This window comes from Trematomus bernacchii, unplaced genomic scaffold (assembly GCF_902827165.1).
Source record: "Trematomus bernacchii unplaced genomic scaffold, fTreBer1.1, whole genome shotgun sequence".
NCBI classification, from domain to species: Eukaryota; Metazoa; Chordata; class Actinopteri; order Perciformes; family Nototheniidae; genus Trematomus; species Trematomus bernacchii.
In genome coordinates this window covers 7,003,425-7,147,603 of record NW_022987839.1, presented here as the reverse complement: position 1 = coordinate 7,147,603, position 144,179 = coordinate 7,003,425, and the positions used below count along the sequence as shown (strand labels likewise).

At 39.9% G+C, this 144,179-nt stretch overlaps 6 protein-coding genes across 7 annotated transcripts in view; 2 read left to right on the top strand and 4 right to left on the bottom strand.

Moving 5' to 3' along the window:
- Positions 1-10,729, bottom strand: part of LOC117500188 (WD repeat-containing protein 37) — a 32,289-nt gene extending 21,560 nt beyond the window's left edge. Inside the window, exons 1-3 of the mRNA XM_034152949.1 lie at positions 10,600-10,729; positions 9,183-9,347; positions 576-672 (exon numbers count right to left, since the gene is read on the bottom strand). Coding sequence (XP_034008840.1) covers positions 576-672; positions 9,183-9,317 — 232 coding nt within the window. The 5' untranslated portion in view covers positions 9,318-9,347; positions 10,600-10,729. The remainder of the gene's footprint in view (positions 1-575; positions 673-9,182; positions 9,348-10,599) is intronic.
- A 2,170-nt stretch (positions 10,730-12,899) lies between these two features.
- gtpbp4 (GTP binding protein 4) lies at positions 12,900-27,060 on the bottom strand. Its single transcript, XM_034152948.1, has 17 exons — positions 26,933-27,060; positions 25,106-25,276; positions 24,891-24,994; positions 24,361-24,497; positions 23,815-23,915; positions 23,602-23,694; positions 22,897-23,088; positions 22,403-22,468; positions 21,940-22,029; positions 21,726-21,836; positions 21,335-21,412; positions 19,603-19,654; positions 19,412-19,512; positions 17,745-17,942; positions 17,035-17,100; positions 15,172-15,315; positions 12,900-13,629 (listed from the first exon to the last, which is right to left on the bottom strand). The coding sequence occupies exons 1-17, from the start codon at positions 26,978-26,980 to the stop codon at positions 13,477-13,479; spliced, it is 1,905 nt and encodes a 634-aa protein (XP_034008839.1). The 5' UTR covers positions 26,981-27,060; the 3' UTR covers positions 12,900-13,476.
- A 2,786-nt stretch (positions 27,061-29,846) lies between these two features.
- On the top strand, positions 29,847-86,918 carry larp4b (La ribonucleoprotein 4B). Of its 2 annotated transcripts, none has more exons than XM_034152776.1 (17): positions 29,847-30,380; positions 37,680-37,813; positions 55,192-55,351; positions 58,980-59,144; positions 61,075-61,153; positions 64,410-64,546; positions 66,061-66,164; positions 67,924-68,034; positions 68,694-68,747; positions 70,604-70,885; positions 74,058-74,164; positions 74,493-74,759; positions 75,613-75,637; positions 77,364-77,537; positions 78,256-78,453; positions 79,047-79,154; positions 82,255-86,918. In XM_034152776.1, exons 2-17 carry the CDS (start codon positions 37,733-37,735, stop codon positions 82,597-82,599), a joined length of 2,397 nt encoding a protein of 798 aa, XP_034008667.1. In that variant the 5' UTR covers positions 29,847-30,380; positions 37,680-37,732; the 3' UTR covers positions 82,600-86,918. The 2 variants fall into 2 exon arrangements, with proteins under 2 accessions (XP_034008667.1, XP_034008665.1); XM_034152774.1 differs by having other exon boundaries at positions 79,043-79,154; positions 82,255-82,517.
- An 8,141-nt stretch (positions 86,919-95,059) lies between these two features.
- LOC117500077 (tripartite motif-containing protein 16-like) lies at positions 95,060-97,028 on the bottom strand. Its single transcript, XM_034152777.1, has one exon. The coding sequence runs from the start codon at positions 96,765-96,767 to the stop codon at positions 95,109-95,111; it is 1,659 nt and encodes a 552-aa protein (XP_034008668.1). The 5' UTR covers positions 96,768-97,028; the 3' UTR covers positions 95,060-95,108.
- Positions 97,029-106,523: 9,495 nt separating this feature from the next.
- LOC117500305 (tripartite motif-containing protein 16-like) lies at positions 106,524-108,390 on the bottom strand. The gene has a single exon (XM_034153126.1). It carries the CDS (start codon positions 108,229-108,231, stop codon positions 106,570-106,572), a length of 1,662 nt encoding a protein of 553 aa, XP_034009017.1. The 5' UTR covers positions 108,232-108,390; the 3' UTR covers positions 106,524-106,569.
- Positions 108,391-113,358: 4,968 nt separating this feature from the next.
- The window catches only part of LOC117500293 (disco-interacting protein 2 homolog C-like), a gene marked incomplete in the record, with an annotated part of 190,522 nt that continues 159,701 nt past the window's right edge, over positions 113,359-144,179 (top strand). Inside the window, 1 exon segment of the mRNA XM_034153108.1 lies at positions 113,359-113,548. Coding sequence (XP_034008999.1) covers positions 113,470-113,548 — 79 coding nt within the window.

The window sequence follows — 144,179 nt, the reverse complement described above, 5'->3', positions numbered from 1 at the left end:
AGAGTCCTCTCCTGCTGATGTTCAGGTGTATATCAGTATTTAGGGTCTCTACTTTAAAGAGTCCTCTCCTGCTGATGTTCAGGTGTATATCAGTATGTAGTGTCTCTACTTTAAAGAGTCCTCTCCTGCTGATGTTCAGGTGTATATCAGTATGTAGTGTCTCTACTTTAAAGAGTCCTCTCCTGCTGATGGTCAGGTGTATATCAGTATGTAGTGTCTCTACTTTAAAGAGTCCTCTCCTGCTGATGTTCAGGTGTATATCAGTATGTAGTGTCTCTACTTTAAAGAGTCCTCTCCTGCTGATGTTCAGGTGTATATCAGTATGTAGTGTCTCTACTTTAAAGAGTCCTCTCCTGCTGATGTTCAGGTGGATATCAGTATGTAGTGTCTCTACTTTAAAGAGTCCTCTCCTGCTGATGTTCAGGTGGATATCAGTATGTAGTGTCTCTACTTTAAAGAGTCCTCTCCTGCTGATGTTCAGGTGGATATCAGTGACAGGAGACACAAGCTCTACACTGGGAATACTGGGTTTTGATGAACCACATTTAAAAATGAAGCAATATTTTGAGACATACACTCCAGGTTTTCTATGTAGATGTTTTCAAACTCCCTCTCGATCTGACTGAAGAGGTCGAGCAGGTTGCTCCTCACAGACAGAGGCAGTTTGGATTCCTGCAGAACCAGGAAACAAGAAGAAATTAAGCAGTAAGTGTGTGAGCATGGTGCTTCATTACAAATACTGAGAAAAGGACTTAGTGTGTATACATGAGAGTAACACCTACGTCACTTGCGGGCAAAAATTACGGCCCCGCCCACTTTTGGGGGAAAACAAAGCTGTCATTTGAATGGCGGTAAATACAAATTCTGAAGTTTTTGCCAATCCGATCAGACATTTTTTGAAAACCGTGGATTTTCTGATCTTCAAAGAGCCCGGTTACGATGGCCAGTCAGGCAAACAATTACATTAAATCATTTGAAATCGACAATCGGGCTCGATATATGGTTAAATTAAAATCAGTAGGCGAGGCCGTAATTTCGCCAGCTGTTACTCTCATGAGCGAGGAGGAAAATAATAGTTGTATCATGCCAACAAGCTGCTGTGTCGTTTATTGCTCCTCAAACATTAAAACAAATCCAGAGTTCAGTGTTTCTGTACTTCCTCTAAGAAGAAAGGACAGTAACAGAAGAGCTCTGTGGCTTCAGGCTCGATCGCCATTCAAATGACAGCGTTGGTTTCCCCCAAAAGTGGGCGGGGCCGTAAAGTGACGTAGATGTTACTCTCATCTATGGACATCGATCGCCTACAGCTATATTTAACCATATATCGAGCCCGATCTTCGATTTCTAATGGCTTAATATGTAATTGTTTGCCTGTCTGGCCGTTGTAATCGGGCTCTTTGAAGATCCAAAAATCCACGGTTTTCTTAAATTTCTGATCGGATTGGCAAAAACTTCAGAATTTGTATTGACAGCGTTGTTTTCCCCCAAAAGTGGGCGGGGCCGTAATTTTTGCCCGGAAGTGACGTAGGTGTTACTCTCATGTATCAAGGGCTACAACCACTTTTATTATCTAATAATCTACCAATGAGTTTTTCAAAGCTTTTTTTTGTCTATAAAACATTTTAAATACTTTTTTAATTTCCGAGGGCGAAGTCTTAAAAATCCTTGTTTTATCTGAAATGATGTACAAAATCAAAATGTATTGTATTTAGTAACATTTATGACAAAGACAAGCAGCTAATCCAAACATTTGAGAACCTGCAAACAGTCAATGGTGGGCTTTGTTTTTGTAATATTAATAAAAAACCATTAAATTACTTTGACAAATTCAGGTGCTGACAGTTGCTGATGGTCATTAAGTCTGAAAAAGGGAATGTTATATATAGAAGTGAGACATTTTTTAAATGTATTTCATCTCCAAGAAGCAGATGAAAAAAGAAACCTCTTAAAATAGAATTAATACAATTCACTAAGATCAGAAAAAATAACACAATGACCAAAATAGAATATCATTATGCATTCAGCCGCACCAAATCACATCATACTGCTGCAACAAGGCAGAAGAAAATACTCTTATTACACAATAAAAGCATTGAGGGAGGAAATGAGAGGGAGTTCTTGTGTCAGAGTCAAACAGGAGGATTCAGGAACAGGTCTTAAACTAAAGCTTGAAGACACAAACACAGAACATTCATTCCAATGTATCGTCGTGCAAATGCTTCCTTTTAAACAAATCCAATTACAGACAAGACGTATCATCTATTCGCTATACACATTCAATTCAAAGCAGATTGATAATCTAATCTAATCTAATCAACAGCTGACTTGGTTATTGTTTCCAGTTTGTTTAAAAAGATGCTCATTACATTACATATCATTTAGCTGACTAACAATAAGTGCAAAAACCATAAAGAATCGACTCCGAACAACAAGGAAAGTGCAGATATATTCACGTCAAGCGAGATCATACCATAGTAAGTGCTGGTGAATTAGTTACAAGACCTACATTAACTCAACAAGTGCTTCGTTTGATTGTTTTAGTTTTCAGCAATAATTGCCAAGGCACAGGCGGAATAGATGCTTCTCTCATCAGTTTAATTGATGTTCATTTGCATTCATGCACAAGACACTCAATACTAGATTACAGTACAGTTAGTTGTCCTCTGAATACCACCGTTTATACCAAGCTTCATAGAGCAAAGAGCAAGGAGAAAAATATAGGAGAAATTAATTCCTGCTTGTAATACTCAAAGTACAGAGCCCCTAAAGGTTCAAGGAAAAAAGAAAAAGTGTCGGCAAAACAGGAGAGTCTAAACCCGTCTGCCTTGATCTATGAATTCATGTCCGTGACTCTCACAGTATCAGCTATCTGCGCGCAGAGAGCTGAGTCTTTTACGCACCGCCTTCACTGTGTTTACCTTCATTAGAACAGCTGAATAGAGATCGAGGCTGCTACGTTTTAACCACACCCACACACACACACACACACACACACACACACACACACACACACACACACACACACACACACACACACACACACACACACACACACACACACACACACACACACACACCACACACACACACACACACACACACACACACACACACACACACACACACACACCACACACACACACACACACACACACACACACACACACACACACACACACACACACACACACACACACACACACACACACACACACACACACACACACACACACACACACACACACACACACACACCCACCCCGATTATTCCCCCTATTACTCGTTTTATGAAGGAGATGTCCGGTCACCAGGGCGCATGATGTGTGTGTGTGTTTGTGCTCTGCTCAGCTCCGCGCTGAGTGTGTGTGTGTGTGTGTGTGTGTGTGTCCGACACCAGCATTTGTTTTCAATTGACCATGAACCGTAATTTACACACATCTGGCTAACTCCATAGGTAGGCCTATATGTGTATTCCCAAGTGAAATACATTTGTTTAATCTTAATCTCGATGTAGTGCTTAGTGCTGTCGGAGTGCACCGGAACAAACGACACTATCATAATATCCACACACACACACACACACACACACACACACACACACACACACACACACACACACACACACACACACACACACACACACACACACACACACACACACACACACACACACACAGACACACACACACATACACACCACACACACACACACACACACACACACACACACACACACACACACACACACACACACACACACACACACACACACACCACACACACACACACACACCACACACACACACACACACACACACACACACACACACACACACACACACACACACACACCACACACACACACACACACCACACACACACACACCCACACCACACACACACACACACACACACACACACACACACACACACACACACACACACACACACAGTATCAAAGTTGGTTTACAATGAGCATTTTCACTGTAATTCTTTATGGAAACTGGACAATGAGTTAAAATGGCATTCACACAAGTCTGCTATTAAATGAGAGAGTAATGATTGGTGTTAACATTTCTACATAACATCATTCCTAACACTGTCTTGCTGTGAGTCTTGCAGGCACAAACAGGAAGTGGGCCACATCTCCTCGAAGCTTTGTTTGATGAAACGGCCTCTCTTTGTACCTGAGAGCGGTCTGTGCTCTCTCCAGAAAGCACTTCTAGCTCGGGCTGAATTGCTGCTTGCGGCTACATGTTCTCAAGAAATCAGTCAAGTGTGCCGTTAGCATTCAGAGGCTGATGTTGGCAGCAGAAATGTTTGTGCCACAGAGCACACAGACAAAAGACTGAAGGAGAGGAACAGCTGCAAAATGGAGAACATGTGCACATGCATGCTGTATAAAGCCTTGCATGGATGTAGAACAGATGAAGAAATCAAACTCCTAACACATATGGAGACGTTTATTTTGAAGTGTTTTGCCTTTATAATAAGGTACACATATTCACCATCAACTAGTTGTTAATGAACATGCATATTAGCAGTATATTGGCTCTTTATTAGTCATTATAAAACACTTATTAATGCCTTATTCTACATGACCATATTCTACAAGTACTAGGCCATTAGTTAAGAGTTTTTCCTCAATAACCCTCTAATTAGTGCTTATTCATTGTAAGTAAGGAAGTTGTTGTACATGAGTTTTGGTCTTAATATGCTCTGCTCAATATGCGCCTAATAACTCTCATACTAACACCTAACAAATATGGGCTATTCTTATGTAACAAGACATGAAACTACAAGTGTTAACTGTGTGAAAATAACACAACATTAGGTATTTCTAACTCAGAATATGTTCCCTATTTTAAAGTGAAGTCTTGTTCATAACAAATGAGCTAATAGTTTGTCTCTAATGTGTTAATTAAAAACTAGTTGATGGTGAATAAGTGTAACTTAAAGGTCCCCTATTATACTGTTTTTCATCAATATATTATAGGTCTCAGATATATACAGAGCCTGTCTCTGATTGGCTGAAATACCAAACAGATCATTGCAGCATCCCATAATCCCCTCTGTTTCAGCCCTGTTTCAAAAGTGCTGATTCTCTGTCTGTTACTTTAGATGAAAATAAGGAGCCCCTCCCCACGCCCCTCTGAGAGATATTTGGTTAAAAAGAATTCAATGGTGCTCTAGGAGGAGATGCAGGTGATAAGGTGGGGGGGTTACCTTGGTTGCTGATTGGCTAATGGTTACACAAGCCAACACATCGTGATGACATCATAAAGTGGCCAAAATCTGATCAGCTCATTTTCAGACAGGTTTTTATATAAATGGATCAGGACAAAAAGAGAGAGAATCTTTGTTCCTGAAACTTTCAGAGTCTCTTTCCACAGAGGGGACACATGTTGATGTAGAAGAGACATGAAGAAGAGGGGACACATGTTGATGTAGAAGAGACATGAAGAAGAGGGGACACATGTTGATGTAGAAGAGACATGAAGAAGAGGGGACACATGTTGATGTAGAAGAGACATGAAGAAGAGGGGACACATGTTGATGTAGAAGAGACATGAAGAAGAGGGGACACATGTTGATGAAGAAGAGACATGAAGAAGAGGGGACACATGTTGATGTAGAAGAGACATGAAGAAGAGGGGACACATGTTGATGAAGAAGAGACATGAAGAAGAGGGGACACATGTTGATGAAGAAGAGACATGAAGAAGAGGGGACACATGTTGATGTAGAAGAGACATGAAGAAGAGGGGACACATGTTGATGAAGAAGAGACATGAAGAAGAGGGGACACATGTTGATGTAGAAGAGACATGAAGAAGAGGGGACACATGTTGATGTAGAAGAGACATGAAGAAGAGGGGACACATGTTGATGAAGAAGAGACATGAACAAGTGGATTTTGCATAATAGGGGACCTTTAATATAAAGTGTTACCAAAGTTTCAATTATAAATTGACAAAAGGAGACAATGCTCAAACCCTTGTATGTTAAAGGATAGGAGGAGCACACAGATTCATAAGTATCATAGCCCTCTTTGCAAAAGAACGTCTTGAGAATGATGATCATATTTAGCTTTTTTTTCTTGAGTATATTATTCAAAGGAAATTCTATTTAATTACTCTCATATGTTTCTCCCCATGTCCACTGTTGAGATTGGGAAACATGATCTGGCAAAAGAGCCTTACTGCTGCCCTCCAAAAACATTATCAATTCGATTTTTTTTAAAAGCTTAACACCTGAGCAAACTGTCTCCTAAAATGTTCTGTAGTTACATTATGATAGAGCAGATATGTTTCCAGACAAGACAACATCCTTCAACATCCTGGAGAGTTTCTACCTTATAACAATTGATAATGCTCTTGGAGACAATAATGTAACCATGGTCATGTTTTTGTAAAGATTACATAACAGAAAATGTATTTCTAATCTCTGTCACTATCTAAATCTCAGAGCTACAGGGTACCACACTCTCCAATATCAAGCTTGTGAGTCATGTGATCTTCTGTTATTAAAACCCCTGATTTGTTAGTAACTGTGCAATGTGTTGGATTTCAACAGTTGCTAAATATATGTTCTGATTATGGAGTCAAATTTGATGTTAAATACAATGCTAAGAAGAGCGCTGTAATGATCTGCAGAGCAAAAGGGGATAAGAACCTTGGCGTTCCAATATTCTATCAGTCAGGGCAGGTGCTGTCTGTTTTCTGTAACACTAAGTATCTGGGACACATCATTAGATGAAATGGCTGATGATGATGACATGTATAGACAGCGGTAGGGCTGCACGATATTGGAAAAAACTGACATTGCGATATTTTTTTCCCCTGCGATATATATTGCGATATGAAAGAATACAAGAATTGAAGAAAAGACAGTTTTTTTTGTCTGCAAACCATCCTTTCTTGAACTTTAATGCTGTACAATTGGTATTTTTCTAACTATATTTAACCGGATGAAGGATTTTAGTCACGGACGTCTGGATCTTAAGTTATCAGAGCAACAAGCTGAGCTAGCTCGGTTAGCCTGCTGTGATCTGATCAAGAATGGTTGTGATTGGTGGTTTGCTGTGCATGCAGAGCCTGCATGTCACTCACTCAAGTACCCCTGACATGGGAGCCGCGCGAGTTTTCCTTTTGTAGCAAGCAGCAAAATAATTGTAACATGACAATGACATGACATGACGTGTTTGAGCCTACTTAATCTCGCATGTCCTAAAAAAATATACATATATATAAATATATCGTGCAGCCCTAGACAGCGGCGTCTCTTATATACACAAGCTAACATGTTGGCTAGAAAATTCTCTTGGTGTTCAGAAGGTTAAAGGTGGGGTAGGTAAGTTTGAGAAACCGGCTCGAGATACACTTTTTGTTATATTCCATGGAATGCTCTTAACATCCCGATAGCAATGAATATCTTAAGTGCTTTGACAAAAAATCCATTAAAAAATGTCATCTGTGGAAGCCGTGGTACTGTAAAAAGCACGACCAATCATTTAGCCGGCCCGGCTAAAATAACTGGATGGCCTACCTGCCTGTCAGCCTTCCATCTGTGCACAAACTTATCTCGTGCCCTCATTGGTCATGTGCGCGTTCGTGTGTGTTGGAGGAGGGGCTCTATAAGGAAGTGGCAGATTTTTTCCGGCTGTGTATTTTGAAATTCTAGCGATCTCGAGCTGGTTTCTCCAAAATGACCTACCCCACCTTTAAGGTGAACCTCTTGAGAGCTTATTGTACTCGTCTCTATACTGCCCCCGTGTGGCTCAAGTTTAAGAAGGCGAGCCTCCAGAAGCTCCAGGTTGCTTATAATGATTGTTTGCGTATACTGCTTAGAAAACCAAGGTGGTGCAGTGCAAGTGAAATGTTTTGAAATGCACGAATCAACACGTTCCATGCTCTCTTGAGAAATCTGATGTACAAATGTATCTGTCGATTGAATGTTTCTCATAACTCTGTCATTATGCTGCTTTCAAATCCGTGTCTCAGTGCTGTACGATACCAGTCGCCTCTGTGGAAACATTGGGATAACTGCCTTTTTTTAATTTATATTTGAGTGTTGTATGTCTTTGAAAAATTGACCTAGAGTCTCGTTAAATAAAGCTGATGATGATGATGAAATACAAAATACAGTGAATTCTACAACTAAAACTTTATTTTACCGCGGCAAAAAAACTACTGTTAGTGTGATTGGATGCTAAATCCTACTGGAATATTTAGGACATCACAGTCTAAAAAGGGAAAGGATCTAATGATTCAATGTAGAGAAATCACTTCCACACAACACCACGACTAAATCAAAGTTAAACTACACAGTTTAAGCTAGCTCTAAAAACAGTTTGGGGAGATTCACTACTGTCTGAAACACCGAGGCTAGACACTTTAAAACATACCTCCATTGGGATGTCAGACTCCAGATTATCAGAGGACTGGGACCAAAAGGGACCAGAGGTCAAATCAAATAAAAATTGAGGACGGGAATCCAGAATAAGTCTAAGCTCACTGGCACAGCATGATTATTTATCACAAATGCATCTCACATCTTCAGTCGGTCATTAGAAACTGGCAAAGAAGCAGAAATAAACCATTTATTTCATAATCTATGCCCCTACAACTACTTCAAATAACATTACAATAGTTGTGGCATATGAGAGAGAGAGAGAGAGAGAGAGAATGAGAGAGAGAGAATGAGAGAGAGAGAGATGAGCAGAGAGGAGAAGAGAGGAGAGGACGAGAGAGAGAGAGAGAGGAGAGAGAGGAGAGGAGAGAGAGAGGCGAGAGAGAGGAGAGAGAGGAGAGAGAGAGGAGAGAGAGAGAGAGAGAGAGAGAGAGAGAGAGAGATAGATAGATAGATAGATAGTAGATAGATAGATAGATAGATAGATTATTGATCCCAAATTGGGAAATTATTTAAAATGGCATGCTTAAGCCGGCAACAATATAAACCACTATGTCCCCTCTAATGGATGCATCAAATCCTAATTGGTTTAGGCTTATAGCAAAAGTGCATAGCGAGGACATAAATAATGATAACAGACAGGAGATTAGTTTGATAGTTCCAGTGGAGCAGCTATAGGTTTAAGCTGGTGATGCTACTGGTTATTGCATGATGATTTTGACAATTTTTTCAATGTTTTTTGTGTATTTTCGCAGCATGAATGTCCTCACCTGTCCCTCCAGCATGTCTCTCTGCAGGCCGGAGCGCTCCTGCTCGGTGCTGTTGGTGCGGCGGATGGACAGACTGTGGGACTTCCTCTTCTGTTTGGCCTGACGGGCGGCGGCGCTCCCGCTCTCCACCGGCATCCCTCCTCACAACGCTGAAGCTACCTCAATCTGAAAGCACCAAAACAAAGAAGTGTTGTGACATTTAAAAGACTTAGGAGGACGATGAAAGATTGATTTAGAGAAGTTAAAATTGGAAAATAAATGTGTAATCAATGATATGCCATTGCCAGGTTACACAGTGAGAAGTGTGCAACAATAACAGACCCTTATATTCCAAGCTAATTGTTACAAGGCAACAAATACAATTTCACTAAATGTAGTTCATAACAATATCCTATAAGGTAATAAAACCTGCAACTGTTATTGTAAAAAGGAATGGAAATATATTAGATATCCACAAATTATCAATTCTATTTACAAAAATAATAATATGCTATCTCATAACTGTTAATGGTACTAGATGTGTATTTTGTAAATTGTAATTGGTGTAATGTATGCCTTTTATTTCATATTTAGCTATTATATTATAGCTATTATATTATATACTCTGTGGGGCAAATGAAGGTATTCTGATTCTGAAGACCCATAACCCTAGATTGATATAATAACTGGTATAAAGGTATATAAAAATGTAGCTATATCCTATTTTCTTATCCCATTTGGATTTCTTTCAAATGCTTATTTACAATTAAGACAAAGGAAAAGGACCATGAAATAATACAATAATAAAAAACTGTTTTAAGGAGACTATAATAATAACATTAAAATACAGTAATATTGACATGGAATATGGATGATATACCCGTAAATATATATATATATATGTGCAGTTATAATATGCAATATCCCTTAGGTTTGTGCAGGACTGACAGTATGTATAATGACTCAACTGAAGTGCGTAGGGAGAGAAAGTCATTGTAATGGATGCTCATTTTAATGCCACAACATAAGCCTGGCTGTCACAAATCCCTGCCCTTGAGTTGACAGTTGCAGGTCTCTTTACACATAGATCGTGTTATTTTCTATTACAATCCAGGCTTTAATCAAATAAAGACAATACTTCTTGTGGTATTTTAGTATATCTTGTACTACTGAATGAAAGAACTGCCTGCTGTCAGACACCTAGGTGCATTTTGAAGACATGGGAACACCTTTAATATACATTATAGTAATAGTCTATGATATATGACATCAAGATGTAATACAATTAACTAGTAGGATGTTAATTTTAGCAGGAGTCTGGATAATGTTAGCTTTAACAGTAGCTTTATTAAGCTAGGCAAAGCTACCGTTATACGTTAGCTAATACATGCTAAAAGGCCAACGCGTAATACATCCTTAACAAACATGGAAAACTTACCGGAAAGTCTTAAAAACGTAGAGTTTTATTCCGTGATATTGTGATAAATGTCACCGTTTCTATCATTTTCTTCCAGAAATCAGCGCAGTTTTTTTTTTCTCCTCCAGATTCCGTCCGTGTTGACAGTTGACGCTCCGTTACGTGAGGAAAAAAAGAGAATGAAGCCACTTCCGGTTCCTTCAAAATAAAAGCCGATTGTAACGTTTCTTCAGACCACACTCAGAAAACATGATAAAACCACACCTTTCTGATTGTGGTCTGAAGGAACGTTACAATTGGCTTTTATTTTGAAAATCGACAATATAATACCATAGATAGACTGTATAATACACTGTAGTATTTCCTTTTTAGCTTTGTAGGTTCTTTGTATGTTTACATTTAGAATAAATACTTGTGTTTATCCTTCTTTAATGCTAAATACTTTCTTTTTATTATAGTTCTATTTTGTAGCTACTCTTACAACTTATTTTCTAATGTTTTTGTTGCACCACGATACACCGAAGCTGATTCCTTATGTGTGTTAAGTTACCTGGCAGTAAACCCCATTCTGATAACCTTGTCATTTCGGCACATCAGAAACTGTCCAAAGGAATTCAAATAAGAAAATACAAACTAAATGTTACAATGATAAGCAGTCACAGTAAGTATACTTCACCTGGCATATCTGACAACCATGTATTAGAAAGTGTAACTAACTGTACAAGCCTCTTGATGGATACTATACCTGCCAAATTAAACAGTTGCCATCAGGGCTCTATCATACAACATGTTCACTAAAAGGTGTCCATATGGTAAAAACCTGTGAAACGCTTAAAGGGGACCTATCATGCAAAATGCACTTTTTGATGTCTTTTATACATAAATGTGTCCCCGGTGTGTCGGGGAACTCACGCAGCGTCAGAAAATAAAACCCTCTCTCTTTTCCTCCGTACCCAAATCTCTAAAAACGGGGCTACAACGGAGCTGATCCAGATTTGCGTCCGATATGACGTAATATCGGAAATGTAGGCTGGCTTTACACCCACGGCCCCATCAGAAACGTTGCTATCAGAAACAATGCCCGACTGTTTTGGACGTAATATGGTCTGTGCATGTTAGCATTGCTAACACTCAGAGCTAACCTGTACTGCACAGCATGTGTGTGAAGAAGCAGGAAATAAAAAGGAACTCACCTTGTGGTATAACCAGCAAGAGAGAAAGCCTTTGAGCTCCATACTGTTTCAGAAATAATCCTTGATAATCCATGATATGGCGTTTCATGAGCATGGCTAGAATGGGTGATCTGTTTGGTATTTTGAGCAAAACACTTCAGACATGTTTTTTTATATATTTTTATTAGGGCTGTCAAGTTAACGCGTTAATAACGCGTTAACGCAAAAAAAAATTAACGCCACTAATTATTTTAACGCGATTAACGCATGTGTATTTTTTGTCCTCGGCCGCCGTAGTTTCAGAGCGCATCGAGTGTAAAATACCATCTACAAGCTGATGCTTGACAGCCCCGCTGCTGCCGCCCGCTTGTGGCAGACCACACTTCCACGCTCACCGGGAGGCACGGACTGGCCATCGGGAGGACCGGGAGGGAGTGTTTATGTGTGGAGCGAGGCACACCTTACGTGTTGTTGTTGTTGTTAGCATCTGGTGCTAGCTAGCTGCGCTAACGGATATAAGGAGCTGTTTCAATGACATTTCGCCGACAACTGCGCCGAGCACTTGACTTTATGCAGGTAGCCAGACAGTGGGACATTGTACGAAAAGTCAGCACACTCAGCACGGATAGTACGCGCAACATGATTGCAGCGTCCAGGCAGCTCCCATTCGAACACACACACACACACACAGTATTATTGTATGAGGTTCCAGGTTGAATTGAGGCAAATATTTGTAATGTTCAGAGGTTGTTGTGTTTAATATTCATGGGAATATTTGTCATTGTTCAAATGATAAAACAAACATATAAAGCATATTTGTCCACTCATATGTTGATAAGAGTATTAAAAACTTGAAAGATATCCCTCTAAGGTACATTTAGAACAGATAAAAAATGTGCGATTAATTTGCGATTAATCACGATTAACTATTTTAATCGACTGACAGCCCTAATTTTTATATATCTGAGACCTATGCTATTGCCTAAAAATAGCATGATAGGTCCACTTTAAATTGTAAAAAATTCACATAGACTTTGTTCTGGTCGCTTTTACGATCCTCTGGGATATATTACATAACAAGAGAAACTTCCGAAATAAGGGGAATATAACCAACATTTCCAACTCTAAACAGGTGAGACACAGACAGACTGAAGTTTAGTTCAGGTGTATATTTATTAAGCCTCCTTGTTAATTTGATTATTTAACAGAGGGAGACTTGTGGGGGAAGAAGAAGAATCATCATCACTTTATCCAACTTAAACCCAACATGTTCTGATCCACATACAAGGCATTTTTCTTTACATAACTGACATTGCCAAGACAGAAACAAATCAGTTAAATAATTGACATTTGTGTACGTTTTTGATCATGGCAGCCAGTTACAAAACAAGACATTGACTAAAAGCTGATTTCTGAGTCTGTTTTTCCATATAGATCAATTTTCTGATATTCTAACAACCTTATTTTTCGTGCTGACAAATAAAAGACACACTGTTATTATAATTATTAATCATTTAATATTTCCCCAGCTGCCATCCTCAAGGACAGCGCTCCTATGTCACAAAAATATCATATGAGCAGAGTTTCCACGCTTACAAAAGGAAGGATATTTCCTCTTTTTACTGCCGGGTGAATGTAGAGAACGAAGACGTTATCTCCACACAGAAGCCTATACTTTCCAAAAGAGTGTCCAGTCCAGAAAAAGGATGTATGTTTTTTGTTTTTTTTATCTGCGATCGTTGGTGCCGTTTGTCCTCTTCCCGGAGAACAGATGTTTGGGTTTGAGGTCGTAAATGTGTCTGTCCCCCTCTCCCTTCTTTCCTTGACGGATCATGTCTCTCTGGCCGATCTTCATCATGATCTTCGCCTTCTTCACCATCTGAGGAACAGACCAAGAAGACACAGATGTGAGTTTTCTTCAAATAAAACTGCCTTGTGATTACATTAACAGAAGAGTTTCACACTTTACACCATGCTGCTGAAATAATCATTCCTCCCTAAGGAGATGAAACCGGCTAGCTCTTAACCTGTTAAGCCCTGAGCCTGTTTTTCAGGCCTCAGACTCGAAAATGACATTCCCAGAACAAATGACTATATTTTCACTTCTAAAAGGGGTAAATGAATAATCTTTTTTGTCAAAGCAATGATAAACCTGTGAGTTGGATGTAGAAAAGTCAGAATCAATATAGATGTTTTTTTATTTTAAAGTAAATTCAGATTGAACATAGTAAAAAAATGTAAATTATAGTGTCCGTCTAAAAAAAGAAACATTACTTATAGTGAAAACCACCCTTGAATGATGGGATCGGAGACTAAAAGCTTTAGGAATCCAAACTATAACATAATAAGTACCCTGTATCAAGATTGATGCAAAATAAGTGACATTTGACCTTTTAAGAGAGATTTAGCACAAAAAACCCACTTCTGGGGTCATTTGGGTGGATTTTCCATATTTTTGGAACCCATCCCCATGTTGTTTGTTGTTGTTTGTTGTTGTTTCGCCGCGAGTTCTGATCGCTCAGTGATGATACTTATACCTCTGGAATCGGTGGAATCTCAGCTTGCTAGCAGATATCTTGTTTGTGCATATTCGATCAGTAAAAAGGGTATTTTACCGTGAGTTCTGTGCCAAGTGCATTTTTTTCGCTCAGGGCTAATTCAGAGCCTTTGTTATTACCCTTATGTTTCGTTTAGCTAAAAATGGTTAATATTGTCTGAAAGCTGAGTTTCTTCCCGTTAAGTGAGTATGACACATTCATAGTTTGTTAAATGTTAAGAAGCCCTCAGACACTGTTTGTGTGTGAGATGTTGTGAGATGGCTAAACAGGTTAAAATGCATGAAGGGTAATTATAAAAATCTAATTTAAATGAAGGCTTTTTTACAGTATTGTGTTCATGTTTCGCTCTTAGATTTGTTTACATATTAACTGTTTTAAAGTACATTGTACCTTTGTTTGGAAAAGTGTTATAACAATTAAGTTGTTTATTATTTGTATAGTATGTCGTACACAAAGGTTTTATTTTAGTATGTGAAAACAAACCTTCATTTAAGGTGGAATATATTCATTCCACCTCGGCCCATTTTTGTTATTACCACTAATATTTAAGGCCAGAAAGACTAACTTTAGGAGGAAATAACCCCCAAAACATTTGAACACAGGTAATAAGGAATTGGAAATATTCCTCATTAAAAACAGTTAATGCTATTTTACAATCTAAAGTCTACCTACAGTAAAGCCTACATTTAGTATCACACATTTCAATGTAAATACTGCTATAATAACATATATATATATTAAAATAAAAAATAAAATAAAGCAGTATTTACATTGAAATAGAATGGAATAAAATATGTGCAGTAAAAAAAACAGATATTGTATAGCATAGATTCATAACTAAAAGTAAAGACAGGGTGTCGTACCGTTGGGTCTCGCAGACCGGACTGGTCTCTGGGCGGCCGGGAGGCGCTCTGGCTTCGGGTCTTTGAGGTCGGAACCACAGAAACGTCACGCTTACGTTTCTTGGTGACGCTTCTGGAGCGCCGGGCGTTCTGGGCGTAGTGACTCTGAAAGAACAAGAGGAGTACATCTTTAAATCCCTGCCGCTGTGGATAACATCGCCAGTCACTTTTACGCTACGATGGACATTTTCGGTTATTGAGTGTTCTTGTATTTTAATGTGTGTTTTTTTTGTACACCTCGGGACTGTGGGAAACAGTATTTCGATCTTTCTGTGTGTCCAATTTTTTTTTGAGATTGACAATAATGTTGACTTTGATCTGTCAATCTCAAACTGGAACTATTTGAGTCCCGATGGAGAAAGTGGACTGATTTCGTAGAACCTCATAGGCCAGATTAATTTTTTTACAAACGTATTATTTTACTGTGAAGTCCTGATCTCTCCCTAATGTTTGTACTTTTTACTGTTTTTATTTTATCTTTGTGTAAAGGCATTTAGGACAGACAAACTTAAAGTGGACCTATCATGCTATATTTGAATAATATAGTGTAGGACCATACCTATATAAGGCATATTTATATATATATTTTTTTTCAAAATACCAAACAGATCATGCATTTTAGCCATGCCTCAATTTTGCTCAATTTGACATTTTTTAGCTCTGTTTGTGCAAGGGCAGATTCTGTGAGAACAGCGTCACCTACAGGCCTGGCATATGTACTACAGCGTCTCCAGCGCTTTCGAACGGCAATGGCCGTGGCTGTCTACTCCTGATTGGTGGAGTTAGCCCAATAGCCGTAGCGCCACTGTCCTGACGTCAGGACAGTGTTCAAATCTGGATCAGTTTTTATCAGATCCGTTGCAGCCCCTTTTTTAGAGATTTGGGTATGGAGGAAAATAGAGAGGGTTGTGTTTTCTGACACTTGGTGAGTTCCCTGGAACACCGGGGACACATATTCATGTATAAAAGACGTACAAAAGTGCATTTTGCATGATAGGTCCCCTTTAAGATGTACAATAACTATATCTTGAAAAAACACTGTAATTGTTTGCGGCTAAATGTCAATAAAAGAAATCCCTGCTGCTGTGAGGAAAACTGGTCGTGTACTAAAACAGATAAAATAGTGCAAGAGAATGTTTTGAGATGTGCAAGTGAATACAAATAAAATACAAATAGGGCAAGAAGAGTCTATATACAAGTACATGGAATATGATATATTAGATACATAATTTGCAAGAGGAAAGTCATTATTGAATCACTGCTAATTCAACTGACTCTGAAGCAGATTTCAGGCATTCACAAAGACTACAATGTGCTTTTTAAAGTCTTATTTCGTGGGTTCAAGGACTCAAGTCTGCCATTTCTCTGGATTTGGGGTGAGAAATGAGACTGGCTAAAATGGCATTGGGCAAATTCAGAAAGCCAAAAGTCTCAGGACTTTAAAATAAACAGAAAATCTGGAAATTCTGGTGAGACTACTAATGAAAAATTGAAAAATAGGTCTCAGGCATTCCTATAGGATGTGACATTTGATCCAATGACGAAAAGACGAACCACAGGAAGTTTAGTTTACTTCTTAGTATCTTAATTTTCATAAAAATACAATATTCAACCTGTTCAAAGTGCAGAGGAATCTCAAAATGCCCGTTAATATTGTAAATAAAAAAGTATTGACAGGACATTTAGCTGATCTCTACACTTTTCTAAACAGCTGTAATATGTACCATTTCAACATTAATGTGAAACGGGACATTATCTAAAAGTTTAACTGAGTTTTAACATATTATTAAAAGGTAAAGGTTGTGATTTAAAGAAAGAACTTACATCATCCTTGTCGGTCATGTCCAGACCGAGGCCGCCCATCTCCTTCTCCAGCTTGGCTCTTTCAACCTGAACGTTTAAAGAACACACAGATTTAGTCAACTGGTAGAAAAAGTCATTCTTTTTATAAGAAGACAAATCACTTCTGCGACAAGGGGTTGAATGCAAATGGAGAAATACACTGAACTTATAAAATGGAGGCACTTTGAGATCAATAGTCGCTTTCACACCAAGTACTTTGCCGTACTTAGTTCCCAGTACTTAGTCCCCCCGAACTCTTTAGTCCCTGGAACTGTCCTAGTCGATCGCGTTCACACCGGACTAAGTCCCTGAGGGAGGATAACGCAAATGAAGCCCGACGTCACTTCTTCTTCTTCTGCTCTGGGTTTACTGGCAGGCCGCAAACAACTTCACGGCGTATACTGCCACCCGGAGTCCCCCGTAGTTGGGGACTGGCTTCAGTAGAAGCTGCTGGGACTCCCAGCAGCTTCTACTGAAGCCTTCCGAGTAAATCGTCAGAAGCGCCGACACCTCCTCATCTCCACCGCTCCCATGTTTTCTTTTGTGTTGCCATAAGTTAGTCTCTCTGCGTTGGTGCGCTGGGCTAATGCTAATGCTAATAATGCTAATGCGAGCAAATAAAATGGCGGTTTAACAAAAGGTAGGTAGGTAGGGATAGATAGATAGATATTTATTAAGGGTCTCCTCCTCACCTTGGTGGTGGTCCTGGGCATGCGGGGTCCATGAATGTCCTTCTCTTTGGACGTGGCCACCAGCAGCTGCTTCTTCTCTCTGATCTGTTTGGCCAGGACTCTGATCTCCTGCATCTCCTCGTCCTCGCTCTCCTCTTCAGAGTCGTACTCTCCGGCCTTCTCCTTCAGCTCCTCCTCCTGCTCCAGCAGCTCCAGTTTCTGAGAAGGAAAGAGGACATCGAGGCGTTTTAGATGGAAGAATAAATACATTATACTCCAGTTTCTCCTCTTAAATTAACCAGGTAAGACTCAATCCTGGATTATATTGAAGGACATCGAGGCGTTTAGATGGAAGAATAAATACTAGGGGTGGGGGAAATAATCGATACAGCCTAGTATCGCGATACTTTGCGTGGCGATATTGTATCGATACACGGACAGCAAGTATCAATATTTTATTATATAAACTACTCGTATTGCAAATCCAAATGAAAGTTTTTGGTAACAATTGCTTTTTCCAATCCACTAGATGGCGCTGTATATAAACAACTCAATCAATCACAGAAGAAACATGCAAAACAAATAAATCTTGTATAAAATAAAATAGGATCAAGTTAAAGATCTGGCACAGTCAATGTCTAAAAAGAACAGTGTAAGGTTATAATTCATCTTAAAACATGTACAACACACACAATAAGAGAAAAGACAAGAGTTTAAGACGCAATTTTATGAATAGAAAGTGTATTAAAAGACCAATTTTGTAAACATCCCTTAGAGCAAATAACTCAAAATCTCCTTCATAGAGAGGCGAAGTCCCTCCCTTTCCGGGGGACCTCCATGGGACCTTATTTCGGAAAAAGTATGTATTGAAGTCAATGGGGAGAGACAGATTATCTTTCGATCCCGTTTGAATTGTGCCACGAATTACACATATGATGTTTGTCAATTTAAAAGATAATTTTGCAAGTCAAAAAAATACAAATGTGTCGTAAAAATGTGAAGTAACACTTTTTTTGTGTGAAACCACTCAATGAACTACATCTCCCGTCTCGCACCACACACCAAGACGGCCGTCACGTTGGCACATTTCACTTCTTTCTTTCAGAATGAGGGGAAAAGTATTAAAAGAGGTAAAAATCACTCCAAGTCTGGGCATGTTGAGAGCTGTACATACACACAAGGGGAGTTAGTCAGTTCGTAAGAGCCAGCATGCGGGACCGGGATTCTGGGATTTGTAGTCTTTCTAGTTGCGTATTTTTCATAGTCTTATATTTCAACAGTTTTACGACAAACTGTGACTTTTTTGACATGGAAATTATTATTTAAGATTGACAAACATCATATGTGTAATTCATGGCACAATTCAAACGGGATTGAAATAAACGTTTTCTCTCTCCATTGACTTCAATATATACTTTTTCAGAAATAAGGTCCCATGGGTTCCACCGGAAAGGGAGGGACTTCGCCTCTCTATGGGGTTTAGCTTTGGGAATAAAGGGATGCTAATACGTATGCTCTTGATAAACATTTTAAAATGGAGGATTTTTACTTGTGATTAACCATTTTGACATTGTATTTACTCAAGTCAAATATCAGAATATATTTTATTTAAAAAGGGGAACTAAAACTACACCTGTAGAAAAACTCAAGAGCTTTATTTTGTATTTACAATCCACTAAGAGACTCACCTTCATGATTTCAGGATCGATGTAATCTGCGATGTTGTGGCCCTCCCAAACCTCAGGGACAATATCGGTCTTCTCCTCCTCGTTCATCAGGTCCCAGTATTCTTTAGAAATAAAATAAAGACATCATAAGCATTGCAGATAAGCATTTACTTCCTACAAATATACAGTTAAACAAAAGCATGACTTCTTACTCTGAAGGTCCAGGATGTAGTCATCACCCATCTCCATCTCCAGATCTCTCTCCTGTGAATTAACAGTAAGATGGGTTCATTATAAAAACATCCAAACAGAGCGGTTACATCTTATTTAAAGGTCCCCTATTATACTGTCTTTCATCAATATATTATAGGTCTCAGATATATACAGAGCCTGTCTCTGATTGGCTGAAACACCAAACAGATCATTGCAGCATCCCATAATCCCCTCTGTTTCAGCCCTGTTTCAAAAGTGCTGATTCTCTGTCTGTTACTTTAGATGAAAATAAGGAGCCCCTCCCCACGCCCCTCTGAGAGATATTTGGTTAAAAAGAACTCAATGGTGCTCTAGGAGGAGATTCAGGTGATAAGGTGGGGGGGGGGGGGGGGGGGGTTACCTTGGTTGCTGATTGGCTAATGGATACACAAGCCAACACATCGTTATGACATCATAAAGTGGCCAAAATCTGATCAGCTCATTTTCAGACAGGTTTTTATATAAATGGATCAGGACAAAAAGAGAGAGAATCTTTGTTCCTGAAACTTTCAGAGTCTCTTTACACAGAGGGGACACATGTTGATGAAGAAGAGACATGAAGAAGAGGGGATACATGGTGATGTAGAAGAGACATGGAGAAGAGGGGACACATGTTGATGTAGAAGAGACATGAAGAAGAGGGGACACATGTTGATGTAGAAGAGACATGAAGAAGAGGGGACACATGTTGATGTAGAAGAGACATGGAGAAGAGGGGACACATGTTGATGTAGAAGAGACATGGAGAAGAGGGGACACATGTTGATGTAGAAGAGACATGGAGAAGAGGGGACACATGTTGATGTAGAAGAGACATGGAGAAGAGGGGACACATGATGTAGAAGAGACATGGAGAAGAGGGGACACATGTTGATGTAGAAGAGACATGAAGAAGAGGGGACACATGTTGATGTAGAAGAGACATGAAGAAGAGGGGACACATGTTGATGTAGAAGAGACATGAAGAAGAGGGGACACATGTTGATGTAGAAGAGACATGAAGAAGAGGGGACACATGTTGATGTAGAAGAGACATGAAGAAGAGGGGACACATGTTGATGTAGAAGAGACATGAAGAAGAGGGGACACATGTTGATGTAGAAGAGACATGAAGAAGAGGGGACACATGTTGATGTAGAAGAGACATGAAGAAGAGGGGACACATGTTGATGTAGAAGAGACATGAAGAAGAGGGGACACATGTTGATGTAGAAGAGACATGAAGAAGAGGGGACACATGTTGATGTAGAAGAGACATGGAGAAGAGGGGACACATGTTGATGTAGAAGAGACATGAAGAAGAGGGGACACATGTTGATGTAGAAGAGACATGAAGAAGAGGGGACACATGTTGATGTAGAAGAGACATGAAGAAGAGGGGACACATGTTGATGTAGAAGAGACATGAAGAAGAGGGGACACATGTTGATGTAGAAGAGACATGAAGAAGAGGGGACACATGTTGATGTAGAAGAGACATGAAGAAGAGGGGACACATGTTGATGTAGAAGAGACATGAAGAAGAGGGGACACATGTTGATGTAGAAGAGACATGAAGAAGAGGGGACACATGTTGATGTAGAAGAGACATGAAGAAGAGGGGACACATGTTGATGTAGAAGAGACATGAAGAAGAGGATTTTGCATTCTAGGTGACCTTTGAATACAATATTTATACGTCTTTGTACGTACGGTTTTGCGTTTGGGTGCGTCCACATCCATCGTCTTCTTGCGCGTTAAGGCTCCTTCTGGGATGAACGGAGGTCGGTCCTGGAAAACGAGAGAATACAAAATCAGTAAACGGGAAAAACAGGATCCATAAATCTCAAGGCAGGATAGAGTTAAGACTTAATAAAAGCCAATGGGAATTCCACTGCGCCACACGCCTCCCTCTTCAATGTATCATAGGTCTAATTTATAGTCACTTTACATATTATATATTAAAAGTGTTAAGCTTGTATTGTCAAATGATACGTCTGTTATGTGTGATCGCACCATCGGGAACGCTTGGAGTTTCGCTGTACTCTGTGTAGTGACAATAAAGGAATCGAACCATTAGCTGGCAGACAGTGGCTGTGTTTACCTTCTCGTCTCTCTTGGCGGGCATGGCCAGGTGGAGTCTGTTCAGAACGTCGTGGACCTTCTTGCCCTTCATCTTGTTGTCTACGCGATGAACGAGGAGTCGATCGCAGGCCTGACGAACACAAGAACCACGACATGTTAACTCACAGAAAACATCGCAGTACTTTGTTCCTCAACATCTCACCGGCAGAGTTAAGAGTCTGAAGTCTGCTCACCTCAGTTTTGACCTTCATGACCCCCTCCTCTGTGAGGGTGCTGGTCTCGATCACAATGATCCCCTCGGCTGTGAGATCTGAAAAGATTTTCTGAAAACACAAAGACAAAAGTCAGATGGAATAAACTGGTCATTCTAAAATAGTACTATATCCTTTCTTTTCTTATATTATTGTCTCTTTCTCAGTTTCCTCCTCTGTCTTTATTCAATATTTGCATTACTTAAGTTTCCTTTAAATACTTTCCAAATGCTTTTGGTATCCACCGTGTTAAATGATAATAAAAAAACTGTCAAAAACGTTACCAATTCTGCCAACAGCCCATTTCTGCAGCTTATCGTTACATCAGTAATGCGTTTAAAAGCAGCTGTGCAATGTACTCCTATGTGCTAAATGCATTCATATCTAACCCTCTATACCTTTTAGTGTGACTTTTGAGGCTATAAAAAGACTGTAAATCACTCACCTGGTCCTCCTCACTCAGCTCAGCGATCATCTTCACGTCACATTTGTTGGCCACGATGATGAGAGGCTGTAGGGAGCGAGACATCAGCATTACTTCAATTAGTCTTGATTAGTTTGCACCTACTGTGCACTCATGCTTACAATATAGCATACAGTAGTTCCCTTAATAAGGCTTATAGCCCAACATTAGCCACCTTTAGCTTAGCATTGGTGACGTGAAGTCATGTGACCGTGCTGTAGTTCCTCTATATCCCAACATTAGCCACCTTTAGCTTAGCGGTGGTGACGTGAAGTCATGTGACCGTGCTGTAGTTCCTTTATAGCCTAACGTTATTAAATGCTTCATCACATCAGACAAGAGGCAGAAAATGAAGCACTAGGAGTTTTAATCTTTTTCTGACTATCACATGTTGAGAAACGTCTCTGCCACTTGCTGTTGAGCAAAAGAGCTGTCCTCTGTTCAGATCTATAGAACTATATAGACAGCAGTCTGACCTTGTTGGCGAACAGCGGCCTGATGCTGTTGAAGAGATCCAGCTGCTGCTGCAGGTTGTGTCCGCACTGCTCAGAGACGTCCATCACGTAAAGGACGGCGGCTCTAAGGTGAGCGAGAGCTGTGATGGCCTGCATCTCGATGGTGTTCCTGTTCTCCAGAGGGTGGTCCAGGATCCCAGGGGTGTCCACCACCTAAGGCAAGGCACGTTTATTTATATAGCCCCTTTCAACACAAGTCAATTCAAAGTGCTTTACAAAAATGAAAGACATTAAGAAACATATTATAAAATGGCATTTAAAAACACTTTTTGAATACTAGTTACAGTGCCAAATAGTTCAATTAAAAGCAGCGGCAAAAAGAAAAGTCTTCAGCCTGGATTTAAAAGTAGTCAGAGTTGCAGATTATTTGTCAGAAAATGTATTTTTGAGACGCTGAAATGATAAGTCCTGCTTTACATTTTTCAATTTGACATTGAACTAGATATCTAGACAATTGAAGACATGCGCTTGGACTTCGTCAAACTGGGATGGGCTTTTTTCACCATTTCACTCACATTTTATAGACCAAACTAATCAGCTAATTGATCAAATGGTGTAATTGTTAGCCACATGAGTTAGAGCGCATTTAAAAAGCAAAGACACGAGGAAGTAAAGGATAGATTAAATAACAGATGAGGTGAAACAGTAAGAGCTGCAGGGCGTTACCTGCCAGCGGAGGTATCTGTAGTCCATGTGCCCCACAAACAGAGACTTGGTGGTGAAGGCGTACGGCTGCACATCCACATCTGCTCTGGTGACCTGACGGGAAACAACATTTACACCGTGTTAACGTCACTTAGAGATGGAGCGTCCAGGAGCTGAAACCAATGGATTTAACAGACTCGTGCACATGTTGACAAAAATATGAGAGATGTTTACCTTGTTGATGAAGCTGGATTTTCCCACGTTGGGGTATCCGCACAGAAGCAGCGTCCTCGTGTTCGGGTCGATGCTCGGCAGACGGGACAGATGCTGACGCACTGGAGAGGAGGGGAAATGTGTAATTATGACAGGTCAAAGTATTGCAAACAGAATCATGAAAAGCACTAAAATCACAGAGTTATTTTATTAAATGTACCTGTATTTTTTACTTATGCGAAACGCCTGTTAACATGCGACATGTGCTATGACAAAAGGGATGATTAATCTAATATCAGAATAATTATTAGTTGTATTTTATGCATTAAATTTCATTAAAATCCACTTGTTTCTAGTCTCCTCTGCAAGACTTCCAGAAAGTATTATTAAGTATATTATGAAGCTTCAAATGTCTGAATACGCCACAAAAACAGAGGTGAAATTAAAGCAGAATTTGATGTCTTTGATCAATTTGAATCCACCAAATAAGCTTCAAAATGATATTGTATTGTCTCTAAAACGGCCCAGTGACAGTGTTTCAGACACATGACATGAGTCCTCTGTTACCTTGCTCCAGATACTCCAGACTGGACTTCTGTCTCTTCACGATGGTGCACATGCGACCCAGCGCCGCTCTCTTCAGCTGTTTACACCGGTACAGAGAGTCTCCGTACTTCATCAGACGCACGTAGTCTTTAGCAACACTGGGGGGGTTAAACACAAACAAAACTATCAGTTAGAATCAGAAACTGGTTTATTACCAGGTAGGTTGACACGTACGAGGAATTTGACTTGGTGTCGTGGTGCATACATAATCCAAACTAAACAAACTCTATTCAGCCAGATCTCCATTACATTAAGGATAATTAGGGGGATACGTCTGGATTGGTTTCATGTTAGGGCACTTTTACAAACCCTGGTCCCTAAATCAGACCAAATTGTAAAACCTCAGTTGCTTAGGGTCTTGTTTGAAGGAGCAGCGCTGGAAATGTACTGTTTTTGGCCAGTATTTTGGCAGTGGACGATGCAAACAAGGACATTAACTATATGCAACAACATGCTAAATAATAAAAGGATAACATTTAAGACAAACTTACTTATCAATCAAGTTCTTGGCGATGTTTATCTGTCCCAAAGCCAACTTATAATGGTCTTTGTCGTACAGCACGTTCATCAGGTCGGCGTAGAACGGATGGATGTCCTGAAAGAGAAAATGGCAAATGATCACATTTCACAAACTACCTTTCATACGTGTCCAGACAAATAGGAAACGATGGTTATTTAGAATGAATACAAGAGGTTCTTGACTTACGTCGAGCTTGGGGAAGTCGGTGAGGATCTGCGAGAGGCGGTCATGGTAGCTTTGCTGCGTGAACTTCACCTTTCGCATGTAAAAATGGCGGATGCGGTGGATCTGGTAGTGCTTGTGCACCACAGTGGGGGTCTTCCTTTGAGTTTTGGATAAAGTGATGTCTATGAAATCCTGCAGAGAGAAACACAGTATGCAAGGTTAGAAATGATTGGACATAACTTTTTATTATTGTCTTTATCTGAAGCCAGATTAACAAGCCATTAATTCATATCTTATACCCAAGATGAGTATCATTAAAAGGTTGTGTAACTTTCTTTAGTTTAAAGGTCTTGACTGCGTAACTCCTTTTGCCAATTAAATGAACCTTTAATGGAATCACAAATCATACCCTATGATCTCTTAATCAAGTATTTACATACCACATATAGATTAGATACTGAAGCATGCACAACAACAGCTGCTTACAAAAACACCCCATTTTCTTGTATTTCCACAAAGAAAATCATCATGTTAACTGTTTTCTAAGAGAACAATGCCAAACTTAATTAACAAATCGATCAATTTAATAAAGCAACTTCTTACCATTTTATTATTGAAAAGCATATAACTTTCCTCGTCTAAAGAAAAGGTTGTGTAACTTGTATTTGCCCCATCTGTTATGTTTTTAGTCCTGACAAGCTTGTTTTGCATTGGGTAAATAATATCTTATGATCTCTTAAACAAGGAATCATTTATTTGTATATCATATGAATACTGAAGCATGCACAACAACTACTATATATATATATATATATATATATATATATATATATATATATATATATATATATATATATATATATATATATATATTCATTAAAAACATGCAATTTTCTTGCATTTCCACGCTGAAAATCATCATGTTAACTGTTTAACTAGAGAGCAATGCCGAACTTCATTAACAAATCATTCAATTTCATGTCAAATGGATTGTCAGCTAAATCAGAAAGGTCACAACGATATTTTAAATCACTGATATGAATAAACCAAGTCTACTTGTCAATTCGGCATACAAATAATAAATCAAATGGCATTTATTTTGTTGTCAGCCTAGCTTCTGGGACCACAACTCCCAATATGGACAGGGTATTTAAATGGACAGATTTATGCTGCTTTTTGCACTTCTCTGTATTTATAAATCTGTCATGCAACTATATGGCCTACTCATATTTATTCTTAGTATTTAAAAATAACAAAGCGTTCACAATATATTCCTTTTTACTCTGTATTGTGTCGGTATTATACCGTCTTATTTATACAATTTGAATAGTGTATTCATTTTCTACACAGCTGTTTGTAACGATTATTCTGTTCTTAATGTAAATACTGTCACGTGTATATATAAAACACACTTCTGGTTGGATGCTAACCACATTGCGTTGTCCTAGTACTTGTACTCTGTGCAATGACAACACAGTTTAAATTTATATGATAAAGTTTCCCTTTTTATAGGAAAAAAACTGTCAAACATCCAGAATTAACTCCATTATTAAACGGAGTTTGGTGTATCGCATGTCATTAACTGGACAAAAACAGCCTTTTATGTTCTTAATTCTGGGCAGATTCACTGTGTTATCTCTCAAAACCCTTTCCTCTTTTATACATCAATTTAAAAAACACATAATTAACGTTTTATGGAAACTGTCTCTTTCCAGCAGCTCGACACGTGTTTATCCTCCGAAGAGAACCTCCATGTTTTTTACATCTTCCTCTGCCTCTCAACACTCAGAAACACAGCCGGAGAAACAGCTTTCTTTTAACAGGCTAAATATGAGGAATACAACGTACCTTTGCGGTGGGAACCACCATAATCTTCTTGAAATTATAAAGCGACATTTTGTCGGACACGTTGGGGTCCGCTGACGCTAGGGGAAAGGACCGTTCCGTTAAAACCGGAAAAGACGCTGAAAAACACGATGGTGAGTTTTTCCGAACATCGCCCCCTAACGGCCAACTGCAGGTACTACATGAAAAAAACATCACATTATTGTTAGAAATTATTTAGAAATATAATTCATAAACAAATGAAATACATAATAATAAATACAAATTCTAATAAATAATTACATAAATTCATGAATTAATGCCTGCACAACACCGTACAGATCTTTCATATTAAAATAGATAAACCTGTTTTTTCTTCATTATTTGTATGTTTCTTCAGATTTTATGAATTTTACATTGTTTTCTATTTATATTCATTGTCTTTTATATCTACATTTTATACAAAAATACAGTTCATTTGTTCCCCAGCTCATACAACCAAACATGATGATGAATACATGTAGTTTGTGCTGTGGTTTAACTGCATTGCATTATAAAGACAGGGTTTTTATGTATTTAATTAACATCATTGATACAAATAGTGCAGAGAAAATAATAAAAACACGTCAATAAAAAAAAAAACCCTCTCTTAAACAGTTTAAATAAAACCCCAACACTATATAATTGTTAGTTATTTCAGGACTGTTGTTTTAGACCGCACCAGATAAAGGGAATCACAATATAGGAAATGTGGTCATTACATTATTGGTATCTGCAGAGGGAAGTGGTCATTTGGAGATTTGTTCCAGCACATTTTGGAAATATGGTCTGAAAGTGTTGGGAACATCTGTCCTAGTCCATTTGTTGAGGACTATTTTAAGCGATGGACTAATCCACATTTTGTGCTCCAGTGAGTAATTGGGGCGGTGTGACTCATTAATGTGTTATTAATAGTTTTGGACAACAACAGAGCTCAGACGAATAACATGTATGAGTTAAAACTCGTTATAACAAGTATCAGTTATTCATTTGTGGTTTTAAGTCATTTTATGTCGTTTGTTGACAGTCTGAAAAAGTAAGTAGTAAAATGTCACCCGGAACTATCTGCACTCCATATTTGTTGTGATCCGCGGAGATTAAGAAAGCAGCCAATCAGCGAGCTCCTGTGTCTTTAGGCCACGCCCACTACCAGCGGTCACGAGTGGCTCCGCGTGCGCCCACTGCCAGCCTCGACCAATCAGGACGCTCTGCTGTGAGAAAGGGGCGGGGCTTCTCTACTGTGTGTGACAGCTCCAGGGTCAGTGCTGCACCAGAGAGGAGTAAAAACGAAGAGGTCTCACTCTGTTGAATTCATCTTTGACGTACAAAAATCAGTCAATTGTTTACAAGTTGTAAAGAGTACTTTATAAATAATGTAATGTTTTACAATGGTGTACTTTTACTCCACTACATATATTTAATACCTTTAGTTACTTTACAGATGTGGATGAATGATGTGAAATATAATCAAGTGTTAAATCAGACTTTAGTTCCACCTGGAGTAAATTCACAAGCTACCCTGCAGTATACATAGTCATTCAAACTAGCTGCACCTTTACCAGCTTTGAGAACACTTTAATGATCAATCATTATAAAACATATCATATATATTATTCTGAAATGGACCAATCTGCACAATGACTACTTTCACTGTCGCTACTTTAACTATATTTTGATGATAATACTTTTCTACTTTCACAAACATTTTGAATGCAGGACTTTTACTGTAACAGAGTATTCCTACACTCTGGTACTTCTACTTTTACTCAAGTACAAGATCTGAGTATTTCTACTTTTACTCAAGCACAAGATCTGAGTACTTCTACTTTTACTCAAGCACAAGATCTGAGTGCTTCTACTTTTACTCAATTACAAGATCTGAGTACTTCTACTTTTACTCAAGTACAATATCTGAGTATTTCTACTTTTACTCAAGTACAAGATCTGAGTACTTCTACTTTTACTCAAGTACTATATCTGAGTACTTCTACTTTTACTCAAGTACAAGATCTGAGTACTTCTACTTTTACTCAAGTACAAGATTTTGAGTACTTCTACTTTTACTCAAGTACAAGATCTGAGTACTTCTACTTTTACTCAATTACAAGATCTGAGTACTTCTACTACTACAAGAGCTGAGTACTTCTACTTTTACTCAAGTACAAGATTTTGAGTACTTCTCCCACCTCTGCATGTGACCAGATTTGTCAGGATTTAAGCAAAGGGCAACAGGAACAATATGACAGATTAAGATATCTTTGTAGTCTATCTGTTTGTCTTGTACGTTTTCTTTTGCGTTTTTTTGTGTCTTATATTTTTTTATATATTCTTATAAACATGTCTCTTACTTTGGGTGTCCTCTGTGGGTGAATGCCAGGGGGCCCCTCACACTTTTTGCCCCTCAGCCTGTACCTCGTAAACCAGTTCTGACTGTAATCCATCTATGGGTCCATTAGTTAGTATTCTGTTTAGAAAAAACAGAACTCAATATTCAAAGTTGCTAAATGGTCAATAAATACAGAAGAGGACTAGGGTCACATGAGTCCCTTATGATACCTTAAAAACATAAGGTTAATTTAAAACTAGCTATTTATTTACAGAAGAGGATTAACATGAAAAGTTCTGACTTCTAAGAGAATTTTTTTTTCAGAATTCTGTTTTTTCCAGAACTCAAATTTTTCCTTTTCCTTTTCGTTAAATGCAAAACAAAATCTCATGTGGCTCTAACACTAATCCATGAATAAATAGCTAGATTTAAACCTAACTTTTGTTATTAATGCATCATAAGTGGCCTGGAAGATTAACCCGATGACTGGCCGCTTTTTGAGAACTCAAACTATAACAACAGCAGAGACGATCTTTGTTCTGCACACGAAAGGGAAAGGAAACGGCTCCATTATTCCGCCCCCCCCCTCTCTCTACGGACTGTCTGATCGATCGGAAGCTTTGAGACGAGCATCGCTTTATTCCTCGCTTTCGGGATATTTCTTCACAGTTTCTTTTGACTTCCCCTATTACCCAAAACGTCCTGCTGTTTAAATCGTGTGGAATTTAATCCCCGGCTTCAGATTTATTATCTGCACAAAAGTTGATAAGGAAAGCTAGTTAGCCTCCTAGCTAACTCTTAGCTAGCCTCAAAGCTAACTAGCTGTGGTCGGAGAACGTTTTTGCAGACAGTTTTTTAAGGGGGGGGCATCTTTTTGTTGTCAGTGCACTTGTACCTAGTCGTGGAGTTATCATCCTGACATTTGAAGAGTATTTGTGGGGAGGTTTAGAGCTGGTAAGCCGGTTGCTTCCTAGCTAGCGTGCTCGATATAGCCTGCTAGCTTTAATACCCTGCGTATTTAGCCTGGAAGCTAACTGAAGGCCGCAGTCCACCATCAGCTGCTACTACTTCCATCAGAGTGTTTGCATTGCCGTGCAGAGTTGACAGGTGAGTCAAATAAACTGTTTAAAAACAAAATGTGGGTTATGACTTTAATGAAGTCTGAGAAAAAAAAGTCAGAATTTTGTAGATTTTCACACAAAAAAACGTAAAAGAAAAATAAATAAATGTTTTCAGAATTCTGACTTTTTTTTCAAAACTCAATTTTGTTGAATTACTTTTGGTCAAAGTATTCAATTTCTAAGGGATTCTGATTCTGTACAACAGCATACATGATATTGGCGAATTCTGAGATTAAAATCTGATTATCAATAATGAAAAATCCTGACATGAAAATGTTTTCAGAATTCGGACTTTAAAAAATAACTACACTTTTTAAAAACACCTTTTGTCACATCCAAAACATTTTTTTTTATCATGTGGCCCTTCATCCCCTTCCGTAAATATATAGGTATTTTTAAATGAACCTTTTGTTTTTAAGGCATCACAAGTGGCACTGCAAGGGGACCTGATCACTGGCCCTTTTTTTAAGTTCTCCATTAACAATTCTAGTGTCCAATAATCACTTTAATGTAAAAGAAAACCGTATCTGTCATGTCAAAGTTGTAATTAGTGGTACCAACTGTTAAAAACAATGCTTTGGGGTTTCTTAAGTGTAGTAGATCAGTCTGTTCAATCAGATCGGACCAATACATTCTGGTAGATGGAGAGATGTTTTACACCGGGCAACAAAGTGAACGAGTCCTAAAAACAAGGGGTTAAAAACTCTTAGCACATGCAGCATAACAACACAATATGACAGTTTAACAGTTATGGGGAACCAGGAGGTAAAATGCATGATAATACAACATAAAACACTATACAATAGATAATAATTTAGTTTCTGAGAACTCTATTTTCTGGACTTTTGGTCATAATATTCCAAATATAAGACATTCTGGTGAGTTAAAGAAACTGCTTTTAAAGCTGTATTTGAATAGCACTTTTCATACACCAGGTGCAGCTGAACGTACTTTAACAACAACAACAACATAATCGAGAACAAGAATTTCACATCAGGCCACGCGTTAAAACCTTTTAGCATAATAACATGATATAACAGCTTAGGGGACACGGGAGGTAAAAGGTATGATAATAAAATAGAAAAACCTATAAAATAAATGAACCCGTAACCCTAGTTTATTCCATTGGATTACCTTTCAATTAAGTCTCTTACAAATAATTTAAACCTGGGCCACAATCATAAAAAGCCCTAAAAAAACAACGTATATTCTAATAATGGGATGTGTACATATAAGCTTTGTACCGAAAACATATGTGGATATGTAACCCATATGTACTTTTTTTCTCAATCGCTGTACTTTACTGATAACATTTACATTTATGACGTCATTTTATTACATTACTCTGTCACATGAAACTATATTTGCCAGGGTTTAAGCATAGGGCCATGGGATTTTGACACAAATGTGGTAAAATAAGCTGTTTTTAAGACTTATTGTCGTGTCATAGTTGTAAATAGTGGCACAAACACACTGCGAGGCCCTGTTGAAACACTGCTTTTACCTTCGTTCTGTTTGTGCACTGATAGATAAATAGATACATTATATTACATGTTACTTGTTAGACGCTTTTATCCAAAGCGACTTACATACTCAATACTGTGGGCAATCCCCACAGGAGCAATTTGGGGTGAAGTGTCTCAGGGACACAACGACATGCTGACTGCAGTGGGGTTTGAACCTGTGACCCCCTGATCCGAACACCTACACACAACGCACTGCGCCACACACCTCACAAGATACTTTATCGATCCCAAATTGTGCTATTAATTTATCACAGTAGCAGTGTTTTCAAGCATTTCACACAAGTTAAATATATTCAAAAGATACAATACGACCCCAGTAAAAGAAATCATTAAGAGCAAATATATGCAAATTCACAGTAGAAAAGAGATGTAGCACGACAGTATCAAGATAATACTTGGTATAAAGAAATGACTCCATACGTTTTAATACTCTACACTCTACAATATCTCTAGGCTACAGAATATATAGAAATAAACTAGACACATATCTGCATTGGATAATATATACATTACACTTGTGCAGAGCAGCTGATGTGCAAATAGTTCTGGGTTGTAGAACAGGAGAAAGCATGCGTGTGTATTTTTATACTAACACCAGGGTGAACAACTACATTTCCCCTTAATCTAAAAGTTAATCTTAAATTAGCTTGCTTGTTTCGGGGGTTGGGGAATCCGCGAAATCACGCGGGAGGTCGCCATCTTTCATGGGATGCTTCTCCAAGCCAGCGAACCAGACGTGGATCTGCTGCTTTCCCCCCCCCCCAAAGTTAACTTTAAATAACATAACATGATGGTGTGTTTATGGGTGAAATGCCTCGTCCCTTTTGTTGATTTATTACCCACATTTGTCTCGTACTTTGCTCCCATGAAGCTGGACTGCCTAGCGACGCAGGAGTGTCTTTGTTGCATGGCCCTTGGCATGGACATGGCATGTGAGCTGCAGAGTGTTTTCTCTACTGTCAGCTACTAAATACGCCTGCATTGCGTCTCTAGTAGAAGTTGCAGTGGTGGTGGACTTGTAAAGTTGATGCAAACAAACACATCCGAGGCCTTTCTTGGACGTCCAAAGGCTTTATTGTCATGTACAGTAGCTTCAGTGTAGATATTGCAATTGTTAATAATGCAGGAGAAGCTAACTATATACTATATACAAATAGAATAAGCTAAAAATGGAATGTAACATGAAATGCTGTACAGTGAAATGAAACACTGCTCATTGTGGCAGTCCCCATTTATCAACTGTCACAAAGAACAGTAAATGGGGCAGCTTTAGCCAACATTGCTAATTATCCAGCAGATGATAATAGATACCTTTTTTTAAATCACAATACACCAACAGCATTAGTTATAAAGAAAGGATGAAAGACAAGCAGATGGAGGCGAACACACATACATGTCACATATAGAGCATCACGATCACACAACAGGCACGATGGGAAACATTGTCATAATAGATACATGGATGCAAATACTGGTGGTTCAGTGCTTGGACGTTCAAAGGCTTTATTGTCATGTACAGTAGCTACAGTGTAGATATGGCACTGTTAAGTCATGCAGGAGAAGCTAACTATTATAAGCTGAACATGGAATGTAACATGACATGCTGCACAGTGAAATGAAACACTGCTCATTGTAATAATGGATAAATGGATGCAGATGGTGGTGCAGTGTGTGTCCACCCCCCCTTCAGGGACATGTAAGACGCCTGGTGACCGTCCTCCACCAGCGGGTAACCCACGGACTAAAAATAAACTCCCTTGGCCCCCTGTTGCATTTTTCACCAACCGGCTTATTTGCGTGATAAATCATCTCTTGTGATTCTGCGCGCGGGAGAGGAGGCAGTGCAGGAGGTGGAGGAGGAGTGTGTTTTGGTTCAGGCCTTGTCTAGACGTGATGATTGACTCACTGGATTTGTAGAGGAAATGACATGTACTGTGACCGGGGTTAGTCTTTTTATATAGGGTTTATCAGGTCAAACTGCATGTTGTCTTATGATTGCCCCATTTAACATAAATACCAAGACTTTGTTACTTAGAGTATCATTGTTGTTTTTATAGCTTGGTAGATTGCATATGTCTGTAAGAGGTGGTCACTCAAGCAACTTGACAATCATCTTATGTTAATATATTGTGGTGAAAGGCTTTCATCGATACACTGTTAGAGTTTCAGATTACAAGAGGAACCCCTTTTTTTTTAAAGCAGTACTGTATATATACACACATTTCAAGATTCACAGTACTGTAGGGTTTATGACTTTTTTTCACATAACTTGCTATATATATATATATATTACGTTCTTGTGATTTAACATAAATACCAAGACTTTGTTACTTAGAGTATCGTTGTTTTAGGTTTTGCATGGTAGATTTGGTGTGTCTGTAAGAAGTGGTAACTTAATCATCATGTTATGTTAATATATTGTTGCATTGTGGTGAAAGGCAGGCATCAATACACCGTTGGAGTTTCAGATTACAAGAGGAACAACTTGGTTTTTAAAAGCTATACTGTGAATTCTGAAATATCTCAAGGTTCAAGGCTTTTAATAGTCATACGTACATAGCTACAGTGTCGTTATGACGATGACAATCTTAGGTCACAGGCTCCTCCAACACACTAAAACAGAAAAAATAGTGCAAGTAAATACAAAAATTGTGAAATAGTGCAATAATCTAGCAAGTTATGTGACAGAAAACGTCCAAAACCCAGAGTTTGCGTGACTAATTTAAAAGGATATAACTCTTTGTTAAGTGACAAATAAAAGGGAAACTAGTTTACAGAGCTTTTACATAACTGTAGATGGATAGAGTTTCTAAAACACACAAAGAAATGCCATGCACATCCTCCTCTGCTAGATCAGATGCTCCGTTTCTTTTTACAAAAGACTACTCTCTGCCAAGTAGTCGTTTGAATAACTTTCTTTCAGAAGTCTTGGACCTCACCTACACATGCATGCTGCAGAACCTCAGGAATATATTTCATTAACATATCACATCAGCACAGTTAAATGCTGAGCCATGGCGTGGAGGTCACACAAGTTTAATGTACAGTTCAGCGGACAAACAGGTTTTTTGTTCAGAAAAGTTTATCTCACAACAGCTGTTTTGATAGCCGACTGCCGTTGATGGAGAGATGTGTTTAGCCCCATTCATCGCAGTGGCATGACACAAACACAAACATGCCATGTATGGGGATCAGTATGTGGATCAAAGGTCACCAGCTTTACAGCAATGCCATTCTTTTTCTGCTTTGTATGCAAACACAGCGAGGGTTCGTGTCACACACAGGCCCCCGATTGTTGGGGCGGATTATCACTGCTTTACAAACGGCTCCAACGGGACAGAACAGAAGCGTCTCCAGTGGTGTTTGGACTCTGGGGTCACTGCTATCTGTTAATGTGTAACTCTTAGGTCAGATGTAGGGGAAAGGGTTAACCAATTAGACGGCAGGTACTGAAATGCAGGCTAAAAAAATGGTTACAAAATGTCACTAGCACCAACAAATGTTTGGAGATGATGGTCAGTTTTGCTGAAACAGTTAAAGACTGGATTGACAGGAAGTTAATGAAGTAACATCAACTTCTGATATCCAATAACACCTTTGACTTAATCTGCAAAGCTATCTACTCCTCACTTTGGCTACAACTACCAGTGTTATCAAATAATTACAGACTATTATCATGTGTGAAATGTCAGAAAATGGTTAACAAATTAGTTTAGGAACATAGAAACCGATGATTTGTTGTTTTGCTTTCAGAATTAGCTAAAGAAATATCAGATTATTTAAACACAAGAGACATTGTTGTAGAATAATAATTAAGAGTAAGTAGTTAATGGTTTTGTTGTTTTATAGGTTTGAAAACTGTCAAACCAGATCTTCAAACCTGTGTACACAGCCTGTCTTTCATATATTGATTAAATTATACTTGCAGATCGAGTCACACTAGCTAAAGTGATCGGCAGATTTTTGTACTTTTCTGTCGTCACATTGTCTTGGAAGTTTTCTTATTTCAGACGTATCATTTCTGTGTTTTGGTAAGAGCTGCTGAACCAGGATAAAATCTTTTATCAAACATACGTTCAGCCTCTTCAAACAAAATGTATTCGTCACCTCCTTCAGGGTCCTAAATTATTCACTGGCCCAATGCCCCCGTATACTTGGTGCTTTAGATAAATCACTCAACTTCACAGACAAAAGACAGTTTGGACTTTAAGACGTGTAAGATCTGTTCTGTTAGATTGGGTTTATTTGAACAAGAGCTATATATTGGTCATGTCTATTTTATGTTACTAAATTACCTAAAGCATGCATTATTTGATACATAAGATGTGTAAAATAATGCAAGAAATATGAGGCAAAATCAGTAGACACTTTAAACGACAGCTGAAAACACACTTTTTCAACTTTATTTTAGATTTTATTTGTGTTTTCTTATTTCTTTATTATTGTATTGTATTCATTAATGTTTTCTTATTTCTGTTTTATATCCACTAAGTTGGTAACGTGTTTTACATTTGGAATACTCTCTTTTCTTTACCCTTAAGTTTGTTATCATATTGTCTTGGTCTGCTCAATTAATCAACATGGAACCAGTAATCACTAACTTTGTTTCCCCCGGCCCCTTATCGGAGAACACCCAGCTAGTAACCTAGCAACCAAGCTTCAGCTAGCGGCAGTCAGAAACTCGTGTATCTTCGAATCTACTTACAAATAAATATGGGGAAGTGTAAGTTCAACCGTATTTGGTTGGAAAACATCGAATTTAGTGCTTGGTTGAAACCAGTGGAGGGGAACGTGTTTGAAGCCCTCTGCACCTTTTGCAGCGTAAGCTAGTGCAGCAGCTCCCACAACAACACCGGGGGACCTCCGGGCGATGTTTGGGTCTACGTCAACCCTAAAAGCGGAGGTGCTGTAGACGCTAAATACCGTAGCTAAACACCAATCATACAACGGCAACGATGAAAAAGCAGAGCTCTGAATATAGCTCTTGTCACTCTCTCTCTCTCACACACACACACACACACACACACACACACACACACACACACACACACACACACACACACACACAGTTGATTACCCTGAACGTATAATTCAACTGAAAAACCAATACAAAAATGTATTATATATTTACCTTTAAATAAATAATATCAAAATAATAAATACCAATAAACAAGATCAACAAATATTTTTGGAGCGCACTTCCACAAGCTACTAACCATATATAAATATGATAAATAAATTAGACTAAAATACATTTGGTCACTACCTAGCAGAGCAAAAATAATCGTTTTTTTCGATTATGTTGTTTTCGTAATCGTTGCAGGCCGTAATCGCGATTACAAATATGATTAATAGCACAGCCCTAATATTGTCTTGTATTGATTATTATTATTATTATTGACTGACCCCCCCCACCTTCAAAACAGTGACCAAAACTCACCTCTTCAGACTGGCTTTTAATGTGTGAATTATGTTGTGTTGCTGTTTTAATATTTTTATTTTATTTGCTTTTTATCACCACTGTGTCTTTGAGCACCTGAAAAAGCGCTTAGAAATTAAATGTATTATAATTGTTGCCACATATGAATGAAACAACAACCCTCCAGTCCTCAGACGGCTTTTCTCCAGTCACTATCGGCCACTGCCCTCTTCCCCTCTTCTCCTCTGTGCACGTGTAACAACTGATATGAAGCCAAAGTCCTGTGATAAACATCCATTGTGACTCTGACATGTTGTTTGTCCCCTCCGGCCTCCCGTAGCTTACTTGGTGACGCAGAGACTTCTCCCTGAGGAGCCAAGAAGCAGACGGCTCATGACTTCTGACCAGGACACGAAAGTTGTAGCTGAACCACAGGTGCAGCAAGTCCAAGAGGCAAAAGAGAACTCTCATTTGGTGAGTTTTTAACACGTCAAGATGCATGTATATGTTATCCTGCATTTATGCGCTGATTTTGTTTGAATTAAGAGTAATCAGAAACAGGTTTATCACCAGGTAGGTTTACACTTACGAGGAATTTGACTTTGTGTCGTGGTGCTTTGAGTTTTTAGAAAAGCGCTATATAAGTCCAGTGTTTCCCATACTTTAATTCATTTGTGGCGATTAAATATCGTCCGCCACAAATGGATCTCATAAAAAAATATTATTCTTTTTTTTTTGTGGTGGTCTAATGGATAGTGAGGTGGGCTGATGATCGGAAGGTTGCGAGTTCAAATCCCGCCTGGAACACCACCACTAGTGTGCCCTTGAGTAAGGCACTCAGTTACTCCAGAGCAGGGGTCTGCAACCTTTTTGACCAAAAGAGCCATTTTGCCCCCTTTTCCAAAAATATTTTTTGTCTGGAGCCGCAAAACATATTTGATAGCTTATAAAGTTGTGTATATTGTTACATCATTGCATTTATTATTTATTACATTATAGAAAACTGTTAACCTCTAATAATAAACAAAGAACTCTTATAAGGAGAATAAAAAAAAATACACAGGCCAACTTTAAAATAAATTAAACACAGCACTTGGGGAGTCCTCTGCACATTTGAATATAATTATAATTGAACCACTTTGAAATAAATAAAACCTATAGCTGCACCCTAAAAATAGTTAACTGATTGAATTATGACGGGAGATCGTCAGCTGTCTTCCTCTTCCGTGTTTGGCTGCAGCACCTTTGACAACTTCTCTCCACATATCAAACATCCCGGTTGTTTTTTATTTATGTCTCACAGTATCACCTCAAAATACAAGATACGAAACATTTTCAACCGTGCAACAAAATAGAAATAGTCCTACAAATACTTTTATTTTATTTTCCTATTTTTGTCTAAGCTCAAGGGAGCCAGAGTAGAGGGCTTAAAGAGCCGCGGGTTGCCGACCCCTGCTCCAGGGAGAATGTCCCTGTAATTGGTCATTGTAAGTCGCTTTGGAATAAGGCGTCGGCTAAATGCCTAAATTATATTTTTGGGAGAATAAACCCCACAGATCCTCAACTCCGGTGTGTCTCGCTCATTAACAACGCAACACAGAGCAACAAGAACGTTGTCTGCTACAGGAGCCATGAACTCGCATGCATTTTGTTATTTGAGGGGGGGGGTGGATGCGTGGGCCACCCAAATTGGTTAAGGGGTTTAAAAAGCCTGTCTTTTCGATATTGGTACAATTATACTAATTATAAATAGTAAGACCAATTTGTTGTTTTGTTGTCACATTGTCTTCTTATTTTAAAAGTATCATTTCTGTGTTTTGGTAAGATCTGCTGAACTCAAATTAAATGTAGTTTTTATGTTACCCTGCATTAATGCGCTGATTTTGTTTTAATTAAGTAAGTAGTTGAGAGGATTTTTTTGTTGCTGTTTATAGGATTTAAAACCGTCAACCCAGATCTTCAAGCCCGTCTTTTAGATATTGATTAAATTATACTGGCAGATCGAGTCAGACCAATTTGTTAGCAAACGGTTTTTAATTTTTTTGTCACATTGTCTTGGACTTATTTTAGAAGTATAATTTCTGTGTTTTGGTAAGAGCTGCTGAACCAGAATTAAATCTTATATCAAACATACATTTAGTTTTTTGAATGTGAAGTTGGGTTGGTTATTTTCCGGCTGCACACATTTTGAAATGTTATCAAAATCTCAATATAGAGTAAAGCAATATTCAACATACAGGAAGCAGGTAAAAGTACACATTTAGTGATAACCCTGCCTACAAATTGTATTCTACAGACTTTAGAATAAACAATAGTATTAAAGTAAACTGTTGGCAGACCAAACCTAATTTTCCCATCATTAACAAATTAGTAAACTTACAAATGACATTAAGTATTTGTATACATATGGCCAATTTCCATTAAGGTTGGGCACGACATATTAAAATCTCTATCATGCTGTATGCACTTTTCTGGGAATTTAAATATGAGCTGTCATTTTTCAATGAATTATATCTTCAGTTCATTTAATAAATGTCTCAATTGTGACAAAAATAAACGTTAAATTAAACCTTTTATCGATTTATCTGGCAATCATTTATTTTATATTGATTTTCAAACCAGTTACAACCAGTTCCTACTTCAGCATGGTAGGTTTCCAAAAGTGTGTGTGTGTAGTAGGGCTGTATCCGAATATTCGTTCGTTGGAGTACTATTCGGGTTTCAATTTCGTTATTCGCTGCACTGCGGCTGCCAAATTGAATTTATTGAAAACTCCAATATCAACGTAAGAGCTTGTGCCTCTTCGGGGGGGTGCTAACACTTAACCATAAACGTTATTGTTTACTTTCTCCGTCTTTATATGTAGATATTACTTTTTCTCCGTTAATCTCCGTCACGTTGTTTCCATAGCAACAACAACTTCCTGTCAACAGTGCTAACTCTCTTTCCAAATAAAAGCATGTCCATACAAAATAGGAAGCCAAGCCAAATTACACTTAAGACGTATACAACTGTAACGAAAGTAACAAACACAATGCGATATCCTTTTCAATTTCAAAGAACACAAATTGGGTTATATACATTAACAAATAACTATAAAACAACAATACTGTAGAATAACAAAATGAATGCCGTGAATAAAAACAAAATACACGTGTTGAAGCGATTCGCTGCTGATTACTACCGAATATCCGGAGCCCGAAAAATGGTATTCGGGACAGCCCTAGTGTGTAGTTGGTTTGAATTCAAAGCAAAAGGATATTTTTGTGGCTGGAGACTTGTTGCTGTTCTGCCAAAAAAACGATATCTTTATAAAAAGTCCACCCAGTTCCCTTCAAAACGAGATTATTGATAATGAGCATCAGGCCAACCTCATTGATCTCCCACCCTGATAATGTCTAAAGCAGAAGTTCTCTGTAAAGAAACATGCAGCACAGGAAGAAGCAACTCCTGTAACTAAACAACCATGACTCGTTTGTATCCGTCTCTCTTCACAAGTCTGTCGTAGCGCTATCGATCACAGCCGTGACATTTGGGTTCTTGTTGGACCGTGACGTCTGAAAACACAGCGGTGCAAAGAGCAGCGGTCGGGTATTATAGGATGTAACGGCACGACAAAATGCTAGTTTCACTTACACTAACTTCTGATTTATACCTTAAAAAAAGTGTCGATATTCCATACCAATTTGACACAACGTTGATAGCATAAAATGTAGGATTTTTACATAAAATAAAACCTTTTATTCAACATCATTTGCCAAAGTTGACGTTCATTCTTGCTTCTTTAATTTGCAATGTGTGTGTCTGGAGTTATAAAGGACCATCTATTAGTGGCTGTTAACGAGACATTAGTGGATTGTTTTCATCATAGTCAAAGAGAGGAAACATCCGATAGTGTAACTTATATTTTGGAAAGTGTTTCCTCTTGCGTGCTCGGTATGTCATCATATCAAACCTTATCGTGTCATCGCTGCTCTTTGTCTTCAGAGGTTGAAGGAATGTAAATCAACAGAAGTAGTAATAGAAACTTAACAAATAGGCGTGTCTGATGTTTCTGGGAAGTCATCATTTGAATTTAAAGGGCCCATGTCATGCTTTTCCGGTTATTACCCGTCCCCTTGTGTTATGAAGGTTTTTATGCATGTAAACGGTCTGCAGAGTTACAAACCCTCAAAGTACACCCTGTAGCGAGTAAAACTCTAACACAGAAAATACCTCCCCAAAACGCCTCGTTGGAGATACGTTATTGTCCATTTGATTCTTCCATTTCGTTCCAGGTACGGCATGATGTCATGCCGTACCCGGAACGAAATGGACCAATCCGTGGAGCCGTTACGTTAAGCCCCCGCTGATTGGTCCAAATTGACCAATCCACGGACTGTGAGCAGGGAGCAGGCTGATAACAGACAGTTGGGATCGCGGCGACATTCTCTCTGCAGACCCATTCTCACAGCGTTTATCAACCTTTTTCTTACTCAATATCAAGCCACACTTATTGTTTTTACTTCGGCTGTGACTTTGTGTGTGCTCAGGATGAGTTTGACTGTGTGTGGCTGTGTATCGCTAACAAGGAAACAACACGAGCCGTTAAAGGCAGAGAGTGAAATTCAGTGAATACACGTAGTTTACAGAGATGCTGTATGAGAAACCAATGTGAGTTTGGAAAATTGCACAATATAAATCTATTCTAGTAGACATGGGCCCTTTTAAGACGAAATGAACCACCTATTAAACTTTTAACAAATATTTTGTTTACTGCAATTCCGATATCGCTCTCTTGTGATCTCGATAGAAATGTGATTAATTGTGAGCCGAAGTTGAAGGAATGTAAATCAACATAAGTAGTAATAGAAACTTAACAAATGGGTGTGTCTGATGCTTCTGGGAAGTGATCATTTGAATTTACAAGGAAATGAACCACCTTTCGAACCTATAACACATATTTACTCGTGATCTCAATAGAACTTGGATTAATTGTGATTCTAAGTTGGGAGATTTGAGCATGCTTGTTTTCTAAAGATGTGATAATTTACTGACATGCTGGATCTTTTGGCTGAGGAGGTTTAACAGATTTAGGAATATACAGATAACTTTCATACATTCATGGGGAGGCTGTGGCTCAGTGGATAGTGCGCTGAACTTCGAATCAGGGGGCGGCAAGTTCGAGTCCCACTGCAGTCAGCATGTCGTTGTGTCCCTGGGCAGGACACTTCACCCCAAATTGCTCCTGTGGGGATTGTCCACAGTACTGAATGTATGTTAGTAATAGCCGCGTTCACACCGGAGTACTTTTCACCGTACTTTTCGCGTTTAGTTCCGTTAGTACCCCTTATGTCGCGTTCACACCAAAAAGAGCACTTAATCTCGGGAACTTTTACCCCCATTTTTAGTGCCTGCTGAGAGATGGTACTTTCCTGGGGGAAAAAAGTGCCCCAGTTCTGATTGGCTGGGCGAATTGCAAATCACGCCCCGTACAACTCTGAAATGTTTTGTAGAGCCGCCATTTTATTATCCTGGCATTAGCATCATTAGCATTAGCATTAGCCCAGCGCACCAACGGAGAGAGAATAACTTATGGCTACACAAAATAAAACATGGGAGCGGTGGAGATGAGGAGGTGTCGGCGTTCTGGCGATTTACTCGGAAGGCTTCAGTAGAAGCTGCTGGGAGTCCCAGCAGCTTCTACTGAAGCCAGTCCCCAACTCCGGGGACTTCCGGCCGGGGACTTCGGGTGGCAGTATACGCCGTGAAGTTGTTTGCGGCCTGCCAGTAAACCCAAAGCAGAAGAAGAAGAAGTGACGTCAGCGGCTCATTTGCGTAATCTTTCCTCAGGGAAAAGTACTCCGGTGTGAACGCGATCTGTACTAAGTGCCCTGGGGTCATAAGTGCTGGGGCTCTGAGTGCCGGCACTAAATACGGCAAAGTACTTGGTGTGAACGTGCCTAATGTAATACCTAGGTTTTGCATATTGTTACACATTAGGACTAAGCCCACATCACCACAGACTCCTCTCATCATTTTCACAGGCTTTATAGGTTATGATTCTGCCACGGTTGTAGTAGAAACTTAACAAAGTGGGAATGTCTGATGTTGATGTTTCTGGGCAGTCTTAACCCTAAAAATTATATAGACAGCATTTTAAAATTTGCAAGGAAATGTACCACCTTTCGAACCACCTATTAAGCCTTTAACACATATTTAGTTTAGTGCAATTTGAATATTGCTCTCTTGTGATCTCGATAGAACTTGGATTAATTCTGATTCCAAGTTAGGAGCTTTGAGCATGCTTGTTTCTAAAGATGTGATAATTTACTGACATTTACTTGCTTTTGGCCTCTGATGTTTAACAGATTTAGGAACATACAGATACCTTTCATACCTAGGTTTTGCATATTGTTACACATTAGGACATCTCAATGCTTAAGCTCACATCACCACAGACTCCTCATCATGTTCACAGGCTTTATAGGTTATGATTCTGCCACGGTTGAAGTAGAAACTTAACAAAATGGGAGTGTCTGATGTTTCTGGGCAGTCATAACCCCAAAAAATAATATAGACGACATGGAAATGAACCACCTTTCGAATATGGAGCTAATTTCCTTCCATAACTCCACAAACTAAACAAGTTTGACAAATGCCTTACTAACAAACCCAGTGTGGTTTGCAAATACAAAACACCATCTACCAACGAATGCATTTAGTTTTGCAAATACATTTTTTTATCTATCAAACAAACACATTAAATGTTTCTAATAAATCATGTTTCAGAGACAAATTCAGCATGTTTTCCAAGTACACAAACATATTTTCTACGAGTAGGACAGCGCGATGCTTAAGCCCACATCACCACAGACTCCTCTCATCATGTTCACAGGCTTTATAGGTTGTGATTCTGCCACGGTGCTGCACAACCCGCTGATTTGATTGATGCTAACACATGTGACACTTCAGACAAGTCGTTCAAGGCTAAATCTGTTCAGCAGGGTGGGGATGTTGCACCAGCCTGCAGCCAAATGCTGTAAATTCTGCAAGTCAAATGGCCTCCTCTGCCAGCCACTAAACAAACTGTGGTCCAGGTTTTTAAATAAGACTTTAGACGTGAAGGTGGGCGGTGAGCTTTTACGAGCTGTGTTGGACAGATTAAAAAGCTTTTACAGTATTTTATGGATGCAGGGGAAAGGGTGAACGCTTCTTGTTTGCATACTGTTGTGATTCAGGCTTCAGAGCGATTTGTAAATCACTTACTTTTGGACCAGGGTTCAAATTTCTACTTGTTTTTAGGGGGAAATTAATCGATATCAGAAGTATATATTTATCCCGGGGGAAACTGGGGTTCGTGACTGTTGCTCCATTATTTTAAATAAAGTATAAATACAAAATATTATATGCACATAAGAGGTTCAGGTTAAATGTCCAAAAGAAATCAGATAAAATAAAAATATTTATATGTAAATTTATTGTAAAAAATGTTCTATAAAAAATAATTAAAGATATTAATTTCAAGTCAAAGTAAAGTGTTGAATAACGTAAAAACAAACATTAGAAGTATTGTCAAAATGTGCAATAAAAACATGAAATAGATAGAAATGTATATAAAGAATAGTCAAGTAAAAATGTGCAAATGAAGATATTTATATAAAAATAGGAAGTTAAATGGAAAATAATTTAATTAATGTAAAAATGCACATAGTACGACAATATACAACATGTATAATAACATACACACTTTGGTGTATTAGTATAAGTAACATATTAATGGTGAATTGTACCCTTTAAAAGGATTTGGCTGCCGAAACTCTTATTGACCTAAATTGAACTAAAACACTGATTTGTCCTCATGTTTCCCTGATGGGTTTCAATCAACCTCCTCAAATAGGGAAGAATGTGAAACTTGGGAAATGGGTTTTTTTCCCCCTGAGAGCTCCAGAATTAGGAAATGGAAACACGCCGCTGTCATTTTTCCATCGTCGTTTACACACGCTCGAGATCGGAAAGAAGATTGGCAGCGTAGAGGAAGGGGGGGGGGGTTTAGAGTCCTTTGGGTTTATGTCTCAATACGAGTCAACAAGGGATTATAGTGGTGGGAAAATCTGTCAGAAAACCAAAACATTGCTAACAGGGTCTGAAAAAACTAAGATCAGGAGGTCAAAGGTCATGAGCAGAGAGTAAAGATATTGTAGGAAAACTCCCAAGATTAACCTGTTAAGCCCTGAGCCTGTTTTTCAGGTCTCAGGCTCGAAAATGACATGCCCAGAACAAATGACTATAAAGGGTTAAATTGATAATCTTTTTTTCTCAAAGCAATGATAAACCTGTGAGTTGGATGTAGTTACAGAATTGTAAAGTTTAAAAATGGTTTTGGCTGCTGAGTTTTCTTTAAGAACTCATTATGCAAATAAGTTAACTCTGAGACACAGATTTCTTCCAGTAGGTTTAAGGGATTTTAAGGCAATATATAATACCTTTGGGGGATGTGTGTGTATTTCACAGAAAAGTAGTTAGAGACTACATGTTGCTCTGCTGCTGTGAAAATGTGCCGTGTATGGACACTTTGAAACATACTGTGTTTTTGGACCACAGGATCTAACATTTTAGCATCAACTTCTTCTTATTGAAGTGAAAATGCTAACTATATAATAAGTTGACACACATTTTAGACTTCCTTCAAGGCAACATAATACCTTTTTTTGGTAGTTAATTTAAATAGCTATCATGGAAACTGTGAAAGGACCAGTGTGTAGGCCTCAGGAAGTAACATTTGAACCAACAGCTAACCCACATACATTTACGTCATTTCCCTAGAATGAAGACCGAAGAGCCTGTTGCTAAAGCTGCTCTCCTATTTCAACACGACTGTAGAACATGAGTAATCTTTAGCTATGTAGTATTTTAAATATTGTCCTAAATATTTATATGTTTTAGTATAGGCTTGGATATACAGTAGTGTATTCTAACTAGGGCTGTGAAGTTAACGCGTTAATAACAAGCAGCATTTTTACTAATTATTTGTGTAATGTGTATTTGTCCTTGGCCCGCCCCGTAGGTTCAGAGCCCAAAGGCTTGTTGTTGTTAGTTGGGTGGTTGGAGATTCTAGCGAGAGATATGGATACAAAAAAATATGTTTTAAACAGCAAGCCAAGCCCACAGCTGATGCTGACAGCCCCGCTCCTGCCGCTCGCTTGCGGCAGACCACGCTTGAAAGTTTGCCGGGGAGACGCCTGGACACGGCGTCTACGAGCAGCAAGCTTTCAACAGCGATAGCTAAATGGGTGGCGGTGGCTACAGCTTGCAGGACAATTAACGTTATGGAGGACGAGGGACTGTGTGAGATAATTCGGATCGCATCCAACGTGTCGACTGCACATCACAGCGCATTATTTTGACCCCTGTGGGAACTTCAGTCTCATGCTTTGACTGTTATGAAGACAGAGGAGCGGCATTTCGCCCGACAACTGTCAACAGGCTTGTCTGTTTGAGCAACTGGCTCAGTGCAGAGAAGTACACAGGGTTGGGAGAGAGTGAAGAGAGAGGTTCCAGGTTGTTGTATTGAAAATATTCAGGAGAATTGTTCCAATGATAATAAACAAACATTTGCATAAAGCATATTTGTCCACTCATATGTTGATAAGAGTATTAAAAACTTGAAAAATATTCCTCTAAGGTGCATTTAGAACAGATAAAAAAATGTGCGATTAATCACGATTTAACTATGGACATCATGCGATTAAATATTTTAATCGACTGACAGCCCTAATTCTAACCTATTATCTATATTTCTATAAATAGTTTTATAAATGTTGGTGTGGAAAGTGGCTCCTCCCCTTTGAGCTGTGCAGCTTTTGATAATTTGATGTAAAAAGAGACTTTCTGAGGTGGAAATGTGTTGTTTCTAAAGGTGAATAGCAAGTGTAGATAGTAAAACAATCCAACATCTGTTTGCATTCATATATATTCAATTAACGAGCAATTGCAGGTATATAAAAATGCTTTGTTTGTAAGAATGCAGAAAGAATATGGGGGTAAACACAAAATGCTGATACCAAAAAATTCTCAACTTCTCCGAATGCAGCTGCTTGTGTTCTGTGAGATTTATATGTAACTTTACAAGTATTGCAGCGTTATTTTAATTATAACTTGGTGCCTTGGGCTCGTATTTCATAAGTGTGCAGGGTTTTGTCTAAAACAGGTGTGCCCTCTCACTCTCGGTGTGTTCCCTCACACCAAAAAATGCAGATTTTCCGAGTAAAAACAGAAAACATTATTTCTGTTCGTCAAAAACTGTAGAATTACTCCAGAAATATGAAAATGGTGTCAACTAGAGCGTCAGACGGCAGAGACGGGATTTTCTGAGTTTCTTTTGCTGTCCTTTTTTCTGTAGAGGAAGTAAAGAAACCGTGACTCTGGATTTATTTGTTGTTTGAGGTGAAATATATGACTCGGCAGCTTTAAGACATGAAGACACTATTATTTTCCGCTTCGATCCAATGCAGTATTTTATCAGGAAAGTGGGCGGGGCCGTAATTTTGGACGGAAGTGACGTTAGCGCCCTCATGCTATATTTTTCTAGAAAACCCCCTGGTGTGGCTTTTAGAGTTGCTGATGTCCAATACAATGGATGTATAACTGCAATACATAACAATTCTGGTTTGATACAAAAAAGTGAACATTTGGCTTAATTTCTCCCAAAGCAGCTGCTAATGTTATTTCAGATGTATATACATGGCTAATTATAGCATTGTGTTGTGATCATGACCTCACACAACACACTATTTTAACCATTTCTTCCATGTATATCCTTTAATTTTAATCCCTTTTTTACAAGTATATTCGGTCATCATTTTTGTATCAAGAAGCTTTTATTCTGTCCTGTAATGTCTTCAAATGAAAAGCCCTCAAACGTTTCAATGGACAGAAACAAGTCATCATCCTTCTTAACAAGGCTTTTCATTCCCAGCTATTTTGACGTGCCTTTGCAAAGTAAACACAGGTGTATTTATTACCTTTTTAATATTTGACCCTGTGCCATGTAGGTGTGGCAGGGCCGTGGTATTGTCCTCGATGAAATGTCTGTCACATGCTTTATACAACAGGACTATAATTAATGATCGATCACACCGGTTTACTCTGCGGTGACTCAGCGAAATCCCTGCTTTGAAAACGGCTTATTGTGGCATTTGCTTGACGTCTTCATTTTCAAACCTGCTAACAAAGCTTTGATTGGTCGATTATTCCTCCATCTATTTATTTACATGAATTAATAAACCAATATGAAAAAAGTTTTTAAAAAACGGGTTGCTCTGGTTTAACACGACTAGCTTTTGGAAAGTATTTGTCACAATAAATGCCCTTTTTTTGTATCTGCATGTGATGCCGTTTGATAACTTTGCTCGTGGATATTGTGTAGGTGGGGGGATTTATTTATAATACTACCTTGAACCACACCTGTTGATGCTATACAAGTGTCTAATGTTGCAGGAAATGATGCTCAGGATGGAGCAATTTACAGTAGTTTGGATTAGTGCTGCACTTTTTGAAGAAACAAAAGCGATTATTTTGACATTGGATTTGCAATATGACTGATATTGAAAGGATTGATCATTTCTGCATCATTTGTTCTTATTATTGAAAAATCTGAAGATCTTTATTGTCGTTATATTCGTGTACAACAACAGGCTTCTCTAAATGCAAAGAACACGTAAATAAATCCGTGATGAAAATGGTTATACATCTCAAAATGGAAATAAAACGGCATTAAAAAAAAGTAGAAGTTGACCGTAAATCTGTCTGACAAATAAAACACTATTAAAAGGAAAACATTGAATTAACAAAGTTACAAATGTGCAGATTCTGGTGTTTATAATTGATAAACAAAAAAGCTAGATTTAGGCCAGAATATCCTCAGTTATGATGCATTTAATGTCTGTTTAGTGAGTTTTTTGTTGTCTCCCCTCCTTATTTGAGTTATCCGTGCTGTCATTTTAATTCAAACCAGCTAATAAATGTGTAGCTACAGCCAGGGGCGTCGCCTGGACCTGGAAACATTCGGGGCTTAGCCCACAGTGGCGGCGACCGCGGCGCTACAGTGGAATTTTCTACTTCAACACTCCCCACACGCACACACACAGTACACCGGAGACTGTTACAATGAAGGCTCGATAATCAGCTCACGGCATATAGGCAGGGGTAAAGTGCTATTTTTTATAAGTGGGGGGCGGACCTCCACCTTTTTCTCAGAATTACTGTCAGATAACATCCATATATTTCAGTGCTAGGTTGGTGCTAAGCTAACTATGAAACACTTTAACTGACAGGACTCAGGATCAACTGTGTACTGTAAGGTAGCTTCTAGCTTCATGTCGAACAGCAAGTCAACCTTTTCCAGAGAGCTTTCTTTGAAATCACCAGGTAACGCTAAAAAACATTACATTTATATTGTATGACAAAGTGTTTATTTAATATCTCTGGCTAGCTATAGCTACTTGCTAACGGTTTAGCTTACCCCCGCGATTCAAAGTAACGTCAACGTAGCTGTAATTTATGCTTTGCTTACATGTTCGCATAACTTGGAAGTTTACTGACATTTAACATACCTTGTTTACCTGGCTCAAGTGCTGGCTCTGGGGTTGTTGTGTGAGCCACCACTTGAGAATTGTCGTCTTTTTTTAAGAAAACATGTTCTTATGTCCATCTTCAAAAACTCTGAGTCCGACTGACAGGTTATTTTAAACATTGTCACAGCTCACAGGATAGGTACCTGTCAGCCAATAAGACCAATGTTTATTTCCATTCAACTCTTTGATTGGTCTGGTGTCTTGCCTCTGTTGCATTCACTGAACACGGGAAATTACACTCCTGCCGTCCTCTCTAGTGTCATGATGAGGTTCAGGTAAAGCACGGTTAATGTATTATATTAATGAGGGAGAATTGTCCGGGGCTACAGAAAAAACATTCCGACGCCACAAAGCTAACATGCTTTCCTACTATACCAACTATTAAAAACGGCCGTTGGTTTTCGAACGGTTAACGCTCAAATGTTTGCAGTTGATGCTATGGCTAATGAGTTAGCAATTCCAGCAAGTTGTTTATAATTGATAAACAAAAAAGCTACATTTAGGCCAGAATATCTTTTAGTTATGATGCATTCAATGTCCCTCAGAGGAGACGAGCCTCAGGTCTGCAGACGGACACATTTGTCCCACGCAGCTGTTTTTGTTGTCTCCCCTGAAGGCATCTGTCTGTCTGCTCTGAGCCCTCCTCCATCAGACAGACAGATCATAAACCCAGACGATGACACGACAACAACTCGTCTCTGTCGAATCACAACACCCCTCCCAAAGAAAAGAAACTACGCCCAATCAGAGGAGTCGCTAACCCTCTTCCTCCTCCTCCTCTTCCTCCCCCTCTTCCTCCTTCTCCTCTTCCTCTTCCTCCTCTTCCTCCCCTGTGAGCGAAGGGAACATTTTTATTTTTGAAAGGTCAAGCGATGCCCATTTTATTGGACGTCAACATCCGGTGATGTCAGAAACCGTTTCTATGGCGACCGGCTGGGACAGGAGTGGGAGTTTTTCATTAGTGACCGTCTGGATTATTATGGTCTGTATGTCTCTCAGAGCAGCGCTGGTGAAATACGACCCGGCACAACGTCTCATGCTGCTCCTCTCGTGTCAGTCTCATCTGCTTTATTATCTTTCCTTTCATTTATACGCCTTTTACTTTTAGACGCAGACTCTTTTAAAACTCTCAGCATTATTTTATTCAATTTTCTTGTAATTGTTGGGCTTTTTAACTTTAAAGGTCCCATGTCATGCTTTTCTGGTTATTACCTGTCCCCTTGTGTGTTATGAAGGTTTGTATGCATGTAAACGGTCTGCAGAGTCACAAACCCTCAAAGTACACCCTGTAGCGAGTAAAACTCTAACACAGAGAAGACCTGTCTATGCTGCCCCAGAACGCCTCGTTGGAGATTTCTCTTTTTCCATTTGTTTCTTCCCGGAAACAAAATGGACCAATCCGCGGAGCTCCTCACACACCAGGACCTTTAGCGTACATTTTCAACTAACAGGCAGTCCCATTGACTTGCATAGAGCTCCCTGGACCAGAGTTCCCGTTAGCCGGTAATTACCGGACTATGACCGGTAAAATATGCTGAAGACCGGCAAATCTAAATCTCTCCGGTCAAAATGTCCGGTCAAAATAATTTTCCCTTAGCGCAATCCGCATCAGTTGTGCCACTTATGTGACAGACAAGAATAGTATGTGACAGACAAAAGAGTATGTGACAGACAAAAAGAGTCAATTCTAATGTCTAACACTTAATGTGGAGAAAGAGATGTCCTGTATGGGTTGATTGTGTGTTGATCTGTTGGTAATGCCTCAGGGTTCCGGTGGGCATGTAAACAAATGCATAATGCTGCGCTATACTTTGTGGCCTCACCCGGTTGCATAGCGATGCTTATTGTTTAGGTGTCTTTTAATAAGCAGGTAGTCATATCATTAGCTAGAACTAGCTAGATCTGATCGATATGGACATAAACGCGAGTAAAGTCTAATCTGACGGGAGAGAGAGATCGGCTGCTGCTGACGAGTCGACACGCAGCTCATGCATGATCACATGCAGCGGTGAGCGGAGCAAAACACACACTTCAGGTTAGAAAATCACACGTAGCTATTTGAATTACCTCTCAAACTACCTAAACTAGTTAGATATGTTTAGTTTTACTGTCGGGTCACTCATTAGTGGATCCGCGAGCTGCATGAGACTGACGGGCTGTCAGGAGAGGGAGAGAGCGCTCCGTTTATTATTCCCGCGTTTTTGTAAATTACTGTACACTTTTGAATAATGTAGTTAATCTACTAGAATTAGTCTGTTTAATATCGAATCATATCAATTTGTTTTAAAGCTCAATAAATAACAAAGAAGACCTTTGACCGACACTTTTCTCATTTTGTCCGGAAGATTTCAACTTTAACGGACATGTTGACCGGCAAAAAAATATTCTCACGGGAACTCTGCCCTGAACGCTGGTAATAGACGAGTTGGGATGGAGGAGAAATGCTCTCCGCAGACCCATTCTCACAGCGTTTATAAACCTTTTTCTTACTCAATATCAAGCCACACTTATTGTTTTTACTTCGGCTGTGAGTGTTTGTGTGTGCTCAGGATGAGTTTCGCGCTGTCCCGCTGTATCGCCGACACGTAAACCACACCAGTAAGCCAGATCACTGAGCAGCGAGCCTCGCAACGTCCCGACCAATCAGAGCACACTGGGCTCACAGGGAGGGGGGGGGGGCCGGAGCTCCAACAAGCCGTATAGGACAGAGAGTGAATACACATGCTATGATGCTGTATGAGAAACCAATGTGAGTTTGGAACATTGAACAATGTAAATCTATTCTAGTAGACCTCAACAATGGAATTATGATCAGTAGAAATGGCCATGACATGGGACCTTTAAAATAAACCACTTAATGTTTATATTTATTAATCTACAGTTTTATTTTATTTGATCTTTTGTTGCACTTTCTTAATTGACTTTCTTATGTTTGTATAAATATTTGTATTCTATATTATTATTGTTTTGCTTATGCTAATATACATTTTCTAATACATTTGTATCTTTTATTGCACATTCTTACTTTAACCTAATATTAATGTAGATGATTTTATTTTATTATTTATTGCACATACTTAAACTCATGCTTGTGTAAATATTATATTCTATGCGACACTTACCTTTTTATGAGCATTTTTATTTTATATTTAGCATTTTTTGCACATTCTTTCTTTACCTTGTTATCCTATATTTATATCCATATTTGTTTAAATAATTAAATGTCATTGCATTCTAAAAAGGAGCAACATAACCCAATTTTAAAGAAACCAATCTAATTCTATATTGCACTTCACTTCAATGTATCCTTTTGCCTCAGTAACTCGTTAGCAGAACAGTCTATTAATGATTAGCTCAAGAGGGCTCATTTTAATTTGAGCGATGCCTCGGGGTTGCCTTTAGCTGCGTTTGAGCTCAGGTGTGCAACCCATCCCTCCCCTGCTCAGTGTTTTCTCCCTCAGAATGACTCAGTGCAACAGCGACAACACAAAACAGAGTCTGGGAGCGACAGGCAGCCAATCAGCGTCTGCTACGTCAGCCCTGTCTGTCATCACATTATTGCTGAATCAACCCCAGCAGCTCGAATCAGAGAAACGCAGCGTGGCGATGTGATATGACGAGGGTGTTTTGATGCCCTGGAGGCTGTCTTGAAGGCAGATATTGGGAGTGCCTGTGGAGATACTTTAGTTTTAAAGTGTTTTAATCATGGATTGGATGCAGTGGAGCCTCATTTCTCCTCCGTCTGAAAGCGCCTGGCTTCAGGACTTCAATGAAACACTCGCTCTGACCACAGCTCTGGGTTACAGTCTGTTATCTTTTGAGACGTGCATGCTCCACTGTAGCTTTGATCCTGTGAGTATCTGCAGGATTTACGGCTCTGTTTGCATCCCTGCTGTTTGAAGCAGATGCTGCTGGTGTGAGGAAGCTTTTTTTTTTTAGTAGATGAGGAGACATGATTGATGAGATGGAAAGATTTATGTTGCTCGAAGCAGGACATTTAATTAGAGTTCTTATTTTTGACCTGGGGGAGGTTTTCTCTAACTGTGTTGTTATCCTATTAGTTGCAATTGTTGTATAATATAACACCTTCACCCACAAACACTACATCATTGCTTTCAATATCTACCCATCTACCCATCTACCCATCTACCCATCTACCCATCTACCCATCTATCCATCTATCGAAAAACATTGCAATTTGAATCCAATATTTAGTTTTTATGTTGAATTTTAATCATCAGTCCAGTGACTACAGCTTTGTTTATTAATGCTCACTTTCCCTTTTAAATAAACCTATAAATTATCAGTCAAACTCACTTAAAAGTCTTCTTATCTATTGGCATAATACGGGAGTACCAGTCAGCGTACCTGGATAAAAACCCTCCTTATTTACTGGAAGCAATGCTCAGTTTTTAAAGAGTAATACAAGTGATTTAAAACACTGACTGATAAACAGAACATTTATGACTTGGTCACAGATTGTGTTCAAATTAAAGTCATATTTCTTCTGTGTGTGACAGCTGAGCAAAGGGGAAATGACTTGGAAAGTACATTTTAATGTTTAGTTTCACTTCGTTCTCACTGGTAAATTGTAATGAACTGCAGTTTAACTTGAGATGTACCATAACAATGTTTTTATAGTCATGAGGAACCCAGTATCACGTCGGGTTTTAAATAACTTAAAAGCATTTAATACTTCATTCAGTCACAATAATGTTGTTTCTGTATCTGTGCACTTTGCCTTGTTGCTCTAGCTTTTCTCAAAGTTTCACATTTTATTCTGTAGTCTAGTTTGTGATAATTACCTGTACGCAATACATAGTACATAAAACAGTACCATGAGTTGAAAAAAAAGTACAATGAGTTGAAATGACTTGGAAAGTACATTTAAATTTTCAGTTTCACTTCGTTCTTACTGGCAAATTGTAATAAACAATGTTTTTACAGTCATGAAGCTCCAGTTTCATGTCAGATTTGTAATACTTCATTCAGTCACACCAATGTTGTTTCTGTATCTGTGTCTTTGCCTCTTTTCTCAAAGTTTCACATTTCATTCTGTAGTCGAGTTTGTGATAATTACCTGTACACAATACAAATATACATAAAACAGTCTATCATGAGTAGAAAAAAAGTACGTTGAGTCGGTAAATATTTGTCTTTCCTTCTAAACTCTCACTGTGCAGATTTGCCTCTCCTAAAATGGACCTTTCTGACCCAAACGGTGTGTTGTGTTTGCAGGAATCCCCCAAGGTTTCAGACCTCAACCCCAATGCGAAAGCATGGGCCAACCACATGTTTAGCCTGGACCCCAGCGGGAGCGCCGACACCACGACCGCTGCCCTGCAGACATGGAAGGAGGAGGAGGGCTGCGAGAGTTCAGCCGACCCCGGACCAGAAGGTCCGTTTCAGACTTCTATACGAAGTGTCAGATTTTTGGCTGTTTTAGCAAATTAAACTAAATATAAATTGGCTGCATTTGCCAATAAGGCCCTGTTAAGACACTAACTTTATAACAGCTAAGAAGAAGAAGACATACTTTATTAATCCCTTACAGGGACATTTCTTCCCCACTCTGTTGTGTTTACACACATTACACACAGGGGAGGATATACATGCACACACACAACCACATGCAGATAGGAGAAGTGAGCAGTTTCGAGGTTAGGTGCCTTGCTTAATGGCATCTCTCCAGCTACCAGCTCACTATTTTTGGTCCGATCGGGACGTGAACCAGCGAACTTCGCTCTAGGAGGTTGGTCCAAGACCAAGTCCCAACAGACTGAGCCACTCAAGGGCTATGCCCAATTTAAAAAAAAAAAAAAAAATCCTGCCTGAAGTTTTTGTACGTGTACAAAAGTAACAGGTGTACTTATTTGAGGGTAATATGTTAGGCAACATTTTATAGACCTAAAAATGTAAGGTTTTAAAGTGGTTTCTAACACGTGTCTACATGAGACTAATAAACGTCATCACGCCCAACATTAGCCTCCTTTAGCTTAGCGGTGGTGACGTGAAGTCATGTGACGTGCTGTAGTTCCTTTTATAGCCCAACATTAGCCGCCTTTAGCTTAGCGGTGGTGAAGTCAAGTGACCGTGCTGTAGTTCCTTTTATAGCCCAACATTAGCCGCCTTTAGCTTAGCGGTGGTGACGTGAAGTCATGTGACCGTGCTGTAGTTCCTTTATAGCCCAACATTAGCCGCCTTTAGCTTAGCGGTGGTGACGTGAAGTCATGTGACCGTGCTGTAGTTCCTTTTATAGCCCAACATTAGCCGCCTTTAGCTTAGCGGTGGTGAAGTCAAGTGACCGTGCTGTAGTTCCTTTTATAGCCCAACATTAGCCGCCTTTAGCTTAGCGGTGGTGACGTGAAGTCATGTGACCGTGCTGTAGTTCCTTTATAGCCCAACATTAGCCGCCTTTAGCTTAGCGGTGGTGACGTGAAGTCATGTAACCGTGCTGTGGTTCCTTTATAGCCCAACATTAGCTGCCTTTAGCTTAGCGGTGGTGAAGTCATGTGACCGTGCTGTAGTTCCTTTATAGCCCAACATTAGCCGCCTTTAGCTTAGCGGTGGTGACGTGAAGTCATGTGACCGTGCTGTAGTTCCTTTATAGCCCAACATTAGCCACCTTTAGCTTAGCGGTGGTGACGTGAAGTCATGTGACCGTGCTGTAGTTCCTTTATAGCCCAACATTAGCCGCCTTTAGCTTAGCGGTGGTGACGTGAAGTCATGTGACCATGCTGTAGTTCCTTTATAGCCCAACATTAGCCGCCTTTAGTTTAGCGGTGGTGAAGTCATGTGACCGTGCTGTAGTTCCTTTATAGCCCAACATTAGCCGCCTTTAGCTTAGCGGTGGTGACGTGAAGTCATGTGACCGTGCTGTAGTTCCTTTATAGCCCAACATTAGCCACCTTTAGCTTAGCGGTGGTGACGTGAAGTCATGTGACCGTGCTGTAGTTCCTTTATAGCCCAACATTAGCCGCCTTTAGCTTAGCGGTGGTGACGTGAAGTCATGTGACCGTGCTGTAGTTCCTTTATAGCCCAACATTAGCCACCTTTAGCTTAGCGGTGGTGACGTGACGTCATAAAGTGGTGTTAATATGTGTAGATTATCCTGTTGAACAAAACGTGTAAGTATCATAAACGTTTTAGATTATTTTCTGCAATAATTTCTTTTTAAATCCAATGGAAAAATAACATTGGATTTTGACGAGGCAGCCTTTACATCCTGTTCAGCTAACATAAATACTTGTTCCCTGCACCACAGCTTGTGTTAACCACAGACCTTATTTCAGGCGTCCAACCAAAAACCGATTAAAAAGATTCAAGACGAGGAAACAGGAAGTTCTAAAATGCTCATGTTGAGTCATGTTATACCAGTCATACAAATCCCAATAGCAAACTGTAATATTGACTTGTTTAAAAGAAAAGAAAAACACAAACCTCTCAAACCCCTTCTATTTTGCTTTCCATCCCGTCTTTGTCTGTTCTCGTCACTTCTCTCGCTGTGCCGAAACGCCTCTTAAATCATTCATACTCAATTTAGCACGAAGCCATGAATATTCCCACCACAGCCACCGTTCCCTTCCACGCAAATGAGCGTAATCACTCACTCTAATGTTCCCGGCTGAGTATAGCCAACGCCGAGGCAACAGGGACGTGGTGGAGAAACAGAAATTATTGATTAGTCTTCATTGGACTCTGATTGACGTCCTCGAACTCTTTCATCTCCTTCGTCTGTGAGGACGTTTATAGAAAACTCCGTTGCATAGGACGGGAGTTTTAATATAGTCTGCACAGTCATGAAGTGACACTTTTTCAACTCTACAGACTTTGCTTTTAATATTAAGGAAGGAAACTTATTTTCTTTAGCACTAAGAGAGGCTGGTTCCTCTTCCTTAAACAGTTATTATTACTATAGCGTTATCTGTAGGAAATACCGGGGTTTTATTTATATATTTTATTCAGCGTTATGAGATATTTATGGATTTAATTCAGATATTTGAACTGAAAGATACCCATCCATGTACTTATACACGTTTCCTTTAACCTTTTATACTAGTTTTCTGTTCTTTGGAAAGTCAGTGCAGACAAGTTTTTATCAGATTGTATCCTATAAAATATGTCCGCTCATTTTAGCTGGATAAGAAAATACCGTTTTTTTATATTTTAGAACTTAACCAGTTGAGCCCCGAGCCTGTTTTCCAGGTCTCAGGCCCAGAACAAATGACTATATCTTCCCTTCTAAAAGGGTTAAATTAATAAGCTTTTTCCTCAAAGTAATGATAAACCTGTGAGTTGGATGTAGAAAAGTCAGAATCAATATAGATGTTTTTATTTTAAAGTAAATTCAGATTGAACATAGTAAAAAAAAAATGTAAATTATAGTTTCCGTCCAACCGTTATAGCTGTTACATTACGTCCGTTACGAAACTAACTAACTAACAAAGCTTAAGATGGAAACATGTATGGTTAACTTCGACCTCCGGGGTGGCCTTACTATGGAGGAGTGGATTGAGCAGTGCCTATCTCCAGAGAAAAAAGCCGTGAAGAGCAGGTAGACCAACTGGGAAAGTACCCCCATTCAAAAGCTTTCTGATGCGGGTCTTGAAACAAAGCAGAGACATGATGACCGTTAGTGGCCACAGGTGCGAAAGCTCTCTCCAGAGCTACTGGAAGCCGAATCTCGGGGACCGGAGAAAGTGGAGCAATATTCTCGCCACGCCAAGCAACAGCCTAGAACAACCTCAAGTAACCTCGTAAGCCATTCTACTGATGCTGGACAGGTTTTCAGTGGCTGCACAATAAACGGCAACATACAAATTAATGTAAATAAATAGCCAAATAATCGATCAACGCTCTCTGTCGGGCCGAACCCCTTAGCTGTGATATAATGACCATATACCACGGCCTGTCGTGAGCTATTGCTTAAATATACAGTGTTGTATTTGCATTATTAAGAAATGAATGCTGAAGTTTTAGAGGGATTCCCTGCTGACTTCCTCCCCTTCTTCTTTGTGTTCTCCCAGGCTATGAAGCCAGTGAAGAGGCCCTGAAGGAGCCGCTCCTCTCGGACCCCGATGATCCTCCTCCTCCGGTCCCAGTGATGCTGTCGGAGCCGAGCCCCGTCAGCCCGGACGGATCAGAGACCCCTCAGGCGTTCACTGAGTTCCCCGAGCAGCAAGGACGCACAGGTGAGATGGTTATTGATTGACTGTTTTGTCAGAGCAGGCAGAGGCCAGTGAGGCCATGTGACTGTTAGGCCTGGAGACTATTGGTTAATCGATGATTGCCATCGTCTAAATACATGTTTAATGCGAAACATGACAGAAAATACTGTTTTCAGCCTGTTTTATATTACAAAGTGAAAACCAATTGTATAGATGTACAGTCAAACAACACATTCACTTTCTGAATTATGAAGTGTAGGTGCTGGGGATAACAATTAAATAAAGAATGTACATTTGTATCAAAGGGAACATTGTAAACGGCTTTAAAATAATGTTCGTTCTTTATTTTGTATGCATTCGGGTGCTTGAGTTAAGGCGAGACACTACAGGGGAATAGGGGAATTTTTTTAACTTAAAGATATCAGCTAGACATTTCTCCAGTTAATTACTTACATTAAGACAATTGTTTTTTGTATTACACGTTTTCTGAAATAGCATGTTTAAATATGCAAATGAGCCATACTCTCATTAAATATGCGCATATTTTAATACATTTCAGGAACACAAATCTGAACATTGGATGAAGCCAGGTTCAAAATTCTTGTTTCATTTGGTAGTCATATTAGAATCTAAAGTTTTTACAGAAGGGATTTTGGATATCTCTTTTTATCACTCCATACATCAGAAAATACTGTCAACAGCCCTAAAATATCAATTTTCGCCATGTTTTTAGGTATAAAATGTTATATAATTCAGGCTATGAATGATATATGAACAAACCCTTCTTTAAAAGCCTTCATAATATTGATAGGAATATAACTGGCAGGTTTGGTGTATGTACGTGCTACTGAAGTGGACATTTCTCACTCATTTTGAGAAAACAACCTTTAAAGATTGCTGTGAGGCGTTACCTAAACCCTCCTGTTCTCTGTTTGTCAGCGTGCGCCTCGACGCTCTCCGTGACGGTATTTCATGGTCAGGGTCATTTGTTTTTTTTAATCAAAATAGCACAAAATCTCAAAATTGACCAGTGTCTCGTCTTAAGAGAGAATACAATGTGAAAACTCTTAACGGGAAAATGTTTTCAGGCTTTAAAATGAAATGGTCAAATATGCAATAAGTGCTAATGAGTAATCACAGTTTCTGAGCGCTGCTTAAAGATGCTACAGTATCTTTACTTTCTCAAGCAGCAGAATGTATTGACTAGAGACGTTCGGTTAACAGACGTTTGTTCTTTTCATGTTTTATTTATCGCAGCATTAAAGTTTAATTGGCCAGTGCCAGACACTATCTGTGACGAGACGTTTATTTCTCTACCAAAAAGGAAGACAACAACAACAACCACCATAAAGCTTTTAGAGAGGGCTAGTACTAAGATCCCTCTATTGTTATTTCTAGTTATTCCACCCTGCAGATTTTCTCTCTGTGAGCCACTAGTGCAGTACATACTTTGCAAGCACTGCACCCAATATCTGGCATTAGGGCGTTTTAACAAAAGCAGTTCTTGGTTACAAATCTTGGACCTAGATGAATACACGTTTTGAGTAACCTTAACCTACCCAAATGTGCCTAAACGTGTGTTGGTACAACCTTAACCTATACAAGTAACCACGTAAGCCATTCTACTGATGCTGGACAGTTTTTCAGTGGCTGCACAATAAACGGCAACATACAAATTAATGTAAATAAATAGCCAAATAATCGATCAACGCTCTCTGTCGGGCCGAACCACGCCCTTTAGCTGTGATGGGGGGAATCCCTCTAAAGTGTACTTTCAAGTATTCCTTAAAATGTGCTTTTATCTTTATGCTCTTCCCGACCAATATCCTGCTCTACATTTATTCATTTTCCAGCTTTACGTCCGACTAGTTGGATTAATGTTTTGGTCCCAGGGTCAGCAATAACTTGATTTGCTCTTAATTAACCAAAAATATTCCTCCTTGTGTGTCGGCAGGAAGTGATCCTCAGCCGGAGAATCCTCAGGAGGGTCTGAGGGATCATCTGAAGAAGACTCTGGAGTTCTGTCTTTCCAGGTGAGTTCATAAATGAAAATCACCATATATGATGTATTTATGTAAACAAGGGCCATGCATACAAATAGGCCCGTCACGATAATTAATTTTGTTGGACGATACATTTTCCTGAAAATGATTATATATAATAATTAACTTTTTATTCAACATTCAACATTGCAAATGAAATGTGAATTAATATTCAAATATATAAATTATATATAATAAATACATTAAATTATGAAAAATTAATTAAATCACACACAACCAAAACAATACATTTAATAGACTCAGGCTGGAAAATCTCAAATGTCCGGAAATAATTTATTTTACCGGACAAATTTGAAACTTACCGGTAATGTTTCAATAATAAGAATTGTGTAGCAGAGTTTCCGTTGGCAGGTAATTACCGGACTATGACCGGATATGCTGATGTTTAAAACTCAGTTAATGGGAGTCATTTTTATATTGCTTCAGTTTATAATCGTAACAGATCGAAAAGTTCAGATTCGTTTTTCAATAAATGTTCAGTAATCATTTTAAAGTTACACAGAGACATTAGATTAACCGTTTGTATGCCCTTAAACACAACTTTTGATCACAAAACAGCAAAGGTAAGACATAATTATCATCATGGCTACGTAAAGGGAAGTTGTTTTCTTGCTCTTTCCTGGCTGCTAGTTCAGTGAGTTTTGGTCGTACAGTGATGAGACTTATACCAATGGAATCTGTGGATAAAATGACGTAGAAAATGATCACTTTTGCCAGTTATGTGCTAAAGTAGCCGTTAGCCCCGTTAGACCGTTTTGCTAAGTGTTGATTTCGACTCTTGGTGTTGGACTTCTGTTCCGTGTAGGTAAAATGGTTAATATCGTCTGTTGGCTGAGTTTCTTCCCGTTAAGTGGGTATGCATCATTAATAGGTTGTTAAATGTTAAGAAGCCCTGAGACGCTGTTTCTAGCAAGATGTTGCGTCTGCCCCTATGGTCTACCCCCGGGAGTCTCACAATAATAAGAGCACTGTTAGGAGAGATCAGGAGTGGCATTCACAGTGGCCAATCAGAGTGGTACTCAAACCGGATACGTCACACGGGATGAGGGTTCCCAACCAACCAGAATTGTTAAAACTAAGGAAGTAGCGTAATTCATATACCGATAGCAGCACCGTTTGTCCAGCGGCTTAACGGTATACCAATACCGTCCAATCAGGTACCGGTACTGACTTAGTTCCGGTTCTCGATACCCATCCCTACCCAAGACACTTTACAAATACAGGTTAAAAAGGCATACAAAAAATACACTAAAAATATCAAACACACAGAAGTAATTGACACTTACATTTGTCAACACCCCATAAAAATAAAAAACAACAACTCTGGAATGATGTGAGCCTTGTGACAAAAAGAAAGCTGCTAAACCTCAAATGGTGCAGGACTTCCTTTTAATGGCCCAACGAGCTAGAGATCTCAGACCTCATCCATCCACATTCCTCGCTGCTGTTTCACGCTTGTTAATGGAAGAAAGGCACTTAACCTGAACCACAGTAAGAGAAATGGCCGCTCTTAAGTGACCATTAAAGTCCGGAGAAGAGAGGTTTGTGTGGACGACAAAGTGGAAAAACTCTCTCTGGTTTAAACCGCCTCCTGAGATACGGTTTCTTCCCCATCATCTCACTTTGTTAAAAGGCTTTTTCAACATTCATCACCATCACACAAGAAGGAAATAAGCCTCACAAAGGATAACACTTTTTCTTGTACAACATGTACAACCAAAAGCACAACAGGTTTTATTTTTTAAGTAAAATAACTACAAGTACATAAGAAAAAGCAAAATGAGATAACAGTAATTACTTACAAAATATAGAAAATGGTTTACATTAGTGTCACTTGTAGGATGCCTCTGTCTGAACGTCTGCCTTTTATGTATTAATAATTAGTTTTAGATCAGACACACTGAGCCTTGCGGAGTTTTGTATTTCAAAATACATTTTAATCAATTTTGTTCTACTTAAAAGTCAGCTGCTGAGTAGAGAAAATCACGAGTTAAGGTCCTTACACACCAAGACGATTTCGGCCGTCGATAGATGTCGATAGATGTCTGGCCGTCGATGAGCGTCGTGTCGTCCTACTCAGATTGGTGTGTCCCGCCCCGTCGTGTCTTTTCGGCCGTGCCGACACCTTCCGCCACCTGTCAGTAAAAGACCGTCGGCTAAAGAAATCACTCTGATTGGCTGTTCAGCTTAGCGAATCAGTGCATGAGAAGCGAAACGGAAGTGAGGGACCCAAACAAATCTGAGATTTAACTCCAGCTCTCGACACAGGTTCGAGAAAGCCCCATGAGCTTCTCGCTGTAGAGTGAAAATGGAACGCACACGCTATTTGTTTATATCACGCAGTCTGTTCTTCTTCTCTCGGTATATGACGCAGTCTGTCTTCCGGTTGTTGCCTCTTTTGAATGACGAATACACACTACCGCCGCCTGCATGTAAGGGCGGTAACACGAGCAATTTGTCTAAACATTTAGCAAAAGTGCTCCACATCCAGACGGAGAAATGCACCGGGTTCGACTGTCTTTCTAGTAGCGCTGTAGCCCCATCCACGAGTAACGTTTCCACGTCAGGTGTTATGTATGCTAGCAGCAACACACAGAGCTAACTAATTATACAAACATGGGTTAATGATTAGAGGTAACTGAGTTATTTAGTTTGTTAAAGTTTCAGCTATTCTGTTTACAGTTCTGTCTTCAGATTATTTAATACAATTTGTTCAAACATTGTTGTTTCTTTTGATGTGAAATATTATTTATTTAAATTAAATAAAAAGCAATGTTCATTTTGTTCACGTTTAGTTAATTTAATAATATATGTATTTTTGAATCAAGTATTCATCTTTATTGTCTTCATTGTTAGTTTCCACATGCCTAAAACAACCTCAAGCTACATCTAAAAGTTGATGGCTAAATAAGAACGTTTGAGAAATTGTGCAAGGTAGTCCGAATAGTCGATTAATCGTTTCATTAATCGATTATCAAATTAGTCGTTGTTGCAGCCCTAGTACTACTGTCTATCAAATTGTAATGGTTGTATGTATTACTTCATGAATTTTACTTAACAGACTGTACGTGGTTTGTCATGCTTTGCTTTCTGTTATTTTGTTGCTTTTGTCGATTTTTGATGATGCATCTCAAGGGGTTTATCCTAATAAATACATTTCTATATATTATTATTATTATTCTCTCTGCTCTAACTCCCCCCTTTTTCCTCCCCCTTTGTCTCTCAGGGAGAATCTGGCCAGTGACATGTACCTCATCTCTCAGATGGACAGCGATCAATACGTGCCAATCGTGACGGTGGCGAACCTGGACCACGTGAAGAAGCTCAGCACCGACGTGGAGCTGATCGTGGACATTTTACGATGTGAGTCTAATGATCTGCCACTTTGTGATTTCACTCCTTATTCTAATCGTTGGAGTGAAGCAGGAGTTCAAGCAGGGATGTCCAAACTACGGCCATTTTGAATCGGCCCTCAGCTAATTCAAAAAGTAAAATGAAATATGGTCCAGAAATTAAACTTGTGCTTGTCTTATATTATATACTAAAATATATTACACAGTATTCATGTGTTAGTAAGCCCACTTTACAAATACAGTCAGTCAGTTAAAGTTGGAAACATTTTCTAACATATCTTAGTTGATCAGAAAAAAGCCCAATAATGTATTTAGAAAACAAGCTTGAAAAAGACCCTTTATATTTCCTCTGATCTGTTTTTTCTTAAAGCATATTCAAGTATCATTTACCTACATTTGATTGATTTTGCTGACTTCTAACTTAACTTATTTGGCAATATGCCTCACCTGAAGTGGCCCTCCCTATATGTTTCTGTACGTGGCCCTCGGTGAAAGAAGTTTGGACACCCCTGAGTTAAAGGATGTTTGTTTACCTGCTTATGAAACTGTCGAGACAATCGAACCGGGGTGATTTCCCAGGAGAGGATGTTAAAGTCTTACCTGCTTGTTCGATTTACGCACACACTCACACGCGCACACACACACACACATGCCCACACACACACGCACACACACACACACACATGCCCACACACACACTCACAAGCCCACGCACGTACACACACACTCGCACGCATGCACGTACACACTCACACGCACACACACACATGCACACGCACACACACAAGCCCACGCACACACACATGCACACACGCACGCACACACACGCACACACACACAAGCCCACGCACGTGTACACACACACACACACATGCCCACACACGCACACACACACACACACACAAGCGCACGCACGCACGTACACACACACACATGCCCACACACACGCCCACACATGCGCACACACACGCCCACACACCCACACACACATGCCCACACACGCGCCCACACACACGCCCACACGCGCCCACACGCGCCCACACATACACACACACACACACACATGCCCACACACACGCCCACACATGCACACACACACGCCCACACACACACACACCCACACACACATGCCCACACACATGCCCACACACGCGCCCACACACGTGCCCACACGCGCCCACACACACACACACACACACACACACACACACACACACACACACACACACACACACACACACACACACACACACTTTATAGATGCACTCTGATTTACTGCTCAGTGTCAAGATTTACTGTATGAACTCGAGATGAGATATTTCATTGAGCAGCTGTTAGGCCTCATGTATTAGTGCTTAATGTTTGACTTTTAGATTATTTTTAGATGTAGTTTATTGATCCCAAATTGGGAAAACATTTTGTTACAGCAACTCAATAGAAATGTACTTTATAAAAGGCGGAAGAGTCGGGATTTTAAGGGTAAAAGTCAGTAAATGTGTTGATGCTTTATTTTCCCATTTGCAGCGCTGCCATTGGTCCAAGTGGATGAGAAGGGGGAGAAGGTGCGGCCCAATCAGAACCGCTGCATCGTGATCCTCAGAGAAGTTCCTGAGAGCACTCCTATAGAGGTCAGAACTTTATTCATCGTGTTCAAATCATACTGTGGCAACAACAACAACAACATGTCCTTATTTAAAGATATTACTTCATTCATAAACACTTTTACCGACTGTCCTCAATACGAGCATTACTTCTCCACATTCAAATTAGTGCTTGGCGATAATTAAATATGATAATTGAACGTCTTTTTAAAAATGATTTTATGGTGGAATCACACATTAAGATATCTTGATACACGACACGTCAGCCAAATGAACTGTTCATTGTTATAAATTATTGTTTTCTGTCATCAGCAGCTCACATTTTAAACTTATCAAAAACATCTTAACTTCTTGTAAACCAGTCCAAAGGCTTCGGTGTTATGTGTTATTTATGGCCCGATAGCATTGTCAGAACTTTAAAATGTAATTCCTCCTTTCACCACACGGGGCCTTACACATGTGAGCCGATGGTATTTGTTTTTCCCTTTTTTCTGTGAAAGACGCTGTATTTTTATTTTGGGTATTTCATTTGTTTTGGGTTCATCCGTGTTGTAAAATCCACACGCACACACACATACACACACACATGCCCACACACACACACACACACACACACACACACACACACACATACACATACACATACATACATACACATACATACATACATACAGGCACACACATACTCACACACACATATCCTTATTTGTTTTGGGTCGATCCGTGGTAAAACCCGGACTTATTCACATTATCAAATCTGGCCGTCTTTTGGACCCCCCTGTTGTAAACAAATCACTGAGCATCACAGCGAAAATAAACTACATGCTGGGGTTACTTGACCTGTTATATGGATTTTTGGGTTGTGCATTTTTAGTTTTAGCACCAAATAAGTGTTTTGGTTTCAGAATCAGAATACCTTTATACGTCCTACATGGGGGACATTTATGGCGCATTTCCACTACAGCGCGGTTTAAGCGTGCCGCTTTTTTTGGTTGCGTTTCCACTAGGCGTAGTTCCGGCTAGCGGGTACTTTTTCACAGTTTTTCTGGCTCTCCAAAATCGAGGTTCTTTCCGGGCCAACAACCGGGCTGAGTGCTAAACTAGTGAGAGAAACGCTGGCAACTACAACAAGATGAACATATTACCGTGATTTAGTTTCTGAACAGATATGAGGAGCTGTGAGCTCTGAGTGCTAACGGCTGATGTTGTTTTTCTGTGGTTCGCATTGAAGATGACGTCACGGCTCCGCCTACACTGCGTTACTATAGTTACTACCCCAGTTCCTAGACTGTAATGGAAACGCAGCATAAAGTGAGCCTGGCCTACCAAGGCCTAACTATACCGTACTAAGCCGGACGAGGCCCTGCAGTGGAAATGCGCCATTACATAGTTATGGCAAAATAGAGACAACTATTAACACACTATTAGATAAACAGCATGCACATAATATCCAAATTAATATGAAAAAGTTATTCCAAGTTACAAGTAACATTCGTAATACATTTGTCCAGTTTACATATTGCATGTTGTTCAGTTTTGTGTTATATTTAACTAAATGCTGTACATGTTATACCTGTAATAAAGGGCCTTAAAACACCTGAGATTAAACTAATTGGATCGTCTGCTCTCACACAGAAAAAGGATTAATAGGATTTCGTATGTTGACTAAACGCCAGCTGATTTGGGTCAAACTGTATGACTCCGTTTTTTAATTGTTTAGCTCCAGGTTCTCAAAGTGAGTCGTTATGGAAATCACTTTAACCTCATCTCTTGTTCTGATCTCTAGGAGGTCGAGGCTCTTTTTAAAGGAGACAACTTACCCAAATTCATCAACTGTGAATTTGCCTACAACGACAACTGGTTCATCACCTTCGAATCGGAAGCAGACGCACAGCAGGTAAAATTATGTATTTAGTTATTCACTCTTCTGTTCACACACACACACACACACCCCCCCCCCATATCACCTGCGTTGTTAGTTTAGGAGCATGAGAAGAAGGTGACATTAATAGATTTTTTTAAAGAAATGTCTGTATTAAATTATGGCGGTGGTTAGCAACAGCCCATGGTTCAAATTAGTCTTTTTTTTTTATTGTTTCACAAGAAAAGAAATGACAGATAATGCAAATTGCAGTAGCTCAGTCTGTTTGGACTTGACTTGGGAACCAAAGAGTCGCCGGTTCAAGTCACGATTGTCTATGTTTTTATATAAAAAGAGTGAAAAACTGAATTTTCCCTTGGGGATTTATAAGGATTCTGCTTCTTATGCTTGTTGTTTTTCTTCTTCTCCATCTTCTTCTCCATCTTCTTCTCCGTCCTTTCCGTTTCTTTTTCTGCTTCTTCTTTTTCTTCTCGGTCTCCTTCTCCTATTATTCTTCAATCAAACTCTTTCCTAGCTAATGCAATTCACCATTTTTTCCAATATTGTTTGAGTGATTGTACATTCAGTAATATGATACTTAAAGATTATTCTAGCATTTAAGTTGTTTCTGTTTCTTGTGGCATTAATAATCTACTGGTTGCTCACATTGTGTTGTTCTCTTTCTCCTAATTAAGGCATATCAGTATCTCCGAGAGGAGGTGAAGACTTTCCAGGGGAAGCCTATTAAGGTGAGTTGTTTGTTGTTGCATAACAAATGATATTGTTGTTTTGTGCAATTAAGAAATACACAAACATAACAAATGATAAACAGTGCAGGAAGAGGCAGAAAACCCACTGGGCTTATTTAAAACCTCCACCTTTATACGCTTGACTCTGGTAAATGCATCTGTGAAAGGATTTTTTTAATTACATCCTTTTTTGTATTTATTAGATTGACTCCTCTTATGTATAACACTTAGAAGTTGCATGATGCACGTGCAGATGTGCAGAAGACTCAAATAAATGTAAAATACCTCCGTGTCATTGCAGTTAAACATGGGACCCAAGTTTCCTTTGTTAGGGTGTTACCCAAAAGAACAGAACATAAGGAAGAGAGAACAAATCTTTCTAAATTTAAGTCTGCTACTGGCAAAACGCATGATAGCACTTTCATGGAGAAATGTTAACAGTCCAAGTATCGGTAAATGGCTAAAATAACTGTCTGCATGTGTCTCATTAGAGAAAATAACCTATTCAATTAACCAGCCACACACGAAGGGCTTCTTAACATTTAGCAACCTATTAATGTGTCTAACCCACTTAACGGGAAGAAACTCAGCTAACTGACGATATGAACCATTTTTATCGAAACAAAACACAAGTCTAACGCCAAGCGTCTGAATTAGCACTAAGCGAAAGAGTGCTAACGCACTTGGCACATAACTCACGGTAGCGATCTTTTATACTTCATCGGATCTGCACAAACAAGATATCAGATGCAAGCTGAGAATCCACAGATTCCAATGGTATACGTCTCATCACTGTGCGACCAAAACTTAAGGCAGCGAAGGCAAACAACACACAACTTCACTTTACGGAGCCAAAACGGCAAATACGTCTTACCTTTGCTGTTTTCTGATCAAAAGTTGTGTTCAATGGCATTACAATGCATATAAACACTGCTGAAGGTTAATCCAATGTCTCTGTGTCACTTTGAAATGATTACTGATAATCCATCATAACATTTATGGCATTAAACTGAGATTTCATATAGAGTGTATGAGAGCGTAACCCAGCTTCCGGTTTTGGGCATGCTGGCTGCGCATCACTCATTCACCAATGGGTAATGTTTAGATGGATTTAGGAACTCCCCCTCGATTCTATTGGCTCTAACGGTTAAAAAGAGGTGTCAATCATCAAAATCGACCGACGGGTTCCAGAGATATGGAAAATGCACCCAAATGACCCCAGAAGTTTTTTTGCTAAATCTCTCTAAAAAGGTCAAATGTCACTTGTTTTGCATCAATCTTGATACAGGGTACTTATTATATGTTATAGTTTGGATTCCTAAAGCTTTTAGTCTACCATCCCATCATTCAAGGGTGGTTTTCACTATAAGTAATGTTTGTTTTTTTGGACGGACACTATAATTGACATTTTTTTTACTATGTTCAATCTGAATTTACTTTAAAATAAAAACATCTATATTGATTCTGACTTTTCTACATCCAACTCACAGGTTTATCATTGCTTTGAGAACAAAGATTATTAATTTACCCCTTTTAGAAGTGAAGTTATAGTCATTTGTTCTGGGCATGTCATTTTCGAGCCTGAGACCTGATAAACAGGCTCAGGGCTTAACAGGGTAAGGGAAAACAAGAACTATTTAAAAAAAGTATGGCCCTTTCCGTAACTATCTGGAACATGAGAGTTCTCTGGATCAGCAAATTGGAGATGATTGTATTTATGTGACTTGTAATGTACTTCATTTTGTTATGTCTTGTGGATGTTTGTGTACGGTCTTATATATTGTCTATCTGCTAAAACAGTAAAGACAAAAATTGTGTTAATTCCCTCGCCCTGTTTCTGTGTCTCTTCCCTCCAGGCGAGGATAAAGGCGAAGGCGATCGCTATCAACACTTTCATGCCAAAGAACGGTTACCGTCCGGTGGAGGTGAACCCGTACGCCCAGCAGCAACAACAACAACAACAACAACAGCAGCAGCAGCAGCAGCAGCAACAACAACAACAGCAGCAGCAGCAGCATCAGAGATACACGTCGTACTACATCCCCCCGGTGTACAGCCCCCAGCAGCAGTTCCCTCTCTACAGCCTCATCACGCCACAGGCATGGTCCGCCACGCACAGCTTCATCGACCCCACGCTGGTGAGAGAATGCTTTAAATAACCACAAACAATTATACTTTTTAATGGATGTTTTTTTTCATATTTTTAATTGCTATTGTGATGTTTTTTTAAATATTTTATAATACGTTTTTAGGATGATTTTTTAAAACAAACATACAGGGACTACAGGTGAAAAATAACCTTTTTTAACCTGCAATACATACATCAATGTTTATTAATGTGCATTTTCACTGTTAAATAAACAAAACGTACAGATGTTTATCTAACACTCAGGATTCATTGCATTTACGGAGGTGATATTTATTCAAACAGTTGAGTTAAAATGATCAACATTTTAGTCCTAAAACATTATCAGTGTTTTTTAATATTTTAAATTGAGGCTAACAAAGAGGGGTCAAAATATATTGCTAACATTTACATCGGATCACATCAGTCCAGTACTGAAGTCTTTACACTGGCTTCCTGTCTACCAAAGAATTGATTTTAAAGTACTATTGCTGGTTTTTAAAGCACTAAGGCCCCATTTACACGGGAACGCAAATGAACCGAATTCGATATCAAAAAAGTATTCCGTTCACACGGATACAGCTCAATAAACGTGTCCCTTCACACGAGACCGCTCGACCCGCTGGAGACGCCGTAGTACATATGCTGGGCCTGTAAGTGGCGCTGTACTTCCGCCACAAAATACACCAAAAGCAGCAAAGAAGACCCCGAGCATGGTTGCCATGGCTGCCCTTCTGTTTATTCTCCGCGGTGGATTTAGCAACATGTAGTTCATGTAGTTCTCCATGTCCACTTGTTGCTGATGGTTGTGGTAGAGGAGCTGGTAGAGGAGCTTTAGATTTTGCACTAACATCTGTAGCATGGTCAGTAGCAGGAGCTGATGGTCAGTAGCAGTAGCTGTAGCATGGTCAGTAGCTGTAGCATGGTCAGTAGCTGTAGCTGATGGTCAGTAGCTGTAGCTGATGGTCAGTAGCTGTAGCTGATGGTCAGTAGCAGTAGCTGTAGCATGGTCAGTAGCTGTAGCTGATGGTCAGTAGCAGGAGCTGTAGCATGGTCAGTAGCTGTAGCTGATGGTCAGTAGCTGTAGCTGATGGTCAGTAGCTGTAGCTGATGGTCAGTAGCTGTAGCTGATGGTCAGTAGCAGTAGCTGTAGCATGGTCAGTAGCTGTAGCATGGTCAGTAGCTGTAGCTGATGGTCAGTAGCTGTAGCTGATGGTCAGTAGCTGTAGCTGATGGTCAGTAGCTGTAGCTGATGGTCAGTAGCTGTAGCTGATGGTCAGTAGCTGTAGCTGATGGTCAGTAGCTGTAGCATGGTCAGTAGCTGTAGCTGATGGTCAGTAGCTGTAGCTGATGGTCAGTAGCTGTAGCTGATGGTCAGTAGCTGTAGCTGATGGTCAGTAGCTGTAGCATGGTCAGTAGCTGTAGCTGATGGTCAGTAGCTGTAGCATGGTCAGTAGCTGTAGCTGATGGTCAGTAGCTGTAGCTGATGGTCAGTAGCTGTAGCTGATGGTCAGTAGCTGTAGCTGATGGTCAGTAGCTGATGGTCAGTAGCTGTAGCATGGTCAGTAGCTGTAGCTGATGGTCAGTAGCTGTAGCTGATGGTCAGTAGCAGGAGCTGTAGCATGGTCAGTAGCAGGAGCTGATGGTCAGTAGCAGTAGCTGTAGCATGGTCAGTAGCTGTAGCTGATGGTCAGTAGCTGTAGCTGATGGTCAGTAGCTGTAGCATGGTCAGTAGCTGTAGCTGATGGTCAGTAGCTGTAGCATGGTCAGTAGCTGTAGCTGATGGTCAGTAGCTGTAGCTGATGGTCAGTAGCTGTAGCTGATGGTCAGTAGCTGTAGCTGATGGTCAGTAGCAGGAGCTGTAGCATGGTCAGTAGCAGGAGCTGTAGCATGGTCAGTAGCTGTAGCTGATGGTCAGTAGCTGTAGCTGATGGTCAGTAGCTGTAGCTGATGGTCAGTAGCAGGAGCTGTAGCATGGTCAGTAGCAGGAGCTGTAGCATGGTCAGTAGCTGTAGCTGATGGTCAGTAGCAGGAGCTGATGGTCAGTAGCAGTAGCTGTAGCATGGTCAGTAGCTGATGGTCAGTAGCTGTAGCATGGTCAGTAGCTGTAGCATGGTCAGTAGCTGTAGCTGATGGTCAGTAGCAGGAGCTGTAGCATGGTCAGTAGCAGGAGCTGTAGCATGGTCAGTAGCTGTAGCTGATGGTCAGTAGCAGGAGCTGTAGCATGGTCAGTAGCTGTAGCTGATGGTCAGTAGCAGGAGCTGTAGCATGGTCAGTAGCAGTAGCTACTGACCATGCTACAGCAGTGAGCAGCAGAGGTGGGGAGAGGCGGGGCTATGGCTTCATCGTTATCAGGAAATGATCGTATAGGACGTACACACGGAGCCGTTTGGCCCCCCAGAGCGTTCCGTCCGCAGATCTATCCACCTTGGGACCTGTTATCGTTTGAGGGTTCCGTTTCCGCGGTTCCGTTACGGCCGGCCTCGTGTGAACGAACGGGCTATACGAAAGAGAAAAGTAGCAGATTCAACCCGTTTCGTTCCCGTGTAAACAGCACCTAAATGGTTTACGACCAAATGATATTATCGATCTCCTGCAAAAATATGAACCATCCAGGAGTCTCAGGTCTTCTGGGACGGGTCTGCACTCTGCTACAAGAGTCAGAACTAAACATGGAGAAGCAGCGTTTAGTTTTTATGCCCCGACCATCTGGAACGAACTGCCCGAATCCTGCAGGTCTGCTGCAACTGAAAAACGTATCTTTTTGACGCTGCATTTGGACGAGTTGTTCAAATTCAAACTGCAGTATGGCTTTTTATCCATGCATTTTATACTTGTGTTGATTTGATTATCTTTGCTTTTTAAATGCCTGTTTTTAAATGCCTTTTTTATAATGTGCTTCCACTGTAAAGCACTTTGGGTTGCCGTGTGCTGAAAGGTGCTCTATAAATAAACTTGCCTTACATTTAATGTATTTAAATTAACATTTTACTTCGACTTAATAGGTCTATATAAACATATTGTTTATTTGTATATTTTTCTTCCTTTTTTAAGTTGAATCTATATTTTAATTTTAATTTTAGACGTAATCTAAATTGTACCAGTGACTTTTATTTTTTGTATTTTTTCATTTTAATTGTAATTTTCACTTCTTTTCATTTTCAACCTTGTGTTGTGTTTTCCAGGTTGCACCATTTCACAACAACCAGTTCATCAATGGATTCACCACATCACACGGTTTCAAACCCACGACGTCTCCTCTCACCGTCAGACACTATTCTCCCAGGAACAGGTTGGTACACTGATATCAAAAACATTAATAGGGGGGAGGACTACACATATTAAGTAGTATGGGGAGTATTGAAGGGGATATACAATAACAGAAGGGATGTTTCGTAACAGAGGCATAATGGACATAGTGAGGGACAGGTGTAATAACAGTCAATATTCAAATGTTTGTATAGACTTTTCACATATAACAAACACTCCAAAATACAGCAAACACAGAAACCCATACCAAATATGACTGTTTTAAATGAATATATGATAATTTGTCAAGACACCTGCCTCCCTCAGGAAATAAATAATAAAGTACGTCTTCTTGTTCTTCCCTCCCTCAGGAGTCACAGTAAACCTCACTTGAGGCCTTCCCTCCCGACGGCAGATCGCAGCGCCGGGCTTCTGGACAACCCAGGGTTATTTCCCAGCTTCCCCAGCGAGCGTCTGAACGGGGTCCGCAGCAGCCCCCCCGCCCGTCCCCCCCCCTCCACTCAGCCCAGGACCCGGGTGCCCTCCAGCAGCTCCTTCCCCCGCAGGGACACCGCCGGCACCGGCAGGGTGACGGAGCCCCCCACCCCTGAATACTCCCTGGGCATCGGGAGAGGAAGGTAGGATACAAAGCTAAAATACTACCTTTGAGGCATTTTAAAGGTCACCTATTGTGCAAAATCCACTTTTTCACGTCTTTTATACATAACTAGGTGTCCCTTCTTCTTCATGTCTCTTCTACATCAACATGTGTCCCCTCTTCTTCATGTCTCTTCTACATCACCATGTGTCCCCTCTTCTTCATGTCTCTTCTACATCAACATGTGTCCCCTCTTCTTCATGTCTCTTCTACATCAACATGTGTCCCCTCTTCTTCATGTCTCTTCTACATAAACATGTGTCCCCTCTTCTTCATGTCTCTTCATCAACATGTGTCCCCTCTTCTTCATGTCTCTTCTACATCAACATGTGTCCCCTCTGTGTAAAGAGATTCTGAAAGTTACTGTGTAATTATTACCATAAGGGACTTGTGATCAAATGTGAAAACCTTTTTTTGTCTCGGACCCAAAAAACATCTGTATTTCGATTTGTTTTATTAGGCTTAAAAACAATTCAATTCCTAAGTCAGTCAAAGAAAACGTTCAGACATAACGCACCAACGTAATCTGCTTAGCAACACCTTCCTGAGGCATTTACACATTATTTTATGGTGTGAATCGAAAATAAAGTCATGCTGGACATTGGAACAGTCCTTCGGCGGCACTCGATGACGTAGCATCCTTGAAATAGTGGCTCTGGAGCATCCTTCCTTTACATTGAGAAACACCCAATGTCTTCTTTTGTCAGTCTTCACTGTGCTGCAGATACGTTTACTTCTCACACTGTGCAGGGTGAAGGCAAGGCATTAGTCAGGCTGGATGTTTGTTTGTAAATTGAAGTGTTTTTTAAAGGAACAATGTTTTCTACTTCCAGGAAAAAGAGGGACGAAAAGTTTACAGTAAGTACCTTTTTCTTCATCTTTGATGTGAATCAAGCTTTTCTTTCTACGTCTAGACTAATGTTTCTCAAACTTTAGTAAAAAAACACTCGCGGACCACCTAACTCCACAAATATCGAAAAACACATCGTTTTTCTAGAACAGATTACAAATCGCCTGAAACTGGTACAAACAAGTGGCAACATGTGTGACGAAGGTGTTGCGCTGGGCTATATCATGCAATCGAAAGTGAAACTTAAGCTCGCTCCATTGCGGAGATATTCCCGCGAGAGTGCGGAAAACTTAAACAGGGTTCTTACGGTCATTAAAAACCTGGAAAAGTCATGGAAATTCAAAATGCTAATGCCAGGCCCTGGAAAAGTTATGGAAAACAATATTTTTCCCAAAGTTTTGGAAAAGTCATGGAAATGTAACTAAAGTTGCATCAAATATAATATATATTTGATCTAATCGCCGAAATAGTAATACTATAATGATAATAAATACTGTAACGTAAAATGGCATTTAACTGACAAGGTGTTTTGCTGGTGAGAGATTTTAGTTGCCTTAGCGTGTAGGAGCTAGTAAGCCAACTATTGGATTTGTTTTAGACAGGCACAACATGTTTCATATGCAGACCTTATTTTCCTGTTCCATGTTCAAATAAACCATTTTCAGTGGTACCGCTGAGAAAGAGTAATTTTTTTTGGTCATGGAAAATTAGGTAAAAGTCATGGAGAAGTCATTGAAAATCATTGGTGAGAAAGTGTATGAACCCTGCTTAAATTAATTGATTTATTTCAAATGTGAAATTTTACCAATATACTCACGGACCACTAGGGGGCGCTCACGGGCCACACTTTGAGAAGCACTGGTCTAGACTAATGGAAAGAAAGCAGGATCAACTGCATCCTGTTCTGAAATCATGAGGGGAAAAAAATGTTAATTTAGTTTTTGGGAGAAGGGTAGATAATTTGTTTATATATAATTTGTAAGTCAATAATATTTTTGTTTATCAATTTGATACTGCTTATGTTTGTACAGTATCATCATTCTCTTGTTTCATTATTATTAATATTATGAATGTGTTATTGATTTACACGTTCGAAATAAATACAAATAAATAAAAAGCATAGTAGTTTAAATGATCAGAGTACCTTTATTAGGAAATGTACATTGTTACAGCAGAAAGGAGATAGATATCATGCCATTCAAATTTTAAATGTACATTTTAAGAAATGAGTAGCTATGAGTAGACAAGAGGAGAAGAGATGAGTTTTGAAAAGGGACTGGAATACTGTGAGGGTCTCAGAATAGCGGAGATCTTTGCATCAATATGTTCAAAACGTTTTTTTTCTAAATGTAAAAAAGAAATTATAAATAGTGAAAATGTAAATATAAAATATTTCTAATGTGAACCAAAATATAATACTAAATATTATACAAGTGATTTTTCTTAACAAAAATGGCATAAAAACACATATTATTCTAATACGGGTCCTTTTTGACCCACTTGTGGAAGAGTGTAGTCACTCGTGCATCTAAGGGTTAAACGTGTATTTACTGATTATTATTTTTTTAACATTTATCACATTACACAAACACAACCGAACATTCCCCAACATTAGACACATGGCAGATTACAAAATAATGCTAAAAAATAAATAAAATAGTGTGCAGTTACTAGAAATCAGTTAAAAGTTCATGAAATGTGTTGTTCTTATGATTATTTGTTGCCGTTGTGTAGAGAGTGACGCCCCAGTCGCCGCCTCCCCCCCCAAAACCTCCGTCTCCGAGTTTCGAGCTGGGTCTCTCCAGTTTCCCTCCTCTCCCCGGAGCCGCCGGGCAGCTGAAAACCACAGAAGAAGTGTTCGACAACCGGCTGGCCAGCAGCGTCGTTATCGGAAACGTTAAGGAGCGGGTAAGCACTGAAACTGAGGCTTTTATATATGACATTCTGTAGAGATACCCTCAATGTCACTGTTGTCTTCTGTGCTTCTCAGTACAGCACATATTGTGGCTTAAGTAAAGTAGAGTTTCTTACACTAATAAATACATCCTAAGGAGCGGGTAAGGACTGAAACTGAGGCTTTCCAATATATTACACGCTGTAGGGATTAACTCCAATATCCAGTTTCTGATAGTGTTACGTTATTATGAGAGTGCTCTCGTACTTTGATTCTGAAATTGTAAATATTTATATAAATATATGTGTGTGTGTGTGTCCGCATCTGTAGCCTGTTATTGTCTCATTATACCGCACTGTGAATGAATTCAAAGTAAATATATAAGTCGTCATGAACACATCAGTCCATCAGACAGAGGGCTGCTGTGCCTCCTGTCATCATTAATGGACGTCTCTTTAGAGAAATGAGAACTCCTCTCCTCTGAGCGGTCATTTTAAACGCCTGCTGCTTCCCCTCCTCTCTCCTCGGTTCCCCTCCTCGGCTCCTCCGCTCGCATCTCCTGTGGGCGGGTCTAAGACACGAGGATAGGAGTCGAGGAGGGGAGTCGAGGAGGGGAGTCGAGGAGGGGAATTAGATAAAGTGGAAAGGTCTACAGAGAGGAAATGCCGATAACTTCATCTTGCTTTATTTCACATTAACATCCTGTGTTGTTGTTGTTGTTGTTTTCTGCAGAATGTAAGTGCAGAGTCCAGTTCTGGATCAGTTCTGTCTCCAGCGGGTCCAAAAGAGCCTCTTCGCTCCTCGTCCTCTCCGAAGCCTTCGAGCTTCCAGCCGTCGCCGACCCCCCCGACCTCGACATTGACCCCGGCCTCGACCTTGACCGCCGCCACCGGGCCGCCGCTAAGCCCCGCCCCCCTCCCTCCCTGCAGCGTAAGAACACACAGCTCTGAATCTGAACTGTAGCGCAGGGTCTGTAAGTAGATCATTATTCACTGTTGTAGCTAGCAGGTGAGTTTATTTACTTAGTGGTTTAAACACGTCACATTTAAGTAGTGAGACATCCTCTGGCACTATTTTATTTGTTCTATGTCCTATATACAGAGATGGCAAAAGTACATGCATCCTTTACTCAAGTAGAAGTACAGATACTCTTGTTTAAAAATACTCTGGTAGAAGTACTGACTAAACTTCTATACTCAAGTAAAAGTAAAGAGGGCTTCGAAATGTACTTAGTAAAAAGTACCCATAACTACCATCTGCTCACTTAGTTATCGTACCGCACCATTTCCATCACCCTTCCTCTATAACTTACATTTACAGTAAGATACAAATAATAACAACAATTTAAATACAAGGAAAGGTTTATAAAACGTCAGATTTGACTGAAAACGTGTGGTTTTAATTAGGTGTTTATGATCATTGTAATCGTATGAGTCAGTCTGGCTGCTCGCATTGAGTTCCTGTTCATTTTCTCTGCCTTTTTTAAATGTCTCTTCTCCCTCATTTGCTTTTATTTCAGGGAGGTGAAGGTGACGGAGGTGAAACCGAAGGAGCTGCAGCTGTCCGTAGAGCGAGTTACCGGCACGCTGTCCAATGCCAGCAAATCAGTGCAAGTCAACGGTGCTGCAACAGTGAGTATTGATTCCTTTCTTTACCTTCTGTTAGAAAAATCTCACTGGTCCCCAGCTTGAGCTTCAATCTCAGGATCCATGTATTTCTGATCCTCTCCAGAATGGAAGTAGTCATCACATACAGAGCATCAACTAGTTCCTGAACAGTGTCCTTCACATGCTGATATCCAAGAGAGGGAGTTACACAGTCACAAGATGGAGGAATATAAAGCAGTATTCAATGTTTACTTCAGATTAGCTCCACGTCAGAAATGATCATGCTCGTCATATGTCTATCTCCATAGAGGCTGAATCATCATGTTAATCACATAGCTATTAGGGCTGTGCATCTTCACTGGTCTCACGATTCGATTCGATTACTATTATCCTGTCAACGATTCGATTCAATTCGATATCCCGATGCATCACGATTCATACCAATGCGTTGCATCCTCAATTTTCTATATTACTGCACATGGCTTCTTTTTCATCAATGCATACATGCAGTAAATACATATGAACTCTCTTTTTATTATTTAGAAAGTGCTTCAGAAATCAATAACATAAATGTCTTGACATTAATTTATAAACCAAAATAAATTAATTGTATAGGTCTAGCCTCCCTATATCTGTGTGTGAAGTTGTTCCATCCTCAAAAACAAAAAACTAATGCTTCTGCAGTCTAGCTGCAGCTTCTAGCTACGGTCTTCTGTTAAAGAAAGGACACTGAATGTCCTGAATGTGGCATCACACACAGGACTTAAGTCTGAACACAGCAGACAACAGGAGTATTTACAACAGCATATACAAACCAAAATACTGCATGTGGGTGCACACTTACATTCTCTGTCTTACTGTTACATAAATCCCATGAATGTATGAGATTAAGTTAGCTTCATTATATCTCAATCAGTGATTAAGTGAATAATAAAGTTTCTATCGGGTCACTATCAGCCTGTCACTCATTATTTTCAGGGAGGGGGCGGGGCTTGGAGGAACGGAGAGGAGACGGTGATCGCGGAAGCTTTTTTCCTCCTGCCTTCACAAACTTTACACACGTATATATATCGTCTGAAAATTGCTAGAGGACATTCATACTCTGCAATCCAAGACATAATTAAATCCACCAAAAACCTGACATGATTGTAACGCGATTATTTTTGAAAAACATAAATCCTTGTGTCTCTGAGCCGCAGCGACACGGAGTGATTCAGAGCGGGTCCTTCTGCTGTTGGTTCTGGACTGGTGTTCTTGTGTTGTTGGATAAGACTGCTCCGTGTTTGGTGTCGCTGTGCTGCTGTCACGTCTGTTCCCTGATCTCTGCGTCACCGACCGATTTGATATTAAAGTGACAGAAAAGAAAACGTTATAGTAAAGCCGTGGCTGGAAAATCAGGAAGCAACTGCAATTACTACGCTATAATCGGTTATCTTCCGTCACTGCATCGATACCGAATCGTCCACGTCCGCATCGCAATGCATCGTAGAAACGATTATTTTCAACACCCCTAATAGTTATCATATGCCTAAAACAGTCCTGATGCTCTTCTAGGTAATCATACATCCTGTCATGCACACAGCTACAGTTGGGATACCTTTGTTATCATGTGTACAGTATTTTCCCAACACCTTATTTTTAGTCCCTTTTTTTTAATGCTCAGACAAATCAATCTAAGCACGGACAAACACGGGGAATTAATCGCAGCTTAATTCTGCTGCATTGATTTTGATGAAATCCTCTGTTGCGGGAAAAAATAAAATGTCTAAAAAGGTATCGGTCCGAGAGATGAACTCGCAAGGAAAGTTTTTCTTATTATTTCCAATTGATCGCACTTACCTCTCCTCCCATAAGGATTCCTGAGGAAAAGGTGCCTTTTCTTAAAGAAGTGCTTTGGTTAGGAGAAAGAAACCGTGGTGAATATTCCCCTTGGCTTTAGGTTTTAGCTCTGCAGTAAAACTCAAAGAGCAGCTGTTAACAGGAGGATAGGAAGGAGACTGCAGATGTCTGTGGGAGGAACAGAAACCCCCCAAAGGGCATTTTAAATGAAGAATAGGTGAATATAATGTGAGGAAAAGCACATTTAGATACCGTGGTGTCGATGCACCAACTGAAGGTTTGATGAACTCACATTTGAGTTACTCAATGTAATTTATATTTTATTTAGCACAGTCATTGTAGCAGCCATCTCAATATGTCGGTGGTTTGGGGAAGGGGATGCTGTCAAAAAAGTCCAATACATTTTCATTTTCAAGGTACAGAATTGACGGCATTTGTCACATGAACACGAACCGTTGGGACAGAACTGTTATGGTGTTTTCTTCCGTCAGACTCGCAGGCAAATGCATTATTAGAGTAAAGTGAAGAGAAAAAAGGGAATTGATCCTGAACGTCACATGACTTCACAGATGTATTGACGCTCATTAGGCACTTTCACACCGGAGTACTTTTCTCCGTACTTTTCCCGTTTAGTTCCGATAGTTCCTGGGATTTTGCGTTCACACCAAAAAGAGAACTTAGTTCATGAGAACTTTTACCCCCTTTTTAGTGCCTGCTAGAGAGGTGGGACTATCCTGGGGAGAAAAAAGTTCAAATTTCTGATTGGCTGGGCGAATTGCAAACCACACCCGTAAAACTCGGGAACGTTTTTTGAAGCCGCCATTGTATTTGCTGGCATTAGCATTATTAGCATTAGCATTAGCCCCGCGCACCAACGGAGAGAGACTAACTTATGGCAACACAAAAGAAAACATGGGAGCGGTGGAGGTGTCGGCGTTCTGGCGATTTACTCTGAAGGCTTCTACTGAAGCCAGTCCCCAACTCCGGGGACTTCCGGCCGGGGACTTCGGGTGGCAGTATACGCCGTGAAGTGGTTTGCGGCCTGCCAGTAAACCCAAAGCAGCAGAAGAAGAAGAAGTGACGTCAGCGGCTTCATTTGCGTAATCTTCCCTCAGGGACTTATTCCGGTGTGAACGCGATCGGCTCTTTAGTTCCATGGGGGAACTAAGTGCTGGGAACTAAGTGCTGGGAACTAAGTGCGGCAAAGTACTTGGTGTGAAAGCGTATTTTGTGTCATCATTAGACATGAGATTATTTCCTGACTCTTCTCGTTGTTTCCCTGCAGGAGTTGAGGAAGCCCTCCTACGCTGAGATCTGTCAGCGGGCGAAGGACTCCTCGTCTTCATCGCAGCAGCTTGGGACCCCGAAAGAAGCAAAGCCAGGCTGCGCTGCCCCCGGTGGCGAGGACAGGAAGTGCCCCAGTGACGCATCAGAGGCCAAAACCAGAGAGACATACCCCCCTTCCTCCTCTTCCTCCTCCTCTTCCTCCTCTTCCTCCAAACCCCTCACCCCGGGGAGACACCAGAGGGAGGCTCGGAGGCCGGCTGGACGCTGGGCCTCCCCGCCCCCCCACATCGGGAAAACCCCAAACAGAGAAACCCACCAAACCCCGCCCAAATCCCCGCAGTAGAAAAAAAAGAAAAAAAAAACGGAAATATAAGTCAGGGCTACTCAATGCTTATATCCCAGAATCAGCATCAGTCACATGGATAGGGGACGCCTTCTCTTCTGGATCAGGGCTTGCAGACAAAAAGCACTTTACTGTGCAATGTAGAGCACCTTTTCATTCTTTTTATTCTATTTATTTGCTTCCTTTTTTTTTTTTTTTTTCAGTTTTGCCTATACCCCGGGCACAGACAACACTGAAACATGTCTTTTTTTTCATTAGTCCAAAAGGCCTTGTGGGATTTAAACATTTAAAAAGTCTTGTGTGCAAAGAAAGCAGCAGCAGCAGCAGCAGCAGGGCATTGTGGGAAGTTTGCCCCCGCCCCCAGTGGATGATGGGGAAAGAGTGAGCAGAGGGAGGGGTTTGTTTGCATGTCGAGGGGCACTGTTGTGCGACTTTATGTAGCTTAATTATGGGTCATAATTAGCCGTTTTTTTATTACATACTCCCATCCGTATGCAAGACTTAAATCACAACAAGACTCTGATCTTTTTTTCCGCCTCAAACTGGATTTATTTTGCAGAATTATTAACAAAACATGGTTTTTTTTCTCCAACTTTTCCTGTGAACTATCGGTACAGTCACTCCTGGTTATTGTCGCTGGGTGTCACTTTTCTTCCTCACATCTCTGTAAAGAATCACCTCCATCTGCTGTGTTGTTGTTTTTACTGTTTGCTAACACTGCTAACTAGCTAGCTGTAGCTTGTATCAACGGCCGTGATGTGATATCAGTGCTGTTTTTTGTTTTTTTTAAGCGTCAGACAAGAAGGGCATGTTGATATCTGCAACCAAGCTTGAATATATAAATTAGGCATTGGCGCAAATTGGCTGAAAAGTGTCCGTCGCGTGTGTGATTATATTCCTGGCATTGCATTTTTTAGGGAAAAAGCGAGCAAGCTTTGTCGACTGCTCTTCTCATTTCCTATTTAAAACTGTGGAATCAGGCACATACTGTCAAAGGAAAAAGGCAGGGCTGACACATTTAAAGTCCAGTTGTGAGGATTAAAACAGCTCTGGAGGTGAGGAAACACTCGTGAGCTGCAATTAGGACGAAGGAAATTGGTTATTGATTGAGAAACATGACAGAAAGTGAGTTCCCTGCTGGAGTTTAGCAAGCCGAGTGGGAAACTTCACGTGTTTTCTTCTAGATATGGTGCTAGACGTCGAATCCTGGAACCTGTTACAGCAGCTCATCTGATATTGTGTGTACAAAATACTTGATTTAAATGTATCGACAGAACTTTAATTGCACTGTTATGGCGTCTTTTTTCCTCAGACTCGCAGGCAAATGCATTATTAGACAAGTGAAGAGAGAGAAAAAAGGGAATTGATCCTGAACGTCAAGGGAAGAGAAAGAAAATTCATCTCTGTGGACGCAATCGCCTTGTTTTCGTTTGTGTTGTTGTGCCTTGTGGACGCCTGTTGAACACTGTGGTGAAGGATGGGGCAGCGTCACATGACTTTACAGATTTATCTCGCTTTACGGATGCTTTATATAGATTTTTTTTCAAACTGAAGGAGTTCATGCAGTGGTTTTGGATTTTGGCTCATCAATGAGGATTTTCATTGCTTGTAAAATTACGGAAAAGTGAGACGGTTGGATTGAAAGTTTTACTTATTAAAAAAAGGTAAAATGAGTTTTTTGGGGCGGAATGTAGTTTGCCATGTTGAAGTGTGAAAGGGATTTAGTTGGGAGTCCCGTCGGGGCTCATGTGAACGTTGTTGAACTCAAATTTAAACATTTAAGAGAACAGAAAAGAGCAGGTGGGTTTTACAGCAGGGAAATCTGAGTCGTGTAAAATGTCGTCCTCGGGGTGGAGATGTTCCCTCGTCTTCCTCAGCGTCGAGTCTTCACCGCTCGTTGGTTTTTCTGTCAGCATGCTCCCTTGTCTTCTATTTTCAAGTGTGCACACTTTGATTTATCCTGAGTTTTCTTTCAAATAAAAAAAAAGTGTGGAAAAGATTAACCGAAAAGCACCACGGATTTTCTTCCTGCTTCACTCTTGGGGAGAAAAGCAGTTGGATTTGAAGCAAAAATGTGAAGAGAAATACACTTTTTTTCTCACTTTGAGCTCACAGAATGTGCTACCACGTACATTTAAGCTCAATGCGACTTAATCGAGCAGCATTTCGGATGATTTTGAAGCTGATATATCCCTCTGCAGAGTGAAGTAGCAAGGATTCAGATTCAGGGAGGAAACTTGTGTTAAATTGAAGGTTTGGTTGGGAGCTCTGTCTACTGTAGCAGCCACTCTGGCAGAAGACCAACCAAGTCTTGCATGTTTTACTGTAGTCTAAAAATGGAATTGGCTGGCGAAATGGTAAAAAGGAGTTTTGAATTTACATCAGATTCATAAAACTGCAATTGTGAGACGTTAAAAGTATGTTTTTTTTGGAGCGTGACAGACTTAAAGAGAGTTTCCTCCCTTGAGTGCTCAAATTTAATCTCTTCTTAAGTTATCACAGATGCAAAACAACCATACAAAAAAAAAACACTGTACTATACACAATATCTGTTTTTTAGGGAAACAAACACACGATGTGAGACCTTGCATGTCTCGCTAAAGTCTTCCTGCAACAAGAAGCATTCTGGGTAATCCCACTAAGAGAAAACAGCCCATCTGAGGAGGGCTTCGTTAGAAAAAGCCTGCTCATAGCTGCTTTTGATTTGGACGTAAAGTTCTTGAGTTTGTTTAAAAAAAAATAGATATATTTTTGGGATTTTTCTTTTTGAAGGACTGAGATGCACTTGGATGGGTTTTGTTTTTTTCTCTCATCAGTGGAAACGGTTAAAAATAAATCAAAATGCACCATATCCACGTATTTATAAACCAATGCTGTTTATTCCATGAGAAATATCATTACGTTTTTTGTTTTAGGGAGATGAGAATACATAGGGATGCGTTGAGATCTCTATTTAAACGCAAAATGTAAAAAGAAAAAGAAAAAAAAATGGAAGTGTCCATCCAGTGTTTGAGAAACTTGAATTTTATTTAAACTTGAAAAATGACTTTGCCTTAACTTTTATACAAGACAAGCATAGAGTTTATTTCTTTTCACACAAAAAAAATCCCCCAAATGTTAACAAAGCGTGACACGTGGAAAAATATTTAGACGTCACAAGTCTTACTGAGAGAGAAAGAGAAAGAGAAAGAAAGAGAGGACAAATCGAGCAGCATTTTATTTTTACCCTTTTTTGTTTTTGTAAAATTTACGAGTGTCCTTTTTTTTTTTGAGGGGGAAAAAAAACATAAAACCTTGTAAATGCAAAACTAGTCAATACTGTATTAAATGTGTGCACTTTGAAGTGTGTGCTTTGCTTGTACAGTTGTAAATACTCAGAAAAATATAAGAGGTACCTTAAAAATGATTATAAAAAAATATATTGATCTCGTAATGTCGCTATCGAGCTGGATGTAGGATATACAAAAAAAAAAAAACGTAATATTGTGCTTTTTTTATTTTTAGTTTGGGTGTCGGAGTTTAAATTCTGCTCCTCTCTGCAGGGTGGGCAGCTCGTCTGATTGTACATTTTTTTGTTGTCTTTCATTCCATTATTTTTGTATACCCCCCTCCTCACTGTGCACTAATTGGAGAGCCTGTGGTACTGACAGCATTATTAATGAACCCTTACAAATCTGCGTGTCCACCAACATCCTCTCGTTTCATTTTTTTAAAAAGCTCTGGCTTCCTTTTTCTTTTACGCTGGAATTTTTTTTTTAACCACAATAATCTAGAAGTTTGATTACTGAAGAAAAAAAAAAAAGCACTACATGTCAGATTTTTAGGCGTCACTGTGCAGCAAAGTATTTCTGACATCTCTAAATATCCTAATACCAAGAAGATTAATAAGGCTAGTATTAACACTACACTAATACTGAATATCTATGATTATGACACGCTCATACCACAGTTTATAATCAGCATTGCGTCCACATGTGGGCAGCATGACTCGAAAATATCTATTAATACAATAGAGAGCTGAAGTTCTGCCTCTGCTAACATTTATTTTGTGGTTTTTCTGGCCATAGTCAAAGATTAATGAGTGTTTGTTTTTACTGTTCTTGGTGGTAACATTTGGGGGTTTTGGTCATTGAAGGAGTAGGTAAAACATTTGGGAAATATAATTGTAAAATGTATTAGGGGAAAAAAAGATCAATAACACTTGGGGCGGGATGTGTTAGCTTAGCTTAGCACATAGACAGAAAACTGTTAGCTTAGCAAATAGAGGGAACACAGTGAGCTTAGCACAAAGACAGAAAACAGTTAGCTTATCACATAGACAGAAAACAGTTAGCTTAGCACACAGACAGAAAACAGTTAGCTTAGCTTATCACATGGATAGAAAACAGACAGAAAAAAGTTAGCTTATCACATAGACAGAAAACAGTTAGCTTAGCACACAGACAGAAAACAGTTAGCTTAGCACATGGACAGAAAACAGTTAGCTTAGCTTATCACATGGATAGAAAACAGTTAGCTTAGCACACAGACAGAAAACAGTTAGCTTAGTTTAGCACATGGACAGAAAACAGTTAGCTTAGCTTATCACGGATGGAAAACAGACAAAAAAACAGTTGGCTCATGACATAGACAGAAAATAGTTAGCTTAGAACATAGGCAGAAAACAGTTAGCTTAGAACATAGGCAGAAAACAGTTAGCTTAGAACATAGGCAGAAAACAGTAATCTTAAAAAAACCAAGATGGATTAAGTTAATTTGTGAGCTTTAGATTTGCTTGTAAACAGATTGGACAGAACCACGCTAGCTGTTGCCATATGCGACCAGTGTTTATGCTAAGCTAGGCTAACCACATCCTGACACATCCTGTGCTTATCGTTCAAATATTGGTATAGAACGTTGGATCACAGTCAAAAATTGTAATCAAATCAGTAACTTTTGACATTAGACCAGACTTTGTATGCATTATTAGGTAAGGGTCATGGGAGATGTAGTTGTTGTACGTTAGTGAATTTTAAGTTTTATATTTTAGGTTTTTTCAGAAGTTGGACTGACCCAGGTTTACAGAAATTGGGCTGAGTCCTAGTTATGTACCTATGCTATCTAGTTTTTGGCGATAACACAATTCAGATCGGGGGAAATTGTTTGTGTTTCTTTACTGATTGGTTGTTTTTCTTTCTAACAAACTAAATTCTCAATGGTGGTTCTGGTTGGTTTTCACGGATAGTTGTTGCTTGTTTCTCTTAGAATATGGACAGAAACTTGTTAGCTTTGCAGACTGATAAAAGGAGAACACTCCATGACAAAATCAGAAATCTATAGAAGTAAAACAGCAGAGCTTTCTTTCTAAATATAAGAAGCATCGGCACTGATTTAACATTAAACTTCGCTACGAGCTTCACCTCTTCTAGCCATCTTTTTTCTTTTTAAAAGAGCGATGCCTGATGGACACGTCCCAGTTTTGTCGTCTGTTTTAATTCACACGCTTCGATGTGACGTGATGTAATGAACGATATCAAAATGAAGCACACTTCAAGCACATTTCAGACATTTAGCTTGTAGCACTCGAGGTGGTTAGCTTCCTGCCAACGTGACGACAAGCATTTGGACCTGTGGATTGTACATTTTTGGTGACTCATTTCAGAAAAAAGACACTTATTTGGGGAAATAACGTGAAATGTTGGGAGATTTTTTGGCGTCACGACAAGGATGGCTTAAGTTCACGCCCGTGTGTCGATGTAGCTACTAGACGAAACATCCAGAAAGTCGTTTTTTCCTTCTGATTGATCTGTTTCCTGTTCCTCAGCTTCCTCTCCTGAGAAATAAATGTACAAATAATGTTTCTGTTTTGTGTTATGGGGGCGAGTTTGGAGACGGAAGCTCAACTGGAATCACAGTTTTTTGTTTTACACAGACCGACATGTCTGGCACATACAGATTGAAGTGTCTGTTTGAAACCATTTGACCACATGTGGACTGCATTTTGTGGCAAAGATAAACCAATAACTGTGCCATTTATTCAACTGTTGTTGTTTTTTTGTCCTGGGCAGTTTAACCTGTACATAGCTGATCGCTTGCCATCTCTGGCTTTTTTTTTTGTTCGTTCCTGAAAGTCCATCAAAGACTTCTCACATCTGGAGAAATGTGACACCGCTGACTGTCGGAGCAGATTCCCCCCGTGCGTTATACCTCGAACTTTTTTGTGGAGTTAAATGCATATGAACTGGGAACTGTGAATGTGTGCATGTGTGGAATAAATAAGTGTACCCACAGAAATCCAAACCCATGCAAAGGTGACTCTTTTCAGACTCGTTGGTACCCAAAGGGACGTCTCCAGTTCTGCACGTTCTTCACCGGCATTATAACAAACGCTCCTGTTGGCGGGCGTTTTCGAGGATTTCCTTCCTCTCGTTGGACTTCTTCTCGGAGCCTCATATCATTTCTCCTCCTTCCTTCCTGTTCGTCTGTTTTTTTGACAGTGCCATTTTTTTTGGGGGGGTTGCATCTCAAAAATGTAATATCTCGTGATGCGCACCAACCAACCGACCGACTGGTTTCTCTTTATCAACGCACTGTGGTTTAACTCATTAACACCATGCTAACGGCTGTGGACAATCGATGACTTTGGACGAATAATATTTTGCCTAACGACACCTCAAACAGACGTGGAAACGGAGGTTGCGTTCAAGAGGGCTTTTTCTTTTCTTTCTTTTCTTTTTCGTTATGTTTTTTGGTCTTTTCTTCCATCGAGACTGGAATCAAGCGTACATGTCAGCTATAGATAATTTAAGTTACTCTGTGTCATGATGTAAAACTGTCTAATTTGGAGAAAAAAATGTAGCTTACTGAAAAATAAAGATTTAGGCACTGTTGACGAGCCACTGTCTCTTTATTTTGGAAGTAAATTTGCCTACTTAGTTTTAATAACTCATGTTTTAAAGGTCCCATGTCATGGCCATTTCTACTGATCATAATTCCATTGTTGAGGTATACTAGAATAGATTTATAATGTGCAATTTTCCAAACTCACATTGGTTTCTCATACAGCATCTCTGTATAGTATGTGTATTCACACTCTGTCCTAAATGGCTTGTTGGAGCTCCTGACCCCCCCTCCCTATGAGCCCAGTGTGCTCTGATTGGTCAGCTCGCCCACTCTGTTCTGATGAGTCCACCACCGTTACAGCGGAACATCAGTGTTTGTGTTACAATGACGTTTGTTAGCAACCAGAAAATGACACCAGTAATGACAAACAGATGAGAATGCTGCGTGGGGTCTGGGTGCCATGTTGGCGGGACGTTGCGGGGCTCGCTGCTGTGAGGAGCGGACAGTGTGAGCTGGCTTGCTGCGGGGGATCTGCGAGACAGCGAGACACAGCAAAACCCAGCATGAACCCAGCCCGAGCACACACACACACACACACACACACCTGCAGCCTGGCTGTGAGTCTGCGTGTGTGCTGAGAACGAGCCCAGGCCGAGCCCCACCGGCCGCCGCGTCTCGCCGTCTCAGGCTGAGTTCAGGCTGAGTTCAGGCTGAGAAATCTGCGGAGCTGCAGCTGAGAAAAGATTGAGTGTGTGTGTGTGTGAGGAAGTTACGTCACTATACCCAATACGTCACTGTACTTACTACACTATATAAGAAGAAAACAATGGAAAAAGAAATCTCCAACGAGGCGTTCAGGGGCAGCATAGACAGGTCTTTTCTGTGTTAGAGTTTTACTCGCTACAGGGTGTACTCTGAGGGTTTGTGACTCTGCAGACCGTTTATATGCATACAAACCTTCATAACACAAGGGGACGGGTAATAACCAGAAAAGCATGACATGGGACCTTGACATTTTTATCTTGAAATTTGACACTGACCCAATATAATTCTAAAGAGAAACTGCAATAAAAAAAAGACAACATATATTTTTAAAGCCTTAGTTTAATTATTGTGTTGGTAGCTCATCCCTTAAAACAGAAGCCTCAGATTGATTATAATAAGGAGAAATAGGAAGGATGTATTTCAAGCTTGTTATGTAAATCACTTTGGGCAACATTGAGCTCTTTTGAACATGAATACTGTGTAATATATTTTTGCATTTATATTTAAGAAGTACAATATAAGACGAGCACAAGTTTCATTTGTGGGCCATATTCCATTATATTCTTTTAATTTGCTGAGGGCCGATTCAAAATTGTCCGCGGGCCGCATTTGGACCCCAAGCCGTAGTTTGGACACCCCTGGTGTAAATAGTCTGTGTTACACATTTTAAGCAAGCCATATTCTGACTTAAAACAAGTTTTACCCTTCTATTTTGAAATATATGGTTAATTGACCTGATTTACACAAAATCAAACTTAAAGGGGACCTATCATGCAAAATGCACTTTTGTACGTCTTTTATACATGAATATGTGTCCCCGGTGTGTCAGGGAACTCACCAAGTGTCAGAAAACACAACCCTCTCTCTTTTCCTCCATACCCAAATCTCTAAAAACGGGGCTGCAACGGAGCTGATCCAGGCCCAATCCCAAACCACTCCCTCGACCCTACCCCTCCGTGACGGAGTGAACTCCGTCTGTAGCCACACTCGCAGCTCAACGAGGCTCCCTCCTGTCAGATGGAGGGAGTAAATACAGCGGCAAGCTTTGGGACAAACTCCCCTCTCTCCGGCAGAAACAGGAAATGCCGTAACTGTATGTAACAACGGTTTCAAATCAGCATCAGTCAGGTAGAGACCGGTCTCAAGTCAGCACCGCTGCAGACTCGCTGTTTGAGGGCTTGATAGCCCACTCCCCCTCCACCCCGCTCCACACTCGTTGGTTTGGAACAGCACTTAATGTGGCGGACCCTCCGCGCAAACGGAGGGGTAGTGTGTAGGGGTAGGGTGTAGGGGTAGGGTGTAAGGGGCGGTTTGGGATTGGGATTGGGCCACAGATTTGAACTTCTCTGACGTCAGAAAAGGGGTGCTCCGCCTATATGGGCAACTCTCCACCGATCAGGGGGATGAGAGGTTGGGCCACGGCCATTGCCCAACCGCTCATTCGCATATAGGCTGTCGGAAAGCTAAATCTCCCCCAGTCACATCTGTGTTTTTGCCTGCTCTTGCCAGGATGTCTAAGGGAGTTAAACGTTGTGCTGTTGTTGGCTGCAAGAATCGGGACAAGGGACTGCATGCAATGCCATCCCTGGAAAAAGACAAGAATCTGTGGCTAGACTTCATTTTCAAGGGACATGTGCCAGAAGACTCCGGCAGATTTCTGCTTGTGTGTTCTAAACATTTTACCACGGACATTTTTATGAACAAAATCTTTTTTCGCCGGTCAACATATCCGTTAAAGTTTAAATCTTCCGGACAAAATTTGAAAAGTGCCGGTCAAAGGTCTTCTTTGTTATTTATTGAGCTTTAAAACAAATGAATAATGACTCTAATCATATAAGAATAAAACACGGAGGACGGAGTCTCTCTTTTCCTCCCCCTCTTCTGAGAGCCCAGCAGCTGACCTCTGACCACGCTCCCCTCTCCTGCAGGGGGGCGTGGTCAGCTGCAGCTCATTTGCATTAAAGCTACGTCACAGAATCAGCCCCTGCAAAAACAGGGCTGGAAAAGAGCAAATAGAGAGAAGAAACTGACACTTGCCTTTCTTTGCCATCTTTTCTTCAGAAGACTTTTGTGATGTAATTCCCTCAATGCAGATCACACATGGACTGATCCATTATTTTAACTTAATAGGAGGGTAAATGGTATGGCGTGACGGGGTTGAAACAAACTGAGGGACGTGTGTCAATATTGCAATTTCATAGATAATTCAAGTATTTTTTCAGAATTTATTTTTGATCAGTTAAAGTTGACAAGCATATGATTATATTAGCAGCAACATTTTGGGATAATTGGCCATTTTGATTTGTTTAATATTAAATTAATATGTAATAATGCTTAGTGAGGACATGCAAATATGTCTGTCTTCTACTAAGACAACCAATTTTTTAAAAACAAAATATATATATATATTTAGTTTTACATTGTAATGCAAAACAACCTGTTCCATTAATTCATTGCTTTAAAATACATTTTGTAGTTTCCTTTCATTTAAAATTGTTGAAGTAAGCTTGGGTGGCACCCGAGGGCACCCGATTGTTTGTCTGAACACCTGGTTTCTCTTGTGAATTAAGAACACTTGTGTTAGGGCATGAATTAACAATAAATAGGTTATATACAGTATAAAATACCACGTACTGTCCGCCCTCCCATGCCACCCTGGCATGACCTCTTGCCCCCCCTTTGCCACCCCATGTGGCAAAGTTCTAGAACCGCCACTGCCACACACATTTCAAATAGAAATAAAAGCCAATGTAAAAAGATAGGTCTTCAGTAGTTTTTTAAAAGCTTCTATAGAGACTGCAGAGCGGATGTCTATAGGAAGAGAGTTGGAGCTCCACTTGAAAGGCACGGTCACCTTTAGTTTTTAAACGAGACCGTGGGACAGCCAGTAGGCCCTGGTCCTAAGTGACCTACTGGCGATGTAGGGACGGAGAAGGTCACATATATATACTCTGGTAAATTTCCATGCAGGGCTCTATAGGTAATAACCAGAACCTTAAAATCAATTCTGAAACCGGTCGGGAGCCAATGTAAGGATTTTAAAATGGGTGTTATGTGTGTCATCCTGCTGGACCTGATTAACTGTCTTGCAGCAGCTTTCTGGACCATTTGTAGGCGGTTGAGAGTTGACTTGTGGAAACACGTGAAAATGGAGTTACAATAATCCAGCCGGGATGATATGAAAGCATGAATGATCATTTCAAGTTCCGCTAATGACACAACAGACCTGAGCTTCACAATATATCTGAGATGGAAAAAGCATGTACGGGTAAATTATTTAATATGCTGATCAAAATGCATTGCCTGATCAAATGTCTCACCAAGACGTAAATTAGACCGAACAGCTGAGGAAAGGGACCCTATACTCTTTGCAACCTTCGGAGCTAAACTGTCTGACACAATGATAAGGACCTCTGTTTTGTCTGCATTAAGCTGCAAAAAGTTATTAGACATCCAGCCGGGATTATCAGGTTTATATGAGACATAGAGTTGAATATCATCAGCGTAACAGTGGTAGGAAATATGACTAAATCTGCTGATAACCTGACCTAAGGGAAGCACATATAAGGACAATATAACAGGACCCAAAACAGAACCTTGAGGCACACCACAGGTAAGAGCAGCAGTATCAGAAGTGAAAGGGCCTAAAGACACAGAGAAACTCCTATCTGAAAGGTAGGAGAACCATTTCAGGGCACTCCCTGAGACACCCACCTGCCCGAGCCTTTCCATCATTATTCTGTGATCCAGAGTCAAAAGCTGCGCTAAGGTCCAGCAGCACTAAAACGGAGCATTGACCTCTATCCGAAGACATCATTATGTCGTTGGAGACTCTAAGGAGAGAAGTTTCAGTGGAATGCTTCTGACGAAAACCTGATTGGAACTTATCTAAAATTGTGTTTGCAGTAAAGACAGCAGTAAGCTGTTTGGCAACAACTTTCTCTAACACTTTTGAAATAAAAGGCGGCTTGGATATAGGCCTGTAGTTGTTGTGAACGTTTGGATCTAGGTTCGTTTTTTTCAGGAGAGGCTGAACTACTGCGTATTTTAGTGAGCTGGGACACGACCACATTTCAGGGAATTTGCATGTGCCAAAACATATTTAAATGAAGAGACATCTACACCAACCTGACGAAACGTGAGCAGGGTTTACTGAAAGAGCTGCATCAGCTAAAAGGCTTTCACATGTTCTTCTGGAAAAGAAAGGAAAATCTGAATTTATTTATTTTTCTTAATCCTAAAAATGAATCAAATGCAAATATATTTGATTAATAGATATTTTTATAATTAAAAAAACAAAAGACTGAGATTTTCACTTTTTTCCTCTTAACTCTTTTATTAACAAGAAAAACCCCAACATTTTATTTTTACAGACATGTAAATGTGGCACTCATCTCACATCTTGAAAATAGAAATATAATTTACTACAAACTCAACCTGTTAGCTTTTCTTTTGTATTTTGTATTTGAATGTGTTTTATTTCCTTCTTCAAACTTTCATTTATGCATTCAACACTTTGAGACTTAGTCAAAAATAAAAGACCTTGAAAATAAAATAGGAGGTGCTTTCTCTCTCTCATGCTTTACAAGAGAAACAACAACATACAAATAAATCAATATCGATATTCAACAAATATTTAGAGCAAAGTTTACATTTCCATGCAGAGAAATATGAGTTGAGGTTAACAGAAATCCTCCTGAGCAGTGACAGCCTCCATGGCTAAACAGACACAGGAAGGAGCGCCGCCTAAAGAAACTCCAACATCTACAGAACAACTCATGAGAAGATGTTAAAGCACATCCCATAATGTTTGATTGACAGCTGATCTCTGTGCAGTGAAGACATGAACAATCAGCTCTCAGCAACAATGATGGACACACAATGAGTTTAAGAAGTAGAAGAGTTCCTCAAATGACTTCAGGCTATTTCAGTTTACAAAACTCAGCTGTGTCTCCAATACAATGAAGATAAACTCCAGCATGTAGCGGCTGAGTGAATGTGGTCTGGACTCTGTGGAGGAGAGTCATGGTTTCAGAGACGCTGTAGAAGGACAGAATACCTGCTCTGTGATCCAGGTACACTCCTACTCTGGAGGACAGAGGACCTGAGACGGGAGTGAGGATACTGTTGTAACTAAATGTATAACTGTTTTGGTTACACTCTAAGGACCAAGATTTGTCATTGAATCCAAATAAACTTTCAGTCCCATCCCCTGCTCTGCTGATATTCTTGTATGTGACTGCTACATAAACTGCTCTCCCTCTCAACTCCACCTCCCAGTAACAACGTCCAGTCAGACTCTCTCTACTCAGGACCTGAGGCCATTCAGTGAATCTGTCTGGGTGACGAGAATAACCCTGATATTGTTCCATGTATGTTGCTTTTCTGCTCCCCTCAGATAATACCAGCTGTGTGTCTGCTGTGTTTGGATCCAGTGTGATCTCCTGTGAATATTTTAAGAACCCAGCTCTGGTGGTGGGCTCTGCTGCTGACAGTAAAACATCCACTTCAGTCGGTGAGACGTTTGTCCATTCCTCTCTCAGGACGTCCTGTAGTTTGTCTCTGACTGCTGACAGGGCCGCCGTCACGTCCTCAAAGTAGCTCAGAGGACGGATGTTGATGCTGGATGAGTGTGTAGGTTCACTGAGGGCTGACAGTGAGGGGTAGCTGTGCAGAAACTGGTTGTGATCCTCCGTGTGAGACAGCAGCTTCAGCTCAGCGTCTCTCCTCTTCAGCTCAGAGATCTCCTGCTCCAGCTTCTCCTGAAGCTCTTTGACTCGACTCACTTCACTCTTCTGCTGGGATCTGACCTGCTGCTTCACATCAGAGCTTCTTTTCTCCATGAGACGGATCAGCTCAGTGAACATCTTCTCACTGTCCTCCACTGCTTTATCAGCAGAGCCATTGACGGCCTCCACCTCCTGCTGAAGCAGCTTCACCTCCTTCTCTTTGTCCTGGATTCTCTGCTGGATGTTTTGTCGACTCCCCTCCAGCTCTCTCTGCCTCTCAGTCCTTTCTGCTGCAGCTGACACTGTGTCGTGGCCTTTGTGTTCGTCCACAGAGCAGAGATAACAGATACACTGCTGATCAGTGCGGCAGAACATCTTCATCACCTCGTTGTGACGAGAGCAGATGTTCTCCTGGAGCTTCTTGGAGGGCTCCACCAGCTTGTGTTTTTTAAACGTAGCTGCGTCATAATGAGGCTGGAGGTGTTTGTCACAATAAGAGGCCAGACACTGCAGACAGGACTTACAGGCTCTCAGTTTTCTCCCAGTGCAGACATCACAGGCCACATCTTCAGCTCCAGCATAGCAGTGATCAGCAGGAGCAGCTTGGAGTCCAGTCTTCTTCAGCTCCTCCACTAAATCTGCTAACATGGTGCTTTTCAGCAGGACAGGCCTCGGTGTGAAGCTCTTTCTACACTGAGGGCAGCTGTGGATTATCTCTCCATCCCAGTGGTGTTTGATACAGTCCATGCAGTAGCTGTGTCCACAGGGAATAGTGACCGGATCCTTCAGTAGATCCAGACAGATCGAACAAGAGAAGGTTTCCCGGGCCAGCTGAACTCCTCCCTGCGCCATCTCACCTCTCAGTGATAGTTACGGACTGCAGACAGAAGGTAAAATATCCACTTTCTCTGAAACAGAAACAATCTCTGACGGACAACAAATCTCCTCTCCTTCTGCTTTTGCTCACTCAATGCAGAGAATGAGGAAACAGCTTTCTCATTTAACATGTTACTTGTTGCCAACCTGTGAAGGGGAGGGAACATTCAAAACCTTGATAGGGTGTAGCTCAGTGTGTTTGGGAGCAGGAAGCAAGGGGAACGGGTTTAACTGCTTTCAACAAATATTTGTGTGAGAGGCAGGGTGTGTTATCTGTCATTAACAAGCTGCAATAAGAGTATTTAGACATAAAGTTATGATATATCATCAATTTTCTTCAGATCTCCAAGTAAAGTTAATGTTCTTTCCTAAAAATAATAAAATCAATGTGTGCTGTTTATTTTATTACCATGTGCTTGACTCTTTATTTAAAACTTGTTCACATTTTGGGGGAAATTCCTTAATGTAACTATAGACTCTAGACTCTGGAAAGAGTAGTCGCCGGCCAACTCCATCTGCACATGTCCAGCAATGAGCTCTATGAGCCCCTCCAATCCGGCTTCAGACTTCATCACAGCACGGAGACCGCCCTCATCAAGATCATCAACGATCTCCTCATTGCTGCTGACTCTGGCCGCCTCAGCATCCTCATCCTCCTGGACCTCTCTGCAGCGTTTGACACCATCTCCCACACCATCCTCCTCAACCGCCTATCTGACCTCCTGGGTGTCACTGGCACCGCCTTCTCCTGGCTCGAATCCTACCTCCACAACAGGGAACAGTTTGTTACCATCAATGGCTCGAATCCCCCCCCAGCCCCAGTCAATCATGGTGTCCCCCAAGGCTCTGTGCTTGGCCCCCTCCTTCTCACCATTTACATGCTCCCCCTCGGCCAGATCATCCGCCATCACGGACTCAACTTCCACTGCTATGCTGATGATACCCAAATCTATCTCAGCACTACTCCATCCTCCCAGCTCCCCCTTCAGTCCCTTGTCAACTGCCTGCACGAAATAAAAACCTGGATGTCATCAAATTTCCTCAAGCTTAACAGCAAGATAACAGAGCTCATGATTGTGGCACCCAAGGCGCTGCTCCTGAAGGTTGGTGACTTCATCCTCGAGGTTAACGGCTGCTCCATCTCCCCATCTCCTGAAGTCCGCAACCTGGTTGTCATCTTTGATTCCACCCTTTCCTTCCATTCCCACGTCAAGTCCGTCACCAACTCTGCTTTTTCCAGCCAAAGAACATTGCCAGACTCCAACCGTCACTCTCGGAGTCTGTTGCTGAAAACCCTAGTACATGCATTTGTCACCTCCCGCTTGGACTATTGCAATGGTGTCCTGTTTGGGGTACCCAACTAAACCCTGGACAGGCTCCAGTATGTCCAAAACGGTGCTGCTAGGGTACTCACGCACACAAAGCCGTGGCAGCACATCACTCCCACCCTCATCCACCTCCACTGGCTGCCGGTCAAGTCCCGCATTTCCTACAAAAATCCTCCTCCTCACCTACAAGTCCCTCCATGCCCATGCCCCCCACTACTTATCAGACCTCCTCCGCCCTCATGCCCCACCCAGGAACCTGCGGAACCTCCTTCTCTCTGTCCTGGATTCTACATACATGATACATGGATAGAAAACAGACAGAAAAAAGTTAGCTTATCACATAGACAGAAAACAGTTAGCTTAGCACACAGACAGAGAACAGTTAGCTTAGCACACAGACAGAAAACAGTTAGCTTAGCACATGGACAGAAAACAGTTAGCTTAGCTTATCACATGGATAGAAAACAGTTAGCTTAGCACACAGACAGAAAACAGTTAGCTTAGCTTAGCACATGGACAGAAAACAGTTAGCTTAGCTTATCACGGATGGAAAACAGACAAAAAAACAGTTAGCTCATCACATAGACAGAAAATAGTTAGCTTAGAACATAGGCAGAAAACAGTTAGCTTAGAACATAGGCAGAAAACAGTAATCTTAAAAAAAACAAGATGGATTAAGTTAATTTGTGAGCTTTAGATTAGCTTGTAAGCAGATTGGACAGAACCACGCTAGCTGTTGCCATCTGCGACCAGTGTTTATGCTAAGCTAGGCTAACCACATCCTGACACATCCTGTGCTTATCGTTCAAATATTGGTATAGAACGTTGGATCGCAGTCAAAAATTGTAATCAAATCAGTAACTTTTGACATAATTAGACCAGACTTTGTATGCATTATTAGGTAAGGGTCATGGGAGATGTAGTTGTTGTACGTTAGTGAATTTTAAGTTTTATATTTTAGGTTTTTTCAGAAGTTGGACTGACCCAGGTTTACAGAAATTGGGCTGAGTCCTAGTTATGTACCTATGCTATCTAGTTTTTGGCGATAACATAATTCAGATCGGGGGAAATTGTTTGTGTTTCTTTACTGATTGGTTGTTTTTCTTTCTAACAAACTAAATTCTCAATGGTGGTTCTGGTTGGTTTTCACGGATAGTTGTTGCTTGTTTCTCTTAGAATATGGACAGAAACTTGTTAGCTTTGCAGACTGATAAAAGGAGAACACTCCATGACAAAATCAGAAATCTATAGAAGTAAAAGAAGCAGAACTTTCTTTCTAAATATAAGAAGCATTGGCACTGATTTAACATTAAACTTCGCTACGAGCTTCACCTCTTCTAACCATCTTTTTTCTTTTTAAAAGAGCGATGCCTGATGGACACGTCCCAGTTTTGTCGTCTGTTTTAATTCACACGCTTCGATGTGACGTGATGTAATGAACGATATCAAAATGAAGCACACTTCAAGCACATTTCAGACATTTAGCTTGTAGCACTCGAGGTGGTTAGCTTCCTGCCAACGTGACGACAAGCATTTGGACCTGTGGATTCTACATTTTTGGTGACTCTTTCAGAAAAAAGACACTTATTTGGGGAAATAACGTGAAATGTTGGGAGATTTTTTGGCGTCACGACAAGGATGGCTTAAGTTCACGCCCGTGTGTCGATGTAGCTACTAGACGAAACATCCAGAAAGTCGTTTTTTCCTTCTGATTGATCTGTTTCCTGTTCCTCAGCTTCCTCTCCTGAGAAATAAATGTACAAATAATGTTTCTGTTTTGTGTTATGGGGGCGAGTTTGGAGACGGAAGCTCAACTGGAATCACAGTTTTTTGTTTTACACAGACCGACATGTCTGGCACATACAGATTGAAGTGTCTGTTTGAAACCATTTGACCACATGTGGACTGCATTTTGTGGCAAAGATAAACCAATAACTGTGCCATTTATTCAACTGTTGTTGTTTTTTTGTCCTGGGCAGTTTAACCTGTACATAGCTGATCGCTTGCCATCTCTGGCTTTTTTTTTTGTTCGTTCCTGAAAGTCCATCAAAGACTTCTCACATCTGGAGAAATGTGACACCGCTGACTGTCGGAGCAGATTCCCCCCGTGCGTTATACCTCGAACTTTTTTGTGGAGTTAAATGCATATGAACTGGGAACTGTGAATGTGTGCATGTGTGGAATAAATAAGTGTACCCACAGAAATCCAAACCCATGCAAAGGTGACTCTTTTCAGACTCGTTGGTACCCAAAGGGACGTCTCCAGTTCTGCACGTTCTTCACCGGCATTATAACAAACGCTCCTGTTGGCGGGCGTTTTCGAGGATTTCCTTCCTCTCGTTGGACTTCTTCTCGGAGCCTCATATCATTTCTCCTCCTTCCTTCCTGTTCGTCCGTTTTTTTGACAGTGCCATTTTTTTTTTTGTTTCCTCAAAGGGGTTGCATCTCAAAAATGTAATATCTCGTGATGCGCACCAACCAACCGACCGACTGGTTTCTCTTTATCAACGCACTGTGGTTTAACTCATTAACACCATGCTAACGGCTGTGGACAATCGATGACTTTGGACGAATAATATTTTGCCTAACGACACCTCAAACAGACGTGGAAACGGAGGTTGCGTTCAAGAGGGCTTTTTCTTTTCTTTCTTTTCTTTTTCGTTATGTTTTTTGGTCTTTTCTTCCATCGAGACTGGAATCAAGCGTACATGTCAGCTATAGATAATTTAAGTTACTCTGTGTCATGATGTAAAACTGTCTAATTTGGAGAAAAAAATGTAGCTTACTGAAAAATAAAGATTTAGGCACTGTTGACGAGCCACTGTCTCTTTATTTTGGAAGTAAATTTGCCTACTTAGTTTTAATAAATCATGTTTTAAAGGTCCCATGTCATGGCCATTTCTACTGATCATAATTCCATTGTTGAGGTCTACTAGAATAGATTTATAATGTGCAATTTTCCAAACTCACATTGGTTTCTCATACAGCATCTCTGTATAGTATGTGTATTCACTCTCTGTCCTAAATGGCTTGTTGGAGCTCCTGACCCCCCCTCCCCGTGAGCCCAGTGTGCTCTGATTGGTCAGCTCGCCCACTCTGTTCTGATGAGTCCTCCACCGTTACAGCGGAACATCAGTGTTTGTGTTACAATGACGTTTGTTGGCAACCAGAAAATGACACCAGTAATGACAAACAGATGAGAATGCTGCGTGGGGTCTGGGTGCCGTGTTGGCGGGACGTTGCGGGGCTCGCTGCTGTGAGGAGCGGACAGTGTGAGCTGGCTTGCTGCGGGGGATCTGCGAGACAGCGAGACACAGCAAAACCCAGCATGAACCCAGCCCGAGCACACACACACACACACACACACACCTGCAGCCTGGCTGTGAGTCTGCGTGTGTGCTGAGAACGAGCCCAGGCCGAGCCCCACCGGCCGCCGCGTCTCGCCGTCTCAGGCTGAGTTCAGGCTGAGAAATCCGCGGAGCTGCAGCTGAGAAAAGATTGAGTGTGTGTGTGTGTGTGTGAGGAAGTTACGTCACTATACCCAATACGTCACTGTACTTACTACACTATATAAGAAGAAAACAATGGAAAAGAGAAATCTCCAACGAGGCGTTCAGGGGCAGCATAGACAGGTCTTTTCTGTGTTAGAGTTTTACTCGCTACAGGGTGTACTCTGAGGGTTTGTGACTCTGCAGACCGTTTATATGCATACAAACCTTCATAACACAAGGGGACGGGTAATAACCAGAAAAGCATGACATGGGACCTTGACATTTTTATCTTGAAATTTGACACTGACCCAATATAATTCTAAAGAGAAACTGCAATAAAAAAAAGACAACATATATTTTTAAAGCCTTAGTTTAATTATTATTGTGTTGGCAGCTCATCCCTTAAAACAGAAGCCTCAGATTGATTATAATAAGGAGAAATAGGAAGGATGTATTTCAAGCTTGTTATGTAAATCACTTTGGGCAACATTGAGCTCTTTTGAACATGAATACTGTGTAATATATTTTTGCATTTATATTTAAGAAGTACAATATAAGACGAGCACAAGTTTCATTTGTGGGCCATATTCCATTATATTCTTTTAATTTGCTGAGGGACGATTCAAAATTGTCCGCGGGCCGCATTTGGACCCCAAGCCGTAGTTTGGACACCCCTGGTGTAAATAGTCTGTGTTACACATTTTAAGCAAGCCATATTCTGACTTAAAACAAGTTTTACCCTTCTATTTTGAAATATATGGTTAATTGACCTGATTTACACAAAATCAAACTTAAAGGGGACCTATCATGCAAAATGCACTTTTGTACGTCTTTTATACATGAATATGTGTCCCCGGTGTGTCAGGGAACTCACCAAGTGTCAGAAAACACAACCCTCTCTCTTTTCCTCCATACCCAAATCTCTAAAAACGGGGCTGCAACGGAGCTGATCCAGGCCCAATCCCAAACCACTCCCTCGACCCTACCCCTCCGTGACGGAGTGAACTCCGTCTGTAGCCACACTCGCAGCTCAACGAGGCTCCCTCCTGTCAGATGGAGGGAGTAAATACAGCGGCAAGCTTTGGGACAAACTCCCCTCTCTCCGGCAGAAACAGGAAATGCCGTAACTGTATGTAACAACGGTTTCAAATCAGCATCAGTCAGGTAGAGACCGGTCTCAAGTCAGCACCGCTGCAGACTCGCTGTTTGAGGGCTTGATAGCCCACTCCCCCTCCACCCCGCTCCACACTCGTTGGTTTGGAACAGCACTTAATGTGGCGGACCCTCCGCGCAAACGGAGGGGTAGTGTGTAGGGGTAGGGTGTAGGGGTAGGGTGTAAGGGGCGGTTTGGGATTGGGATTGGGCCACAGATTTGAACTTCTCTGACGTCAGAAAAGGGGTGCTCCGCCTATATGGGCAACTCTCCACCGATCAGGGGGATGAGAGGTTGGGCCACGGCCATTGCCCAACCGCTCATTCGCATATAGGCTGTCGGAAAGCTAAATCTCCCCCAGTCACATCTGTGTTTTTGCCTGCTCTTGCCAGGATGTCTAAGGGAGTTAAACGTTGTGCTGTTGTTGGCTGCAAGAATCGGGACAAGGGACTGCATGCAATGCCATCCCTGGAAAAAGACAAGAATCTGTGGCTAGACTTCATTTTCAAGGGACATGTGCCAGAAGACTCCGGCAGATTTCTGCTTGTGTGTTCTAAACATTTTACCACGGACATTTTTATGAACAAAATCTTTTTTCGCCGGTCAACATATCCGTTAAAGTTTAAATCTTCCGGACAAAATTTGAAAAGTGCCGGTCAAAGGTCTTCTTTGTTATTTATTGAGCTTTAAAACAAATGAATAATGACTCTAATCATATAAGAATAAAACACGGAGGACGGAGTCTCTCTTTTCCTCCCCCTCTTCTGAGAGCCCAGCAGCTGACCTCTGACCACGCTCCCCTCTCCTGCAGGGGGGCGTGGTCAGCTGCAGCTCATTTGCATTAAAGCTACGTCACAGAATCAGCCCCTGCAAAAACAGGGCTGGAAAAGAGCAAATAGAGAGAAGAAACTGACACTTGCCTTTCTTTGCCATCTTTTCTTCAGAAGACTTTTGTGATGTAATTCCCTCAATGCAGATCACACATGGACTGATCCATTATTTTTAATTTAATAGGAGGGTAAATGGTATGGCGTGACGGGGTTGAAACAAACTGAGGGACGTGTGTCAATATTGCAATTTCATAGATAATTCAAGTATTTTTTCAGAATTTATTTTTGATCAGTTAAAGTTGACAAGCATATGATTATATTAGCAGCAACATTTTGGGATAATTGGCAATTTTTATTTGTTTAATATTAAATTAATATGTAATAATGCTTAGTGAGGACATGCAAATATGTCTGTCTTCTACTAAGACAACCAATTTTTTAAAAACAAAATATATATATATATTTAGTTTTACATTGTAATGCAAAACAACCTGTTCCATTAATTCATTGCTTTAAAATACATTTTGTAGTTTCCTTTCATTTAAAATTGTTGAAGTAAGCTTGGGTGGCACCCGAGGGCACCCGATTGTTTGTCTGAACACCTGGTTTCTCTTGTGAATTAAGAACACTTGTGTTAGGGCATGAATTAACAATAAATAGGTTATATACAGTATAAAATACCACGTACTGTCCGCCCTCCCATGCCACCCTGGCATGACCTCTTGCCCCCCCTTTGCCACCCCATGTGGCAAAGTTCTAGAACCGCCACTGCCACACACATTTCAAATAGAAATAAAAGCCAATGTAAAAAGATAGGTCTTCAGTAGTTTTTTAAAAGCTTCTATAGAGACTGCAGAGCGGATGTCTATAGGAAGAGAGTTGGAGCTCCACTTGAAAGGCACGGTCACCTTTAGATTTTAAAGGAGACCGTGGGACAGCCAGTAGGCCCTGGTCCTAAGTGACCTACTGGCGATGTAGGGACGGAGAAGGTCACATATATATACTCTGGTAAATTTCCATGCAGGGCTCTATAGGTAATAACCAGAACCTTCAAATCAATTCTGAAACCGGTCGGGAGCCGATGTAAGGATTTTAAAATGGGTGTTATGTGTGTCATCCTGCTGGACCTGATTAACTGTCTTGCAGCAGCTTTCTGGACCATTTGTAGGCGGTTGAGAGTTGACTTGCGGAAACACGTGAAAATGGAGTTACAATAATCCAGCCGGGATGATATGAAAGCATGAATGATCATTTCAAGTTCCGCTAATGACACAACAGACCTGAGCTTCACAATATATCTGAGATGGAAAAAGCATGTACGGGTAAATTATTTAATATGCTGATCAAAATGCATTGCCTGATCAAATGTCTCACCAAGACGTAAATTAGACCGAACAGCTGAGGAAAGGGACCCTATACTCTTTGCAACCTTCGGAGCTATACTGTCTGACACAATGATAAGGACCTCTGTTTTGTCTGCATTAAGCTGCAAAAAGTTATTAGACATCCAGCCGGGATTATCAGGTTTATATGAGACATAGAGTTGAATATCATCAGCGTAACAGTGGTAGGAAATATGACTAAATCTGCTGATAACCTGACCTAAGGGAAGCACATATAAGGACAATATAACAGGACCCAAAACAGAACCTTGAGGCACACCACAGGTAAGAGCAGCAGTATCAGAAGTGAAAGGGCCTAAAGACACAGAGAAACTCCTATCTGAAAGGTAGGAGAACCATTTCAGGGCACTCCCTGAGACACCCACCTGCCCGAGCCTTTCCATCATTATTCTGTGATCCAGAGTCAAAAGCTGCGCTAAGGTCCAGCAGCACTAAAACGGAGCATTGACCTCTATCCGAAGACATCATTATGTCGTTGGAGACTCTAAGGAGAGAAGTTTCAGTGGAATGCTTCTGACGAATTCCTGATTGGAACTTATCTAAAATTGTGTTTGCAGTAAAGACAGCAGTAAGCTGTTTGGCAACAACTTTCTCTAACACTTTTGAAATAAAAGGCAGCTTGGATATAGGCCTGTAGTTGTTGTGAACGTTTGGATCTAGGTTCGTTTTTTTCAGGAGAGGCTGAACTACTGCGTATTTTAGTGAGCTGGGACACGACCACATTTCAGGGAATTTGCATGTGCCAAAACATATTTAAATGAAGAGACATCTACACCAACCTGACGAAACGTGAGCAGGGTTTACTGAAAGAGCTGCATCAGCTAAAAGGCTTTCACATGTTCTTCTGGAAAAGAAAGGAAAATCTGAATTTATTTATTTTTCTTAATCCTAAAAATGAATCAAATGCAAATATATTTGATTAATAGATATTTTTATAATTAAAAAAACAAAAGACTGAGATTTTCACTTTTTTCCTCTTAACTCTTGTATTAACAAGAAAAACCCCAACATTTTATTTTTACATACATGTAAATGTGGCACTCATCTCACATCTTGAAAATAGAAATATAATTTACTACAAACTCAACCTGTTAGCTTTTCTTTTGTATTTTGTATTTGAATGTGTTTTATTTCCTTCTTCAAACTTTCATTTATGCATTCAACACTTTGAGACTTAGTCAAAAATAAAAGACCTTGAAAATAAAATAGGAGGTGCTTTCTCTCTCTCATGCTTTACAAGAGAAACAACAACATACAAATAAATCAATATCGATATTCAACAAATATTTAGAGCAAAGTTTACATTTCCATGCAGAGAAATATGAGTTGAGGTTAACAGAAATCCTCCTGAGCAGTGACAGCCTCCATGGCTAAACAGACACAGGAAGGAGCGCCGCCTAAAGAAACTCCAACATCTACAGAACAACTCATGAGAAGATGTTAAAGCACATCCCATAATGTTTGATTGACAGCTGATCTCTGTGCAGTGAAGACATGAACAATCAGCTCTCAGCAACAATGATGGACACACAATGAGTTTAAGAAGTAGAAGAGTTCCTCAAATGACTTCAGGCTATTTCAGTTTACAAAACTCAGCTGTGTCTCCATGAGGATAATAAAGACAAACTCCAGCATGTAGCGGCTGAGTGAATGTGGTCTGGACTCTGTGGAGGAGAGTCATGGTTTCAGAGACGCTGTAGAAGGACAGAATACCTGCTCTGTGATCCAGGTACACTCCTACTCTGGAGGACAGAGGACCTGAGACGGGAGTGTAGATACTGTTGTAACTAAATGTATAACTGTTTTGGTTACACTCTAAGGACCAAGATTTGTCATTGAATCCAAATAAACTTTCAGTCCCATCCCCTGCTCTGCTGATATTCTTGTATGTGACTGCTACATGTACATAAACTGCTCTCCCTCTCAACTCCACCTCCCAGTAACAACGTCCAGTCAGACTCTCTCTACTCAGGACCTGAGGCCATTCAGTGAATCTGTCTGGGTGACGAGAATAACCCTGATATTGTTCCATGTATGTTGCTTTTCTGCTCCCCTCAGATAATACCAGCAGTGTGTTTGCTGTGTTTGGATCCAGAGTGATCTCCTGTGAATATTGTAAGAACCCAGCTCTGGTGGTGGGCTCTGCTGCTGACAGTAAAACATCCACTTCAGTCGGTGAGACGTTTGTCCATTCCTCTCTCAAGACGTCCTGTAGTTTGTCTCTGACTGCTGACAGCGTCACGTCCTCAAAGTAGCTCAGAGGACGGATGTTGATGCTGGATGAGTGTGTAGGTTCACTGAGGGCTGACAGTGAGGGGTAGCTGTGCAGAAACTGGTTGTGATCCTCTGTGTGAGACAGCAGCTTCAGCTCAGCGTCTCTCCTCTTCAGCTCAGAGATCTCCTGCTCCAGCTTCTCCTGAAGCTCTTTGACTCGACTCACTTCACTCTTCTGCTGGGATCTGACCTGCTGCTTCACATCAGAGCTTCTTTTCTCCATGAGACGGATCAGCTCAGTGAACATCTTCTCACTGTCCTCCACTGCTTTATCAGCAGAGCCATTGACGGCCTCCACCTCCTGCTGAAGCAGCTTCACCTCCTTCTCTCTGTCCTGGATTCTCTGCTGGATGTTTAGTCGACTCCCCTCCAGCTCTCTCTGCCTCTCAGTCCTCTCTGCTTCAGCTGACACTGTGTCGTGGCCTTTGTGTTCGTCCAAAGAGCAGAGATAACAGATACACTGCTGATCAGTGCGGCAGAACATCTTCATCACCTCGTCGTGACGAGAGCAGATGTTCTCCTGGAGCTTCTTGGAGGGCTCCACAAGCTTGTGTTTTTTAAACGTAGCTGCGTCATAATGAGGCTGGAGGTGTTTGTCACAATAAGAGGCCAGACACACGAGACAGGACTTACAGGCTCTCAGTTTTCTCCCAGTGCAGACATCACAGGCCACATCTTCAGCTCCAGCATAGCAGTGATCAGCAGGAGCAGCTTGGAGTCCAGTCTTCTTCAGCTCCTCCACTAAATCTGCTAACATGGTGCTTTTCAGCAGGACAGGCCTCGGTGTGAAGCTCTTTCTACACTGAGGGCAGCTGTGGATTATCTCTCCATCCCAGTGGTGTTTGATACAGTCCATGCAGTAGCTGTGTCCACAGGGAATAGTGACCGGATCCTTCAGTAGATCCAGACAGATCGAACAAGAGAAGGTTTCCCGGTCCAGCTGAACTCCTCCATGCGCCATCTCACCTCTCAGTGATAGTTACGGACTGCAGACAGAAGGTAAAATATCCACTTTCTCTGAACAGAAACAATCTCTGACGGACAACAAATCTCCTCTCCTTCTGCTTTTGCTCACTCAATGCAGAGAATGAGGAAACAGCTTTCTGATTTAACATGTTGCTTGTTACTTGTTGCCAACCTGTGAAGGGGAGGGAACAATCAAATACCTTGATAGGGTGTAGCTCACTGTGTTTGGGAGCAGGAAGCAAGGGGAACGGGTTTAACTGCTTTCAACTAATCTTTGTGTGACAGGCAGGGTGTGTTATCTGTCATTAACAAGCTGCAATAAGAGTATTTAGACATCATTTATGACATATCATCCATTATCTTCAGATTTCCAAGTAAAGTTAATGTTCTTTCCTAAAAATAATAAAAACAATGTGTGCTGTTTATTTTATTACCATGTGCTTGCCTCTTTATTTAAAACTTGTTGACATTTGGGGGGAAATTCCTTAATGCAACTATAGACTCTAGACTCTGGAAAGAGTAGTCGCCGGCCAACTCCATCTGCACATGTCCAGCAATGAGCTCTATGAGCCCCTCCAATCCGGCTTCAGACTTCATCACAGCACGGAGACCGCCCTCATCAAGATCATCAACGATCTCCTCATTGCTGCTGACTCTGGCCGCCTCAGCATCCTCATCCTCCTGGACCTCTCTGCAGCGTTTGATACCATCTCCCACACCATCCTCCTCAACCGCCTATCTGACCTCCTAGGTGTCACTGGCACCGCCCTCTCCTGGTTCACATCCTACCTCCACAACAGGGAACAGTTTGTTACCATCAATGGCTCGAATCCCCCCCCAGCCCCAGTCAATCATGGTGTCCCCCAAGGCTCTGTGCTTGGCCCCCTCCTGCTCACCGTTTATATGCTCCCCCTCGGCCAGATCATCCGCCATCACGGTCTCAACTTCCACTGCTATGCTGATACCCAAATCTATCTCAACACTACTCCATCGTCCCAGCTCCCCCCTCAGTCCCTTGTCAACTGCCTGCACAAAATAAAAACCTGGATGTCATCAAATGTCCTCAAGCTTAACAGCAAGAAAACAGAGCTCATGGTTGTGGCACCCAAGGCACTGCTCCTGAAGGTTGGTGACTTCATCCTCGAGGTTGACGGCTGCTCCATCTCCCCATTTCCTGAAGTCCGCAACCTGGGGGTGGTAGTGGAGTACAGAGTTTCGTGACCACAGAGCGTGTGGACGTTGTGATCAGCTGTTTTAGCGCAGTGCTGCTGTACAGACCGACGTTAACAGCAGCCCTGTCTGTGCACACGGAGACCGACTCTGTCGTCCGGTGATCTAACCGCCTTCTGGAAAAGCTTCACAAGTACGTCGGTACGCAAATGCGCTTTGTGACACAAGTGACGGTACGCATTTCAGATTGTTGCCGCGCATGCGTACCTGCGTACCAGTTATGTGCACCCCTGGATATATCTGAACAACAAAGTGGACAATCCAATGAATGTTAATCTAACTGGGTTTTGATAGATAACATATCTCTTTTTCTTCTCTCAATAATTTTCATTCTTTTGTGCACTCAATCAATATGAATCAAACTATTGTTCGTTTATACATTTTTAGAATGGCGTTTATCTTTTTTGATTATGAGTTCTTATTTTATTTTAATGTATTTGGGTCTACAACAGATGATACAAATGTTTATGTCAGTAAATGTGTACTAACAGAGGCGGGGGTGTTGCTAGGGCTGCTGTCAGACGATCAGCTGTGCGGAGTCATCACAAACGGACGTCGCTTCACGTGACGCTCCGGAGGAAAGGACGTCCCATTGCTCTTAAAACTCATTTCCCTGCTTCTTGTCCCTTCTCGTGGTTTCACTAACCCTAACCCTAACCCTAACCCTAACCCTAACCCTAACCCTAACCCTAACCCTAACCCTAACCCTAACCCCTAACCCTAACCCTAACCCTAACCCTAACCCTAACCCTAACCCTAACCCCTAACCCTAACCCTAACCCTAACCCTAACCCTAACCCTAACCCTAACCCTAACCCTAACCCTAACCCTAACCCTAACCCTAACCCTAACCCTAACCCTAACCCTAACCCTAACCCTAACCCTAACCCTAACCCTAACCCTAACCCTAACCCTAACCCTAAACCCTTGTCTCTCCATGCAAAAGATGCAAGTGAGGGACGCAAGGATCGAAGTTAAGAGAAGTGAGACGCAGATAGAGAATCAGCCCTTTTGAAACAGGGCTGAAACAGAGGGGATTATGGGATGCTGCAATGATCTGTTGGGTGTTTGTAGCCAAACACTTCAGAGACATGTTCTGTATATATCTGAGACCTATAATATATTGATGAGAAACAGTATAATAGGGGACCTTTAAATAATGTGTGATTTCAGTCGAGTGAGAGTGACGAGCCACAAGATGGCAGCGTGTTCACAGAGGAACGATGGAGAGGATGGAACACTTTGACCCATAGTGACACTTTTGAAAATGAATACTATTGATCATAAAATCAATATCATAAAGGTGGGAGGAGTACTCAGTATCTAAGGTATATTTCCTCATGTACTGTACTTAAGTACAATTTGGAGGTACTTGTACTTTCCATTTAATGCTGCTGTGTACTTCTACTCCACTACAATTCAGAGGTAAATAGTGTACTTGTACTCCACTACATGTATTTAATACCTTTAGTGACTTTACAGATGTGGATGAATGATGTGAAATATAATCAAGTGTTGAATCAGACTTTAGTTCCACCTGGAGTAAATCCACAAGCTACCCTGCAGTATACAAAGTCATTCAAACTAGCTGCACCTTTACCAGCTTTGAGAACACTTTCATGATCAATCATTATAAAACATATCATATATATTATTCTGAAATGGACCAATCTGCATAATGACTACTTTTACTGTCGCTACTTTAACTATATTTTGATGATAATACTTTTCTACTTTTACTTGAGGAACATTTTGAATGCAGGACTTTTACTGTAACAGAGTATTCCTACACTCTGGTACTTCTACTTTTACTCAAGAACAAGATCTGAGTACTTCTACTTTTACTGAAGTACAAGATCTGAGTACTTCTACTTTCACTCAAGTACAAGATCTGAGTACTTCTACTTTCACTCAAGTACAAGATCTGAGTTCTTCTACTTTTACTCAAGTACAAGATCTGAGTACTTCTACTCTACTCTGCATAAAGACAGCAACCATCAATACGCGCCAGACAGGAAGAGGCACTTTCAAAATAAAATCATGATAATAAAAAAGGGAAGTATTGGTGTCTGCAGTGCACAATGTTTTATTTTGCTAAACCAAATCCTGTTTAAAAGTGTATTTGAGTCTGTTCCCCCCTGGTTTAATCTACTCTACATGTCTTGTTTGGTGTTCAAATTAAATCAAATGTTTCTGTCTATATATTATATGTTTTCACTCAGTCATGTGTGTATACTTTTTAAGTTGTATTTCCTATTTAAAGATGGTTAGGATAGTAAAATATGAGATACACCGCAGATAACTCATTAATATCAACCATCGATTTATTCTAAATGTCGATAAGTCAACTTCATTACATTTCCCCACATCTTCTTTATTTCTTGTAGGAACACATTACATAATGAAATGATTTTGGCAGACAAGGCGCTTGTTTTCTTTAAGCTATGGATACGGACTTTACTTTAGCACGGGGTTGGGTTATTAAAACATGATGACAACACAGGCTTTAAAGGATTATAGTAAAGTCAGTTAATGAGGATATTGAGCTGGTGGATTATATCTGCAGCAATATGTCGACTTAAAGCTGGTGCACTTCACTTCATGCAGATATATTTCACCACTGAGCTACAATATAACTTTACAAATGTATTTAACTCCACATTTGAGGTACTTGTACTTGCTAGGGCAATATATTGACGTGACAACCTAAATGAATACTTTACAAAACTCATAGAAAAACATATGAATACCTTAAATATGATGTTTTGATGTAGATTATTGAACGACCCAAGAGTTTATTCAAAAACAATTAAAATAATTTACAGAAAAACACATTTCAGCCATTTTGATAACCAATAAGGGTATTTCTTCCAGCTTTCTAAATATGAAAATGTGCTACTTATCTTATTGTATTGCACTAAATTGATCTGATAACCTACATTACTACTTTACAAATAAACAGTTCTTAAAAGTGGGGTAGGTAATTCACTTCAGAAACACTTTTTGTTATATTCCATGGAATGCTCTTAACATCCCGATAGCAATGAATACATTAAATGCTTTGACAATAAATACATAACAACATTTCATCTGTGGAAGCCGTAGTACTGTAAAAAGCACGACCAATCATCTGAGCCGGCCCTGCTAAAATAACTGGATGGCCTACCTGCCTGTCAGCCTTCCATCTGTGCACAAACTTATCTCGTGCACAAACTTATCTCGTGCCCTCATTGGTCATGTGCGCGTTCGTGTGTGTTGGAGAAGGGGCTCTGTAAGGAAGACTGAAGGAAATGGCAGATTTTTTTCTCCATTCTTACATACCTTTAATTATTATTTATTTATATCTTAATCTTCAACATTTCTAACATGTTTTTTGTTGATGGAGGTATTTTTCTTCTGTAAAATTAATTAAACATTCATTTAAATTGTAATTAAGTATTTTTAAAAGATGTTTGGACTTTCTCCACGATTTAAAAAAATAAAAGCCTACCAATCGGATTATTTTTGTTACCGCAGGGATTTTTCTTGTGTGAAATGTATTAATTAATACATTATTTAACTTGCTAATAAGGATTTTTTAAAGATGTTTTATTATTATTTATTTTTTAACCAAACTTTCTCAACGATTTAACAAAATAAAAGTCTACCAATCTGAATATTTTTGTTAACGTAGGAATTTTTCTTGTGTGAAATTAATTAATCATTACATTAACTTAACTTGTAATTAAGTATTTTGAAACCCAAACGTTCTCAACGTTTTAAAAAAAATAAAAGCCTACCACTCCGACTTTTATTTTGTTAATGATTCCACCGGAAGTACCTTTCATCGTGGTTTTACGCAGTTTGACGCAGCTGTTTGCAGACCTTCAGCTGCTGCCACACGGAGCAGAGACTCAGCCTGAATCACTGTGGATATTTCGGGGAGGTTTAGCAGAGAAAACACGCAAAAAAGCAGGATAAACACCGGGAAAAAGGGAGATTTACCCCGGTGTGTTGCTGCAGGATGGCGGACCGGGACCCGGTTCCTCTGCCGGCGGAGGTTCGGGCCAGACTGGCCGAATTGGAGCTGGAGTTATCCGAGGGTGAGTCACATTTCACCGGGGAGCTCCGGGTCGCTGTGCCCGGGCTCCGGTGCTCCTCTGCCGGGTGTTTGAGTCGCTGCTGCTCGGTGTCTCTGGAGCTTTTTGTGGAGGAAAAAGTGTGGAGCCGCAAAATGTCACAAGTTCAAGTCCACATGTTTTACAGTCATGATGAGAGGGGGGGGGGGGGGGGTGTTTTGGAAGAACTGTGGTTTTCTTATGTTATTCGTCAGTAGATCTAGAAATAAAGCATTACAACTGTTTAAATGTAAGTAGGCATCCAGATAAAGGATAACAACTGTCTAAATGGAGGTTAAAGATGTCAAAAAGTGGCATGCTTTGGAAAACTGTGGCTTTCTTATGGTATTCCTCCAATTCTTTGCCTAAGTAAATCTAGAAATAAAGCATTCAAACTGTTCAAATGGAGGTTACTAATGTCAAAAAGTACACCGAAATGTCTTAAAATCACTATTTCTGGCACATGGGTAGAATCATTACCCATCAGAAATCCTTACTACGCACCAAGTTAAATGACACAAATGTTAAATTGACTTTATAGGGGCTGCAGCCATTGCATTATGTGACCATTGACTATCTTAACAATGTTTTGGTTAACATTTGAGTGTAAATAATGGCATCAAAAAGTGTCAATAGACGGCTTCAAATTCCTTTTTTGCAAACTGCAGACCCAGGATATGTAGTTTACAATGATAGCAAAGAGACAAAAGCAGTATAGGAGATGGGAACATAGCAGTACTCTGCACCAGGACCATTACAGTACTATGCACCAGGACCATTACATTAATGTTATTAAGGGCTGCAGACATGGCTTTATCTCATTATTGACAGCCCTTTCCAATGTTTGAATCAACATTGAGGTGCTCAAAATAAAAAATACTGCCATCTGAAAGTTTCTAGAGCCCAAAGTATTGTTTTTTTGCACGTGGCAAAGCAGAAATATTCAGTTTACTATGATAAAAACAGAGAGTTTGATGATTATTTGATTATAGTACAGTACACTCATCACACACTGTCATAGAAGCCTACTTATATAGCATCATGGAAGTCTAAATGGACTTAAATTCAACGTAAAGTGCTAAAATAATGCCAATTGGAAGTATCATGGGCCCAATTTAACATATTTTAATCCCTCTTTTTGCTAGTTACACACCCAACATATTCAGTTGACTATAACAACAGATACATATGAGCAATTAGCTATTAGAATATATATTTTCTGTTGATTATTGCACTAATACTTCCATCAAAGCAGCATAAAGTACACTTAAAAGTCTCCACTGAGCATCGTAGCTCTCAGGGGGAATATCACAGGACTGCTGTAGAGATGTATCCTTTGTCTTTCTCCAGATTTAGTGAAGTTTCTTCTTCTTCTTCTTCTTCTTCTGTCTGCACGTTGGAAAATCCTTACATTATGCTCGTTGAGCTGCAGCTGTTAGCACGACGTTCACATGATGACACCATGCATGATTCCCATTTCACTGCAGCGTCTTATATTCTTTTTGCAAGATGCATGAAAGGCAGCCTCGGTATTGATTTTCTCATTAGCCCCTCTTCCTCCTCTTCCTCCTCTTCCTCCTCTTCAGATTGATATGTCACATTGCTCCAGACTCGCTCTCAGTGTCAGATTTCAGCTGCGTTTCCTCAGAGCTCAGCCATGTATGGAGAAAGAAAGAGAGAAGACAGAGGATTTTAAACAGCTGACTGCATTGCATTTTAATGTTTCCACTGCAGGGAGCTCAGGGAGGAATGAGAGGAGAGGAAGGGGAGGGAGAAAGGTAATAATAACACTAAAGCTTTGTTTTTATAGAATAACAAACTTCTTAGGATATTCCTCCAACTGTCGGCCTGCAGATAAAGCATCAAAACTGTCTAAATCGGGGTTAAAAATGTCCAAAAGTACACCGATTTGACATGAAATCAAGCAGCATCTAGGTAGAACTAGTGTAAATAGAAGATATATCTTTCATATTAACCCTTAAATCATGAATATGCAGCAAAAAGAAGTACACAACTCTTAAGGAATGTTACATTTACGTTATAAGGGCTGCAGCTATGGCTTTATTTCATTATTAGGCGCTTTCACACCGGAGTACTTTTCCCAGTATAGTTCCGATATCGTTCCGAAAATGTGCGTTCACACCAAAAACATCCGGAACTAAAACTTAGTTAATGAGAAACTTTTCACCCCCTTTTTAGTCACTGCTAGAGAGCAGGGACTTTCATGGGAGAAAAAGGTTCCCAATTCTGATTGGCTGGGCGAATTGCAAACCACGCCCCGTAAAACTCCCAAAACGTTTTGTGAAGCCGCCATTTTATTTGCTTGCATTAGCATTATTAGCATTAGCATTAGCCCAGCGCACAAACGCAGAGAGACTAACTTATGGCAACACAAAATAAAACATGGGAGATGAGGAGGTGTCGGCGTTCTGGCGATTTACTCGGAAGGCTTCAGTAGAAGCTGCTGGGAGTCCCAGCAGCTTCTACTGAAGCCTTCCCCAACTCCGGGGACTTCCGGCCGGGGACTTCGGGTGGCAGTATACGCCGTGAAGTTGTTTGCGGCCTGCCAGTAAACCCAAAGCAGAAGAAGAAGAAGAAGAAGTGACGTCAGCGGCTTCATTTGCCTAATCCTCCCTCAGGGACTTATTCCGGTGTGAACTAAAGAGTTCTGATGAACTAAGTACGGCAAAGTACTTGGTGTCAAAGCGCCTATAGACACTATTTTCCAGTGTATAAATCAACATTTAAGTGCAAACATGGTGATTGAAAGTGTCCTCAGCCCAATTCAGCATCTTCTAATTGTCTTTTTGCAAATTGTGAACTCAAGTAATTCAGTTTACCATGATGAAAAACACTTTTGATACACCAGGTGCAACAATCCTCTTGGTACAATGAAGGGAGACGTAAGACAAAAGGAATAAATACAATCAAATGTAAAATAAATAAAACAAGAACAAAAATAATAATGAAAATGAATAAGAATAGATTAAAAAGAACTATAAAATAAATATAAATAAAACAACCTACAAATTAAAATAAGAATAATAAAGGTTAAAAGGAGGCTGTCACTAATAAAGAGCTAATAATAATAATTATAATACATGTTATTTGTCAACAGTTCATCAGGTGCTTTCGATGCTTGTTCAAGCTAAAACTTGGTCTGTGTGATATTTCAAAAACAGGATAAAAGTGTTTTTTTAATCTACGGTGTTCCTGTTTCCTCCTGTCATAAAGTGTGTCTGTATTGATGTAGGAATCAAGCACTTCTTTTATAACTCTGCATGTTTCCTTCCTGCTTCCTTCACTCACATCTGGTCTTGATAATTCTCCTCTGAGTTATTTTAAAACCTCTCTTTCTCCTGAACGATCTTTGTGTTTCAGAAACCTCCGTCTGATCCTCTCTGTAGGATTTATCGCTCTTGTTCTTCTTCACAGACATTTGATTTCTGAGAGTAACTGTACATGAGAGTCTGAGTTCAACAGCTCCTGGATACGTGAGGGTTGTTTCCCAGAATGCACTTCACCAAACATCTGTGGTCAGTTCACTTGGTTTGCAGCTGATCTGAGATCAAGAGAGGCTTTTGTGAGCGTTCTCTTTCATGTTTGAGCTCCGTTTCCAGAGGGAATCTGTTGCACAACTGCTCATTTATTGAATAATAACATCATGGTTTTATATATAAAATGTCAGAAAAGAACAACTAATGATGAGTTTGTGTTTGGTACAAATGCTAGCCTCTGCTTTATGACGTATGAAGGCGTTTAACCGTCAAGCTCCTTAAAACAAGTACAATTATTTTGGAGAATTTGTTGCATAACTGCTCATTTATTGAATAATAAGATGATAGTTTTATATGAAATGTCAGAACATAGTAATTCAATATAAATTTGAGCTTTGATTTTAATAATTCGCTAACGTTTTGGTACCAATGTTAGCTAGCACTTAACCACATTTGGAGATGTGTAACCATGAAGGGCCTTCAAAACAAGTACAGTTATTTGGGGGAATCTGTTTCATAACTGGTCATATATTGAATAATTACATAATTGTTCTATGTCAGAAATAACAATTAATTATCAGTTAGAGCTTTGAGTTCAGTAACATTTTGGTTCAAATGCTAGCCTCTGCTTTATGAAGTACGAAGGCGTTTAACCTTTTCAACGATTAAAAACGGAGAAAAGCTGCAAATTAGGGCTGAACGATTAATCGATTGTAAATCGAAATCGCGATTTTAAATGATGCAATTATCAAATCGCAAAGCCTCCGATTTATTTTTAATTATTTTAATTAAAAAAAAAAATGTCTTGTGTGTCAGTCATCCACACCAATCAGAAGTGCTGTGCTCCACATGTACCAGCCATTGTTAACCAATCAGAAGTGGCCCATGATAGTAGGTGATAGACAGATTGGTCCAATCACCAGCCAAGTATTTTCCAAATGGCTTCCAATGGAGCTTTCCTAGATGCTTTGGTGAAGCAAACCATCTGAGTCAGGTTAGTAATGCTCCATCACATGTTTCTATTACAGGGTGAATCTTAAACTGAAGCTTGACTTTAAAGCAACCCAACGGAAGTTTCATGTAAGTTTAGTTCTTTCACTCGTAGCTCTGGCTGCGGGGGTGCTAGAGACGGGAGCACGTTGATGCGACCTTCCTAGCTGGAGATATGGCCGCATTTTACAATAAACTTCCGTTGGGTCGCTTAAAAACAAATATCGCAAATCGAATCCCAATCGCAATATCTGTCAGAAAAATCGCAATTAGATTATTTCCCCAAATCGTGCAGCCCTACTGCAAATGAAAAGCAGGAGCTAGTGAGCGTTTGATCTTGAGGGTTTCATCTCTTCAGGTGTGAGTTTTTAACGCTTTTCTTGTCTTTTTTGTTGCCTAGCGACATCAGAAAGACCTTCAAACTGTTAATACTGTCCCCTTACTTCAGATGTCTTCGTCCCTTCAGAAACACTGTGATTAATTCTTCATTTCCTCGTGAGCGAAGAGATTTACGGTCTTTAATAATTAAAAAGCGATCTTTGTAAAGCTGTACCAACCAGCTGTCAAAAACCAAAAGATATTCCCTTTTTACAACGATTTAAAAACGGAGAAAAGCTGCAAATGATCAAATTGGAAAAGCAGGAACTAGTGAGCGTTTGATCTTGAGGATTTCATCTCTTCAGCTGTGAGTTATTAACGCTTTTCTTGTCTTTTTTAGTGCCTAAAGACATCAGAAAGACCTTAAATACTGTCCCCTTACTTCAGATGTCTTCGTCCCTTCAGAAACAGAGTGATTAATTCTTCATTTTCCTCGTGAGCGAAGCGCCAACAAAGATATCATTTTCCTCTCCAGCAGACCGAGGTGAACCCTGTGATCTCTGGCGGTTAATGAAAGGCCAAACTTAATGCATTCACACACTGACATTTCACTGCATCAATTTCACGCAATGGGCTGAAAAAAAACACATGACATCTCTATTAATGTCTCTCTGCTGACTGTAAGTGAAGTGTTACATAATACATGTGGCAACAATTAAATCTGCCTTCAGAGAAATGAAGAATAATAAGCTTATTGTCTGTATTTCAAGCATTCATCTACAGGAAAACAAGTTAACTCAATGATAATAATCAGACAATTAAGTGACAAACACGATCAAGAATAAGCCTTGGACATTTTGGAAAGACTGTAGACATATTACATTGTAAAAATAACATCCTTTATTAATTATTTAACATGTTTACTCCAGGTTTCCTCTGCAGTTCATCCCCTGCTGGTTCAGGTGATGCTGCAGAAATGAAAATGAGACTTGTTATTGGGCTTTGTATAACATATAAATAACATATATTTGTTAATATATGTTATTATGGGTTTAATTGACGTCATCTATCATCCACAGCTCCGGTGTGATAATATTCTGGGTTTAAACTGAATGCAAAAGGGTTGCTTATATTTTACTTGGCACTTTTGGTAAAAACCAGGGTCATAAAATAAAATGTCTCATTCATTATTAAACATATTTATTCCATCTTTCCTCTGCGGTTTTAGCTCAGAAGTCTGCTTTTTATTAAGGATATTATTTAATACTACTTTCCCATTGCTATTCCACTGTCTGAATATTCTTAAAAATGTATTTCTTTGGGATACTTAGACTATTATGCTATTATATTATATCACGAAACGTTTTTGACCTATCGTACGATATATGGAAATGACTTTGTTCAATTTAACGTCAAAAAATTTCCAGAGCTGCAGTTTTGGGTTTAAGAGAGGAGTGTTTTGTTACTATAAAGAGCCCAAAAGTCCATTTATATTATTGTTTTGGTTCTGCTTTCTTATTTCATTCATGCTTTATTAAAAAAGGATATTTTTTTCCTATTTTCACGACGCAATGCCTGTTCTTGAGAACTCATTTATTGTGGTACTTGCTCTTTAAGATGACAATAATGTGGCTTATTTCAAATGATAATATATCATCCAACAAAAGCAGTTTAAGGACAGGTTTCATCTTGACATGCGACAGGTGGGCGCCACGGCAACAAGTGATGTCACATTTACTTAGTTGCCGGGCGGGGTCTGACCTTTGTACGCGAGCATGCAAGAGATTATATAAGTAGTATCTTATCAGACACACTCACACACTCACACTCACACTCACACACTCACACTCACACTCACACTCACACTCACACTCACCTACCTACCTTATCAGTGACACTGTGACTGAATACTCTTTGATTGCCTCCGGCTCAGAGCAGTAAATGGAAACGTTTCATCTCTGATGTTTCTGAGTTTTTCTTTGGACGACTAGGTTTAAGTTCTTCCTCCTAGTTTTAGGTACAGAAATCCTCATGACCCCTTCATATAAGCAGAGGTTGAAGAAGTACTCAGATATTTTACTTAAAGAGGTCATATTCTGCTAATTTTTCTGGTTCATATCAGTATGTAGTGTCTCTACTTTAAAGAGTCCTCTCCTGCTGATGTTCAGGTGTATATCAGTATGTAGTGTCTCTACTTTAAAGAGTCCTCTCCTGCTGATGTTCAGGTGTATATCAGTATGTAGTGTCTCTACTTTAAAGAGTCCTCTCCTGCTGATGTTCAGGTGTATATCAGTATGTAGTGTCTCTACTTTAAAGAGTCCTCTCCTGCTGATGTTCAGGTGTATATCAGTATGTAGTGTCTCTACTTTAAAGAGTTCTCTCCTGCTGATGTTCAGGTGTATATCAGTATGTAGTGTCTCTACTTTAAAGAGTCCTCTCCTGCTGATGTTCAGGTTCATATCAGTATGTAGTGTCTCTACTGGGACATGTCTCCATGCTTTAATGTTCAAAAAGCTCTTTATTTTTCTCATACTGCCTGTGCTGCAGCGCCTCTTTTCACCCTCTGTCTGAAACCAGAGCCCAGTCTGCTCTGATTGGTTAGGTGGTCGGCTCTGTTGTGATTGGTCAACAGCTTAGAGATGTCCCGCCCCTTAGCCTATCACGTACAATGTGTTGGAGTGCTAGCCAATAGAGGGATGTTTCCCATACAGTAAGTTTGATAAAAAAATATCACGTTTTTGTATTTTTTTGTATACATATATATAAACATAGATAGAAGGTTGTCATTGAAAGAGGTTACGTATTTTGGGTAAGAATAAAAAAAACAAACATTCTTTACGTTTGTTTGACAGCAGTTGGGTGCTATGGGAACGTAATTTTGGCAATGTTAAAAATAACAGGAAAGGCTTAATATGTGTCAAAAATACTTTGGTACTGCAAAATATGTGTGAATATCTTTGACTCAGACAAACTGGTTGGGATTTTCTCAGATCGTGCAGTCATTTTGTCGACCGTTTTCCCTCCTGAAGTCCTTCAGTGTTGTGTTTAAGGACCGATCTCCTGCAGAAAGAACACATGTTGAGGGTTAGTGAGTTTACGTCACTTATTTCGGTTTTAACGTCCGTCTCAGCTTTACACAGTTTCCATAAAGATGTTATTCTCTCTCCTCTTCCTGGGAGATTGTGACCTGTGGGGATGGAGAGAAGCTTCAACACAGCAGGGCCATACATTCATATTTCTCACTTTGCCGGAGCGATACGAGCAGTCGCTTCACGTAAATCTGAACGATGTCCTCACTTGACTCTCGCCGGAGAAATATCTGCAGAAATGGTCTCTTTATTGCCGACGGGGCTGTTTGTTAAAAACACTTTCAACACTTCAGGTCCAGAGAGGCGACATCAGCGTCTGAACAAACACAGCTGAATCTTCCTCTGGGCACGCACGCTTCCTTTCACGTCGTCTTTGTTTTTAAATCGTGTTTTTTAAAAGCCTGCCGGGTCGTAAACTCTCTCAACATGTAGACGTTTCCACGGGAGGAAGAAAAACAAAATTAAAGTTATGTTTTCTTCAGCGAACAGAAGCGCCGACGCTGCTTCATCTCAGACACTTTGTTCAGCTGGAGGAAAAATCATCTACTGCCCCTTTCCTCGTCCCTGAGTGGGGTCTTGTTGTTGTTGTTGTTCTACCTTTTCTTGTTCTTGTTAATCTAGTTCTTCGTCCTCTTCTCGCCACTGTTGATGTTGTTCTTGTTCTTTGTGTTCTTGTTCTTGTTTTTGTTCTTCTTCGTCCTCTTCTCCCCACTGTTGTTGTTGTTGTTCTTATTCTTCCTCTTCTATCCTTTGTTGTCGTTCCTGTTGTTCTACCTTTTCTTCTTCTTGTTATTGCTATTTTTCCTCTTGTTGTTGTTCTTCCTCTTGTTGTTGTTCTTCCTCTTGTTGTTCTTCTACTAATGTTCCTTTTTGTTGTTGTTGTTCTCCCTCTTCTTTGTCCTCTTCTCCCCACTGTTGATGTTGTTCTTTTTCTTGTTGTTCTTGTTCTTCTTCCTCTTCTTCCCTCTGTTGTTGTTGTTGTTTTTCGTCTTCTTCTTCTGTTTTCTTCCCATGAAAACGAGATTTCAAGGTTTAATTCCTTTTTATTGTTATCATCTTAAAGTCTTTGACGTTTGACACAATTTGGAATTAGACAAACTTGAATGGACATTTTTAGCGAGTGCTCAATCGATGAATCTGGAAAACAATGGAGAGATGAATTGCTAATGAAAATGAAAATGAAAATCGTTAGTTAATAAAGTGGGATTATCCTGATCAGCTCGTCCGGTGCAAACACAATCTTAACTGCAATAAGTATCTTAAAAGCTGAGAATATATATTATGTATTTATTTGAACAAGGACCATGCATTCAAAAGCTCATTTCCATCTGCAGTCCTTAGGCAGGTACACAACAATCAACACACACTAAAAACATTGCATCATCTCTATCACACAAACAATTATATATATATATATATATATATATATAAACCTGAGCAGACGATGAGGGTTGAGATATTTCTTAAAGGAGCAACACGTCAGTCCACATGTTGGTCACCAGCTGTCAGGAGGCGGAGAGCAACATAAATATTCATCTGTCAGCTCGCAGGAAAACAAATGTGAGGGTGGAAATGTCAGCGGGCGAAAAGATGTTTGTTCAGGTCGACTTCTCTCATCAGGAAGACACCGTCCAGTCACCAAACTGACAACAAGAGAGGACGAAGCACTCAAAGAAAACAAACAAACTGTGATTTTATGAGGATTCACTGTCTGGTTATTTGTTTTAAGATCAGACATCCATCCATTTGGTTTAATCTGACAACAATTAACATCTAATTAAAGTAGATTTCTGTATCATTTTCAAATCTGAATGCCGTCAAATTATTGTTAAACGCCTGTAAGCAGCAGAAGGTTAAAAATGTGGTTTCGTTCTGCATCTAACGCTACTGTAATTAAGCTGTTTGTTACTCTTAAAATCCACTTTTAAGAATGTTATAAGCAATATGTAGTTATAAACCAATATATTACATTGTTGAGGGTTTATGGATGTACAGTTTTGCCAACAACTGAACTTCCTATATGAAGAAACGTCTGTGTTTTACTATTATTCACATGTTTATGCATCTTAAAGGTGCCCACTTATAAGCGATAAGGAGATTTATAAGCCTAAACCTACAGTATTTTGTGTGGTAAACTATTTAAAATACTACATTATGTAATGCCTAAAGACTAAGTTATCATCTCAACTTTCATTTCTAATGCACAATATCAGTTTGGAAATGCTGTGAAATATCATATCGGATGCAACCAGGGCAAAAGGAAACTTCTCTAACTGACTGAAGTAACGTTGACTTTACAAGTTTAAAAGTGCATCTCTACCAAGCTGTGTGGAAAGAAACAGAAATACATTTGGCTTCCAGCTGTTTTCGGCCTCTCTCTTATTGTTAAAATGTGTAAACTCCACTCCTTGAATCCTCAACAGAACAAATGCTCATCTCTCTGTTTCTCGTATCTCTTCCTCAACTTGACGAAAGCACTTAACGTCTCAAAACGTCTCAGACTCAGTTTCTCCTCCTGATCTGAGTGGAGATGGCATTACTGCGTGCTCAGTATCCTCTGAATCCTGGCTGTAAGGCTCCATCTGCCATTAGAGCAATCAGAAGACCCCCAATCAGCATTTTCATTTAACCCCCCCCCCCCGCCTCCATGTCAGTCCGATCAATGTCACGTTTCAGAGCCTGTTTTACACTCGTCAGCTCGTAATGCAAAAAGCTCCTCGATCACTTAATTGGCTTTAACAGGCGGACGCTGATCAGTAAAACTAAAATGTGTTTTCCTGCAGAATCAACGATTAATGAGCCGAGTGTTCATTTCTCCCACTGTGGGGTTTTGGAGAGCTACTTTTTGGCATTTTGTGAGTGTTTTTACCCCTATTTTTTTTTTGTTGGCAGCTGGTTTTTTGGCTTTGTGTAATAGTAAGGGTTGCACTTTCTTGGTAAAATGTCATGCCTTAGATATCTTTAGTTCAGTTATGCCACAGGGTGAGAAGGTATGATAGTCAAACAACACAAATTAGTATTCTTTCCATTGACTTTCAATTTTCCTGCTCTGTTTGTTGTCCAAAATAACCAAAACAGTTTCATTGAGTAGTTTTTTAAGGGTTAATATGTCTTGCATGCGTCTACTTTGTTATGCCAAATAAAGTGGTTTTGACACCAAATGTCTTGTTTCCAAGGATATATCAAACAATCCAAGGATATATCAAACAATCCAAGGATATATCAAACAATCCAAGGATATATCAAATAATCCAAGGATATATCAAACAATCCAAGGTTATATCAAACAATCCAAGGATATATCAAACAATCCAAGGATATATCAAACAATCCAAGGTTATATCAAACAATCCAAGGATATATCAAACAATCCAAGGATATATCAAACAATCCAAGGATATATCAAACAATCCAAGGTTATATCAAACAATCCAAGGTTATATCAAACAATCCAAGGATATATCAAACAATCCAAGGATATATCAAACAATCCAAGGATATATCAAACAATCCAAGGTTATATCAAACAATCCAAGGATATATCAAACAATCCAAGGATATATCAAACAATCCAAGGTTATATCAAACAATCCAAGGTTATATCAAACAATCCAAGGTTATATCAAACAATCCAAGGATATATCAAACAATCCAAGGATATATCAAACAATCCAAGGTTATATCAAACAATCCAAGGATATATCAAACAATCCAAGGTTATATCAAACTCGCATATCCAACAATCTCATTTGAGAAGCAACAATTCATTATACTTTGGTTTTTCATTATGAATTAATCTAGCCATTGCTTTTTTCAATAATCATTTGATCTGTTTGGTGTCCTAAAAGAGCAAAACAGTTTCCCAAAGCCAACGTTAACACATTAAAATGTCTTGTTTCCCGACAATCACATTTGAGAAGTGGCAAATGGCTATTTGTTGGTATCATTGCCCCAAAAAATGTAACGAACAATGAATTGGATATTACATAGTTGTTAAAGGTCAGGTTCGGAAAGACTGTTGCATTTTGGATTCAGTTCCCAGTTGGTAAAATAACCATTTTTGCTAAATTGAGACTTCGCTTTTTGAGTAGGTGGCGCCTCGGTTAGGGTCAAAGAGTGTTTTGAGGGAACCAACACATTGATTTGTAATATCGTGAGTTTCTTCCAAACGTTAAAAGATGAACCTGTATTTGATCATGGATTGGAAAGGATTCAGAATCAATACAAATGGTTAAATTATCATTTTTGAGTCTTGTGAGCAGGAATAAGCTGTAGTTGATTTCTCTCTCCTGTCCCTTTCTGAACGGGAGGTGTTTGTTTGTGCTGAAGGAGAGTCGGTGTTGTTCATATCTGATGAGCTCAGGCTGAGAGGGTTAATCCTGAGAGACTGACCGTTCACTCTCTTCACAACACCAACATCTAAACCCTGTAACAACCATCTGTCCACTAGCGCTGTCTGTAAACACACTGCTGAGGACTAAAGGACTTCACACTGCAAGACTGAGTCCTTCATGCGTTCTTGGTTTTTAGGGGTATTTGTTAACTTACACTATTTCTGTTTCTGTTTAATGTGTTCACTTGGAGTTTTATTGTTAAGAACCGGAAGTGTTACCGGATGTTGTCAAGTGTTACGTTGGAGTCACGTGTTGTATGTGTTATCCGAAGATGGCGGTGTGCTGGAATAAAGTATCGTGCTACAGTAAGACGAAAGTGTGTCTTATTATGGATTAACAGTATTGAATGCATGCATCAGCAAAAATCTCCAATTCATAAAGTCCCTTATTGTCAAAGAGTCTTTTTTTCATAACCCTAACCCTGACCCTTAGCCCATTATTGACACATATCAACTTTATTTACTTTTCTTTTTTGTTTGCAAGTTAACCAGCCTGCCTAGTTCTGTGTTACTTCAACATACTGACAATTATTCTTAGGACGTTCTTGAAAGATATTGACTTTTTCTCTAAGATATTTCAACACATTTTTCCACTTTCTTTCAGGAAAACTAGATATTAAGGTCTCTCTAGACATAACATGTGGGTCTTTTATGACCTCCAGTTGTTCACAACAGGGGCTAACAACCAAACATATCAACACAAGACGTTAGAAATTACTTATGAGTGCATTTCACCTAACAACGTAAAAGCTTTATTCAATCCAATAAAATGTGATTAGCATAGCCTCATATCACACCAAAAAGCAGTCAAACAAAACAAAAAAAGCCAAAGTACTAATAAATTGAGACATCCATGCATTAAGACGTTAACATATACAAGCGTACTGTACAAATACATCGTGTTCATTCAATAAAATGCTTTAAAAACCGATTTTACGTTTGCTTTAATGAGTCTCTTGTCGTCGTTACGTCCCACGTTTCCCTCTATAATTACAAACACATGAAGTCAGTCATAATGGAAACATTTCTCCGTGCTCTGACAGCCGGAAATAACGTAACTGCTGTTGGAAACATTTCTTTCCAGCGACTGCAGCCGTGCGACTGTTCTCCGCTGCACAGGATGATGTCATCGTGGAGAGGAGAGGGAGATTTTGGGGAGAGGAGAGGGGGGTGTTTCTGGCAGATTGCATCATTAAACCGCTCAGACACTTTCAGACCCTTCAACTGTTTTTCTTCTTCGCCTGTCGCTGAAAATAGAGATTGGGTGGGGGGCTTCAGAGAGTGAGGGGTGAAGCGACAGAAACACTGAACTCTCTTTTTGGGGAAATGTATGCCATTTCTTTCCATTTTGCTGAAACACTCTTCAATCTTAATATGTTATTTTGGTAACACTTTATTTTAAGGTACATATATTCACCATCAACTAGTTGTTAATTAACATGCATATTAGCAGTATATTGGCTCTTTATTAGTCATTATAAAACACGTATTAATGCCTTATTCTACATGACCATATTCTACAAGTACTAGGCCATTAGTTGAGAGTTTTTCCCCAATAACCCTCTAATTAATGCTTATTTATTGTAAGTAAGGACGTTGTTGTTCATGAGTTTGGGTCTTAATATGCTCAATTATCCCGCTTATTACACGGCCATATACTAAACAAACGACTCGACTCCCAATATGAATTGAAATTATTTTATTGACTTAAAAATTATCGTATTTCTTCTGCTAAGAAAAAAAAAACTCCGTTCCACGGCGCACCAACGGCTGGAACTGCCAACTTTATGGCAGCACTGTCCAACTCTGTTCACAGTTTCTGATCCACTAACAAGTCCTTAAACTCTGCAGAGCCCATACCGTGTTCCTGTTAGTGTTTACTTCCTCTCAGCCTTCTTCTGGTGCTTCATCTGACGTCCAGCGCTCCGTCTTTTACCCTCTTTTACTTTCTCTTTCTTGATCCTCCTTAGCAACGGCAGGAACTGCTTCGATAGCGTTTTTGAGGAGCTACAGATTTGAAAACATCGTTGCTTGCTTTAAGAGTAGCACAATTCATTATATCAAACCTTGGAAAGTATCTAGATATCCCTGCCCTAATGCCAAAGTAACTGGCAACTGAATATGTTTTGCCGTTTGATGTCTATGTCTGGACCGTTAAGTAAAAAGGAGGGTTCCTGCCCCGTTACTTCTCCGCTGTTTTCTTGTCCCAGTTTGAAAAGCAAACTGCATTAGTTATTATTTTCTATTCAATATATTTCATTTACCAGATCCTTCCATTTTGAGTTTATATATCTATTCTTTAACCAATTGGGATTTGTTTAATTGTTGCTATTCTTATCAATAATACTTAATAGTACTAACATTGTTAAAATGTCCTTCTGAAGTACAGGAAAACCATATAGATTTATTAATTAATATACTACGACGTTCTGAATCAGTGATGTGATCTCAATAAAAAAGTAACGTGTAGAAATTAAGAAGGTATTTCAAAAATGTCTGATAGATATTTATTGTCTTTTCTCACCACTTTTACATCAAAAATCTTCAAAATGTAATTATTTTTAAGTGTTCGTCCAAATCTCTTGTAGTTTCTCATCATATTTAAACCCACTGTTGTGTCTGCAGCTTCTTTGGGAACAATCCTCTCCATTAATAATCCCTGAGGGTGGCACAGTTCCTCCAGCAGCGAGGGTTTGGGGATTTAAGTCCAGCACAGACAGTCGTTGGACAATGAGGCTCTTAATCCGTTTAAATAGTAGCTTTATTGAATTCTCTGCAGAGGAACGAGGCTCCGTGTGATGGATGTGGTTCGCTTAGATCTGCCGGATTACAATTGAGTTTTTCTGCCTTCTGCAACAGCCCTAGCAGTTGATTTCAAACCCTTTTTGCTTATTATTTATCCATATTTTGAGGCTTTAAAGGTCCACTATTATACTGTTTTTTATCAATATATTATAGGTCTCAGATATATCCAGAACCTGTCTCTGATTGGCTGAAACACCAAACAGATCATTGTAGCATCCCATAATCCCCTCTGTTTCAGCCCTGCTTCAAAAGTGCTGATTCTCTGTCTGTTACTTTAGATGAAAATAAGGAGCCCCTCCCCACGCCCCTCTGAGAGATATTTGGTTACAAAGAACACAATGGTGCTCTAGGAGGAGATTCAGGTGATAAGGTGGGGGGGGGTTAGCTTGGTTGCTGATTGGCTAATGGTTACACAAGCCAAAAACATCGTTATGACATAAAGTGGCCAAAATCTGATCAGCTCATTTTCAGACAGGTTTTTATATAAATCTCAGAATCTCTTTACACAGAGGGGACACATGTTGATGTAGAAGAGACATGGAGAAGTGGGCTTTGCATGATAGGTCCCCTTTAAGTGTTTTTTAGGCTTTCTTTAACCCTTTTCCTTTGGCTTTTGTTTTTTTAGAAGTTAGTTTCGTCTTGAAAAGTTAAAATCGTCATTGATTTTTGGCGGAAATAACTTGTGACGGTATTACATTGCATTTCATTTAGCAGAAGCTTTCCTCCAAATCAACTTTAAACAAGTGTATTGAATTTAAATGAAGATATAAACTAAATGAATCTAACAGTATCTAATTTAATTACCCTTTGATCAGTAGTGAAGGAAACCCGGCTAATTTCTGCCTATTTTCTGGCACTATCACGTGAATAATAAGTCAAATCAACAGATATTTGGACAATTATTATAATATTCAACGTACAAAACATACGATTAAAAGCCTCTCCTCAAAGCTAGAGTCCATTGACAGACACATCAATATTTGTCTGGCTGATTGTCATAAAACAAACTTTATTCAAACTTGACAGAAACAAAATATAACCCCAATAAACACAAATTCTTCTTCTTTGTTCCTGTTTGCACTTTCAAAACAATGCCAGACTTTGCGTTGAGAGATCGAAAGAGAGACTGAACAGGTAGCAGCAGATCTCTAGAAGATACAAACAACTGCACATTTCTTGAATTATTTTCTAAACCTGCTTCTTTAGCGCGTTCATGACGTCAAATAAGTAAGAAAAAAGCAGACATCTTTGCAATCTGTCACCTACTTTTGGAGGGTTTTATGTGATAAAGAAACCTTACTAATAGTATTTTCTACCTCCTGACATTCAGTTTCAAATCTTTTTAATGAGGTTAAGAAGCATACAAGTTTAAAGCATGGATGTATAATAAGAACTGGATACAGCGTGGGAGGCGGGGTCTCGTTCTTTCCTATGAGAGCTGCTCATTGGCGCATGAGGACAAAATGGCCCAGCTTTTGAGAGAGCGAAACGTCACAGATTACCCGTCATGCCTGGCTGTCAGAGCAGAAGTACCCGTATGTGCGCTCATAGAGCATGCGCAGTTGAGTTGCCCCTTAAGCCCCGCCCCCCGAGCTCCCACTCAGATGCGCGTTCATGCCGAGGAAAATAACTCTCCGAATAAAGTTATTAGCACATTTTACAACTTGAGGACCTAATGTTTTTAATAAGGGCTATACAAATGTTCTTACTGGGTAGTTCATTTGGTTAAAAAAAAATTATCCAACGATTTACAGACCACTCTTTCCCAATGTTAGTCAATGGGAAAAAGTCTTTCTGGGCCCAGGGACGTCACGGACTGATACGGAAGTTGCAGTACCGCCGTTTGGACACAACGAATATTTTCTTCAGAGTCCGGCGCACTTCCTGGGGGCTTGGTGTAAACCCATAGTTCAGACTTCTTTGGGTCTGAAATCATGTTTCTCTTTTCCAACTAGAAGACAAACAGAACAGCCAACAAGAGATTAAACAAAGCATGGCAGGAATACCATGTTTAATAACATGCATTATCATAATGGGAACAAACACCAACAAATAATCATACAAATAAAGTTTATAATCCCAGACTACTCCCAAATCTCCTATCATTCATGCTGTAACTTTATTTTATTTGTAAATGTTAACTGCCCCCCCCTCCTCGAGAGTAACTTCGTGTCTTCTGAGTTTTTTTTTATTGCACCTATTTTTAGTCATTTGTGCAAATAAATGAAACTAAATCAAAACGGCCTCCTCCTCTTGTAGCGTCACCGGTCAATAGAGGGTCTGTGTTGAATACTTTGGTATCTGCAGGTGAACACTGTGGCTCTGTCAGAGAGATGCTGTTTACTCCTCTTCCTCTTCCTCTTCCTCTCGCTATGTGGATACTCTTCTTCAAACACTGAGTAACATTACTGGTCCACCTATGAGTGCTTTAAGAAGTTAGAAAGAGAGATTAAATAAGTAAGGCAAGGCAAGTTTATGTATAGAGCACCTTTCAACACGCGGCAATTCAACGTGCTTCACAACAAATGAAAGACATTAAGAAACATATTATAAAATGGCATTTAAAAACACTCAAAGATAATAAAACATGAATAACTAATAATTAACTTATCCTTTAGTTATTTCAAGTGTTTCATGCTAAACGAACCCCCCTTTGGAAAATTCTAATCTGACCCCATGGTACCTTTTAGTTTTCGCCGAAACTATTCCTCTTTTTTAAATGCATATTAGTTAAGTATCATTTGTCTTTCTAGGACTTTCTTGGTGTCCTCCGTGAACCAGGGTCTTGAAACCAAGTAGCAGATATCTAGACCCTAACCCCGTTCATGACGTCAAATTTGAGAAAAACAACTAACAAAGTCACCCATTTTTACTGGGTTTTCTGTGTAAAAAAATCCCCCACTAAAGGCGCATTTCCACTACAGCGCGGAGCACGGTTTAAGCGTGCCGTGCCCGGCCCGTTTTTGGTTGCGTTTCCACTAGGCGTAGTTCCGGCTAGCGGGTACTTTTTTTCAATTTTTCTGGCTCTCCAAAATCGAGGTTCTTTCCGGGCAAACAACCGGGCTGAGTATGCTAAACTAGTGAGAAAATATGTTCAACAAAATGAACATATTACCGTGATTTAATTTTAATACACATTTCAAAATGATGCCGAAGTAACAACATACTGATACCGGTTAGTAAAAACCATGAATTAATGCTTTGACAGACGGCAGGCGAAAAATCTTTTAAAATGCGTGTTTTCTGAATGGACCTTGGCTAAGCTAACGCAGTATATGCTCCGACCGTCCACACTCACAACAACGGCCTATACAGACATAAATAAAGCAGCGACTGTATTCGCCATGACACAGGCAGTCTGTGGTTTGTACTTGTTTAACTTTTGTCTAGTTTCTGAACAGATATGAGGAGCTGTGAGCTCTGAGTGCTAACAGCTAACGGCTGATGTTGGTTTTGTGTTTCGCATTGAAGATGACGTCACGGCTCCGCCTACACTGCGTTACTATAGTTACTAACCTAGTTCCTAAACTGTAATGGAAACGCAGCATAAAGTGAGCCTGGCCTAACGAGGCCTAACGAGGCCTAGCCATACCGTACTAAACCGAGCGAGGCCCTGCAGTGGAAAAGCGCCATAAGTGTATTTTCTAAAGAGCATCTCATGTAATTTATGCTGTAACTTTATCTCTTTCGAACCGCCGTTGTCTGTAAACCAGTTTCTGTCACTGGTGTGTTTCCTCCTCTTCCTCTTCCTCATTACTGATCCATCTATGAGTGCTTTAAGAAGTTAGAAAGAGAGATTAAAAAGGTAGCAGATATCGAGACCCGAACCCCGTTCATTACGTCAAATCTGAGAAAAACTGACTAACAGTGTCACCCATTTTTTGTGGGTTTTCCGTGTTAAAAAACCCACTATAAAAGTATTTTCTAAAGAGCATCTCATGTAATTTATGCTGTAACTTTATCCCTGTGTCTCCTCTGAAGTTTTTATTGCTCCTGCACGGCCTATTTTTAGTCATTCGTGCAAATAAATGAAACCAAATTGAAACCGCCTCCTCCTCTTGTAGCATCGCTTCAGTTATTTAATGCGGCACAAAGGAGAGAAGGTGTAACAAAATATAAAATATTGGTGTTTGATTTGGTAACAGAGTTTGTGTCAATGACTTAGTGACAGTTTTAGTTTAGTTACCTTTATGTAGTTACTTTAGCCCAAGATACAGATCATTAAAAGGAGTTTAGGGTTAATAAATACATTACTTATACATCCAAAATGTGTTTCAGTCACTTAGTTTCAATGTATTAAATTACAAATAACAACACTTTAGCCCAGGTTACAGCACCGTCTTTGCTGCAACACTTACCGAAAATAAATAAATTGCATTATCATAGATGTATTCTTTTGGAATAATAGAATAGTGTGTTTTCTCCTCTTCCTCTCGCTGTGTGGAAACTCTTCTTCAAACCCCCAGGCATTCTTTACAGAGAAGAAGCTAATGTAGAAAAATACTTTGATAATGAAAAGTATGAAAGCAGGTTTTGTTCACAGCAGGAGGGATTGTTCCGTGTGATCTGTTTCTATTTCTCTCGGCTAATAGGACGATACATAACTCTGTTGAAGTGTCCTTGGGCAAGACTGAGTCACACTTTCTGTTCCCTCAGTGTAAACAGAGTCTACAGTGACATGAGTTACTCTGTAAACCATCAGCTCTGTGTTATAAACACTCAGTTACCAGGAGCCAGACGTGGGAAGTAACTAAGTACATTTACTCAAATACTCTAAGTACAATGTTCTGCTTCTGTGCACTTCTACTCCACTACAGTTCAGAGGTAAATGGTGTACTTTTACTCCACTACATGTATTGAATACCTTTAGTTACTTTACAGATGTGGATGAATGATGTGAAATATAATCAAGTGTTAAATCAGACTTTAGTTCCACCTGGAGTAAATTCACAAGCTACCCTGCAGTATACAAAGTCATTCAAACTAGCTGCACCTTTACCAGCTTTGAGAACACTTTCATGATCAATCATTAGCTTAAAGACGCTAAAATGTCCAACATTTGGTCCATTCATGATGGTCTGTTTTGCCGTTGAAGATACACACCTCTGCTATAAAAGAGTTATTTGCCACTGTGTGAATATATGGCAGAACTTATCCTCGTAAAAGTCATTTTTTAACACTCAGCAGGTTTTTAACACTTGTTGCTCACAGGAAAATGCAGTCTGTTCTGCACAGAAACAAAAACAATGGCTTAAATCCATCTGTGTCTCTTCCTCTTATCCCTGGAATCTGCCTGAAAACTAGCTCCTTATCCTAAAACAGATTCTCCAAACTGTCTGAAAGCACTCTGGAGATTAGAAAGTTGTTGGCTCTGAGAGACGAGAAGAGACGGATAAGAGAGGCTTTGTGCCGTGAATGTTAACAATGAGAGATGGTTAAAGTACACACATCCTTAACTCAAGTAGAAGTACAGATACTCGTGTTTAAAAATACTCTGGTAAAAGTAGAAGTACTGACTAAACTTCTTTACTCAAGTCAAAGTAAAGAGGGCTTTGAAATGTACTTCAGTAAAAAGTACCCATAACTAGCAGCTGTTTTAAAGAGTACCTGACCTCCCTTTATATTAATAGAACAATAATGTCATTGTTAGCTAATGAATGTTTCCATGCTGAACAACGGCAACATGACAACGTTTTCATTGGTCCCTCTTCTTTAGAGAAGACCAGGAAATGATGGATACACGGATCGTGTTCAAATCAATAGGCACGCAATGACTCTAAATAATAATGATCACGCCACCAAACACACATTCAAACTAAAGGAACCAGCCTGTTTGGGAAATGTAAGAAGTAGAAAGTACAGGTATTTGGGTTCAACATGTAAGAAGTAAAAAGTACAGGTATTTGTGTTCAACATGTAAGAAGTAGAAAGTACAGGTATTTGGGTTCAACATGTAAGAAGTAGAAAGTACAGGTATTTGTGTTAGAAATGTAAGAAGTAAAAAGTCGTATTTAAGTACAGGAACAAAGTATGTGTACTCCACTACTTCCCACCTTCCCAGAATTTGAAACCTTTGCAGTTCGGAGGTTCGGCTGCTTGCTTGTCGGAGTGATAAACCTTTATGAGCAGATCCAAAGAGTCCTGCCAGGAAACGCTGCCTGGAAGATTAGTTGCAGTTTCTACGTGGACAACGTCTCACTGGGCAGCGTCCAAAAAAAAGGCTGTGCATAAAAGGACTTCTGCAACAGGTCGAGCTGTCCTGTACGATCTAGACCAAGGGTGTCCAAATAAACGTGCTTGTCTTTCACCTCTTAAATATAGATGTAAACAGATATTTTACAGTAGTATTCATGTGTTAATATAAGCCCACTTTTCAAATAAATTCAGTCAGTTAAAGCTGAAAACATTTTCTAACAAATCTAAGTAACTTCTTTTTTATAACAAGCTTTAAATATACAGTTCCTATTTCCTCTTATTATAAGCAATCTGACACTTCTGTTGTGAGGAATGAGCTGCTAACAATATAATTGAAACCCTATGGAGAGCTGGGATGTACGCTGATTAAGCATAATTTACTTACATTTGATTAATTTTGCCGACTTATAACTTAACTTATGATGCAATATACCTCTAGTGAGCGGCCCAGCCCTTCGTATATTTTTCTGTATGTGGCCCTCGTGAAAAAAGTTTGGACACTCCTGATCTAGAACAATAGCAGAGGTTTCAGAGCAGCTTGAGAACAGCTGGAGAGATCTGCACTGTCATGGAAAGTCTGACACACACCACCATGTTGGAGGACAGACGATAAACATTAGGTATAACATTCTCACCTCTCCTTAGTTCAACTGAGAAAACAAATAGAAATCTTGCAGGACTCACAGATAGAGATGGGGCAATAAAGGGTTTTGTATTTTAAAAATACTCGCAGGAAGCTGATTGTGGTGAATTTCTATTGGGGTGATTTAGAATATGGCTCACATGACTGACTTGAGAAAGTTGACTAGCTTGCTATCGTTATAAGGAAGTGAAAATAGAGCCTTATTTAAAAAAATACAGGAATTATCATGTAAGAAAGGACAGACTCAAATGTTTTATTCATTTGTGGATTTTGGGGGTTTTTTCTTCACGAAAGTGTGATGCATTTAAATGTTTTATTTCACAACAAAAAAATAGGTCGGGGGATTCCAGTTTTAGGCAAAGCTTGAAGATAAATTGAGAAAATCCCAATTTTTTGGCTAGGGTAAACATGCCATGACATTTCCAAATCATTTAGGGCCGAGTGATTTAGAAAAACGTACAAATTGCTATTAATATTTTTGTATTATTGCAAAAAATTAATCTCTGTATCAAACAAACGTTTATGATAGTTACACGTTTAGTTCAGGATAATCTCCACATATTAACATCACTTTATGATTTCTGAAGTAAAAAGCTAACGTTGAGCTATAAAGGAACTACAGCACGGTCACATGACTTCACGTCACCACCGCTAAGCTAAAGGTGGCTAATGTTGGGCTATAAATGAACTACAGCACGGTCACATGACTTCACGTCACCACCGCTAAGCTAAAGGTGGCTAATGTTGGGCTATAAAGGAACTACAGCACGGTCACATGACTTCATGTCACCACCGCTAAGCTAAAGGCGGCTAATGTTGGGCTAAAAGGGAACTACAGCACGGTCACATGACTTTACGTCACCACCGCTAAGCTAAAGGTGGCTAATGTTGGGCTATAAAGGAACTACAGCACGGTCACATGACTTCACTTCACCACCGCTAAGCTAAAGGTGGATAATGTTGGGCTAAAAGGGAACTACAGCACGGTCACATGACTTCCCGTCACCACCGCTAAGCTAAAGGTGGCTAATGTTAGGCTATAAAGGAACTACAGCACGGTCACATGACTTCACGTCACCACCGCTAAGCTAAAGGTGGCTAATGTTGGGCTATAAATGAACTACAGCACGGTCACATGACTTCACGTCACCACCGCTAAGCTAAAAGTGGCTAATGTTGGGCTATAAAGGAACTACAGCACGGTCACATGACTTCACGTCACCACCGCTAAGCTAAAGGTGGCTAATGTTGGGCTATAAAGGAACTACAGCACGGTCACATGACTTCACTTCACCACCGCTAAGCTAAAGGTGGATAATGTTGGGCTAAAAGGGAACTACAGCACGGTCACATGACTTCCCGTCACCACCGCTAAGCTAAAGGTGGCTAATGTTAGGCTATAAAGGAACTACAGCACGGTCACATGACTTCACGTCACCACCGCTAAGCTAAAGGTGGCTAATGTTGGGCTATAAATGAACTACAGCACGGTCACATGACTTCACGTCACCACCGCTAAGCTAAAAGTGGCTAATGTTGGGCTATAAAGGAACTACAGCACGGTCACATGACTTCACGTCACCACCGCTAAGCTAAAGGTGGCTAATGTTGGGCTATAAAGGAACTACAACGCTACATTTCTGACTAATTTAGGACTGATTCCTCCAGCACTGAAGTTGGTAGCATTACGTCTGCCCAAAAAAGTCCATCCTCCAGTCCTGAGAGGAGGAAACACTTGGCTCACTTTGTGTTTTCTGGTTTAGGAGATTCTTTGGCAGCCTCTTCTTAAAAACTGACGTAGAAGAACTTCGACCTCCGCCTCCTTCTTTGTATACAAACCATGTCGCTTCACATCCATTACTCTGAGCTGACCTGACTGTTGGAGTCTGGAGCGAGGCCAACTGTTGGAGGTTTACAGAACTCCAGATGGAGTCTTTTACATATGTAAATAAAAATTGCCTCTCTACTTGACAAATAGAAAACCTCCCCCCTTTTCCCTCCCTCACTTTGCTTAGTGACTCCCAGGTGCTGATCGTACACACACTGCGTTTAACTCTGCGGTTTCAAGTTGCTCAATAACACTTACTACCAGCGAGAGAAGTTTACTTTCTTGTGTATTTAGACTTATTAAACATCTGGATGAGAGCTGCAATAATTAGCAATTATACACTGAAAGAGATGTGCCAACTTTTTGGATTATAGATGAATTGTTTACGGCTTTTCTCAAGCCAGAATGTTAGAAAATGCAGAGTGGAGGATTTTCTACTTTTCTATGTTTGATATCATATTAAAGTGGACTTCTTTGGGTTTTGAACTGATAAAACAAGACATCCTCATGGACTTTGATAAACTGATGGACTTGTTTCACCTTTTTCTGACTGCAGAACAACTGAATTATCTAGAAAATCATTGGCGGTTGATACAATATTATATTTGATGATATTGCTGCATTAATTTGGCTTTATTTCCTTTATTTTAGCAGCTGTGTGTGTCTTTTGAATATATATTATATCTTAAATATTGTAACCTGTATGAAGGGAGAATTTATATTGGGACTGTTGTATTAGATTAGACTGGATTATGTAAACGGTAAGTATATGTAATGCCAATATGTTTAATGCAGGCTGACGTTTATCAATGCAGGACTTTAACTTGTAATAGGGCATTTTTACAATGTGGTATTTGTATTCAAGAAGTACTCTGTATACTTCTCACATCTGAATGCATGCATACTGTAGTTAAAAATCAGGCTGTGTTTCAAATTTGTGACTCTTCTATTTTAATGTTGGATTTCAGAGAAAGCAGCTGATGCATCAAATCGAGTAAACTACAAGTAAAGAAATCAACAAAAATGCTTCACATTCGGATGTAATTGCTCCATTTCTTTCCGTTCTTTAAATGACAGAATTGCAGTTTTCTGCTTTGTTTTGATAACGCGTATTAATCATTAGCAGCAGTTTGTATCCTCTTCCTCTCCTCTGTGTGTAATTTTAATAACAGGGTTGTAATCTTGCAATCTAACTGTGTAGAGAAGCGCTAACACCTTTTTTTTTTTAATCTAACGGTTTATGTTTAGCTTTTTCATTTGCATTTTTATGCCTTTGGCCCGGCTCCATGTCCAGCGGGTGGATTTATCTCGCTGTCATCAACACCAACAGGAACAAAGAGAGACAGTCTCTGGATGATTATGGACTCATGAAAATGACTTTGCACCATGTGGAAAAAGCTGTAATGTTCATTTTAAAAGCACAGTCACAGTGTATTGTGTAAAAGAGAGTTTCACAGGAAAAGGTCAAACTCTGCACCAGAGAGGAAATCCATCAGATGTAGTTTCAAAAACCTGCTGCAGGATTCAATTGTAAATGATCTGTGGAAAAAATGAAAAACACAAAAGAAGAAATTGGTATTACAACATGATACCTTTCACACACATTTGTACTTAAAGTGGACCTATCATGCTATATTTGAATAATATAGTGTAGGACCATACCTATATAAGGCATATTTATACTTTTCTTTTTTCAAAATACCAAACAGATCATGCATTTTAGCCATGCCTCATTTTGCTCAATTTGACATTTTTTATCCCTGTTTTAGCAAGGGCTGATTCTGTGAGAACAGCACCACCTACAGGCCTGGCATATGTACTACAGCGTCTCCAGCGCTTTCGAACGGCAATGGCCGTGGCTGTCTCCTCCTGATTGGTGGAGTTGGCCCAATAGCCGTAGCGCCACCGTCCTGACGTCAGGACAGTGTTCAAATCTGGATCAGTTTTTATCAGATCCGTTGCAGCCCCTTTTTTAGAGATTTGGGTATGGAGGAAAATAGAGAGGGTTGTGTTTTCTGACACTTGGTGAGTTCCCTGGAACACCGGGGACACATATTCATGTATAAAAGACGTACAAAAGTGCATTTTGCATGATAGGTCCCCTTTAAATGGGAGGTCATGTTTGCCAGCGACATAAGAAAATAAATGAAATGATAGCAAAATACTCATGGTCAGTCTTTGCGATAATTAATCAAAATGATCTCAAAGACTGACTGTCTGTCGCATGACTTTTCGTCACCACCGCTAAGCTAAAGGTGGCTAATGTTGGGCGTGACAGCGTTTAGTCGTCTCATTCAGATACAGAAAACAGATTAAATGATGGCAAAGTACTCATGGTCAATCTTTGAGATAAGGAGTACAAATGACCTATGGACATTTTGACATTTTAGGTAAAGATAATGCGGTTTTATGCAAACATTTAGACATTTCTGGTAATAAGTATGACAGTGTAATCCCATTTTGACATCATATTTGACATAGCTGCCCTAATACTAACACTAGTTGTTAAAACTATTTGGTAAAGTGAAAATATATCAGTCCAAAAATCAGCAGAAATGTGTCACATTTGAGTAGCTGGAAATGGCTGGTGTTTTGTCTTTTTAACAATTATATATATTGATCTAAATTGCTAATGCTAAAAGTTTTCTATCAATCGTCTAATTATCAACTAAGAAGTGTCTCAAAAGTATTTATTTCTTTCCTATAGTTCCTTATATTTCATCCAGTGTGTTTTCTGCCCTTGTAAGTTGCCATAAACTTCACTTTTCTTACTTTTAACATGGTGGGAAAACCTTTCATAAGATCTGCAGCACTTATTGTGTGAATACAAACCTCTCAAGTTAACAGAGTGACAGTCATTCTGCAGCTCTTGACCCTTACAAAAGGGTGGACATCTTTTTCACCCGAGTCATCTGTTAGTGTGCACATGGCCTGTCTAAACACATAGGAGAGGGAGTGTGTGTGAGTGTGTGTGGGGGTGTCAATGTCTTCCTGCTAAGCGTTGAAGTGATTATCCGCTCACTGATAAAGATGGATGATTTGTAGACGTCTTTCCTCTCTCGCTCCTCTCTTTTCTTTCTCTGAGCAGAAAGGATTTCTTCATCCTTTCAGGCTAAAAACAGAAAGAAAAAGGCTTCTCCATATTTTCTTTTTTGCAAACCAGAGCTCCTAATTTGCTCCTCAATTGCATCAAATGACCTCCCAGGCACTGTTCGCAATCCTCAACAATGTGACTTCTCTGTGCTGCTTTCAAATGAACCATTGTACGTTTTTTTTGGTTCTGGAAAGAGTGAACGGTGTCTTATGTTACACAGGCCTCCTTCTTCTCTGGTTTGTTTTTTCACATAACTAACTGAGAGGGCTTCAAGTCAGTAAAGGAGACTGGGAAAGTTATAGAGTCGTGCAGGGAAGACATATTTTGGTTAGTTAGCATTGTAAGGGTTCTCTATACTAAAAGCCAATGGGATTTTTCCATTGGATTTCGTAATATTGCAGAAATGAAGCTCTTTGGTTAACACATGTTTGTGATACTTACAGTACATGTTTTGTTCATCAGGATAATCTCCACATATTAACACCACTTTATCATTTTTTAAGTAAAAAGCTAACGTTGGGCTATAAAGGAACTACAGCACGGTCACATGACTTCACGTCACCACCGCTAAGCTAAAGGAGGCTAATGTTGGGCGTGATGACGTTTAGTCGTCTCATTCAGACACTTGTTATCAACCGGCGCTTTGAAGACACGTAAAAGCTTCATACATACACCGGTGGATTATGTATTTTACAACCTTATTTCAGGCATCTAACCATTGGAAAACCTGACATTTGACGACTAATTTCCTTTTTAAGGACTCATTCCTGCACCTATCCATTAGGTCTTTGTGTATGTTCCTCTTTGTGGATCATTTTGAAGATAAAAGTGTCAAATAGGATCCCAGGTTGTTGTGCAACAATGGATTTGCTTGGTGTAGCAGCAGACGTGCTTTCAGAGTTACACAACCCTGGCCTACTTGGAGACTAATGAGGGCCGTGAACTCTGTAGTATTATGTCATGCTAAGAAAGCTCCGGAGGGATCCCGCTCATCAGTCTGTGGTTACATGTTGGGTTGCATCTGTCATCACGGATATGAGGCTCTGACCTTTAACCTCCTCATTACTGGTCGCTTTTGATGCTGAAGACCCTGGAAATGAAATGAATTTCAACGTGGCAGCTGAAGGCTTAAAGGAGCACGCCTGCATCTTGGGAAATAAGTGGAAATGAATGCTAACATTAGTTTCACCTCTGTGTGATTTAGTTTATTTTGGTTTATATAAGCAGTGAAAGAAGTCTATAGAGCTGTGTCTCCATTTGGATACTTCTGTGTACACTTACTTGCGTAGTGCGTGGATTTTGGCATGATATTGTTGTCATAAATTGTGCATGGCTGTTATGCACTTACCAAAATGATGATCACAACGTTTGACTGATTTATTTGTCTAATTTAATGGCAAATTGCAATGACATGGAGCATTACTGACAACATTTGATCACAGTTCTCGCACACTAAAATATCTGCCGTCTTGTATGTGTAGTTGTTACCTCCATGAAGTGTATTCCTGCAATAACTGCAGCTTCTTTGGCTGCATTTTCACAAGTTTTACTGATCCCTCACTCTTCCAATATGTTGCCAAGATGGCGACCATTGAGGGTTGGTAGTGAAGTGTTTCAAACTCAACTTTTTGAACGTTATTAAGGCACCAATGGTAGTCATATATCACTTAATTTAGCTATTATTAAACACACTCAAAAAAGTAAGTGCAAGACATGATTTAGACACATCTTTTTCCTAAGGAGGCTTAAGCAAAGTTACTCAAAAGGTAAGATTGGTCTTAACGCTAAACTTGCCCAAACACATACTGTCTCACTTTGGCATTTAATCATTAACCCCAAACCAACGTCTGTTTTTTTATCTATCGAGGACAGTCTCAATAATGTAGATCAAATGTCTGCTGTTGGTATGAAGCTTATGAGTTTCCCTTGTCCAGCAGTTTAACTACTCTTGTTGTTCGTTGTTGGTCCAAAACACAGCAAGAGATGTAGCTTTTCTAATTGATACAGCATTGAATTTGTAACCCAGGGCCAGGGTTAAAACAAACTTTTCAACAATGATTTAAATGTGTTTCTACAATATAAATATGTCATACAGTGTATTATTTCCAATATCTAGCAACGTTGCAAAACCACGAGTCTCATTTGTTGTTACTTTGGCACTTTTACACATAATGTCTGACATTTGGCTGACACTTGATATATCTACGATACTGTAAGCTTTCCAACTGTTCAGTTACAGGACACTCTCATCGTGGCTTCTCTCCAGTAATGAGTGTGTTTTTGGCCGATGTGTGTGAGCTAAGAGTGGTGTGTGTATGTGTGTGTGTGTTTTCATTTGATCCAACAAGAAAAGTGATAAACACTGAAGAAAATGTGATTAAACTCAGCAAATTGTTGGTAATTCAACAGTTGTTTCTCCCACACATGTAATCAGATTTGTCCTAAATGTCACGAAATGAGCGTCATTACAGGAGACAACATCATTACATGCAATCTGTAGGAGATAAGATGACATTACAGGCCTTTAGACAGTAACTGTGTTTCTTTCACAAGCTAGTTTTCCCTCCTGCAGAATCAAATAAGCTGAACTGAAGGGAATTGAACTGACAGAATGAAAGGAAGACAAAGGTAGACATATTAATAAAGACAGAAGAGTGAAGAAACCTGAAGTAGAGTTGAGGTTTTCAGGTCAAAGCCGGATTCACGGCTCGGTGAGAAAGAGACACTTTGGTTTGAGTAAATAAACTCTGTGGAGCACACACACTGTTTAGATTCATTCAAACACATGTACACACACACACACCAAAAGGTCTGGTTGTAATTACCAACATTTTGAAACTATTTTTCAAGTATATTTTGGGTTCAGTCCAAATCTTCAATATGGATTTCGATGGAGGCGTGTGGTGCAGTGGGTTGTGCGTTGGTGTTGGGATCAGGGGAGCACAGGTTCAAACCCAACTGCAGTCAGCATGTCGTTATGTCCCTGAGACACTTCACCCCAAATTGCTCCTGTGGGGATTGTCCACAGTATTGAGTATGTAAGTCGCATTGGAGAAAAGCGTCTAACATGTGACATGTCATGTAATGTAATGGATTCTATGCTGCATTCAAGTTCACTGTTTGCTCATTTAGGTGCTATAGACGTTACCTTCAGGGACACTTCACTCAATTTGTGGAGTAGAAATACAATTTTGCAGATGGATTAACCTCTAAGTACTTTTTCCTCCTCTCCGAATTCTTTGTAAAAGACTAGAAAAATCATAATGGCTTGCAGTCAGTGTTTCACAATCCGAGTGTGGTTATTATACTTCAAGACAAACCGACATTTGCAGATTTTTTCAATAGAGTTTTGTCACTTCAATGTTTAAGGAGTGCATCAGGATTGTTGTCGACTCCACGTGTGAATGTGCACTTATGCATTGCAGTGTTGGTTTCTACAAATGTCCCACTTGTTCTAAACGCAGACATTATGGAAACACATTGAAGTAAATTGAAATGCACATGAGCAAAAAGTAGGCATCAGATTTTGAGAAAAGTCATCGCAGCTTCAAAGCATTTTTGCAGACTAATGATGTTTTATATCCATGTGTGGTTTTACATGATTTCTCTAGGGCGTTTTGTTCGTCTTTCTTAATGTTTCTCTGTTGAATTCGAGTGATGTTACATGCCAACACATGTTTAAGGACATTACGGCATTTTTATATTCCTTCATTTAGTTTCAACAAGTTAATAAACATCTTTTTCCACCACATAAACATTATGAG

Bases quoted from the DNA above. Each gene is read 5' to 3' on its own strand.
- LOC117500305 (XM_034153126.1), bottom strand. From the start codon at position 108,231: ATGGCGCATGGAGGAGTTCAGCTGGACCGGGAAACCTTCTCTTGTTCG.
- larp4b (XM_034152776.1), top strand. From the start codon at position 37,733: ATGACTTCTGACCAGGACACGAAAGTTGTAGCTGAACCACAGGTGCAG. The intron at 77,538-78,255 runs GTAAGCACTGAA...TGTTTTCTGCAG, and splicing joins TCGGAAACGTTAAGGAGCGG to AATGTAAGTGCAGAGTCCAG. The intron at 78,454-79,046 runs GTAAGAACACAC...TATTTCAGGGAG, and splicing joins CCCCCCTCCCTCCCTGCAGC to GTGAAGGTGACGGAGGTGAA.
- LOC117500077 (XM_034152777.1), bottom strand. From the start codon at position 96,767: ATGGCGCAGGGAGGAGTTCAGCTGGCCCGGGAAACCTTCTCTTGTTCG.
- gtpbp4 (XM_034152948.1), bottom strand. From the start codon at position 26,980: ATGTCGCTTTATAATTTCAAGAAGATTATGGTGGTTCCCACCGCAAAG. The intron at 23,089-23,601 runs GTAACGCCCTGC...GCCTTGCCTTAG, and splicing joins ACAGATACCTCCGCTGGCAG to GTGGTGGACACCCCTGGGAT. The intron at 22,469-22,896 runs GTCAGACTGCTG...CGCTCCCTACAG, and splicing joins GGCCGCTGTTCGCCAACAAG to CCTCTCATCATCGTGGCCAA.